Here is a 144,179-nt window from a genome sequence, read left to right as displayed (position 1 = left end):
TTGATCAAAAGGACGTGTGATGCAATTCGATAATCGTTTATTGTTCTCGTTTTGAAAAAGGTAATCAGGTATGTGATGGAAATCGATTTCGAGCTCAAAACGATTCAAAAACGACTGTAGGTGTGATGCATGTACTTTTTACGACATCGAATTGTTTTCGATATCGGTTTCATATTCCATTTTTTTCTATGGAAAAATTGATCAAAAAGACGTGTGATGCAATTCGATAATCGTTTATTTTTCTCGTTTTGAAAACGGTCATATATTTGTGGTCGATTTATAAACGATGTATCGAATTTTGTTATTTTTTTAGGAAAAAAAAGCTTGGAATGAAACACGGATATAGAATAGATAAATTTGCATTGATTTGCATTATATTTAGTACATATTGTTAAGAAAATATTTGATATTTCGATAAAAAAACACGGATCAAAAATCTACTTTGAACATGTTTCTATCCTCTAGATTGGTGAAGACATCCGCTTAATATGTTGTTTGCACTGTTTGTAAAGTTCTCCTCATGTAATAGGACAAGAATTTTCTCACTTAACTTCCATATAGGCCAATTTAAACAAGAATACAAATTTATTTTGTTTGTTATTACATTTTTGCGGCTTTTACCATCGCCAAGACTAAAAAAGTGTTTTTTATTTCTATTTTTCTTCTTTCAACTGCAGATTGGGATCACCAGTCCGTTTTTTGGTTTGTGGGAATTTAATGAAATTGAAACAACGTAGAATTGAAATTCGATGCGGATCCCATCACATCTAAAAACAATTCACTCGTTTTGGGCAAATCGTTTTCATTGCAAATCGATTCGAAATTCATCACATACCTGAATATTTTTGTGGTCGATTTATAAACGATGTAATGAATTTTGATATTTTTTTAGGAAAAAAGCTTGAAATTTAAACGCGGATATAGAATATATAAATTTACATTTATCTGCCTTATAGCTCATTTAGACTAGTAATAAAACCTCGACTGGGTTTAATAAATTCAGTACAAATCTCATTGCATTTAGATATACATTTTGGAGGATTTAAATGGCAGTCAGCTGATTTTTGTTCATAGCCCAATTACCAAGGTAGATGCATCAGCCCATCTGATCGAATTTGAAACGTCAAAAGAATTTTTTGTAAATTGAATTCTTCTCAAAAAACATACGTCAAATTACAAATTTATTGTTTAATACTGAAAATGCTTGCACATTATGCTACTAATGATAACTAAAGATCAAAAAATAATTATTTTACCGCTGTTTGCCCATCTAAAATAAATAAACGAATTATTTTATCGTTTAGACATCGTAAATATTAGTCTTGGTTTATTAAAATCAACTTTGTACATCAAAACAAATTTAATTGTTTCGCCTTGTTTACAAATTTTTACATTTTAAATTATTTTTAGTGTAGCAATTCACCGATGCATCTACCTTGTTTATTGTGCCAGCTTGCAACTTTTTGTATTTTCTAGCAACATGTTGCAAAAAACAGAGTTGTATACGAGGATTTATGTCAGATTTAAAACAAATCCACTCAATACGAGGAATTATTTTTGTATTGGAAATCTGGTAGATTTTGGGTGGATTTAGCAAATAAAACCTGATAATGTGCTAAATCCGGCTAATGAAGTCATATCTAAATGGCATATTATATTTAGTATATTTTGTTAAGAAAATATTTGATATTTCGATAAAAAAAACACGGATCAAAAAATCTACTTTGAAAATGTTTCTTTCCTCTAGATTAGTGAGACATTCGCTTAATATGTTGTTTGTATTGTTTGTAAACTTCTCCTCATGTAATTGGACAAGAATTTCCATACTAAACTTCCATATAGGCCAATTTAAACAAGAACACAAATTTACTTTATTTGCAATTAAATTTTTTCGGCTTTTGCCATCGCCAAGACTAAAAAAGTGTTTTTTATTTCTATTTTTCTTCTTTAAACTGCAGATTAGGGATCACCAGTCAGTTTTTTGTTTGTGGGAATTTAATGAAATTGAAACAACGTGGAATTGAAATTCTATGCGGATCCCATCACATCTAAAAACAATTCCCTCGTTTTGGGCAAATCGTTTTCATTGCAAATCGATTCGAAATTCATCACATACCTGATTTTCTCCTGTAGAGATCAACAAGGTAATTTGGTAACTGATACAGATAGTGTGCTCAGGATATGGAAAGATCAATTTTCCAAACTGTTGGTATCCGATAGCAGTGAAGACGGCGAAGATACCACAGATCCAATCCCAGATGATGGTATTGAATGTATACCGCCCAGCCAAGATGAGGTAAGGACAGCAATAAACCGGCTGAAGAATAATAAGGCGGCAGGAGCAGATGGCCTACCAGCCGAGCTGTTCAAAACCGGAGGCGACACGCTGATAAGGTGTATGCATCAGCTAGTTAGCACCATCTGGCAGGAAGAACGCGTACCCGACGATTGGAACGTGAGCATCCTATGTCCAGTCCATAAGTCATAAGTCTGCATAAGTCTGCTCCCTATTGCATCTAAGATAGTATCTGGCATATTGTGTGAGAGACTAAAGCCTATGGTCAATGAAATTATTGGACCCTATCAGTGCGGCTTTAGACCTGGCAAATCCACCATTGACCAGATATTTACCTTGAGACAAATCCTGGAAAAGACCCAAGAAATGCAGATCGACACCTTCCATCTTTTCGTCGATTATAAAGCAGCATTCGACAGCCCTATACGTTCAAAGGTGTTCCAAGCCATGTCTGATTTTGGTATTCCTGCAAAGCTCATTCGACTTTGTAGAATGACATTAACTGAGACGAGATCCTCAGTTAAAATTGGAAAGAACCTCTCCGAAGAGTTTACTACCAAAAGAGGTTTCAGACAAGGAGACGGCCTGTCGTGTGATCTATTCAAAATCCTGCTGGAAAAGGTCATACGAGACGCGAAGGCCAAAAGAAATGGAACGATATACACGAACAGCCACATGTTACTGGCTTATGCCGACGATATTGACATCATGGGTCGATCGGTAAAGGAAGTAACTGACACCTTTGCAAAAGTCGAAAGAGAATCTGCTAAAGTTGGTCTGGCAGTAAACGGCGTAAAAACCAAGTTGATGGTATCGACGCGTAATATGTCCATAAACACCGCACCATCTGTGAATGTTGGTACCTATAATTTTGAGGTAGTAAAGGACTTCGTCTACCTCGGAACCGCCATAAACACAGCAAATAACATCAGTTGTGAAACACGAAGAAGAATAGTGTTGGCTAACAGATGCTACTTTGGGCTGAGTAAGCAGTTTAGGAATAAAGCCACCTCTCGTCAAACAAAAATAACACTGTACAAAACACTGATACTACACGTGCTCAAGCAGATAAGGCAGTGCTTTGTGTGTTTGAGAGAAAAATTCTTCGAAAGATCTACGGGCCAATCTGTGTTGACGGCGAATATCGGCGTCGTATGAACATCGAGCTGTATCAACTATACAATGACATCAATATAGTTGAACGAATCGAGATACAACGATTGCGATGGCTAGGTCATGTTATAAGAGTGAGTGATGATGAACCCGCTAAAAAGGCGTATAAATACGGGCCGCATGGAGGTTCTCGCAGATCTGGAAGGCCAAAGCTTCGTTGGAGCGAACAAGTAAAACGAGATATCACAAAGCTACATATCCCAGATTGGGAAAATACAGCAGCAAACAGAGAGGATTGGAGATTTTTTCTTAGTTCGGCTTATGGAACAAATGTTCTGTAAAAGGCCAGCTAAGTAAAGTAAGTAAGATTTTCACCTGCGACCTTGTTAACATACTCTAGCCTTAAGTGGCTATGATTTCTTTTTTTTTCTTCCCTATCTCTCTCCTTTTCATCTACCATCTTCCTCCCTCTTTTATTTGTCCACTCCTATCCTTTGACTTAGTGGTTTCCTACAAGAAACTAACTAGCCCGGTGGCGCATCTCAGGTGTTGTTCTGGACTCGTCCATGCGAGTGACTACGACAGGGACTATATTGCTGCATCCTGTGTGAACACAGACCCCAGTGAGTCGTCCTCGTCGTTATCAGAATATCCGACTCCCTCGCGGTCCCCCCAACAGCAGCCACACACACAGCCCATCCGTTGATGTTCCAATTCCCGAAAATTAATCCCTTTTTCAATTTAATTCCAATATACGACCGAGGAAATAGTGGATTTCATGAGTCTGAAGAACATTATGGTCGCGGCGGTGCAGAAAATCAAGCTCAACAACAACTGCAGCTTACAGCGCTGTGATATAACATACTGGGGAAGGATCGGACCATAAGTGGAGGTGGGAGATTAGCTTTCCTATTACAACAGTCTGTCCAAGAAATCATATCTCGCTTGAGCCTGGTGTGGAACTGCCGAGGTAGTGTTGCTTAACGTATATATCCCACAGATAAATAGCTGTACTTCAGGTTATAGGGCCAAAATTAGCCCTCATTTGGAAGGTCACAGCCGTCAGATCTTGGGGGACACTAATGCTCATCATGAGTTGGGGCATTCGGCTCTCGAGAACTACCAGAGGGCTGCATCGGATGGCTGAACAGAGTGATAGCTTTACGTTTTGCACAGTCAATGAGAACGCCCCTACCAGAATTAGCCGAGAGTGTCACAGTTCGCCAAATATAACCATCGTGTCACCTGGTCTGACAAATGACGACAGCTGGAAAGCCGTCGTTTCTCTTGGGCCACATAATTGTCTCCATCAACAGGCCACCCGATTTCATTACCTTTGAACGCCGCTCTAGTTTCAGAGTGTTCGCTTATCACCGCTTCAGAGATCGGCCCAACACTTCTGATGTTCGTTAGCAGAAGGGACGCTCGGAGAAATCATCACTGCTACAGCCGCTTGCCATATACCTGTTGGTCAACACCCGAAGTGTGGAGGAACAAGAAGTCCAAGCCCCGTATAATGAAACGTATGCTGACGATTGTACGATTTTGACGTCGGGTACCTACCCTGATGTCATTTGTGAAAGGCTGAACTTCTAGTTGCCTGATCTTACCACCTTTTTCCACGCGAGGAATATGCAAATATCCGCTACTAAATCTACGGCCACTCTGAGTTGAATGTCATGGTCGATGGTAGCATAATTCCGATCACAAACTACCCCCAAAATTCTAGGGGTCACATTCGATTCGACAAGCCGAGATCCATTCTCTAGCCGGCGGCAGCACTAAACCTTGTTTACCACAGATAAGGTGATAGTTTGGTCTGTGGTAAGCTATGCCAGATTGGTCCGAGAATATAAGTGCAGCGCGATGGGAAAAAAATATTGAAACCTGTCAGAATGCAGTCCTGAGATCTGCATGATGTCTTTAGTTGATCATCTTCATGAGGAGACAAACATTCTTCCGGTACAGCAACACAATGGCATGCTTTCCTTAATAATATGCGTGTTCGTTTACTCAAAATTTGTACGAATTGTCTTTTTCAAGAAGTTACTGGACTTGTACAAATTATTGAGTAAACGAACACACCTAATGTGACACTCAACATCCATGTGTGGTTCCAGTATGATATGCAATTCTTTCTTAATAGTAGACTGCAGGTCAAAACGAAGATACTTAACTACATGGCGCCCAAAAGCGAGAGCTTTGTATGAAATAAGATTTCTTCTTAATGGCAGGCTGTAGAATATAGCCAACGTTAGTAAGCGATGGAGCATATGTATGTCTTCTATACCAGAAATACTTTTTGGACAAATATTTGTTCGCAATCGCTTATGGATGTTAATTTCAATAGTACGTTAACCGTAAACTGTAAAAAAGAAATTTCAAATGTGGCGCCCTACAGTGGTAAGCTATCGCAGTATGATATGAAGCTTCTGCTTAACGTTAGACATTAGGCCGTAGCGAACACATATTTAATAATGTGGCACCCATCATTCATACGCGGCTTCGGTATAACAGGAAATTTTTTCTAACTTAACTATATGGCGCCCAATGTTGGTACGCTACAATAGTATGAAAAGAAGATTTCTTCTTAATCGCAGGTTTAGGATATATCTAAGGTACTTATGACATAATGGCGCCCAACTTTGGTAAATATGTCAAAATGGTAGACCAGGGCCCTATTCCACGAAACAACTTATCAACTTTTCATTTTGCACTTATCAATATTTTTGACAATTCTCAAAGTTAAGTGTTCCACAGAACCATTATTTTTTGATAAGTGATAAGTTGCTAATTATAAAGTGAGTTTGCTTACTTTTCAAAAAAATGTAGCTCTTTCTTTGATTTCTGTTCCACAAACGTTATTTCTGCTAAGTGAAAAGTTGTAACGGCAAAGCGTATTTTGCTAAGATTTTGCAAAAAATTTGCTCTTTCGTTCCACACAAAATTCTGCATTTTGATTTTGCAGATCAAATTTTGATAAGTTTGCCTTAAATTTGCGAGGTAAACGTTCTCTTTGCCAATGCACATTGTTAAAGCGAGATTTTGTTCGGAAATAGTGAAAACACGGTTATGACAAGAAATTGTAAAGATTTTTCCGAACTTCTACCCTCTGAATCAACCATCCTACTTCGAACTCTCACTATCCGAAATTTCACCCTACGAACAACCCCATCCCGAACTTCCACCCTGCGAACAACCTCACAAATCGATGTTTCTCGATTTTACATTTAGACTAAAGTCTATTTGAGAGACTATTTTTATTTATTACTATACCCTCCACCATAATATGGAGGGTATATTAGGTTTGTCATTTCATTTGTAACTCATCGAAATAATCATTTGCGACCCTATAAGGTATATACATATATTTTTGATCAGCGTAAAATTCTAAGTTGATTTAACCACATCTGTCCGTCAGTCTGTTGTAATCACGCTATCTTCAGAACGAGTTGTGATAGGGGGATGAAATGCTGTTCACACGTGTCTTAAATCAAGTTGGAAGTTGAGCTTTGTTATAGCCCCCATATAGCAGTGCCGTCGATTTCACCTTTTTTTAGGTATTTAGCTACATTTTCAGAACGAATTGGTTATAATATACTTCCAAAACTTACCGACATATGCCCATATTTTATTATAGCCCCAATATACTGCCCAATTTCAGCTACTTTGGGGTTATTAGCTACATTTCCAGGCCGAATTAGGTATAATTCGGTCAATCACCAAGAAACTTCTCCACAATAAATTATGGATATAGGTCTACGTTTTTTTATAGCCCCCATATAGCAGTCCCGTCCGATTTCAGCTATTTTAAGGTTTTTAGATACATTTCTAGAACGAATTAGTTATAATTTGGCAAGTAACTTCTCCACTTTGTGGAGAAAGGAAACTAATTACTCCATGTCGAACATAACGCTTTTTGCTTGTTTTATTTCGCTTAATTTTATTGTATTTCCCTTCATTTTATTTTAGATTATTTTATTTCACTTAATTTTATTTTGTTTATTTTACTTTACTTTACTTTATTTTATTTTATTTATTTTTTAACTTTATTTTATTTCAATTTACTTTACTTTATTTCACTTAATTGTATTTTATGCCGGGCATACACTATGGGCATGCAGGACAGCATTTGTAATAGTATTAGTAAATTTTGAAGTTTTTGTCAATGTATTTGGGAGTAGTTTTGGCAGGATTGAAATCAAAATAGTTTTGATTTTGTAAATGAACCCCTTTCAATCCGATGAATTTTGTTTATTTTCCAAGTAACCAACAAATAATTTTTGAAAACAACAAATATTATTTGTGAGGAAATTAAAAAAATTGGAAAACTTCAATCCAAAACCGAGTTTTGGAGGAAAATTCATCATTTTTGGAATATGGATTGAAGGAATGCCACACACTATTCTATCACACACGTACACAAGGGTTCATTTGGCAGTATAGTGTATGCCCCGCATTATATCACTTCATTTTATATTGTTTTATTTTTATTTATTTTTTATTTTATTTTATTTCATTTTATTTTTTATTTTATTTTACTTCATTTTATTTATTTTGATATTATTTTAATTTATTTCATTTAATTATTATTTAATCTTTATTAAAATTATTTTATTTTATGTTAATTTATTTTGTTTTATTATATTTTATTTCAGTTTATTTTATTTTGTTTTGTTTTATTTTATTTTATTTTATTTTATTTTATTTTATTTTATTTTATTTTATTTTATTTCAGTTTAATTTATTTAATTTTATTTTATTTACTTTTAATAATATCAGTTTCTTTTCATTTTTTCGCTCGTCTCAATTTTACATGTGTTATTTATTATTGCCAAGTAAAAAATAATGCAAAGATGATAAAACGTTCTATGGAACAAATATCATTCACACTTTGCAAGAGAACTGAGAGACTTACCAATATGGCGGAAAAATTGAGCAAGAGAGCACAACAACTGTGCTAAAAGAACAGTGATAGACAAATTTGCTAAGTGCAAGGGAAATTGAAAAGTAATTTTGTGGAACAAAAAAAGGTTATCACTTTTCAAAATAACTAGTTTTTGATAAGTGCAAAATGAAAAGCAATAAGTTGTTTCGTGGAATAGGGCCCAGCTCGTTCTAAGTTCAACCAGTCTGATGAGCCTAGAACGCTAATCGTAGACTGTAACATAGTAATGACATATCAAATATGGCGCCCAACGTTAGTAAAGCGATTCCAGTATGGTACGAGGCTCCTGTTTAACGTTAGATAGTAGGATATATCGAAGCCATTTTTTAATAATGTGGCGCGGCTCCAATATGACATGAAATTCTTATTTAATAGTAGATTGCAGGTCACAGTGAAGATGCTTAACTATATGGCGCCCGATATTGATACTCGACCCATGTATGGAAATAAGATTTCTTCTTAATCGCATGTATTAGAGTATGACGTGTTTACTTATGGTATAACGTATAATATGGCGCCCAATGGTGATAAAAGAACGGGGCAACAATTGCGTTTCGTGAGTCAGCCTGTCTGTAAAGTACAATTTGTTCATATATCGGAGGTGAGTATCGCATTTTTGGGTGGGGGTATCATTTTACCCATTAAATAAAAATGGCACCCAATCAGCCGTTTGCTCAACCCAATACCAACCGATTAAGACAAATAAAAATACAGTTTTTTTGTATCTCAAAAGGTGTTGTTGCGTTTTTTATTATTTAAATGTTTTTCTTTTTATTCTTAAACATAAATCTCGATATCATTCCGAAAAAATTGCGTACAAATACAATGATTGTACTTCTTTTTTCTTGTAAAAAAATAAGAAAAAAGTGACTTAATATCTAAGACAGAAACTGGGAAGAAAAAATATAATTTTTAAATCTCTTTGATTTTAGTTTCAATTTCAAATCTTTTGATTTTAAAATGTTAGTTTTAGTACATACGTATTTGATATGACATGCATAACTGCTGTTGAGTAAAATACTTAAATTATTAAGAAAAAAATATAAGAAGAAATTGAAAGAAGATATTTTGATGTTTTAATATCTTCAATACCGACTATTGTTTTATAAAAATTAATATTGAAAGATAAAAGAAGATGAAATTTAGGCACATTATTATTATAAAAATTAAAAAGAAACAAAATTAGTTTTAAATTCTAAGATACGTTTGAGAAGTCAATGTCATCATACCAAGGCCTGAACACCCACATTGCAGACTTCGAGAATGACAAGAGTGACTTGGACTAGAAAATGTGGAATTAAAACTAAAAAAACTAAAAAAAATAAAATCATATATTTTGTGTGTATATTTCTTAGGTCTCATTGTGTGTGTATGTGTGTTGCATTTCGTTTTCGTTTGTTTTCCAAAAAAATAGCTATTGTTGTTGTTGTCACAATTGCGGATTTCACATTATTGTTTGTCGCTATCGTTTTGTTTTCTTTGCTTTCGTTACATCTTTCTCACATCTTTTACTGTGTTAATGTTATTCTTATTATTTTAATAAGTCTTTTAATTGCTCTTTTTAGCATCTTTTCCTTCAACCTCCTTGGCTTGGCCACGTCCCAAAATCTTTGCCAAACTATCCCATATTCCACCAAAGAAGATGGCACAGCACAAGTTTTCGAATGGCAAGAAGGGATCATGAATACCCAGCAGAATTGAGGACAACTTAAAGTAGACCAAGAATATAACAATACCGAAATAGACTAAAGCATGGGGAGCCGAGATCCAATCGGTTTTCTTGTCCAATACAAAGATAATTGAAGCCAATAGGGAAGCTTTGGTGTAGCTGTAAAGAAATCAAACAACAAGAAGAAAATGGTTAATGGAAACAATGCAGATGGATGAATGTGGTGGTTAAACGAACACTTAATTATGTAAAGTTTAACTTAAAAAGGTACAGATTTTCTTAAGCGTAGACTGTAACATAGCGAAGACAATATTGGCATACATCCATACACGGCTCCAGTATGACCTGCAATTCTTTCTTAATAGTAGACTGCAAGATACTTAACAAAATGGCGCACAACGTTGATACGCGACCTTTGAAGAAGAGAAGATTTCTCCTTAACCACAGGCAGTAGGAAGGTATTTAACAATATGGCGCCAAATTTGATTTCTTCTTAATCGCATGCTGTAGGACATAGCGACGTTACTTATGGTATGAAGATTTCTCGATGTAGCGAGGATATATTTAAATATGTGGCACATAACACCTAGGTTGCAGGTCACAGCGAAGGTACATAATAATATGGCGTTGGTACACGACCCTTGTATGAGAAGATTTCTCCTTAATCGCAGAAAGAAGGGTATAGCGAATGCAGTTATGGCATAATGTATAATATGGCGCCCAACGTTGGTACATATGTCAAAACGGTACGGTAGACCAGCCCTATCTAAGTAGGATGTTGCTTTCTTTTGTACTCCAACCGTAGACATAGCAAATGCATATCAAATATGGCGCCCAACATTGGCAGGCGATCCCTCTATGGTATGAGATTCCAGTTTAAGGCTAGACTGTAGGTATTAGCGAAGACATTTAATAATGTGGCACCCAAAATCCCTACGTACCACCAGTATGACATGTAGTTGTAGATTGCAGGTCACAGCGAATGTACTTAACAATATGCCGCCCATAGTAGATACGCGACCCTTGTATGAAACTAGATTTCTTCTTAATCACAGACTATAGGACATAGCGAATGTACTTATGGTACAATGTATAATATGGCGCCCAACGTTGGTACGCCACGGAACATATGTCATATATACTACAAATAATTTTGGATAGACGAGTATTCAAATAGTTGACCGACTCGATTTAAGCAGGAGGAGCCACTGAGATTCTGCTGAGTCTCGAAAGGGACTTCTCACAGTCCGCAATCATTGATGAATGTTAGTTTCTATAGTAAGTTAACTTTAGATTGTAGCATAACAAAGACGTTCCAAATATGGCGATCTTTCTTAGTAGTAGACTGCAGATCACAGCGAATGTACTTAACAATATGGCGTACAAAGTTGGTACGCGCGCCTTGTATGAAAAGAAGATTTCTTCTTAATCGCAAGCTGTAGGACATAGCGAAGGTACTTATGGTAAAATGTATAATATGGCGCCCAAAGGTGGTACGTAACGGGGCATATGAATGGCCTCTATACCTCGAATAATTTTGGATAGATGACTATTCAAAATAGACTAGCTCGATCTAAGTGAGCCACTGAGACTCGGCTAAGGCTAGAAAATCACTGATAGATGTTAGTTTCTTTAAGCATTTCAAATATGACGCCCACCATATACACTATGGGACGTAGCGAAGACATATTTAATAATTTGACACTCACAATCTATACGCTGCTTCATTATGATATAATATTATTTCTAAAAGTAGATTGAAGGTCACAGCAAAAGCACTTAATAATGTGGCGCCCAACGTTGGTGCGCGACCCATGTATGAAATAAGATTTTTTCTAAATTGCAGGCTGTAGGACATTGGCTGCCACCGTGTTGAAGTGGCAAACACACCCGTATTGAACAATGAATGCCCTGGTTAAAATCCCAGGCCACACAACATCACATTTTCATAGGTGTCAAAAATATCCCTCAGCGTGATGTTGGCTACTTTTTCTGAGTATTTCAGCCATGTAAAACTTCTCTACAGGTGGCGTCATATCCGAAGTTCGGACTTGGCTATAAAACGTAGGTCCCATACATCATTGAGCTAATATGAATCGGGCTGCACACATTGACATGAGAGAAGTCTTCCTTGACCCCTCTGGAATGTTTTTGGAAACAAATGTATGTATGTAGGATATAGCGAAGCTTCTTATGGAATGAGAGTTTTTCTTATAATGTTTAAAATGGCGCCCAACGTTGGTACGCGACTTTGTTTAGGCTATAGCCATCGGCAGTTTGTTGGACAGCGTTTATTTGTTGTCTTTTTGCTGTGGTGATTGGTACTCGGCCGACGTCCAGTGTTAAGACATCTCGAATGCCCTGTTCAAAACATCTCTACTCATACCCTACGGATGTGACGAGGTGGTGGACCTGCATCATGATGTGATGTTTGGGATGACATTTGTTTTTTAACTTATTGTACCAGCATGACTCAATTCCCATTATATACCAGTGTATATAATGAATCCTGACCCATAACCTCTTAGCAATACAACAAAAAACACCCTAACAACTTACAATGATGGCTGCATAAATTCCATGGCAGTTGGAGTCCAGGCACCACGAATCAAACGTTCCAATAATTTTGTGAAACCAGCACCATTGCCCTTAAGGGTACCAATAATAATCATGATGATCCAGGCATTCGGGTACAATTTGGCAGCATGTGTAACACCATCATAGACCTTCTTAGCACGATAGATTTCTTTCATGGCACTGGCAACAACTTTCACGGGTAGGAATTTGCCAATTTTATAACCAATATCGAAGGGAGTATAGAAGATCAAGTACCTATGGAAAGTAAAAAACAAACAAACCTTATATAGGATTCCATTAAACTAATAATCTCATCACAGTGTTACTTACCAAACAGCAGTTCCAACCAATAGTTGTGGTGTATTCTTTAGCGGCGATAGTATGGGTTCGCCCAGCAATGCATTGGCCACCATACCACCCGAGAATATAACCAACATTGTCGACAACCAACAGGCCAATGGATGTTTGCGCGAGAAAGCCTGTGCATTCGAACCCAAGTCCTCACGTACTGCTAGGGCGGCTAATAAACTATGGGCTATATCGAAATATGGAAACATTTTCAATTTAATGACCTGATTGGCCATATCCAGAAAGGCTTCGGGATCCATGATGGTTTGTGTGTGTGTGCGTACTATTTATAACCCTAATGTGCGTTCGTTAGCTGGGGAAGGAGAGATGAAGAAGATAGAAAACAAAAAGAAAAAACAAATTAGTTACAACATTTTAAAATGTTTTTATCTTTGGCATTTGTGTACTTTTTCTGGCATTGCGCCTAATATTCTTCTTAATTTCTCAAAACATCTGTACAAACTCGTGTAATTCAAATAGGCAGGAATATTGTTTACACTTTGTTATTGTGTTGTAATCAAATTGGGAAATGGTATATACTTAACGAAAAGTTAACAACAACAACCTAATAAAGAATAGAATCATTACAAGGTAGGGCATAGCAAACAGCTGATTACAATTTTTATACCCTCCACCATAGTATGGAGGGTATATTAAGTTTGTCATTCCGTTTGTAATACATCGAACTAATCATTTGCGACCATATAAAGTATATATATTCTTGATCAGGATAAAATTCTAAGACGATCTAGCCATGTCCGTCTGTCTGTCCGTCTGTTGTAATCACTCTAGCGTCCGCAATAATTGAGATAGAGTGCTGAAATTTTGCACCCGAGGGTCTTTTTTCCATAGGCAGGTCAAGTTCGAAGATGGGCTATATCGGTCCACTCTTTGGTATAGCCCCCATATAACGGTACCTCCGGATTTGAGGTATTTTGACGTTCTTCGCCACATTTGCAGACCGAATTAGCTATAATTTGGCACTTAGGGTTCCTAGTGATCAACAAACTTATATCCCAAAGGATATGGGCATATGTCCATGTTTTGGTATAGTCCCCATATAACGGTACCTCCCGATTTTCGGTATTTTGAGAATTTTAGCCACAATTTTTAACCGAACTATCTGTAATTTGACATTTAAGGTTCTCAGTGGTCATAAAACATCTCCACGAAACATCGTCAACATAGGTCCATGTTTTGGTATAGGCCCCATATATCGGTTCCTCCCGATTTTCGGTATTTTGAGAATTTTAGCTTCAAATTTTAACCGAACTAGCTGTAATTTGCCATTTGAGGTTCTCAGTGATCATGAAATATCTCCACCAAGCATCGTTAACATAGGTCCATGTTTTGGTATAGCCCCCATATAACGGTACCTCCCGATTTTCGGTATTTTGAGAATTTTAGCCACAATTTGTAACCGAACTATCTGCAATTTGACATTTGAGGTTCTCAGTGGTCACGAAATATCTCCACCAAACATCGTCAACATCGGTCCACGTTTTGGTATAGCCCCCATATAACGGTAACTCCCGATTTTCGGTATTTTGAGCATTTTAGTTACAATTTTTAACCGAACTAGCTGTAACTTGCCATTTGAGGTTCTCAGTGGTCATTAAACATCTCCAACGAAACATCGTCAACATAGGTCCATGTTATGGTATGGCCCCCATATAACGGTTACTCCCGATTTTCGGTATTTTGAGAATTTTAGCTGCAATTTTTAACGGAACTAGCTGTAATGATCGGTATTTTGAGAATTTTAGCTCCAATTTTGTCTATTCAAAAATAATCGTCAATATATGTAGGTCCATGTTTTGGTATATCCCCCTATATAACTGTACCTCCCGTTTTCGGAAATTTTCAGTGGTCACGAAATTTCTTCACTAAAATTCGACAACATGGGTCCATTTTTGAGGGTCTACATTGTTTTGATGAAACTACCCTCAATTTGATTCTTGATGTTCCCTGCAGCTATAAAACTTTTCCGCCAAAAAATTTAAAAATAGGTTGACTCTTTGATATAGCCCCGTATGTGATACCTTTCACCTCGCAGAACACATTTTTCTAGATTAGATAACACTGTGCAACAAAATGGAGGTGAAAGTCTGGGGCACGGAAAATTCCTCTTGGGGAAGAAAGGCCTTGGTGGGTATATTATGAACCCCGAAGGACAGATCCGCCGTGAGTCGAACTTCCGCGTTATGGCGTGATGAAATTTTTGTTAGAGACCCTGTGGGCCATCAGGAATTAGCACTATATCTTTGTTCACTGTTTCTTAAGTGCTCTACAAAAACAACAAACAAAGATATAATGCTAATTGATGATGGCTTACAGGGTCTCTTGCAAAAACTTCATCACGCCATAACGCTGAAGTTCGACTCACGGCGCATCTGTCCTTCGGGGTTTTTAATATACACACACCAAGGGCTTTCATCTCCAAAAGGAATTATCTCTGCCCCAACATTTGTGTTTACAGTGTAATTTAAGCAATAGTGGGAGGCAGTAGGAGTCTATCCATTGTCGAAAAGTTGTTCCACCTAAAATTGTAAAAGGACCCTAATTATTCCATTTTAATTAAGACTATTTTATGGTGGAGGGTATAAAAAGTTCGGCCCGGCCGAACTTAACGACTTTTTACTTGTTTTCTATTGGTTTGCTTATTCTTTCAAATCAGTACCCAGCCAGCATTTATTGAAATTTTTAATCAAATTCAAGTCTTTTTTGATCCGAATGCACGATTAAAAAGCTGGAATATGAGCTAATTTTCTGATCATAAGTGACTCCTTCGTCGGGAGGAAAACGTAACCTCAGGCGACTCTTCTAAACAAATCACAAATGAGTCTTCCTCTGCATTAGTTTCGAGTCATTTTTGCTCATTTTCTGATGGTAAATAAAGTCTTTTTCGAGTTGTATTTTAATCATTTATTGGTGATTTGTTGATTAATTTAGGACTCTTTTTCGAGTCTTTTTTGAGTCATGTTTATAATCGTTTATGAGTCTGTAGGGAGTTATTTATGAGTCTTTTTATTAGACGAAAATTAAATGAACTTTCTTTTTATTCTTCTTTGCTTTTTGTTTCTTTCCTTTATACGTTACATTAATGTCAAAGTTTTATAGAAAGTGTATATGAGAACTATTTACAACCAAACCATAATGCGTAAACAAACAAAACAATCAGTTTTTGATCACCTATCAGTTCAAAATATGATCAGAAGGTACATAATTATAATCACTTTTCAAACACCTGCATGACCCTTTTTTGATTAAGCACTTTTCAATCTACCGATGACCAAAATGTGACAATAAATATATACAAAAATAGTCACATTTTAAACGCCTCTATGATGTATTTATGATTGCTACACATTTGTTGTTGTATTTTAAATTGAACTCTTTTTAATCACTACAGGGAGTCACTTTCGAGTCTCTTTCTGAACATACAAGCGACTTAATTTGATCACCTAAAGGACTCTAAAAAGACTCCGCAATGTGATTTTTTAAAAATGCTAGCTGGGTATACACAAATTGTGTATGTATGTGTATGGTTTTGAAAAATATGACAAAATATTTTATACATTATTGCTCTGTTCCAGAACCAGCAAGAAGCTACTAATTTTTACTACGATTACATTTGCTCTGTTTCAGAACCTGCAAGAAGCTACTATTTTTTACTACGATAACATTTGTTCCTTTATGTTATCGGAAAAAATAGTAAAAGTTAGTAGATTCATGCAGTTCTGGAACAGACCAATTTTTTCCTTTATGTTATCGGAAAAAATAGTAACAATTAGTAGATTCTTGTAGTACTGGAACATACCAATTATAATTCAGTCGAAATGAAAATTGCTATTACAACATTTATTTGTATTTATTACAATATTGTGATGAAACAAACTTTTGAACATATACAGTAGCTGACTCTGTAAAGAAAACTTATGTTTGGTTTACATTCGGAGTTGTTTCGTGATTTCGAAGGCATTTCGTGATTTCGCGCGGAATCAAACATCATTTATCATGATTTTACATACAAAAATGAAATCATCTCATTTCGATTTCAGTGAAATCAACATCGAAATCACAGTACACATGATATACAACCCTGTTTTTGCCTAATGGCTTTACCTAATTAACTGCGTGTTGCGTGTGAGTTCAAAAAACAAAAACAAAATACATGTATTTGTTTTTGTTGTCAATTTGAAATACATGTATTTTGTTTTTGTTTTTTGAACGCACACGTAACACGCAATTAATTAGGTAAAGCCTGAAAAAAGTACCAAAAGTTGCAACACTTTTCACGTATCAGAATAAACAAGGTAGATGGTCAATTGCTGCAACAAAAATTTTCAGTATCAAAATTTGTAAACAATGTGAAAAATATTAAATTACTTTGTTACAATGCTATTTCTTATTGTGTTCCCATACTTTTTAATAGCAATGTTAGAAAAAGTAAGAATTGTCAAAAATTGATTCCCCAAACAAATTTCTTAAAAATACGGGAACGGAAAAATGACGGAAATTACAAAAACTCCAGCAGAAATGTCAAAATTAACGTATCAGTTATCGCATTTGGATGGAAATGAACATGCTGCTAGTAAAATTGTATGGCAGAAAACAGGAGAAGAGGGTGTTATACGGCGCTATTTTTATTTAAAGAGAAGTGCAATTCTTCCTAGATTTCGAAGTACGGGAACGCATTTTTAGCACTAAACCGGGAAACTGCTGCAATTGGTAATATTTTACAAGATCTGAACACAACTTTTTACTTTTTGCTATTCTATAATTTTCGAAATAAAGTTGTAAAGTTCTATATTGTCGTATATTTTTGATGACTAGTTCAATTTACAACAAATTATTTTGAAAATTCATGTTCGATCAGCTGCGCATATTCATCTACCTTGTTATTGTGATATGTTTAAAATCAACAAAAAATAAGTGTAAACACCGGGTGTGTTTCAGGATTTCGTGAAATCGAGTGGATTTTGGAACGCAAGTGTAAACTTGGCATTAGCCTCCCATTAATTTTTCGCGTTTTTAGTTAATGATCCAAAATATCAAATAAACAGTACAACCTGTTGCATATTCAGTTAAGGCAATTCTGACAGAATAAGCAAATACGCCCCGGCCTTGTTTTTCACAATTTGTTCGAACCTGACCTACCTTCCAAATTATTGTACCATGATGTCTGCAGTATTTGTGCAAAAAAACTGACTTTCTTATACTACGTTAATATTTATATACGTCAAAAAATCCACTGCATTTGTGACGAGGGTCTATTTGATAAATGCGCAATGGAATTGACATTTAAAATCCAGTGGTTTTCATAAAGCTAAACTTACTAAATCTGAAACAAGTTTAGGGAGAGAGTGAATTCTGAAAAAGATAATAATTTTAGACGTGCTTGTTTGCTAAAGATCAGATGATACCTTTTCTTGCTGCAAAACAAATTGCAGAGAATTTACTAATTTACTAATTTTTAATATTTTTGTCGATGAGGGAACAGTTGTTATAGATTCATGCAGGTTTTGGAACAGACTTATTAGCTTTGTTCCTTTACTTTTTTAATGGTAAGGGTGGTAAAATAGAAAAGTGTCAAAATTGCTCAAAATTGCTCTCTCATGAACATTTTTACCAGAAAAGTAAAGGAACGGAAAAATGGTAGGTCTGGCAGCAATGTCGAAAAGAAACATAAAAAAATCAATTTTCGTCTTTTATTTCACAGTTTTTAATTTAGTTTTATCAGCGTTCGACTTTTTCTTCTGTTTTCCGTCCATTTTCTTTTTCATTGTGAAATAATAGTCAAACAAAAGTCGAAAAATCAGTTCTGCCATTTTTTACCTGCAGAAATTTTGCTGGTAGCCTGTGGTAGAAGAGAAAGCCATTTTCGCTCTCTCTCCACTCTCACTCTCTTAAAAATTGCTTCCAGTTTTGCCAATTTTCGGGGTTAAGGAACGATTTGCAGGTTAGAAATGGTCACAAATGGTAAAAATGGTAACCTCAGGTAAGTAAAGGAACACAGCTATTAGTTGCGTTCCTTTACTAACTTCAGATTACCATATTTAAACTGCAAAACGTTCCTTAACCCCAAAAAGTGGTAAAACTGGAAGCAATTTTTAAAAGGGAGAGAGAACAAAAATGAATTTCTTTTCTACCACATGCTACCAGACAAATTTCTTCGGGTAAAAAAGGTAGAACTGATTTTTCGACATTTGTTTGACGATTATTTGATTCTTTTTTATTTTTGTTTCTTTTTGACATTGTTACCAGATCTACCATTTTTCCGTTACTTTACTTTTCTGGTAAAAGTGGCCATGAGAGAGCAATTTTGACAGTTTTCTCTTTTACCACTTTTACCCTTAAAAAAGTAAAGGATTATTATATACATACATGGTACAAATACACAGGTAGCCGCATCGGCAATTGTTGGTAACATAAGGTGTCAAAATTTGACATCAATTCAATGCAGTTGACATATTATGTTACCATCAGCTGGCATGATAATGCTACCTGTATTATTGTACCATGATACATACATAGGTCCTCTCTCAAGCGAATTCAAACAAAAAACAAATTTGAAATGTCAAAATTCGTAAACAGAAGCAAAAAATGGTTTCGCCGTGACAGAATACATTTGTTATTGTTCACGTTCTTCTATTTTCAACACATTTCAATTATTATCTCACTTGTTTTACAAAAATTTCATAAATTTGTTACTGGGAGACAAACGACAAATTTATGTATGTGTTAGTAAATCAGAGTTGTATTTTAAGACAAATTGGCAGACTTCCGTATAATCGGTTGCTTGGCAAATGACTGCAAATATGTGAAGTATTAGCTGTGTTCCAGAACTAAAAACTTTTTACAATTTTTACGACTTTACACATTTTACCGGAAATACCGTTCCCGTAAACAAAAAAGTTGTAAAATGTTCACTTCTCTTTAAACAAAAATGGCGCTAAATGATGCTCTCTTTAAAAACCTTTTACTCGACAAATTTGAGCGTGTAAAAAATAGTAACACGATTGCCGGCGTCTGGTTGGCTGATAGGCCGACTTTGAAATTTTTTCCAGCATTTTTGACGTTTTTTCTATTTTTGTGTTCCCGAACTTTTTGAAAATACTTTTGTGTGAGAACAATTTTTCTCTTTTACGAGTTTTACTATTAAAAAGTACGGGAACAAAGCTATTATGTTTCTTAACGCCGTAGTACTTAAAAACTGCGAAGCCACTTGTTTCGAAACGTCAAAAATACACATTTGCTCTGTTCCTTTACGTGCCTGAGGTTACCATTTTTAACCTGTAAAGTGTTCCCTTACTTTTTATAGCATACAATTTATATGATAGCAGTTTGCCACTTTTACCATTTTCTCCCACTGTTACCATTTTAAAAGTAAAGGAACAGACCAATTATTAACGCAGGTAAAAAGCCGACATGTATCATTTTTATTTCTGATGGATTTACCCCCCGTTTACACATGCAAGTAACTTACTGACAGTTGTGTATACATATTATAGTCGAAACATAAATTTTTTCGAACTGACACTGGCATGTGTAACCGTTCGGAAAAAATTGAAGTTACTTTCAAAGCACTTACATTGATTACTGACACGGAAAGTTTGTCGGCAGTGAGGTTGTTAAGGCCTGCGTACATTAGCTGCTATGCCTGATTGCCTTGCTTCCCTGCTTCATTTTTGACATAATAAAAATAAAAGAATAAAGAAGGCCGAGGAAATTTCGAACTGGGTTGCCCTTTTCTTTTTTATTCATTTATCAGAAGTAACCAAGGTAAGCAGGCAAGGCAGCTTATGTACGCAGGCCTTTAGTTGGTGTGGCAGTGAATATGTGTGAGTGTATTGGTATTTTTCGAACTGTCACTTGCATGTGTAAACGGGGCGTAAGTTGCATTTTCGAGGAACAATACCCCGCATGGGATATTTCGCAATGGCTTGCATTTTAATTGCATCTTTAGACTGGTTAAAAATGCAATCCGAAGAATGCATATAAATTCAATCCAAAGCACAGCATCTTAAGTTGTGATTTGGATCGAAAATGGAGTGCATCCTAGCTGTGTGCTGTGGAAGCGAAATGGAGTGCATCCTAGCTGCGCGCTCTCTTGTAGAATTCATAAGTCGATGGTCAGACTAGCACGATTTCAACATGGCGACGTCAAGTTTATAGGCGAGGGGTATGAAGTAGTGAAACCCATGTACATGGTTTTCTGTGTTTGTTGTGTTGCCTCTTCTTGTTGTTCGTTGCAAGATTTTTTCTTCCATTTTCTTTCATTGTTATTTTCTCAAGCACACGTTAAGACCAAAGCAAGCATAAAAAGATTTAATAAAAACATTAAATTAATGAAATAGTGAAAATTTAACTATGTATTAATATTAATTTAATTATAAATGTTAATTATTTTGTGCTGTTTTTAGTTTATTTATGTTTGTTTTGTTTTTATTGGTATGAGAAACACAACAAACGCGAATGGTAAAATAAAAAGGACACGAAAAAATCTTAAATTTCACGTTAACGTGTGTGGACACTAACGAAACTTGAAAAGAAATTTTAACGAAATTGGTTTCAAGAAACCTTGCTAGTCTGACCATCGACTAAGTAAATTCATAGGAAAAGATGTACTCTAACGGCAAATGTACCGTACACTTGTAGTGATTCAACTGCAACCGCGGATGCAAACTTTTTGCTGGGTAGAAAAAGATGTACTCCAACGGCACTTGTACTGTACACTTGTAGTGATTCAACTGCATCCGCGGATGCAAACTTTTTGCTGGGAATGTTTGCAATTTAGTTAGTTTTTTTGGGCATTAAATATTTGAATGACTTCAAAAAAATCACTCAAACAGCAAAAATACATCATACGACCTTTGTTGTAAAACTTTTTTTCGGACAAAACAAATAAGAACATTCCGGCGTCTATATATTTAGCTCTGTTTATTTACGTCCAAGAATCTTACATTTTTACCACTTCTTACTATAAAAACGTTCCTTTACTTCAGACACCATACAATTCATATGGGAGCGGTTTACAACTTTTACTACTTTTGCCGGTTTTATCCTTTTCAAAAGTAAAGGAACAGACCACTTATTTGTCTATGATACAACGTTAATTTTTTATTGTGTTCCCGCACATTTTAATGGCAAAGTTAGCACACATTATTCTTTCGACATACAGAAACTGGCTGTAAGTGTAAACTCCGGTGGATTTCGGAGCATAAAGGCCTGCGTACATAAGCTGCTCTGCCTGATTGCCTTGCTTTCCTGCTTCATTTTTGACATAATAAAAATAAAAGAATAAAGAAGGCCGAGGAAATTTCGAACTGGGTTGCCCTTTTCTTTTTTATTCTTTTATCAGAAGTAAGCAAGGTAAGCAGGCAAGGCAGCTTATGTACGCAGGCCTTAAGCCTGTTTACGTTACGGCTTTTTGTTTGGTTAATAGCATGTTTATAATATAACTTTTTGCTGGGATAGCCTTCTTTGTGAGGATTTGTTTGACGTATACACAATGGTATTGACCTTTGAAACCCAGTGGGTTTGATAAATCCAGTTATATGTAAACGTACTGTAGACCAGCCTTTATACTAGATTTATTAAATCCAGATGAGGTTTTATGAATACTCGAATGCCACGTTTATATTATAGTCTTTTGCAGGGTCAACCTTCTTAATGAGGATTTATTTGACGTATACGCAAAGGAATTGACATTTGAAACCCAGTGGGTTTGTTAAATCCTGTTATATATAAACGTACTATAAATCAGCTATAAAGGAACAGAGCTGTTTAAATGTAAGACCGCATTTAAATAGCTCTGTTCATTGACTAAAAATCGTTGTTTCTGATTCAAATAGTTGATAGTATTTTGCGTCACTGTAAAAATATTCACATACACGATTAACACCATCAATAATCTTGTCATGTTCTCCAATTATATAAAATTTCACGGAAAAGCTAAAATGTGTTTGTTTTTAATATTTTGGAATCTTTGTTTTCATTATAAGAAACTACTTAAAAATCGCGAAATGCGTATTCACAATAAAAGCGCCAAAATTTCATGTCATTTGTATCATCATCTTTGCATCTATTTTATTGTTGTTGTCACGATTTAGATAAAGGGGAGGATGCAAATTTGCGAGAAAATAACATTGGCATTTGTGAGATTTTTTTTGGGAAAAATTGAGAGATAGTCTCAAAGAATAAAACAAAAAAAAAAAAAAACAACACAGAATCCCCGTGAGGCGGCTAGGAGCTCCAAAAATAAACACACAGCAGCGGCGACGATGGCAGAAGAAAAATTCAAAAAAATATTAACCATTAGGAAAAAATCGAAATTACACCAACAATTATACATAGAATTTTCTTAAAGATGTTGGCATTTTAACTAATTCATTATTTTTTATTTATTAAGGAAAGTATTTATCATAATCATGATTGCACAAATTTAAAAGTTTGCACAGTAATTAATCAATCATAGCCACATTGGGGAGGTGCGATGGTAAAGATGTGGTGCGGCTTTTGTGATAACTAAAAGTTATAAAATTTAACACTTTCACTGCATTTATCAACCTCTCACTTTTAGAACCTTTTAACGTTATTTGTTGTTTTGTTGAACAAATTGTTAGGATTGTTAAATATTTACTTTTTTGTTTCTTTTGAAATAAGAATTTCAAAATATTATTAGCCAACCGCAGCGCAGCAGCAGCTCTAACAATGTTGGGTTTTCAAAAATTTGAAAATTGTCTATGGCTATAAATTATTTTTTTTTTTTTTGGCAACGAACGAGAACGAAATAAACCGCAAACACGTCCGAACACGAGAGCAAAATCCACAACACAGAGACTTCGACGACTAAAGAAATTGAAAATTGAGGCACAAAACAAATGGCCCACAGCAAGCGTTAGCGCAGCCGACGATAGAAGAGCTAGAGATAAAATACAAAATTGTGTTAAATTTAGAATCGCCTTTTGCTGACATAGAGGAAATAAAACAACAACAAGCCAAAAACACGACCGGAAAATTATAGTTGTGAGTTTTTTGTTCTCATTTGTTGTTGCCAGATGGGTAGCTTGGGAATGGGCATATTCATCCAATACTATTTGCAAATATATAAATAAATTATAATAAGTAAAAGTTGCAAAAGTAGTAAAAGTGGTGGACGACCCCCATATAAAATATCTTGTTTCGGTGTAAAGGAACGCAAAATGTGGTAAAAGTTGTAAAAACTTTTTAGTTTTGCAACACAACTTTAGAACCAATTGTTATTCAATGATACTACCATTAACAGCAAATTTCGACTTTTCTTCATTGAAAATCTATTCGCAATAGTGGCTTCCATGGTAGTCCCAGTCCACACTAGAGTGATTTCAATGGAATAATTTCATAAAATTAGTAGTTCATAGATCGAGTTCCCCACTACAGCAATTTCATAAAAATAATTAGTATGTCCCGGTCCACAATAGAGTGATTTCATTGCAAAAAAAAAAAAAAAAATCATGAAATTATGCGCCCCTAGATCGATTTCCATAGTACGGATTTAACAAACCCACTGGTTTTCAAATGTCAATTCCTTTGCGTTTACGTCAAATAAATGCTCATTAAGAAGGTTAACCCTGCAAATGCCTATAATGTAAACATGGCCTAATATCATGAAATTGCTGTAGTGGTGAACTCGATCTAAGAACGCATAATTTCATGAACTTTTTTCAATGAAATCACTCTAGTGTTGAACGGGCCGTATTGTACCTTGATGGTATTGAAATCTACCATATCAAAATTCCCCAATTTTGTTATCGCTGAATTCCATTTTCCTATTGGCAACTCTTTACAAATCCCCCCAAAAGAGAAATGTTAAAAAGCGAAGCACATAAGATAATTGCCAAACTCTCAGATAAACAGAAAAAGTATCTCATTTTATTGTACACGTTATAATTACGACATGCCGTTTCGTTGTGTCGTGTACCAGTAATGTAATGTTTTGACAGACAAACACGTTGAAATGCAACGTATGGGGGTAATATATGTGAACAAAAATGTTCTGTGATAAGAATTGAGAGTTGGAACTCCTATGAGCACATAAAAGAGGGGAATATTTGTGACCTGTTCCCGTACTTTATAAAGTGGTAAAAGTCGTAAAACTTGTAAAAGTCGTAAACGATTTTCATATAAATTTTGTGTACGGGAACGCAAAATGTGTAAAAGTGGTAAAAATTGTAAAAACTTTTTAGTTCTGGAACATAGCTTTAATTTGTTCCATAATTTTTTTAAATGGCTAAGGGGTTATCACCATTTTTAGAGTGGCCATCAGGGGAAATAGTAAGGTGGCGTAAAACGCCAGCTTCTTGGTTTCAAACTGTAAAATTTTTTTGTTATTGTGAATTTGGTACTGAGTCTTCATTGGGGCAATACAACTTTTCCCCAGAATTTTGTCGGTATTGGCCTACTCCTTCATACAGAGCCCATAGAACGGTACCTCCCGATTTGCGGTATTTTGAAGGTTTTAGCACATTATGCTACTAATGCTAACTAAAGAGCAAATAAAGAATTATTTTATCGCAGTTTGCCCATCTAAAATAAATAAAAGAATTATTTTATCGTTTAGACATCGTAAATATTAGTCTTGGTTGATTAAAAACAACTTTGTACATCAAAACAGATTTAATTCTACCGCCCTGTTTACAAATTTTTACATTTTAAATTGTTTTTAGTGTAGCAATTCACCGATGCATCTACCTTGTTTCTAGTGCCAGCTTGCAACTTTTTGTATTTTCTAGCAACATGTTGCAAAAAACAGAGTTGTATACGAGGATTTATGCCAGATTTAAAACAAATCCACTCAATACGAGAATTTACTTTTGTATGGGAAATCTGGTAGATTTTGGCTGGATTTAGCAAATAAAACCTGATAATGTGCTAAATCCGGCTAATGAAGTCATATTTAAATGGGCTATAAAGGCCTGCGTACATAAGCTGCCTTGCCTGCTTACATTGCTTACTTCTGATAAAAGAATAAAAAAGAAAAGGGCAACCCAGTTCGAAATTTGCTCGGCCTTCTTTATTCTTTTTTTTTATTATGTCAGAAATGAAGCAGGAAAGCAAGACAATCAGGCAAGGCTGCTTATGTACGTAGGCCTTAACCCTGCAAAAGGCTATAATATAAACATGACCTAATTTCGGTAATTAAAGAAATTTGCCGGTAATAGCCCATTTAGATATGACTTCATTAGCCGGGTTTAGCACATTATCAGGTTTTATTTGCTAAATCCAGCCAAAATCTACCAGATTTCCAATACAAAAATAAATCCTCGTATTGGGTGGATTTATTTAATTTAGATGGGAAAACTGCGATAAAATAATTCTTTATTTGCTCTTTACTAGGCGTTTACACCAGACAGTTTGTCTTCAAATACAACTCTGATTTACTAACACATACATACATTTGTCGTTTGTCTCCCAGCTGTCCATCATTTTTTCACAGACAGTAGAGAAGACAAATTTTTGGCATTTTTGTAAAAATAAGTGAGATTATAATTGAAATGTGTTGAAAACAAAAGAACACGAACAAAAACAAAACATGTGAACGGAAAACAAAAAGAAATCGACGATTTTCATTCAAAATCTTACAACTGTTTTTGCAGTTGTCGGGACGCCTACGTCACACAGGCAAGTTGTGGGATTTTGACAATCAATACATGAACTCAACTGTCCTGTCATTTGTAAACGCAGGGTTAGTTTGCATTAGTAGCATAATGTGCTAACATTTTCAGTATTAAACAATAAATTTGTAATTTGACGTATGTTTTTGAGACGAATTCAATTTACAAAAAATTTTTTGGCTTTTCAAATTCGATGAGATGCCATTTAAATCCTCCAAAATGTATATCTAAATGCAATGAGATTTGTACTGGATTTATTAAATCCAGTCGAGGATTTATGGCAAGTCTAAATGAGCTATAAGTTTGCGACCAAAATAAACTTTGGTTTTTTCCTTTACTTTTAAAAATGGTAGAAGTGGCAAACGTAGCTAAAGTTGTAAACTGCTCTCATATCAATTGTATGCTTACATCAAGGAAGGAACACTTTTCGAGTAAAAAGTGGCAAAAATTGAAGATTCTTGCACGTAAAGGAACAGAACTCTTGTTGCTAGGTACTACCCATGGCAGAACTCCCAGGTAGTGGTATCACACCAGCTGATCGAATATGAAAAGTCAAATCCCTTTATAAAAAAATTATTTTTGTTTTAATTTCCCCAACAACATAAAGAAAGTTTTGACATAACATATTCAAAATTTTACGATGCCACTACCTGGGTAATTGTGCCATGGTACTACCGGTAGCAACAGGGTTGTCAACATTTATTGATACTTTTCATTCATAATTTTGCGTTTTAAATTATTACAAAAATCCATAAAAAACTTTTCTTTTAAATTTTTGTTTTTTAATTTTGTGTTTTCAATTACAACAACTTTTTTGACAGCTCACAGTACATCAGCTGGGCTGATGCGGGACCTGTATAATTGTGCCATGGTCAGAAATGAAGCAAGAAAGCAAGGCAACCAGACGAGGCAGCCTATGTACCCAGGCCTTTAATGTCATGTTCACAGGAGCGTTTGATGTACGTTGTTCGCCTTTCGAAATACGTACAAGAATTAACCCGTTTCCACGACACCATTCGTAATTAAGAGAAACATTATTTATTTTTCCTTATAGCTCATTTAGACTAGCCATAAATCCTCAACTGGATTTAATAAATCCAGTACAAATCTCATTGCATTTAGATATACATTTTGGAGGATTTAAATGGCAGTCAGCTGATTTTTGTTCATAGCACAATTACCAAGGTAGATGCATCAGCCCATCTAATCGAATTTGAAACGTCAAAAGAAGTTGTAAATTGAATTCGTCTCAGGCATGATGAAATAATAAGATGGCGTAAAACGTCCAGCTGATTGGTTTCAATCTGTCAATTTTTTGTTATTGTGAATATGTGAATGAATTGTATGTAAACGTAAACAAACATTTTGACAAATTGAAGAATTTTCCGCCAAAAATGAGTTGTTGTTGGGCTACTTACGTGACATGTTAAATAGACCTTGGTCTCAAGAAACGTACGGCAAATTACAAATTTATTGTGTAATGTTTGGTTTACATTCGGCGTCTTTTCGTGATTTCGAAGGCGTTTCGTGATTTCGCGCGGAATCAAGCAAAAATTATCATGATTTCGCATACAAAAATGAAATCATCTCATTTCGTGATTTCAGCGAAATCAACGTCGAAATCACAGTACACATGATATACAACCCTGTTTGTGACTGAAAAATTACCAAAAGTTGCAACACTTTTCACGTATCACAATAAACAAGGTAGATGGTCAATTGCTGCAATAAAAAATTTTAGAAACAACATTTTTAAACAATGTGAAAAAAATATTAGATTACTTTGTTACTATGCTATTTTTCATTGCGTTCTCGTACTTTTTTAATGGTAATGTTAGAAAAAGAGCGAAATGTCTAAAATTGCTTCCCCATACAAATTTCTTAAAAAATACGGGAACGAAAAAATTACGGAAATTGCAAAAACTGTAGCAAATCAACGTATCAGCTATCGTATTTAGATGATAATGAACATGTTGCTAGTTTCTACTATGCCAAAATTGTATGGCAGAAAACAGGAGAATAGGGTATTATTCGGCGCTATTTTTGTTTAAAGAGAAGTGTAAGTCTTGCTAGACTTCGGAGTGCGGGAACGGGTTCTATACACAATTAATACGATATATAGATAATTTTACGATAATTTTCGAAATAAAGTTGTAAAGTTCTATATTGTCATATTTTTGATGACTAATTCAATTTGCAACAACTTGTTTTGAAAATTCATGTTCGATCAGCTGCGCGTATGCATCTACCTTGATCATTGTGGTATGTATGAAATCAACAAAAAAAAAAGTGTAAACACCGGGATGTATTTCAGGATTTCGTGAAATCCAGTGGATTTTAGAGCGCAAGTGTAAACTTGGCATAATATTGAAAATGTTAGCACATTATGCTACTAATGCCAAGATCTATTTAACAGGTCACGTAAGTAGCACAACAACAACTCTATTTTGGCCGAAAATTCTTCAATATGTCAAAATGTTTGTTTTATTCACAATAACAAAATATTTGACAGATTGAAACCAATCAGCTGGCCGTTTTACGCCACCTTATAATTTCATCATGTACTAATGCTAACTAATGAGCAAATAAAGAATTATTTTATCGTTTATGGGTACTCTACACGATATGTTTTTTACATATGAGTTGTCACTTTGCATATACATTTTGTATGGCAGAAGTGACAACTCATATGTAAAAAACATATAGTGTAGAATACCCATTAGACATCGTAAATTTTAGTCTTGGTTGATTAAAAATTAACTTTGTATATCAAGGCAAATTTAATTTGTTCGCCTTGTTTAAAATGTTTAATATTTTAAATTATTTTTGTTGTAGCAATTCACCGATGCATCAACCTTGTTTCTTGTGTCAGCTTGCAACTTTTTGTATTTTCTAGCAACATGTTGCAAAGAACAGAGTTGTGTACGAGGATTTATGCCGGATTTAAAACAAATCCTCTCAATACGAGGATTTATTTTTGTATGGTAAATCTGGTAGATTTTGACCGGATTTAGCGAATAAAACCTGATAATGCGCTAAATCCGGCCAATGATGTCATATCTAAATGGCATATTACTTTTTGTTTCCTCGTTTTCATGGGAATTTGAACTCTTAACACGTGTAACATATACAGTATGCAAAGTTCATATTCGTACACCCCTAAAAATTGGATAAAATCGTTATTAATCCCATATTTTATGTGCAAATATGAAACAATGGATGGGAATTACTATAAAGCTGAAAGCACATCCAACGTTTGTGTCGTTTTGGCCGTTTTTACACTGTTCGGCACATGATGAAATAATAAGGTGGCGTAAAACGACCAGCTGATTGGTTTCAATCTGTCAATTTTTTTGTTATTGTGAATTATTTGTATGAAAACGTAAACAAACATTTTGACAGATTGAAGAATTTTCGGTCAAATCAGAGTTGTAATTTTTCTCCTTACGTGACCTTATAAATAGATCTTGGTTCGGCATGATGCCGAAAAATTCAAATTAATTTGAAATATATGCCGGCAAACATATCAACGCTGGACTTGGGTGTCGGCGTTGCCCTGTTGTTGTTGTTTTTTTCTCAACGCCCAACACAAAATCTTACTCAAACATTGAATGTGTTTTCAGCTTAACGATGAAAAACCCAGCAAAATAAATTGGAAGTAGTGCAATGTAGACTAGTTCTTTCATTGCATGTTTTTATGCAGTTCAAACGGAGTCGTGAAATAGACACTCCATTCCTCACATTTTAACCGCATTTGGATGCAATCCAAAGAATCACATCCATTCGTCACATTTTAACAACATCCGGAGGCAGTTCAACGGAGTCGTGAAAAAGGCACTCCAATTCCTCACAATTTAACAGCATCCGGATGCAGTGCAAACGGAGTCGTGAAAAAGGCACTCCGTTCACTACATTTTATTAGCAGTTGTTAGAGATCCCTACATGTACACAAATCAGTTTATATATCTCTACAGGCAGCGGAATAAAAGAGATAATCGCGTTAACATTTCCAAACATTTGTTAATACAAACTAAATAATATTTAATTTGTGAACATTTTTCCGGTAACTCACGAGAAGAAAATTTCCCAATGGGGTGCTGTTGGAGTACATGTCGAAATCTTAACTGGTGATGGGAAGACAATATCAAACCCATTTAGCAAAAGAAGCAAAAGCACTTAAGCTTGGATTAAATAAAGAGCGAAGGAACACACATGTTTGCTATTGAATTCAATAGAGAATTTTCATAATTTATGTTAATTTAATAAAGTTATTAATATTTTTGTTTTACACAAATAATAAATGCATTTTATTTTGTTATTCAAAACACGTGCTCTGGACTGCCTCCTATTCTACCCCAAAGGGTCAGTTAAAATGCAATGCCAAAGGGTCAGTTAAAATGCAGTGCCAAAGGTTCAATTAAAATGCAATGCCAAAGGGTTAGTTAAAATGCGGTGCAATGGAGCGCCTCTTTCCGGGGTCACTCCCTTGTAAAAATCATGAGTGAAAATGCATAATTTGATGCACTTCCAAATCACTTGTACATATCATTTAACTGCCTCTTTGGAGGCAAACTTTTCGCTGGGAATTTAAGAATAACCAAACAAATTTTTAACTTATTCTCTCATTTAAGTATAGATGGCGCCTGTGTGGGTGGCAATGTTTGTATTCGTACACATTTTCAGATTTGTACGCGAATTTGAAACAATGGACCACAAATATTACTACAATGAAAGAGGATAGAAATTTTGCTATGCTTTGAATGTATACTAATCGTTGAACCGTTTAATTTTCTGTCACGGAAAAAAGCTCTAATGCAAACGCCGTAAGAAATTGAGAATTTAAATCCAGCGCAATGTAAATGTACTATTATATATGTAGGTTATTTAATGTCAAATAAACCCTTTTAATTTGCTATATACTAAGGCGAATTTAAGAAGGTGATCCAAAAGGCGAATTAAGGCGAGCGAACTCAGGCCGTAGTCTTCATTTGCTGTCAAAATTTTTTTGCGCGACATATCTTCAAAAGACGGAAGAAAATGGTTTAATATTCTTCGCGAAACTTAAATAAAGATGTTGTACACAAATATACTTTATAGAAGCGAAATATTTGTTATTTATTTTGTAGTGCCTTGCTATATACGTTAAATAAATGTAAACATTAGATCTGTTCCAGAACTAAAAAGTTTTTACAATTTTTTCCACTTTTACACATTTTGCGTTCCCGTACACAAAATTTATATGAAAATCGTTTACGACTTTTACAAGTTTTACGACTTTTACCACTTTATAAAGTACGGGAACAAGCCAATTGTTTAACAGGCGAAACTATGGTGGAATAAGAAGGTGTTGCATCAAATCATGTCAAACGTCAAATTTGCTCACAATAATGCATTACTGTGAATTGCTTGTTTACATATTGTATGTGATTTTATTCACAATAACGCATTTTGACAACTGGTATGAAGATCAGCTGGTTTTGGCGTTACACCTTATTATTCCACGATGGGCGAAACGACGTATGACCACAGCACTTCAAAAGCACCCTCAAAGAAACGATAGAGAATAATACTATTTTTACATTTACGAAATCCACTCGATTTCATCTGTCAATTACTTTGCGTATACGTCAAATAAAAACTCATTTGAAATCGATTGGATTTCATTTGACGTTTGAGCAATGGAATTGACAGTTGAAATCGAGTGGATTTCGTAAATGTAAACATAGTATAAAGGAACAAGCACTAAAGGTCTGCGTACATAAGCTGCCTTGCCTGCTTACCTTGCTTACTTCTGATAAAGGAATAAAAAAGAAAAGGGCAACCCAGTTCGAAATTTCCTCGGCCTTCTTTATTCTTTTATTTTTATTATGTCAAAAATGAAGCAGGAAAGCAAGGCAATCAGGCGGAGCAGCTTATGTACGCAGGCCTTAAAGGCCTGCGTACATAAGCTGCTTTGCCTGATTGCCTTGCTTACCTGCTTCATTTCTGACGTAATAAAAATAATAGAATAAAGACGAAATTTTGAACTGGGTTGCCATCAGTTGGAAATTGGGTCGGCCTTCTTTGTTCTTTTATTTTTTATTGAAGCAGCAAAGCAAGGCAATCAGGCAAAGCAGCTTATGTACGCAGGCCTTTAAGCTGTAAACAGATACAACGTTTGATTAAAGTTTTGTGTCGTTTTGGCCGTTTTTACACTGTTGGGCATGATGCCGAAAAATTCAAATTCATTTGAAATATATGCCGACAAACAGATAAACGCTGGACTTTGGCATCGTCGTCGCCCTGTTGTTGTTGTTTTTTTCTCGACGCCCAACGCAAAACTTTAATCAAACGTTGTATCTGTTTCCAGCTTTACTCTTATGTTACACGCTAAAACTTTCATACGAAACTTTCCCGTTATTTTGGCGTTCATAGATCGAGTTCCATACAAAAGTAATTTTATGAAATTACTGTAATGGGGAACTCGACCGAAGAACGCCAAAATAATGGGAAAGTTTCGTATGAAAGTTTCAGCGTGTAACATAAGAGTAAACGATGGGGAAATAAGAAATCATTCACAACTTCAGCTCATAGGAATGTCAACTGTTTTAAGCGTGGTACACACGATCAGTTTTGACTGTCAATTTTTCGGATATATCGTTAACTTTCAAACTGTCCAGCAACCACAAAATATTTTTTATCCTGTTATTTGACCCGAAAATCCGGGTACAAAACCCGGGTTTGACCCGGCTCTACTGAACCGATTGCTACAATAGCTATCGTTGGAAAGCATATAGAAATACCCACGCAAAAAGTGGTCATACGATGGGGAATTTATTTTCGACTTTTTGAGGGTTTTATGGAATACAATTCATATGGGACCGGTTTTAAACTTTTACTACTTTTGCCGGTTTTACCATTTTCAGAAGTAAAGGAACAGACCAATTGTCAGTTTTGAATGACAGCTTTCTCTTATGTTACACGCTAAAACTTTCATACGAAACTTTCCCATTATTTTGAAGTTCATTGCTTGCTAGTGTGTCATTCATCATGCAACCGCAAAATGTTTTGTGGTTTCTGGACGGTTTGACAGTTATCGATAATTGCTAAATATCGACATTCAAAACTGGCAATGTGTACCCAGCTTAAAGGAACATACCAATTGTTATCGTAGTACTAAATAGTAACTCCTTGCAGGTTCTGGAACAGAAACATTTGTTCATCGCTATCGCTATGTCCGTGTTTAGACACACAAATTTCTCGGGAAAGTAAATTCAGTTTTTAGGCAATAGGGTGTGGGATAGAGTATTGAGAAGCTCTTTCCTCTCCGCTCTCTCCCAAAAAACTCAATTTACTTTCTCGAGAAATTTGTGTGTCTAAACACAGACTATGATCAAGTTCGTAGATGGGTGGCAGCTCTTTTTCGATTATACGATTTTCGCACAGTCAATAGTCGTCTACGCGACTAATAATCGATTAAACGAAATCGACTTTGCTTATCCCTACACAAAACAGTTCTTCATAAAAAGTTAATGAATTAATATCGTTGGATGCGCAACGTCGGAAAGTTTTGACCACAATACCAATACCAGAGAAACAAAACATAAAACAAAGTTAACGAAAATTTACAACAATAAACAAATTATAACAAAAAGAAGACAAAAACAAATTTGTTGATTCAGTGAAATATTAATGTAAAGCAGAGAACAACGGAAGAGAGTAAATTAAACCGGTCACGAAGCTTGAAAAAAATTAAAGTGAAGTAAAGTAATAAATCTGCAAAAACAACAATAAAGAAACAAAAAACCAACCAGAAAAAGTGGTAGTGTACGACACAGCGATTTGAGTCTGGTGCCTTCTTTCCATTTTTCCATATTTTTGGAAAACCATTTATTACGATTGTCAGTTATCATTACAAGAAAAAAGAAGTTCGTGAGATTGGAATGTATTAACGTGTGATGCTGCTACGTGCTTTTGAATGAACAGACCAACACAGTCCATCAGCCAAGCACCAGCCAACAAGAAGTATGAAACAAGTTGCCCAGTTGACCACTAAAACTAACCATTCCTTTCCTCTTTTATTTCATTAAGCTAAACTTGTGTGTGTCTGTGTGAAGCTTAAGCTTGTGTTGTTGTTGTACTTCCAACCAAAAAAGTAAAAAAGATGCTTTTGTGGTCCAGTGTTTTTTTGGCCCAACAACTGCTCAAGACAAGTAGCTGACCAAGAAACAGCCACAGACATCACATAAAAGAAACGATGTTTAGAGAGGAGTTGTTGTTGCTGCATGATGCTTCTTTATACTCCTCCTTTAGTACTCCTCTTGTTATTTCCCATCATTTTGTTCATTTTCTTCTTCTGGTTGCTGAAGACATTTTCTGCAACCAAAACAAAGACAACTCCCGGTTAAACGAAGTTAACAAAGGAAGGTGGAACAAGAAAGACAGTAGCCCCAAATGGCAATATATTTAATGAGGGTTTAACTGCTACCTTCGCCAACAACGAAATGATAGAAAGAAAACAAAGAAATTAATTTTTATTCGCTTTTCGGTTTCATGACGATTTATTGGATTTATTATTAGCTTTGGTAACACTTGTTACTTTGGAGGGATCTATAAATAATTACACTCCTGCAACACCTGAAAGTCGTCCCCCTTTCTCTCTCCCACACCAGTTAATATTTCATGGCTGTTTTTTTTTTCTTTTCTTTTATTAGCTGCTGATTAACATTTTTTTTTTTCAATTTCTTATAAGAGACAAGTCGAACTGGTTCTTATTGTGTTGTCTTTGGTTAACATGGCTTTCAAAAAGAGACTTCTTGAATTTGTTGGCTGGCTGGCTGACTGGTTGGTTGGCTGAACGGTGTGTTTTTGTTTTAATTTGGTGTCAAGTCCGTCCGCCCAACTTGTCGCCTGTAACAATACCATCATCAACGCCACTTTATAAGCCATTATTTATTTTGTTGTGTCGTTGTACAGAGCAGACAAGCACATCCTAAATAAAGTTGATATTTATTTTTTTAGCACAGAAACTGCAACAAACAGCTTCGCATTGTTCATCATCAGCAATAACAAGCAGCTTCCATTGTCTGCCTTCTTCGTAATTCTCAAAGAAATAAATCTCAGTTCGAAACTGTTGATTGCCGTTTAATGCTTAACGGCAAACCGAGTGATAATAATTCTCCATGTATAAAGTTTTATATCGTTTCGATAGCAGAACTCAGCAAATAATTGAACACAGGTAAGTTTCAAGATTCTCAAGAAGTGTTATACGTTTTATCTTACTAATGCATCATTATAGCATAACTTATACATAAAGGCATACATACACACATATCATACATTACATGAATTAATCGAAAAATTGGCTTAGAACTTTTATATTATTATATTAGCTGTGGAATGCGCAGTCAAAATGAAAATGTTATCGAATGTGACCCCTAACTTTGGGGTAGTTTGTGGTCGAAATTCTGGTACCATCGACCATAATATTTAACTCCGTTCTCACCTCTACCATCCATGTGAGGAACAGAGTGGCCGTAGATTTAGTGGCGGATATTTGCATATTCCTAGCGTGGAAAAAACTGGTAAGACCTGTCAAATTGGAACTCAGCCTTTTACAAATGGCATCAGGGAAGATATCTGACGCCGAGATACCCAGTATATGTGGATACATACGTTACGATGTCAATGCCGTCTGGAGTGGCGGAATACAAAAGAGATAGAGGTTAAACAGTTCCGGAGATATCACCCACCTTGGGAAACTCCCTGCTTCACTCTACTTTTTGTTCCTGAAATTGAATAGTTCTTCCTGACCCTGGGGTCTCAGGAGTCTTCACTACTGGCGACAAAAGCGAAATCGGTCTTTACAATTCACCTATAATGACATCCCTACCAGGGTTCAGTATCGGGACCACCTTGCCCATTTTCTTATGACATTCGCAACATTATCCATTGTAAATTGTGATGGTTTTCCTCTGTAGAAAGAGATCTAATGCGACGTAGCTCTTTACGAGACCAGTTTATTGACGACTACAGTCTCTGGAATGACTGTGGTATGGCTTCGTCATCCGATAAACTGTTGTTGGTCCCAGCGGAAACACTATCCTGGCTGAGACTCAGGGCCACTGCCTGTTCTAGAAGGTCTACATAGAACAACTTCTATGCAGGGTACCCTTCTCCGTCTACTTTCGAAACTACAGTCACGGTATCCGTAGGTTGGGTTTCTTCAGTCAAAATCATTTACCATGAGCCTAGCCATACGTCATTGATTAGCCATCCAGTACTATGCCCAGGACTTAACAACTAAGTCGGTATCAAATCTGTTCTACAACAATTGTTACCCTACGCAATGGATGAATATTCGGTCCTGTCAGAATGCTGCCCTGAGAACTATTACATGGAGGCAATGTGTCGTGATCGCATAAAGATTGTTACGTAAGGGGATTATTGCACGATTTTGACATCGGGTTCTATTATTGATCACATCTGTAAGGAATGAAACTTCTATTTAAAAGAAGTTGGAATTAGGATCTCAAGTCCTGGCAGCACTTGGGGTACAAAAAGAATAATACCTTGGTCACATATAACGTGATTTCAGGTCTATGGTAGACGAATACAATGGAATATTATTAATGGTATTTAGAATTATGCGAACGCTGCCCGAGAACTGCGACAATGTGCCTCCTCATTTCTTCAGTGTACCATTTACATGGTGGAGGGTGTTACTTGGGAGTCATACTATTTATCACATGGTAGATAGAGTCCCACCGCTCAGCAGTGGATCAACTACGTCTGGATGGTAGAGTCAGCTCAATTCCTATTGGGACATGGATCGAACATGCGAAACAGCTGTCCAGTATCCAATACAGATCCACTAAACATTTTCAACTGCCCTGCCAAACCTATTGGCCACATCCTGTGGGATCCGTCACAATATTATACTACCAGATTAAATAGGAAATAAAGGTTTATATCCATTCTTTTGTTCATTAGGCCGCCATCCTCGAAATGGTGTTCAGAATGTATTTCTGGTTACGTCCCTGTCAGGAATGAACGACTTTTTCAACTGTCATCACGACATTCATCATTTAGAGTACCTTTCCTCGCACTACTTTGCATTGTGAACGCTTGAATTGATCCCAATATAGACATCTACCTATTACATGTGGTCCATGACTTTGTTTAATCTTAGCTGAACAGTAAGCAGAACAAAATATGTCGAACGCGATCTTATGTATACTGGTTGCCGCAACTATATCGTATCGTAGAAGCCACTGTCAAGGGATTGATCAGGAATTTTGTTGGGTTTGTAGAACCATTACACGATTTGTGGTTTGGGTAAACATCAAACTTTACATCCAACATCAATGGCGGTGGTGGTGGTTAAGCACTGAACATCCAAGTTTGTTCTGTAATAGAAATCTGATATCGGCACATCAGAGAAGTGTTAAAAATAATTAAAAATTTTCATAGTGACCCAAAATGTGTGACCTCAAAATGCCTGTAACCACATTTGAACATAGATTTTGAAATGCTTAAAAAAATGAATACGACAAACTATGCACGAGCTATCGATCATCGTGTGTGTTTTAAATTTTCGCAATTTTTACAGTTCTGTTTTCTGTGAAATTGAATTCTAATGCGACAATCTCTGGGGTAAAAGCAAGTAGAGCAGTTTTGCTTTTTTTGCTGCTGTTTTTATTTGTAAAACTAGCACGCTAGTTTTTTTTCAATCCGCAATAAAAACAACGTTTAAAATACACGAATGGTGAAAATTATATATTATTATTATATTCCAAAGAGCTTTATCTAGCATCGAAACTGTCTTAAAATCGTAACGAAAGTAGTTTTCTATTTTTAGAATCCGTTTTACAATTTCAGAAAAAAATAAATACAATTTAATTTTTTTTGCTTTCCAATTGCCATAATTTATGTATATAAACGGTGTCCATATTAAACATTTGAAATGTCTCAAAGCGAAGTCAAATTGAATGTCAAGTGGCGTGGCTGTTTTGCAATGTATGTAATTATAAAATTGTGTTACAGTTCGGATTCAATTTTTAGTAAATTTACAACGAACAAATTAAAAGTTGTAGGGAATTAAGTTGAAACCTGGCCATGGTCATCACTGTGTAGAATTTGATGACTCGAATGATGGCAGATTCGTGAAAGGTTTTCTTAGGAATAAACTTTCCACCTGGAATTTGTCGGTATAGGTCTGCGTCTTCATATAGCCCCCATAGAACGGTAGCTCCCGATTTTCAGTATTTAGAAGGTTGTGGCTTAAATATCGCACCAATATCGTAAACTCAGCCCAGAAGGGAATGAAGAAGGCTAAAGAGTCATTTTTAAAACCATATAACCTTTTTAAAGAAGAACATTTGGCGTAGGGGTTTACCCGGAAGACAATGCTTACCAAGACCTATGAAGGATCTTCTATGTATAGGATAGCTGCAAACGATCCTCTTTCTATGGAAGACTTATGAAGACTTTTATTCATCGATTGTAAAATGCCAAGGGTTTTTACCTTTGAAAGGTTTTTATACACCCTCCACCATAGTAAAGAGGGTATATTAAGTTTGTTTTTTCGTTTGTAATGTGTACATCGAAATTATCATTTGCGACCCTATAAAGATATACATATTCTCGATCAGGGTAAAATTCTGAGTCGATATTCCGTCCGTCCGTCTGTGGTAGTCACTCTAACATGCAAACAAATTGAGACGCTAAATTTTTGCAACGACTTTTGTTTTTAGTCAAGTTCGAAGATGGGCCGACATAGCCGACGCTTTCAAATTTAAGCAATATTTTCTGGCCAAATTAGCTGTAAATTGACAATTAGGGTTCCCCTGCGAAAAAAGCTTCTCCACCAAAAATTGTAAACATCGGTCCAAGTGTTGGTACAGCCCATATATGCAAGGTACCAACCTATTTCAGGATTTTTGAAGTTTTTTCGGAGCACATCGGATGTAATATGCCATTTAGAGTTAAAAGTGGTCAAACAAAACTTTTCCAGCAACGGCACTGCCTATAAACGGCACTGCCCAAATTCAAATATTTTAAAGTTTTTATTGACATTTTCGGTCCATTCAGTGTTTTCAGAGGCTAAGAAACTTTTACACAAAAAACTGTGGTTCCCAATATATCGGTAGTTCCCGATTTCAGATTTTTTTTTTGAGTTTTTATCGACATTCTCAAAATGGATGTAAATTGGCATCTAGGGTTTCCAGTGACCAAAAAATCTTCTACAACAAAATTTGTGGACATTGGTCCATGTTTTGGAGTAGCCCCCATATAACAGTTCTGCACGATTACAGGTACTTTTTACCTACATTTTCTGTCTTATTTGGTTGTAATTTGACATTAAGGGTTGTCAGTGGTAAAAAAATTTCTTCAACAAAAATTTTAAATATGGGTCCACTATATATCCCCATATCATATATCCTCACAAACCGTTTCAGGAATTTTGAAGTTTTGTCTACATTTTGGGTACAAATTGAATGTAATTTGGCATTCAGGGTTCAAAGTGGTCAAAAACTACTCCACCGGAAATTGAGGACATAGGTCCACGTTTTGGAATAGCTCCTATATACAGGGTAACGCCCAATTTCAGGTATTTTGAAGTTTTTTATCTGCATTTTGGGTGGGAAGGATTCCCAGTGGTCAAAAAACTTCTAACTCAAGTGTACGGCTAGCCTTGCCCGCTTTGAGAATGTATCAAATTTCCACCTGTGCATGTTCGTTTTTCTATAGAAGGCCTTCTATCCATAGAATAGTTGTGAAGGACCTTCTTCCCATAGAGATAGACGACCTGTGAAAGATCTTCTGTCCATAGAGTTCCTCCAGAGAAACGGAATGAATGAAATGTATTCCAGATATGGGATCAATCCTTCCCATGCGTTATACACCATTGTAGCAATGAAACCATCTGGTCCGGGTGATTAAAAGGGCTTGAAGGTTTTTAGTGCGCATGCTATTTTTGGACGAATTGTGATCACCTCCTGTTTGCGTGCGATTGAAGCGATTGGGCGCCGTGGTGCATCGGTGCAGTTGGGTAAGTGTTTTTAGTGCGCATGCTATTTTTGGACGAATTATGATCACCTCCTGGTTGCGTGCGATTGGAGCGATTGGGCGCCCTGGTGCATCGGTGCTCAGAAATTCAGACTTTCTAGACCGGATTTCGACCTGCGAACTTTGATCTTTCTATAGAAGACCCTCTATCCATAGAATAGTTGTGAAAGACCGTCTTCCCATAAAGATAGATGACCTGTGAAAGGTCCCACGGCAACGGGTTCTTTCGTACTGGATTGACCCGAAACTATAGTGTTTAGGTCAGCGGCTGCCAACCCAGCATCAAACCTATGCTTCTACGTAGGTTTTTATGCTGCTACAACAACAACAACCTGTGAAAGGTCTTCTGACCATAAATTCGTATTTGATTACCGAAGACACAACTCACTCTAGCGGAGACACAAATCGCTCTGTTAACTCTTTTGCTAATAGCGCGTTAGCAGAGCACTGTTAAAGTTAACAGAGCTATCCAAAAATGGTTTAATTGGAAAAGAATATCCTTTTTAGGGCCTGTAAAGAAAATGCTGCCAGGACAAGATGGGTACAATTGGAAAGCTTATCGAGACAGCCATCTTTTGAGCTAATAAAATCTTTAAAAAATATTGCCCGATATTTACTGTTTTTTGGGTAAACCCTGCAATAAGGATAATTATTTTGACCACAGATCCTTTAAGGAAATGGCAATGGGTACCATTGAAAAGCTTTTCGAGACAGCTATCCCCTGCGCTAATATAATCTTTAAAAAATATTGACTGATGTCGCGATATTTACTGCTTTTTGGATAAACCCTGCAATAAGGATAATGGTTTTGACCACAGATCCTTTAAGGAAAATTGTGCCAGGACAACCTGGGTACCATTGGAAAGCTTTTCGAGACAGCTATCCCCCGAGCTAATAAGCTTTCCAATCGTAACCATGTTGTCCTGGCAGAATTTTCCTTAAAGGATCTATGGTCAAAATAATCCCAAAAAAGTAAATATCGCGATATCGGGCAACATTTTATGACGATTTTATTAGCGGAGGGGATAGCTGTCTCGATAAGCTTTTCAATGGTACCCATGTTGTCCTGGGTACAAGTCCTATAAAGTATCTTTTATTATTTAAAAAATTACCCTGTGTAAGATCTTTTTCGTAGAATGCCTGTAAAAGGATTTCTGTCTCTAGAAGGCCTATGCAAAGTATTTGTTAAGTAGAAGAATTTTGAAAAATCCGAATGGAAACTCTCTATAGGATCTAAGCAAGTTCTTATTCATTTTAGAGAAGACTTGTAAAACGTCTCCTGTATACGGGACTAATTATTCTTTCCATATAGACCTGTTAAAAGTCTTCTATCCATAGAAGTCCTTTGACATATCTCTCATTCATGGAAAACCTGTCAAAACTTTTCTTTCCAAGGCATACTTTCGAAAATACTGTTTTTTATAGGAGACTTCTGAGAGGTATTCTTTCTAAGGAATACCTTTGAAAAGCCTTCTACGGAAGAAAAATCAGAACGATCTTCTACCATAGAAGGTCTTTGAAATGTTTCCTATTCGTATGTTATTTCTGGACGTGTATGGAAGTTCTTCTTTCGTTAAAGGAAAGGAAACAAAGTTCACCTCTGAATAGGTGCTATTAATTCCGTCTCAACTGTAAAAAACACACGCTTCTCATTCAAAATAACAATCAACCTTAAGTTCGACATTTTGTCTGACGTTAAAAAATGTGACACATTTTGTCGCAGAGAACGGAGAATGTAAACAAGACGGCAGCGAAAGAAACAAAAAATATCAACATTAAGCTGTTGAATGTAAAAAAACACATTTTCACATTTTGTCCGGCTGGCTGTGGGTCGACCGGTCGCTCGGTCCACACACTACTTTAGAGAGGCATGCGACAAACTTGAGTTGTTGTTTTTTGTTTTCATTTGATTTTTGTTAAATATTTATTTAAAACATTGTTGTTCGCAGGCAGTGTGTTATTGGTTTTTGAGCTGTCTTTTCCTCTCTCTCTTCTCCCCCTTGCACTACTGCTCTTATCTATCATTTGAGTAAATAGTTTTTTTTTGTTTCGTGTAACCTGTCTAATTGTAATTGCTCAGGGTGAGTGTGATGAATGTGAGTACGCAGCAGATGCATTTTTCACTAACATGCACTAAATGCAACGAAACACAGTGAAGACACGTCCGAAGTGTGGAGTAGTCGATAGTTTTCTACTTTTTGAATCAATTCACGTATTCTGCAAGACATAAAACAATTCTCTTTTCTTTCGTCATTGGAACAAAGTTTGTGTCTTTATTTTAGTGGCCGTTTCAATAATAAAGTTATTATTTAGTATTTCATTTTCCCCCCATTTTAAAGACAGGCCAATAGATAACTATTCAATTTTCCTAATGTCATTCATTCATACGTTGCATAGCCCAAAAGGCCATCATGATGACACACGTCTTTTCTTTGTTCGAAGCAAATATTTGAACACCCAAAAAAGAAAAAAAAACTGTCAATATTATCATCTTTGTCATCGTGAGCTGGCATAAATTGTTTTTTCTTTTCTTTTTTGTTGTTGTTATTTTTGTTTTGGAAAAGACGGAAATCAGTGTTTAGTTTTGGGACTATAAATTAGAAAAGACACAATGCCGAACCGCATTGTTTGTGGAAAATTTATGATTTATGAAAAGAAGACAAAAAGGTTGTGATTTGAAGTTTTCATAAATTATTTAAAAGGGTAGAGATCTACATTGGACATGCACCTAACGAAGAATGCAATGTAAAGGGCTACTCCAGGCCAAATAATGAGGAACAAGTTAAGTTCGACTAGGCCGAACTTGTTATACCCTCCACCACGAGTTGTGTTGAAGTAAAATGGAACAATTAGTTTCCTTTCGTTTATGAAGAGGACTAAATACCAAATTTCAGCAAGTTCGGTAAAACAATGTGGCTAACCTTCAAAATACGAATCAGGAGGTACCGTTCTATGGGGGATATATGAAGGCGTGAACCTATAGCGACAAATTTCTGGGGAAGAGTTTTGTACCTCCAACAAAGACTAACCGCCAGTTTTTGTAACTATTTTTTGTACGTTCGTCTATATTCGTAATAATTTAGGCATCCATAGCTCAGTCCCCAGATGACATACGAACCTAATTTTTCGTAGACGCGTTCCATATACAGCTAAGAAATCCTCTTTTAAAAATCAGAGCTCTACATTTGCGCTGAGGCGAGTAAATCGATCTACAAAATTTGACAAATCGTGTGGGAAGAATAAAAACTTTTACAAAAACAGGGGGTAAGTGCCACATTTCAACCATTCCGGTGTGATAATTAGGCTAAAACCTTCAAAATACCGAAAATAGTATGGTACCGTTCTATGAGGGCTATATCAAAACGTGTCATATATAGGCCATTTGCAATACCAATCATCCTAGGAGTAGTAGAAACTTCTATACAAAATTACAAAGTTCTATCTTAAAAATTGCGAGCTGTATCTTCATTTCAACAGGCGGACATGGATATATTGACTTAGAATTTTACCCTGATCAAGAATATATATACTTTATATGGTCTCCGAAGAATATTTCGATCTGTTACAAACGGAATGACAAAATTAATTATACCCTTCATATTAAGGTGGAGGGTATAAAAATGTCATTTAATTAAGCTACAGATCATTGTCAAACAATGGACTTATATTTGGAAGAGTGGACCAAATACCCCTCAGCGTATTTTAGCCATGGAAAAAGTCTCTACAATTGGTGTTTTAAGATACGCCGCACAGTGGATCAGAATAGTTTTTTTTCCTGGCCAAGATTCTGTAACTTTTGAACGGATGGAGATATTTTCATAATTCTTTTTTGTTAGACAGAGATAACACAATCAGCTTTCAGATAAATTATAAGGGGTCAAATTGGGTCTGGTATTTGCAGAGAGACTCAAGGTCAAAGTTAAACTTTTGAGTTTTTTTACTATTTTTCATCAAAATATCAGTATTTTATATATTAAAGATGATCAAACGCCAATAAATAAACTATAAAAATACCAAAAAAAAAAAAAAAAAACAACAAAAAATCGAAAAAAAAAATTTTCACATTTTTTTTTACAAATTTTTTTAAAAAAAAATGTTACAAAAAATTTTGATTTTTTCAAAAATTAAAAATATTCCTTGGGTTTTCACATAACTTATATAACTCGTATAAAAAATCTTATACAGTTGAACCTCAATTATCCGGGAACCTCCATTATCCGGGATAGAAAAGAAATGTTGGACTTTTTTCCATTTCTTCTATGTTTCGTTATAAACTTCATTACCCGGGAGTAAAAACACACTTTCCAATTAATTTTATTAAGCAAACAAAAGGTAAACAAACGAAAACTGGAATTTCTCCCGCATTACACAATTTGTGTATTTATGGGACAAAGTAAATTCAGATGAATCTGATGATGATGATAATATGTATCCTTCTAAAATTTGGTGGATTACCGTAACAAATTTAATAAAAATTGCAGATTTTCATATTATGTTACAATATTATGCCATTTTTACTTAAAAATATGTTCAAAAACTACAGAAAAGCATTGCCTCCATTATCCGGGAAAATCGATTATCCGTAATGCCTCCGGTCCCGACCATCAAGGATAATCGAGGTCCGACTGTACTTAAAAAAATTGTCATTTGTGTAAAAAAGCTATAATTCATATTGGTAACTGTATGGAAAACACACATTTTACCCATATAATTTCAATAAATTTAAAATAGTGTTAAACGGACGGAACGGGCGGGTACAAAATTATATATGGACTGAAAGAGGAGACTCTCGGGCATCTTTCTGTGAAAACAAGTTGTTCCACAAAAGTTCTAGTCCACTAAATTTTCAATTTCATAAAATTTAGTACCTGAGGAAAAATAAAATAGCTCATGTAGTGTAAAAGGCAATTTATTATTATTATTTTTAAAGGCCACAATCCGACCTACCTTACAAAAAACAATGAACGCAATATCTGTTATTGTTTCCGAGAAATGGCTACTTCTTTCTCCAGAAATTTGCAAAAATTACACATTTCCCAAAAATGGGAAAAATGTACGTCTTTAGGGGCAGTCGTGGGGTACCCCTTCCAATATTTTGACCTAATTTTTTTTAGTTTCCTTTGACAAAACAAACTTTTGATTTTTGGCCAGGAAAATCAATTTCTGAACCACCGTGCGTATGAACGTATTGGTTGTAACGTACGATATCATGTTTAAGTCGTCCGCCCAAGCCACAGCTATTTGCGATAAGATCAGAAGTAGGAACAATGTGCTCTAGTCGCTGGCCGTGGCCGGCAACACTTGGGGTGCTGACAAAGAAACCTTGTTGATCTCTTATAAAGCATTAGGCCGGTCTGTGGTAAGATATGCGGTGCCAGCGAGTTATGCAAATGTTAGCGCTACGCAGTGCAAGAAGATTCAAACCTGCCTCCTCATGACACCAGTGGCTTGGGTATTATCACAGTGAGCATCCCTGTCACGATGTAATGGACAGGCTGTTGCAGTTCTCAGGGCGGTTGGAATATTTTGTCCATTGCGTTGAACTTATATTCGCGGACCAAACTGGCGCCGCATAGCTTACCACGTTATACTGATAATACTGCACCCCAAGTTCTGCCGGCTTGAGGACCTTGTTCCACATCTCAGCTTGTCGCTGCGTAACTCCTCATTTCAATTGACGGGGCTTGGACTTGTTGTTCCTGAATTCCACGTATGACTGGCGTCAATAAATACATATAATTGATTGTCCAACGTTTCAAACCTGGCCGAAGGGTTGTCTGCTCGATGTCCTCAAACAGCGTAGAGTGCCTAACAGTATCAACGGCTTTTGATAAGTCAAGCGCGCCATCGCTGCTCTATTACACAGTTTTCTCTGGTTGAGTCCTCGACTATGATGATCGGAGCTGGATAGCTATTTCTGACATCTCAACGGCCTTAGCTACGGGCGACAAAAGGTATCACAGCTACTTTATCATTGTCATTTTCTTAGATGACGTTCTGAATAAGGTTTACACTTTTTAAATAATGTCGTGACGAGTTGAACAATCAGACAAATTGTTAAAAAAAACTAACCAATTTGTCGATAAAAAGCTTGAAGCCTCTTCGAAATGATAAATTTTAGCCTTTTTCCTAGTTCATGACCCATCACCACCTTCCACTGATTGGTTATAAGGTCCTCATTGTGGTTCAAAGACATCTCAAAGAAGTTGAACTAATCAGGTCAATCATGGATAAAAATTCCGTGCGGAATCTGTTCCCTTTCCCCAATTTCACAATTTTTTATTTCCATATTTATGTCTAAAAATAAAATATTTTTGTCCATTCGGCGAGAACGTTCCACAACTATGCGATAGTAGTAGTTTTCCACATTTTAAAATATTGATTTTAAAAGAATTTCACTTTTTAAAATTATATACAGTGCGGAAAATTCCGAGGGGAATATTCATGATTGCCCTTAATATCTCCCGAACTGTTAACACTTTGAAAGATTAGCATTATGTAGAAATATAAAGTACCGATGGAAGCAGATATTCAGATTTCTATCTCTAGGAGACCAATAGTCTTAGTCTCATGTATTAACGAGCTCATTTGTTAATTCGGCCACGTCATTACCGAGGTATTTGATTACTTTTGATTTGATTAATCAACAGACCACAATGTTAACCCAAGTGAAAAGCGATCTCAAAATATTGTATCACCCTGTCCCAGAATTATAAGATTGCCATCTACTGTCACCTAGAAACAACTGATGGGTAGTGGTAAGTGTCACAGCTACTTTTGCATTATCATTTTCTCCGGTAGATGACGTTCCCATTAATGGTTATACTTTTGTTCGTATTGTGGTGAGGTGTTAGGAAATCATTTTTTTTTTTTGATAAATTCGTCGATAGGATGATTGAAGCTTCGACCTCTATGAAGCAGTTCTATGTCCATTGCCCCTCACATATTAATGATTCATTATGAAGTTTTGATTGTGGTTCAAAGAAATCTCATAGAAGTTGAATTTATATCTCTCGAACTGTTAAACATTTGAAATATTTGGATTATGTAGAAATATAAAATACCCATGAGATATCTTTTGCTCACAGAAAGCAAATATTCAGATTTCTATTTCTTAGGAGACCGAAAGGAAGCCACACTCTCATATCTTAACGAGTTAATTTGAGGCGCTCAGCGCCAAAACGGCCTAACCCACATGCCCAACAAAATCAAACTGACTATAAAGATCCTTTTGAAATAAATACTAGAAAACTCTATATTGAAATTCTTTAATACCTCGGTTACATTTAACCGGATTAACCCAGCGGGTTTGGGTTTCAAATGTCAATTCCATAGCGCAAATCCTAAATCCTCATGAAGTGGTTTAACCCGGCAAAAACTCTAATGTAACCGTACTATAACATAGTGTTATACAATGTAATATGGATTTTTTTTAGTATTTATTTCAAAAGGTTCCGGTTAGATCTTTAGTCAGTTTGATTTATTTTTGTACATGTGGGTTAGGCCGCTTTGCGCTGAGCGCCTCATTTAGCCAAATCGCTGCTGAGGTATTTTTCGATTCAATTACTCAAATGGACGCAAAGCCAATCCGATAGGTAATTTAGCATTGCCATTTTCACCGTTAGATGACGTTGGTTAGGTGTTAGGTGTTAGGAAATCAAGTTTTTTTTTTTTTTAATAAATTCGTCGGTTCGCTTGAAGACTATTCGAAATGAACAATATTTGCCTGTTGTCAGATTCATAGCACAACGAAGCGAATGATTTTAAAATCTCATGAGAATTTATATTAAAAATCTTTAACACCTCATCACATAATAGTAAGTTTATATATAACCGGATTTAACAAACCCACTGGGTTTCAAATGTCAACTCCCTTGTGTATATGTCAAATAAATCCTCATTAAGAAGGTTAACCCTGCAAAAGGCTATAATATAGACATGACCTTACGAACAAATGTGTAAACCTAATTGGGAACGTCATCTACCGGAGAAAATGGCAATGGTAAAGTAACTGTCAGTTGCCCATCAGTTGTTTCTAAGCGACGATAGATGACAATAATAACAGTATATCGTCGTCTTAAAGCAATTGCTCTATGAAGATGGGCAGTGGTGGGGGTCGGTCACAGCTAGTTTGGCATTATCATTCCCCCGTAGGTGTCGTTCTAAAAAGAATTTGCCGCCATAAAGAAGAATTTTGTTGGATAAACTAATCAATCGGTGGACAGTTTAAAGCCTAAAGTCTCTGGCCGTCAGCAATGAGCTGAGAAATACATAGATCGTACAGAAATAATTTTGTCCAAAATATATGGTGGATATGAGTGCGAGCAAACAATTCAACTACTGTGAGCGACAAATAAAAAGTCTTCCATCTACTTCATTCCCACGAGATTTCTAGGCGATGGCTAGAGATGCTTCCAAATCTAACCTATACCTTACCTAACTTCTTTTTACCAAGTATACACAGGCATTCCTTCCCAGCTTCCTGAAACTGCACAAAAGGAGGCAAAGAAGGTGACAACCATAATGAATTCCATTCGATGTCATTGTGGTTCGCTTACCTCCTCCTGCCGCTGTTTGTGCCTTTCTCCATCTTCGCTAAAAAATGGTACACATAAACGTGACATTAATCAGGAACACGATTTACGACTCTGTGTGTATATGTGTGCGGTGTCACCAAGAAAATATCCCCAAAAAGGAGAGACGACGATGCCACCACAGCTAAAAAATGGAAACAAGTTTAAATAAAAGGCTTAGAAAATGCGGCTGGCAACAAATCAGATACAACAATTTCAACGACCTACCTATAAGCGTTGCCCAGGCTCGTCTACTACTTCCACAATACAAGCCCATATTTCGGAATGCTGTTATCTTTCGTTGCAGTCGGCCGCCTATCTTTTGTGTCTTGTGTTTATTTATGTTGCAACGTTTTGTGTCCCAAGAAATAAAGCAAAAATAATTGACTTGACTGGAGGAAGGAGAGGAACAACGACAACTCCCAAGTACTTTAAAACAGTGACTTCTTGTTTTCTTATTTTCTTGGAGATTTTCCCGAGGTGACCAAACTTAAGGACAGTATTGATGTTTAAAAGTAAAAGCACCGTGTTTAGAGGTTTTTTCTTCATAAGATCTTCCTGATTAATGAAACTCACTTCAGAATATATTCAATAAAACATCAACAATTATAACCCTGCCTTGCAGATAAAAGGTAGGTTCCATTTAATTAACCCCATATGAATCGGCTCGCACTCGTTGATATGAGAGATGTCTCCCATGTTCTATATTATAACCCTGAACATCCTTTATAAATATATATTTTTTTTAAATCCACGATTATGTGAATCCAATTACTCCACATACTGCAAAGCTAAGACGCCGAATGGTAAGAGATTTTAAAATCTTGCGGTCGCCCTTTGGCAGAATCATACGATTGCCATCTATCGTCGCCCAGCGACTGATGGGCAGTGGTGAGTGTCACAGCTACCTTAGCATTACCATTTTCTCCTGTAGATGACGCTTTAAGTACAGTTTACATTTTTGTTAGTAATGTCGTGAAGTGTTCGAAAATCTGGGCATTTTTTAACAAATTTGTCAATAGAAAGCGTGAAGCCTCTTCGAAATGACCACATTTGGCCTGTTGTCAGATTCATAATACAATGAAGCTAATAATTTAATATGGTCTTGGTTGTGCTTCGAAAACATCTCAAAGAAGAATGCCTTCTATCTGTAGAAAGCCGATAAAAGATCTTCTATCTATTGAAGGGGTTTATCTATAGTAAACTGACTGAAAGACAGTTAGAGTTCATCTATATAAAGACCGTTAGAGTTCATCTATATATTATAGAAGGCCGATGGGAGGTCTTCCTCCTATCTAGGGAAGAACGATAGGAGGTCTTCTATCAACAAAAGATGGATAGAAGAACGTTAGGAGGCCTCCCTTCTATCTATAGAAGAACGATAGGAGGTCTTATATAAACAAAAGATCGATAGAGGTCTTCTATCTATAAAAGACAGATACGATGTGTCCTATCTGTGGAAAACCGATAGGAGGTCTTCCTTCGATTTGAAGTAGACCGATAGGATGGCTTTCTATCTAAAGAAGACCGATAGGAAGTATTCTATTTTCAAAAGAACGACACGAGGTCTCGCATCTATATAAGACCTATAGGACGTCTTTCTCCCGTCTATAGAAGAACGATAGGAAGCCTTCTATCTATAGAACACTGAAGGGCTCTCTCCCTTGTATTTGTAGACGTCCGATAGGAGGACTTCCTTTTATCTATAGCCATAAAAGACCGTTAGGAGGTTTTCTATTTATATAAGACTGATAGGAGATCTTCCTTCTGTCTATAGAAAACCGATAGGAGGTCATCCTTCGATTTGAAGTAAACGATAGGATGGCTTTCTATCTAAAGAAGACCAATAGGAAGTACTCTACTTTCAAAGGAACGACGGGAGGTCGTGCATCTATAGAAGACCTATAGGACGTCTTCCTTCTGTCTATAGAAGAACGTTAGGAAGCCTTCTATCTATAGAAGACTGATGGGAGATCTCCCTTCTATTTATAGAAGTCCGATAGGAGGCCTTCCTTCTATCTATACAAAAATTACAGGATGTACTCTATCAACAGAAGATCGATATGAGGACCGATTGAAGGTTTTCCTTCTATTTTCTATCTATCGATAGGAGGTCTTCTATATGAAAGACCGATAGGAGGCCTTTCTGTCTAAAGAATATCGATTGGAAGTATTCTATGTTTAGAAGAACGACAGGAGGTCTTCCATCTATAGAATACCGATAGAACGCCTCTTTCTATCTATAGAAGACTGATAGCAGGTCTTCTATCTCTAGAAGACCAATTAGAGGCTGAAGATGTTAATTATGACCGGTATTTAAAAGATGTCAATTACTTGGGAAAATACCAGGATGTAGTCGCCAAAGACATACAATTGTAAAGATGGGATATAATGCATAAGGCTGTTTAATTTCACTATTAAACAATAGAGGACGTTTGAGTATAACAGACAATAAAAAAAACATAATTTTATGTCACAATATTGTAACATAACATTATGTTAGATCCTCAGCGCCATCTGCCGATATATAGTAGCAATGTAAATGTCCCATCATGTTATATATAGTAGCAATGTAAATGTCTTTTATATGTCGTTGTAATCGCTTCTATGAGTAGATAGTTGACAATCACGACATTTAAAAAAAGGATAACACGAGGTTTTCTATATATGCTAGACCGGCAGAGACCGTCTATAGAAGACCGATAGGAGATCTTCTATCTATTGGAAACCCATATGTGGTCTTCTATCAATTGATGATCGATAAGCGATATCAGATGGTTATAGAAGACCGATAGGAAGTCATCTGTTCATTGCTTACCGGTAAGAAGTATTTAAATAACGCAACCTGCCAGAAAAATACGAAATTTGAAAATAGTAAGGATCCCAACCATTCAACATATTAAACGTAGTTGTCAAAGAAATTCAATGGTAAAGATTGGACAATGCAGTTTGGATAATTCAGTTTAATTCCACTATCAAACAATAGAGTGTGTTTGTGTATAACAGACAACTAATAGAACAAAAACAAATTTAACATAAATTCATGTCACCCTATTGTAAATTGACATTATATTAGACCCCCGCGCCATCTGCCGATGTATAATAGCAATGGAAATGCCTCATCTTGTTATGTTATATCGGCCTTTTTGTAGAAAATTTACTTCTGTTGAAACTGAGGTATGGGGTATTGTATCTCGCGAATTGTTGTAATATACCATAACTTTTGAACGCATTTAGGTAAAATAAACTGTTTTAGCACGATTCACCGATGGATTTCTTAAAATTATAATTTGAGCGGAAGCTGTGGTCATATTAATGTAAAAAAATAGAAAAAAATCGTTGAAGGAAACGAGTTTTTTTAAGTCAATTTTCAATTAGTGGCTTTACAATACAATGTAGAGTATAATGTTCAAAGAAGAAGTTAAAGAATACACTTCAGAGATGAAGTTTCTAATGTATGATTTTTTAATATAACCACCGCATCAATCTCAAACGCATGCTGACATTTTGAAGACTGAATAATTGGGTTTTTTGAATTTTTGCTCTAATCGGAACGCGCAACTGTACTTGTTTAAAAACTGATAATGAGATTGTAGTACTCGCGATTACGCATTTTTTGATGTATAACTCGGGCGTGTAGCCTTCAAAGGTTCACAACAATCTCAGCTTAAAGTCGAAATTTTTGTGCGTAATTTTTTTTTAAAAAACCAGTTTTTTGGATTCAAAACTTACAAATGCCTTTCGATTTCAGTGGAAACCCGCGAATTTAGTTTTTTTACGTTCTGAATCTAACAAGCCTTTGCGCGTCTAAATCCATCCACTAGATCGGCGGATATGATACCCCTCAAATTTCGAAAATATGCAAAAAATATTTTTGAAAATATCGCGTATTTAGACCAAACCCGTTCGTGGGTATTGATTTGGTTACGAAGTTTTTCGGCAAATCACACACACGCGACCCGAACGCAAAGTAAGAGAGCAAATGTTTTGATTTTTTTACTTCAGTCTTGTACTGAATTTCATGCAAGCAGGTTGATGCCGCTTTATTTGTTTATTTTTGGGTACACAGAAAAGATTTTGCAGTTGTACAGCAAATATGTGGAGGGAAGAATTTGAAAATGATTTTTGTTTTGTATTAATATTTTTAATGACGCAGAATGCCTCGTCTGCAATGCAACAATAAAAAATGTATGTATGCTTAGAAAGTCTTAAAAAATCATTTTTATATACAATTTGTTTTTTCTCTCAAAAAAATTAACATATGAAGAAAAATACTTTTCAAATTATGAAGTTATTTATATTATTTTTAATTTATGTCATACAAAGCGAACGCGCCAACAATATATTTTTCATTTCACACTCAATATGAAAATCATCACCCTGTTCTGTCAGTGTAATTTTACCCACACATAAACAATTTAAGCGCTCGCTCTTCTTGGTCGGCTATGATTTAGACGCGTTTCAGATGTGTTATTCCTACTTAGATAAATAGAGCGAAACGCATATTTAAAATGTGCGAAAACAGATATTGAAAAACGTTCGCGAATCCGGAGATATAATAGATTTTTTCTAAAAACTGAGTGCGATGCTACATCCACGGTTCTTGATGGATCGCATTGAAATGACATAGGATGATGTATTTTTTAATGGTGATCATTGAAATCGGATGCGCATAAAATCCAAATGTACTTCGTGGAAATTATGGGCATTTTACTGTTTTTTGCACCCTAACATGCAACTAATGCTACATCGTGGTCGTCAAATGGAATTTCACAAAGTGTATATCAAATAAGAGGAATTGATTCGCTGTTTTGGAAAATCGGATGCGCATCTTGTGATTTCCACCATTACGCGGTTTCTATGCGTTTCAAATGTTGTAATATTCAATATAACATTATTTTAATGTTATGCCACAATTGGAATTCCTTGTGATTTAATATAATGTTCTAAAAATATTCGCCAATAGGAAAACTATAAGTGAAAAAGTTGTTGCAACGGAATATCTTCATTATTGCGTGAAATTTGGACGAAAATGACGAAGAACTCAATCATTTTTTCTTCAACATTTCCTATAAAACCATAAACAAATAAATGGCCTGTTCCCGTACTTTATAAAGTGGTAAAAGTCGTAAAAGTTGTAAAAGTCGTAAACAATTTTCATATAAACTTTGTGTACGGGAACGCAAAATGTGTAAAAGTGGTAAAAATTGTAAAAAGTTTTTAGTTCTGGAACAGAGCTAAAATTAGAATAACATAATTTTTATTTTTTTCGTCACATTTTCATTGTATTTTTGCAAATAACACGAATACTATAGCTCCAAACTTCACGGCTTAGGTTTCATTTTATTCCTGACAATGTCTGGATGCTGCTATAATTTTTTATGTATTTTTTTGTAAGTATAAGCGCTATTGTTTCAAAAATATGTTTGTAAATAAGTGAAATTATTTAACAAATTTAATTTTTCGCGAATCCATTGAAACTTTTTGCATTTTTTTTTGCATATTCTCAAAGGGTGCGAATTCAGTTAACGACAATTGGATATAACAGCTTACTATATTAAGCCGCGATTTTTTTTAGAATTTTTTCTAATTAGCATAATTAAAACGGTCATATCTTTTGCGCGCAACAATCAAAGTTGGTAACGAAAACAGATTTGGAATGACGATTTTTTTCTTAATCTATGTACCAAAAATCATAGATGTAGTATCAAAAATTTTTTTTGATTTTTTTGAAATGGAAAAGACGATTTTAAACATTTTTGCTGATATATCTTTGAACATACTCAAATGTTAAATACATATAACATAATTCGATTCCCCGGCCAGGCAACATCAAACATTTTTCAACGGTGGCAAAATACCCCTCAGTAATGTTGGCGACATTTCCTGAGTATTTCAGCCTTGAAAAACTTCTCCACAAGTGGTGTCTTATGACACGCCGTTCGGACTCGGCGATAAACAGTAGCTCCCGTATCATTGAGCTAAATATGAATCGGGGTGCACTCATTGATATGAGAGAAGTCTCCCTTGTCCCATATGGGATGTTGTGGAACAATGTTTTTTGTTTTTTCATAATTTAACAACATAATAACATTATGTGAGACCCTTAGCGCCATCAGCCAATATATATTAGCAATGGTTATATTATTGGTATGTTCCTTTACTTTTGAAAATGGTAAACCTGGCAAAAGTAGCAAAAGTTGTAATCTACTTCCATATGAATTGTATAGTGTCTGAAGTAAAGGAAAGCTTTTCGAGTAAAAAGTTGAAAAACTTGAAGATTCTTGCACGTAAAGGAACAGAGCTTATATGTCTTTGTAGTCGTTTCCAGGAGTAAATAGATGGCAAATACGTCATTCTAAAACAGGGTAACTCGAAGTCTTCTGCCTATAGACCGATAGAATGTTATCTATGTATTGAAGACCGATAAGAGGTAATTCTAACGCATCTAAAACAGGGTAACAATAAGTCTTTTATCTCCAGGAAATCTGAAACATAACCTAACCCAAACTCCTTACAAATTCCTACAAAATTCTTTAATTGATATGAGGATTTCACTGAATACGTTTGTAACTGTAACGTCTGTGGTATGCACTCCGTGAGGAGTTTTCCCATTCCTGAAAAATAAATATCAACATTTTAAAATCGGTCATAACAAAAAGAAGAAAACAGGCAACTGTCGATGCTTTTTACCATAAACCATTGAACAAAGTCATACATCTTCTTCAGATCCGCAAACTATGAGAAGAATAATACTTGACGACGATGATGATGACGCTGATGATAATGCTGTGGAAGACGACACCAAGACGTTGCAAAAACTTGTGAAGTAAAAAAGAAAATGCCAACCCTGTACGGCAAGAGAAAATGTTAACCGGCCGGTCGAATGGCCCGTCCCAGCTAAACATTTATGAAGCCACCATATATAGGAGAAACACATACCAAATCGATATTCCAAGATATTGCAACGCGGTCGCCGCCGCCGCATTCACCTCCGCCCCAAAGTAGACAGAAGACAAACGCCGAACCAATTCCCCGTCTGCCAATTCATCGGTTGTTGCAATCGATTTTCGAACATTGTTTCTGTTTCTTTCAACATTATTGTTTGGATTGGCATGGTAGAAAAAAAACAACAAACGACAACAAAAACTCAATTGCAGCAGACAGAAAGCAAAACAAATGCAAAATAATATACACACAAAAGTATAAAAGAAAAGGCAAGGGAAAGGAGGGAGGGGGACTAAACCAAGATATTGAACTGTATTTTATTGAAGAGTTTAACGTCGTCTTCAGTTGTCTGGTTACGTGTTTTCGGCATTGTTTTGGACTCTTTATTCTCACAATTGCAACATGGAATAGCCACTAAATGATGGTGATTTTCATTTTTGGTCCATCACACAAGAAATGCCGCACAACACTCAGGGAAATTGTGATAGGTAGGTGTTGAGGTAAAGAAAACAATTTACTAGGTGAAGTTGTAGGATGTCAGGTTAGTTTCTGCTTATCTTTGATTAAATTCGAAAATTGGAGGATTCACAGAAATTTCCTCTCGATACATCCAACTAAAGGAACGCCATGGTCGATCTAAGAAAGTACTAGGTTTCAAAGACATACAAGAATAAGGTTGGACATCATGCATAATGTAGATTAATTTCACTATTATACAATAGAGGACGTTTGTGTATAACAGACAATTAACAGACCACAACAGAAACAAAACCGTATACAAATGCGAACTATGTTAAATATAACATAATTTACGCCACAATATTGTAGTATAACATGATGTTAGACCCCAGCGCCATCTGACGATGTATATTAGCAATGGCAAAGATAAATAATACAGTAAGATGGGACATTTACATTGCTACTATACATCGGTAGATGACGCTGGTGGTCTAACATAATGTGATGTTACAATATGGTGACATGCATTTATGTTATACTATGGTTTAATAGTAAAATTGAACTGCATTATGCACTATGTCCAATCTTTACCATTGTACGTCTTTGGCAATGGAAATGTCCCATCTTGTTATACTACATGTCTTTGCAAAGATATATAGCATAACAATATGGGACATTTCCATTGCTACTATACATCGGCAGGTGGCGATGGAGCCTAACATTATGTTAATTTACAATATGGTGACATGAATTTATGTTATACTTGTTTTTGTTGCCGTCCTGATCTGTTAGTTGTCTGTTATACACAAACGTAGGTGTCGCCAATGCAATAAAACAATGTGCCTCAATTCAGGTATAAGAGAGTAAAATAAAAACTAGGAGAATAATTCCTAAATTTTAAAAGCTGAGGTGAAAGTTATCGACAATTCTCGTCATTTACTTGTTCTACTTACAAAGCAACTGTCTCTAAAAACTCAAGACACACCTTGCTTTTTGCTGAGTCACTGTGTTAGCTTGTCTCAGTATTGTGGGTGTGCCATCTATCGTGGTCTTCTAGAATAAAATTCTCTGAGTAACTTAGATTGGTTTTTCCTGTTTTAGAATCATAATTTTCTCAGTAGATGACACAACAAGGGACTCTCTGCCCTTAATGTCATGAAGAGTTTGGGTGTCTTAAAGATTTTCGACGACATGTCAAGGAAGAAAATTTTAGTTTTTTTTCTATTTCTTCGGAACAATTGCTTTGGAAGAAAGAAACGACTACAGGGAGGATATTCTGTAGATATCATGATTGTGAATGCCATTAAAAATGTGCATTAGTTTGATTAGTGCTAGTACTTCTGAGGCGAATACACAATAAATCGTTTGTTATTCTGCCCCAGAATGGTAGGATTGCCATCTATCGTTGTCTAGCAACAATTGCAAAGGCATATAACATAACAAGATGGGACATTTTCATTGCTACTATACATCTGGGGGTCTAAAATAATGTCATGTTACAACATTGTGACATTAACCCAGATAAAGCCACTGGTCGTTTAAACGCCACAAAAAATGGTTGCAAAAATTGACGTAAAACTCTGATTTTTTCAAATATTTTTGTGGGTTTTTTTTGCATTTTGTTATAGTATTGTCTGTTATCTGTAATTTCACGCTGATAACGCTTCAATTGACCACGCAATTGGCAAAAAACCCAAGCTATTCAAAAAAAATCGACTTTTTTGTAATTTTCGACTTTTGATGAAAAATTTAAATATGGGATAAAAATTTAATCAAAAATGTTAGAATCATATAATGTCAGGGATTTGTTAGGAATATAGTAAGAGTATTTTCTCAATCAAAAACCAAGGGATTGGCATGTAAGGATACACCTATATTACCCTCCAAAGTTTTTGAAACTTTTAAAAGAAGGCCCCATTGCAGGAAAACTATACGTTTTAGAAAAAAAGTTTTTTTTTTTTAAATTGCTAATAAATCTCAAAAATATAATTTTCATACAAAATTTTAAGTTTTCTCGCAAAAAAAATTCTCTGCGCTAAGTGGGTTAAATTATGTTATATTTTACATATTTCACATTTGTGTACCCTTTTCCTTCTGTTGTGTTCTGTTAATTGTCTGTTATACATAAACGCCCTCTATACTTGAATATTAAAATTTTACTGCCTTATGCATTAAGTCCATTCTTTAGCATTGTATGTCTTTTATAATTGCTTTATGTAGTATACCTCTGGTTTGGGTCATCGCCTATCAGTTTTTACAATGATTCTGCTCTGTTGATGGCGTTTTATTGCCAATTTCACGTTTAGCTGGTAATGTAGTGAAGAAACATTTGAATACTACCCAGCCAAGAGCTATCGGAAAGCTAAACGAAAGACCTATATAGTACAACAATAGGAAGAATGACATGTTAATTATGATCGTTATTAAAAAAAAAAACACTAAAAATACTAAGAGTAGTCGTTTTCAGGAGTAGATAGATTGGCTGCAACGTCACTTGTATACAGGGTGACACGTGCCTTCCATCTATAAAAACGGGTAGAAGACATTCTATTTATACATATAAAGTTTGCAATCTATTCAAGACCGATAAGAGGATTTCTATCTACTTACGTAAGGTTGATAGTTCGTCGTCTGTCAATAGAAGAACGATATGATATCTCCATTTTCATAGAAAATGTTAATTGATACAGCAGGTCTTCTACCTATCAAAGACCGAGGTGAGGACTTTTTTCTATCGTAAATCGAAAGGATATAGGTCTCCTTTCGATTTACGAGGAGGTCTTCAATATTTATCCATAACCATTTACAATCACGTCATTCGAAGTAGTCCTATAGGAGGTTCTCTATCCATATAAGACCGATAGGTGGTCTTCTATCTGAAGGTAGTCTCTGAAAATTCTTTAAAAAATCCACAATTATTATTGGTCTGACGGTAGTCTCTGAAAATTCTTTAAAAAATCCACAATTATTATTGGTCTGACGGTAGTCTCTGAAAATTCTTTAAAAAATCCACAATTATTATTGGTCTGACGGTAGTCTCTGAAAATTCTTTAAAAAATCCACAATTATTATTGGTCTGACGGTAGTCTCTGAAAATTCTTTAAAAAATCCACGATTATTGGTCTGAGGGTAAGCTCTGAAAATTCTCTAAAAAAATCACGATTATTGGTCTGATGATAATCTCTGAAAATTCTTTAAAAAAATCACAATTATTGGTCTGAGTGTAGTCTCTGAAAATTCTTTAAAAAAATCACAATTATTGGTCTGAGTGTAGTCTCTGAAAATTTTCTGCATTATTTTTTTTTGACTAAAAGAAATACGATCACTTAGCCCTATTGCAATTTTCCGCACTGTACCCGGTAACCCAATTGCTTGTATGGCGGCTTCAAAGATGTATGCAAAAGAAGTTGCAAACATGTAATCTGCATATCTTTACGTTGTTTGTGTTTGTTGTTGTGGCTGTTATTTTTATTGTTGCTAATGAAAGGAATGAGGAAGAGAAAAGAGAGGTGGTAGACTGTCGTAAGAGAAGGGGCGACGATGGTGGTGGCCATTGAGAATTGAAGAAGAAGACTAAAGAGTTATGAGTTGGGCATTCAAAGAAAACGCTTTACAGCAGGAGTGGGAATGATGTTGCAACGACGTCACCTTGTGGAATGTTACTCAATGCACTTCAAGCTGTAGCTGAGGCTATGGTTATGCGGTGGCTTTGTGAGTGGCGTTTTGTATTGAAAAAATAAGAAAAAAACTGACTGTTTGTCAGTTATGTCTCCAAGATGTCGTAAGGAGGGGGAAGAAAAATGTTGATATTTAACCAGTTAGTTGGGTTTTTAAAAGGCAAATAATTGTGGTTTTTGGAAGGTGAGGAGTTGGAGGTGGAAGCAAATACAATGAAGAAGATATGGATGCAAGCAGAAAAAACCAATAATAATAAAAACGTACGACCCGCAACAAATGAAATTCAATTGTTGCAGGGGGCCGTTGCTGCTGACACTTTGCTCACCACCACCACCAATAACAGTGGGTATCTTTTGCTTGCCTGTTCGGTTGGTCTTCCAGCCATCTAAGGTAATTATTAGAAAACTTGGATTATTTCCATAATGCGGTAAAGACCATATCTTTATTGCCACAATGACACACCTTAAATTTTGAAGATGATGATGACGAAGACGACAACGAGGGAGGTTGTTGTATTGGCAACCAAGAATTTGAAGTAGAGCCATTTCAGGGTGCCAACCAGCCAGTCACTAGTAGTGTCGTTTACATGTTGATGATGACGATGATACAAATTAAAATCAAAATCACGAAATTCAAACACGTTTCGTTTTACATTCAAAATTTAATGAAGAAACGAAAATAATTGAAAAGTACCTTGCTGGCCGGTTGGCAGGCTGACTGGTGGCATGACGACGACGCAACGTCAGCAGTTATCAGTACGTTGATCAAAAAGCTAGGTTGTTACCCCACCTCATTTTTTCTGACGCATGAAACTATTGAAATCATATCATTTTACAATGGATAGATATGTGAATAGGATAGGAGGTGATTTGTATGCCAAAGTGACAACTTTATTAGCGGCGCGGTAGAATTGAAAGACAAATTATTAAATGGTAATTTTGACAAGATGGGGTCATTATCCAGGGACGTAAATATACTATCCAAGCAATTTTATTAAGTTGGACATATTATCAGAGCTACTTGGATACATTTTCCATACATTTGGATATATAATTTCCACACAGTTGTTCTACCCTATCCGCTTGCTATACTCATTTTGAAATAGCACACAAATTTCAATTACAGATCTTCCACCACTTGTGCCCAATCAATAATTATAATTCGCCATTTCCAGACATTCAAAATAATTCATTTCATGTCGCTGTGACATTGAAACAATTTGGTGAGAACATTCCGACAAGATTTAAGAGAGATAATTTTGACATCAAAACAGACGACAACGACGACGACTAATGACTGGAACTCGTTATAAGTGTTTCTGTACCCGTTACATTTTTTTGGGAGCCGATTAATGGCTGTTTGAAGTAAGGTTAGGTTGAAATAATTTAATGTGGTGGTGTGTGGGTTATATGAATGTTGCCTTATTGAATGTTTCACAGTTGTTATTGTTGTTAACATTCGATCTGATAACGAAGGTTATAAACGATTTAAAATAATATTCTGGTTTTGTCTAAAAATGCTTGTAAAACTTGTTGTAAACTTATCCAGGGAGAGCTGCTCTGGATATCATTGGCCATTGACTGTGAAATCTTACAGCTTTGGGGTTTGTCTTGAATGACAAGTGGCTTTGTTAAATGTGACATTTTTCTTGAATGTGGTTTGGAATTGTCACTCAATAAACAAACAAACAAAAGGAAGACCATAAAGGGTTTCAAAACTCCCCAACAAAGAAAATGATATGGAGCAGTGATTAAAATCAATAAATATTTAAATTTAAGCAATATTAATTAATTAGCTCATTTTGAGACGAATCGTCATCATTTCACTTGATTAAAGACAGTTTTAAAACAATATATTGTACCCTTTTTATATAAGATCATTGAGAAACCTTCTCTCTATACAAAGCCGATAGGAGTCTTTTATTGAAAAAGGGATTCTATAAAAAGAAAACCAATAAGAGTTATTCAGTCTGTAAAAGACCGTTGATAGATCTTCAATCTAGAGAAGACGTCGTTAGGTTTTCTATCTATAGAATCTCGATAGGTTTTCTATCTATAGAAGACCTAGCGGACATCTTCTTTCTGTAGAATGGCGAAGGGAGATCTTTTATACACAGATGGAAGACCGAAGTAACAGAAAACCATAAAAGGTCTTCCATATATAGAAGGCCCCTAGGAGTTCTTCTACCTACAGAAGACTTCTTGGAGTTATTCTACATATAAATGACCGCTGGAGCCTTTGGAAAATTTTTGTAGAATACCTTTGAGAAACCTTCTCTCTAAACAAAGTCGATAGGGCTTTTTTTATTGAAGAAGGGGTTCTATAAAAAGAATGCCAATAGGAGTTATTCTGTCCGCAAAAGATCGTTGATTGATCTTCAATCTAAAGAAGACCGTCGTAAGGTCTTCTATCTACAGAATACCGTCTATAGAAAAATGGCGAAGGGGGTGTTTTATACATAAATGGAAGACCGAAGGAACTGAAACCCATAAAAGGTCTTCCATATATAGAAGACCGCTAGGAGTTCTTCTGTCTATAGAAAACCTCTTGGAGTTATTCTACATATAAAAGACCGCTGGAAGATCTCCTATCTATGGAAAACCGATAGGTAGTTCTCCTATATATACGAGGACAAGATGTCTCCTTTCTATAGAATACCGATAGGTGGACTTTTTTCTGTAGAAGACCAATAAGAAGTCTTCTTTCTACAGAAGACAGACAGAGGGTCTTCTTTCCATAGAAGAAAGATAGGAGGTCTTCTTCCTAAAGAAGATTGATAAGAGGTCTGCTTTCTACAGAGGACCAATACAAGGTCTTCTTTTTATAGCAAACCGATAGTAGATCTTCTTTCTGGGGAGCGCCGATAGGCCGTCTTCTTTCTACAGAAGACCAATAGGAGGTCTTCTTTCTACAGAGGACGGATATTAGGTGTTCTTTCTATAGAAAACCGATAGAACGTTTTCGTTTTACAGAAGACCAATAAAATATGTCTTCTTCCTATAGAAGGTCGATAAGAGGTATTCTTTCGATGGAGGACCAATACAAGATCTTCTTTTTATAGAAGACCGGTATGAAGTCTTCTTTCTATTGAAAATTGACAGGAAGTCAGGAAAGACCGATGGAAGTTTTCCGTTCTACGAAAGACCGATAGAAGGTATTCTTCCAATAGAAGATTGATAAGAGATCTGCTTTCTATAGGGGACTAAAACAAAGATATTCTTTTTATAGAAGACCGATAGAAGATCTTCTTTCTGGGGAGCACCGATTGGTGGTCTTCTTTCTACAGAAGACCAATAGGAGGTTTTCTTTCTATAGAAGACCGATAGAAAGTCTTCTTTCTGAAGAAGATCGATAGGAGGAATTCTTTCTAAAGGGGATCAATACAAGATCTTTTTTTTAAAGAAGACCAATAGGTGGTCTTCTTTCTGTAGAAGACCAATAGGAGGTCTTCTTTCTATAGAATACCAAAAGGAATCCTTTTTCTACAGAAGAGCGATAGGAGGTCTTATTTTTATGGAAGAGCAATAGGAAACCGATTTGAGGCCCTCTTTCTATAGCGGGCCGAAAAGAGGTAGTATTTCTATGAAAGAACGTTGGTAGCTATTTTTCCTATAGAAGAACAATAAGACGTCTTTTTTCTTCGGAAAATCGATAGGGAGTATTCTTTTTTTAATAGAAGACCGATAGGAAAACGGCTATCTTCAGGTGGACTTCCATCTCCCGAAGGCCTTCTATCTCTATCTTTAGAAGACCGATTGAACTTGAATAGAATACCGATAGGATAAAAAGTCTTTATCTATAAAATACCAGTAAGAAGACATCTGAAGAAGACTGATAGAAGGAGGTCCACTATCTATTTACGATAATTGATGGGTCTTTAATCAATGGAAGACCCTTTATCCGTAGAACTCCGATAGAAAGTCTGCTAATCATGGAAGACCTGTCAGTAAGAGGTACCAAAATAGGTTTTATAGGATGTCTTCTATCTGCGCATGCTCATTAGGAGGTTTTCTATCCATAGCAGACGTCTTATTGATTTCCATCTATACCGGAAGATCATCGACTTATAGAAGACTTTTAAGAATAGGTATTATATTTGCAGAATAATTTTAGAAGTTCTTCCATTTCTAAAAGACCAATAATAGAGTCTCGTAAGAATTTCTCTCCACAGAAGACCAATGAGATGTTTTCTATCGGTATAAGACGTTTGGAAGGTCTCCTATATTAAGTAGGGCTTCTACCCATAGAAGACCGACAGGATATCTGCTTCAGCAGTCCGATTTTGAGTGATCTGTTTTTAATGACCGACTTCCTAATTAAATTATCAAGTAGTTTGACATAGATGGGAAACTTTTAGTGGGGGGTTTAACTACTACTGAAAAATATGATGCTCTCTTCCCAGCAAAATGTTCGATGCCAAAGATGACATTCAATCATGGGTGCAAGTGATCTAGCATGTCATCTTTTTAGCATCTTCATCGATGAATTTTATATGAGCGTGGACCCCAAAAGATGACGTTCTTTTCTGGATCCTAAGCATGTCATTTTAACCAATGCGTTGACATGTCATTTTAACCAATGCTTTGGCATGTCATTTTCACCAACCCCTTGGCATGAAATTTTCATATTGTTTGGAAAATGGAAATGCTGTATTGAAATATGGTTTTCATGAAAAACAAAACTCTTTATTAATTCAAACGAATTCATGAAATAACTACAATTAATTTATCAGTTTAGTTTTTCAAAAGTTTACATCCAAAATTGCAATGTAATCACCACCGCTGCAACGCAAAGATTACTTCCTCCGTTCTCCGCTGATATTCTTTCATCTTACAAAAGGTTTTTTCAATTATCTTCCCATCATCAGTTCAGATTTCAACATGGACTCCAAATGTACTCCTTTAAGTATTTTTATTTCGTAAATTACTTTTATTTTATAATTTTGTTATTTTATAACAACATTTTATACTCTTTTGTTTAGTGACGGAAATATGTAGGGATCTACAACCCGGCTTGCTTTAGGGATCTCTAAGAACAAAATGTAACGAACGGGGAGGAGAGACTTTTTATGGAAAATACCATTTATGCTTAATTAATTTATTTTTAATTGTTTCTTTCCAGAAGTAGTTTCTTCTTTATTTTGAGATTCTTGTTCCTTTTCGTTTCGGACTTTTTTTCAAATTCCAAGAAGCGAGTTTTGATTGATTTCATTCTATGTCAGATTTAGAACAGACAAGGGAACTTTTAAAATAGCAATGTGTGCAATCCGATTCTATTTTTAGCTCGATGGTTGGGACTTCATATAATACCAATTGTTTAGAAGTTTTAGTTGTTTGATATGCAGGAAATGTAAGACAACATCACGACGACAGTTCTAACAACTTTGGTCTGTTCCAGAAACTGCAAGAATCTACTTATTTTTACTACGAAAACAATTTTTCCTTTATGTTATCGGAAAAAATAGTAAAAATTAGTAGATTTTTGCAGTACTGGAACATACCAAAATGAAAATAAACAGGTGTGTAAATAAAAACACAAACATCATCTCTATTGGATCGATGGAATGGGTACAAATGCTGATGAAAAGATCGGATCTTTCACGACTTCCTTGGCATTGGTTCAAATCCTAATGAAAAGATCGGATCTTTCACGACTTCCTTTGAACCAATGCAAAAGATGACATGAAATCACGTCATCGCAAAGAACCCCTTCCGTCAAATTTTGCTGGGCTTGGTATTGGATTTTCCAAGTTACAGTGGACATGATGCAATTGTTACCATGCTTGCTTGCATTGCGCACGGAATACCTGTGTTCGAGTTTCAGGCCAGTCAGCATTATATATTATACAATTTTATGACCTTAGCGACGTTTTTGAAGGTTTGTTTGTGACGTTTGCGCCTATTTTGTTTTATGTCACATAATACTAAAATATCACAATTGCCTTTAATCCAACATTACCAAGTCATTTGAAATTAATTTGAAAATATGTAATAAGTTTTATACATATTAACGACGTTTTTGACATTGTTGTATATACAAAAATATGAAATTTTTTCAGATTTTCTTTGTTTTTGTTAACATTTTATAAAGAATAGTGTCTTTTGGAAGTTTTATACAAGTTTTCGACTTTTAAGACATTTGTATATTGTATTCTATAATAAAATATCATAGTTTTCCATTTCTTTCGATGCAAGACCAATTCAAGTGAATTTTACTGAGTTTCATACCTTTTATACAGATTTATAACGTTTATGACGTTTACGACCTTTGTTGCTTTATATTACATAACCCTAAAATATCACTATTACCCTTCTTTCAACAATACCAACTCATTTTAAATTAATTTGAACATATGTATATAATAAGTTTTGTACAAGTTTATGATGACGTTGTTGTTTATAAAGAAAAAATAATATGTCAATTTTCTATTTTTTCTGTTTGTTTTTTGTTAAGATTTTATAAAGAATATTGTCTTGTGGAGGTTTTATACAATTTTTCGACTTTTATGACATGTTTTACATTGTATCCTAAACAATAAAATATCATAGCTTTCTATCCTCTATCGATATTAAGCCATTTCACATGGATTTTAATAAGTTTCACAACTTTTGTACACGTTTGTTTTATATCACATAATCATAATGAAATTAATGACGTTTTCGACATTGTTGATTGTAAAGAAAAAAATCACATTTTTTATTTTCTGTTTGGAATTGTTAACATTTTATAAAGAATGTTGTCTTTTGCAGGTTTTATACAAGTTTTCGACTTTTATTACAATTTTATATTGTATCGTATAACAATAAAATATATTTTTCCTAGCTCTATCGATGCTAGGCCATTTCAAGGGGATTATAATGAGTTTTATACTTTTTATACAGGTTTGCGACGTTTATGACTTTTTTGTTCTATGTCACCTAACTCTAAAATATCATAATTACTCTTCTTCCAATAATACCAAGTCATTTGATTCAGTAGTTTATTTTTATTCATCCAATAAATCCAATGCCTTTGAAAGTTGAGGTTAATGGTAACAAACATCAAATCACTCCTCTCTACCGTCTCTCTATCATCCCCTCTTCTTCACCATCCCACATGAAATACAAAATCACTTAACTCTCAAAAATTTGGTACCAAAAATGGTTTTTTATATTAATTTTTCTTAATCTTTTCTTTATTTCATTTTTCTTTCTTTCGATTCAATTGAAATCGTCAACAAAAACAACAACAATAACAACTCTAGTTGTGATGGCATCACGTAACAGTAAAACTTCTGGTATGCGTTTATTATGGATACCAGGCGGTGGTCGCAAAGGTCATCCCAAGGGACGTTTCGATGCAACAAATAAAAAAGTTAACTATTCGACACGACAGAAAAAGAGCGAAGTCTGGTCATTGGGTGGCAGTCGGGCTCAAAATGATTTGTTGAAAGCGTAAGTTATGACATGCACACACATGTCTAATTGTGTTTTTGTATAATGATGATGGTGATAAATGCTTGATCTGCATGTAGTCCCAGAGAGGCTCAACATGATTTTCTAGGTGTGTGGGAATGTTTTAGTTTTGCTTTGATCCATTTTTTTTAACTTTTAACCTGCACACGCTGTGGTGCACAACACGAACAAACACTGTCGCACTTCATATTCTATTCGCACGTAATTTCAATATCATCGCACTGCTTGCTCTCTTCTCATTTACATTTCAAGATCATTTGAGTGTCATCTAAACCATGAATCAACCATGTAACCATGGAGTAATTTCTATACATAACCCCACTCCAGAAAAAATAGACCATACCGTCGTTGCTTGCTGCCGCTGCCTATTGTGCCTACAAGGCTGTAAAAAGTCGTGCATCAGTGCTGCTCCATAAAAATAACAACAAAGTAATTTAATTAATATCCACTTAATGATACTTATTTAACAGACTTCAACAGTGATTCCCACACCACACAAAGGCATATATCTATCATTGCAGGCGAATAATTCACCCGCCAGAGACCCTGAATTATAAAGTGTTTTGGCATTGTTGAAAAAAAATTGAAAATGTGTCCATATGTTCCCACAACATCGCCGAAGGGACCGATTCATATGGTACCTACTTTTTATCGCAAAGTCCGAACGGAGGCGTGTCTTACGACACCACTTTTGAAGAAGTTTTACACAGCTGAAATACTCAGGAAATGTAAGTCAACATTAGGCTGATCCCCACCACCGAAAATTATTTTTCTCTTGGTTTAAAAACTACTCCCCACAACACCAGTTTGTTATTGTTCTTATAATTTTTCCCAATTCAGAACCACTGTGCACCACATTCCCATCATCGTTCAAGTTCACTTATGTATCTCCAGCTGTGGTATAATTGTTGTGTCGACAACTGAGTACGCGTTAGTGTACGGTCGTTCGATGGTGTGTGACCCCATCACATTCTATGCCTCAATTTGCAAATTCATTTGTATACGTCTTTTTAATTTACATTTTATTATGCTAATATTTTAAAATATTACTAACAAAATAATAATTTAAAATTTTTGTTTACATATCTCCAAGTTCAAGGACCGCACAATGAGTGATAGACGAGTTTTTGTGTTAAAAATTGTATTATAACCTTGAAACCTATTTCTTTTGTAAAAGTATAAAATATCGATATGAAGACTCCTATCTATAGAAGGACCTACAAGAGGTATGTTGTCTATAGAAGACCGATAAACGAGTGGTCTTGTATCCATAAAAGACCGATATGAGGGCTTTTAATTATACAATACCGATAAGAGGTATTTTGTCTAAAGAAGACCAATAAGAAGCCCTATAAGAGGTCTGCTGTCTATAGAAGACCGATAAATGGTCTTGTATCCATAAAAGATAAGAGGTCTTCTATTTATACAAGACCGATAGGAGACCTTTTGTCTATAGAAGGCCGATAAGAGGTATTTTGTCTATAGGAGACCGATAGAAGGTCTTCTATCTATAGAAAACTCCTTCAGGAAGTTTTCTATCTATGGAAGACCCCGTTAGGTTGTCTTCTATTTATAAAAGACTGATGGTGGTCTTCTATATATTTAAAACCCCGTTAGAGGGTCTTCTATCTATTGAAGACCCCGTTAGGAGGTCTTCCATCTATAAAATACCCCTTTAGGAGGTGTTATTATATCTATAGGAGACCGATAGAAGGGCTTTTATCCATAGGAGACCGATGGAAGGTGTTCTATCTATATACGATCGGTAAAAGGTCTTCTATCTATAGAAGACTCCGTTTGGAGGTCTGCTATCCATAGAAAATCCTGTTCCTCCCTTAAGGAGGCCTTCTATCTATAAAAGTCCTCGTTAGGGGGTCTTTTATCTATAGAAGACCTCCTTATGAGGTCTGCTATCCATAGAAAATCCTGTTCCTCCCTTTAGGAGGCCTTCTATCTATAAAATTCCTCGTTAGGGGGTCTTTTATCTATAGAAGACCTCCTTATGAGGTCTGCTATCCATAGAAAATCCTGTTCCTCCCTTAAGGAGGCCTTCTATCTATAAAAGTCCTCGTTAGGGGGTCTTTTATCTATAGAAGACCTCCTTATGAGGTCTGCTATCCATAGAAAATCCTGTTCCTTCCTTTAGGAGGCCTTCTACCTATAAAAGTCCTCGTTAGGAGGTCTTTTATCTGTAGAAGACCTCGTTAGGAGGTCTTCTATCTATAGCAGACCCGTAAAGAGAAGACCCGTCACGAGGACTTCTGTCTATAGAACACCCCGTTAGGGAGATTTCTATCTATAGAAGACCCCATTAGGCCGTCTTTATCTATAGAAGACCCCATTAAGGCGTCTCCTATTTATAGCAGACCCGTTAAGAAGGGTTCTATCTATAGAAGACCCGTTACGAAGACTTTGTTCTATCTATAGACGACCTCGTTAGGTGGTTTTTTATCTGTAGAAGACCTCGTTAGAAGTTATTGTATATATTGACGACCTCGTAAGGAGGTCTTCAATTTATAGAAGACCCGTTATGAGGACTTCTGTCTATAGAACCCCACGTTAGGAGGTCTTCTGTCTATAGAAAACCCCGTTCGGGAGTCTTCTACCTATAAAAGACCCCGTTAGAGGGTCTTCTATCTATAGAAGATCCCATTAGGGCGTCTTCTATCTATAGAGGACCCCATTAAGGAGTTTTCTATCTATAGAAGACCCAATTAAGTTGTCTTCTATATATAGAAAACCTCGTTAGAAGTTCTTTTATCTGTAGAAGACCTCGTTAGGAGGTTATTTATCTGTAGAAGACCTCGTTAGGAGGTTATTTATCTGTAGAAAACCCCGTTAGGGAGTCTTCTACCTATAAAAGACCCCGTTAGAGGGTATTCCAATTAAGGCGTCTTCTATATATAGAAAACTTCGTTAGAAGGTCTTCTATCTGTAGAAGACCTCGTTAGGAGGTATTCTGTCTATAGAAGACCCCCTTAGGAAACGCTGGACTCCTATTAGCACGATCGTACCACATTCTTCGGCTCGACGAATACGCCAATAGTCGCCACTAACTTTACGTCCACTCTGTTCACCGGATGGACGGCTGAGGTGAGCACTGAGTTAATTGTCATGGTCGATGGTAAGAGAATTCTAACCACTAACTACCCCTAGATTCTATGGCTAAGAAGCTCCTCAAGTCCCTAGCCGTCAGCACTTGGGGTGCAAGTAAAGAAACCTTGTTTACCACATATAACGTGGTGAGCTATGCGGCGCTAGTGTGGTCCGCGATCAAACTCCCTCACGGTAGAACAATATTTAAACAGGTCAGAATGCCGCCCATGCTCTCATTGCAATACTTGCTCGGGTGTCACTGTGAGGGTCATTCCATTCATCATATGGTGGATACGACTACCCTACCCAGGCATGTTAGGTGGGATCTTCATGATCTAGAAAGAGAGGTCCAACGTTACAAGAGAGAAACCCTAGACCAACAAGCCTATCAAGCACCTTTAAATAGCACACACACGGATGCAGTCGTAGGTACCATAAACAACTATCGTCTTAATGCAGACCTCAGAGACCATCCCCCATCTATCGCAGCTGAGGACCGTCAGGTGCCACGACAAACCAGACTAGTTTTAGGACAACTACGCTCGGGATGTTGAAACCGTCTGAATTCCTATAGGGCAATGATCGAAGACACCGCGCAAAACATTTGGCTAGTATGCGGCACATGCCCGAACGACACAGTGCACTTTTTCGACTGCCCTATCAGACCTACTCAACTACCTCCAGTAGCTTTGTGGTTACAACCCATCGAAACAGCCAGATTTTTTAGAACTGGAGATATACCCAGAGCCACAGAAATCAGGAAATGATCGTAAAAAATGAAAACATTGTTACAACAACATAATTTTGGTCCGTGCTAATACGGAAGGAAACCCGGATAATTTAAGATGTGCTCGGTTAGTCACATTCGCATCCACCGGTCTCAAATAGATGCCGGGAGTGGGTGCATCTCAGGGGTTGCTCTTGACTCGTCCATGTGAGGGACTAGGATGCTGCTAGAACACAGATCCATTTAGTCACCTTCGTCATCAGAATACGTGACTCCCCCGCATTCCCCACAACAGCAGCCGCACTAGCAGCATTTCTGTTTCAATCCCTGGAACTGCATCATTTTTGCAATTTAATTGCAATAGACTCCGCGGGAGATCAAAGAAATAGTGGACTTTATGAGTCCGAAGAATATCATGGTCGTGGCGGTGCAGGAAACCAAGCTCAAAAACAACTGCAGCTTACAGCGTTGTGATGCGTTACAACGTTTTGACGATGGATCGAACCAGAAGTGGTGATTGTTATAACACCATAGAAACCTTCCGCTGTCTGAAAAACTGTGGTTTCGGTTCAATATGGTACGAAATAACACGCTGCCGTGGGACTGCTAATTGGCGGTAGGGCGACTAACATTCTTGTTGCTCCAGTCTATTCAATACAGACTTATCTCGCTTGGGCCTGGTTCTAATGACCCGTACATGTAATATATGGGGATAGCCGTCAGGTGACGAACTGACGAGGTAGAGTTACATAATGCATACATTCCGCCAATAAATAGCTGTACTGCTGGTTATAGGCCCAACATTAGCCCGCTTTTGAAAGGTCATAACCGACAGGTCTTATGGGAGACTTTAACGCTCATCATCGGTTGTGGCATTCGGTCCTCGGCAAAGACCAGAGTGGTTTAGTGCTGCTTGAGCAGATTCTTGGCCCTGTGTTTTGCACGGTAATTATGGACAATCCTACCAAAATTAGCGGAGAATGCCATAGTTCGCCAGGTATAACTATCGTGTCACCAGGTCTGACAAATGACATCCCCTGGCAACCCGTCAGGAAGAAGTCGTGAATATAAAAGATTCAATATGGCCGATCTTTATTCCGTTTATTTTTTTTAATATTTAAATATTGTACGGATTTATATGCAGTTGTAATGGAAAAAGCGGCTTCAATTTGAAATACACACGAAAAATGGTATGATTTTTAAAATCCAAGGCAACGCTTGGCCGCCATATAATGCAAATGTATCTTAAGGTGGAGGTGCTCATAGTAAAGATAGATTCGGTCGTTATAAATTTATTTGAATTCAAAAGGCTTTATTAAACTCAATATTATTACCTATTTTATTGCGCTTTAATACTAACATCGCCTCAACCTAATGTCTTTTCCTAGTTTATCGCATCAATTACACGCTTTAAACATGTTAAATAACTTATTATTCCATTATGTAAATTGGTTTAATTTTATACCTAAGCATTTTACTCTCTCTCCCCTCCCTTTCCCACATATTTAATGACAATTCAAGTGTAAAATGATCGTGCTTAGGTTGTTAAATTTATGTATGTATCTACGTATATTTACAATTAACCTTATGCCTGGATTTATTAGGGTGTGATGCAGATAAAACGGAATTTCATGTAAAACAAACTTGCCTATGGAAAACATTACAACGCTATAATCAGAACCACGAGTACTATTTTCTGTAAAAATTCGAAACAATCCTCGAACAGCTCTTAAAGTACATTTAAGATTTTTTTCTGGAAATGTTGTCTTTTCCGTTACACTCTAATGTAAATACAAAAAACCTTTTAGTTTTCTTCCCCTTTCTCGTTTTTTTAATGATGATGATCATCATCATCATTTATCTATCTTCATTCATACTTGTATTTCTTCTCTTAGTTTCTCGTTCGACTAGAAATTCCCCCCTACCCTGCCTGCCTATTACAAGTTTTATCAAAATTAACCTAATTTTTTGCTGCCGAACACAGCAATTCCATTAAAAATTACCTATGACGAGCGAGCTGAGCGCTTACAAATCATATCGAATTTTACATAAAAAAAGTGTGTTTATTTGTTGTTGTCGTCGTTATTGTGACACTAATTGACAAATCAGTTTACATTGTTGTATTGTCGGGTTTTATTTTCAAGACTTTGATGGCAGAAATGATAGTTTGAAGTCTTAATGTTTAGTAGGTGTGTTCCTTCGTGTTGGCAATCGACTTATCAAATGCTTTTGATACTGTCAAGCACTACACTGCACAGTGGTTCCACTTGTATGGAAAAGAGTGCCAAAAATAGTTCTAATCGAGCTACCTCCTCCAAATTTTAAACGTAGGTTTATAACAAGCCAAAAAGAAAGAAAACCATTTTTAGCGGATTTAGGTCCATATTTGGGTATAGCTCCCATAGAAAGGTACCGCCCGATTTGTGGCATTTTGACGATTTTGGCCAATTAACCAACCGATTTGGATGTTATTGTGCATTTTGAGTTCTGAGTGAATAAACTACCTCCTTGCAAAAAATATTCAATATAGGTCTAGGTATAGCCGCCATATAAATGTACCCTCAGATTTTCGGTATTTTGACAATTTTAGCGAAATTGTCCAACTGATTTGGCTGTAATTTGGCATTTTGAGTTCTGAGTGAACCAAATACCTCCATGCAAAAAATGGTCAATATCGGTCTAGGTTTAGGTATAGCCCCCATATAAACGTACCTCCCGATTTTCGAAATTTTGATGATTTTACCCACATCTTCCAACCGATATGGCTGTAATTTTGCATTTTGAGTTCTGAGTGAGCAATATACCTCCTTGCCAAAAATGTTCAGTATAGGTCCAAGTTTAGGTATAGCTCCCATATAAACGTACCTCCCGATTTTCGGAATTTTAACGATTTTACGGGCGTGGTGTAAGAGGAATAACTTAGCGGGTGGCATATGGGGGCAGCTGGACTTTTTTTAATCGTAAACTAGAGACTTTCCCCTGCATTCTAAAAAAAATCGAGACTCACAAATGCTCACAACATTAGTAAAACTCAACATAAATTAATTGTAATTATATTAAAAATAGCACAAAAAGTCATTTATTAAGAATTTATTTTTAATGAAGTTAGAAAACAAATTATGAATCTGTTTTTTCGTAAAAACATTGCCAATGCCATGACCTATAAGTTTCATTTTGAAAATTGCACATCCACTTCTCCAATTTTTTATAATTTTACTCATAACCTACGAATGCTTCGCGGATGTATTTTTCGTTTTTAAGGCCTCACATACAAATCACAACTTCTTCGACTTAACTTGGCGTATAACCGCTGTAAATTTACAAAAATAAGGCTGGATATTAAAAATATGATATGTTTAGAGAATATTTATTTCAACCGCAATAAAATTTGTCGCCATCAATTTTTCGATTTTTGTCCACGGTCGGAACCACTGTGCACTGTTTGAAATTTTTGTATATGCAAAATTTATGCATTTTACATATTTTCTTATGCAACAAATATTTCAATAATAGGTACAAAAATGTTAGTGTGTACAATTTTTCGGTTTAAAATTCTCTTCAGACAAGTCAATAAAATAGATAAATGTATAACCACAGCCACAACCTTCAAAATACCGAAAATCGGGAGGTTTCGTTCTAAGGGGGCTATATCTTTATAGCCCCCTAAACCGACCAATTTTAGGTGGAAAGTTTTCTACCCCCAAGGAAGACTTAATACCAAATTTCAGCCATTTCGGAGGGATATTGAGGGCACAACCTTCAAAATACCAGAAATCCGGAGGTACCGTTCTATGGGGGCTATATGAAGAAGTGGACGTATACCGACAAATTTCAGGTGGAAAGTTTTATAACCACAGCGAAGACAAAATGCAAAATGTCAGTCATTTTGGTGGGATATTGAGGCCACAACCTTCAAAATACCAGAAATCCGGAGGTACCGTTCTATGGGGGCTATATGAAGACGTGGACATATACCGATAAATTTCAGGTGGAAAGTTTTATACCCCCAACGAAGACTTAATACCAAATTCCAGCCATTTCGGAGGGATATTGAGGGCACAACCTTCAAAATACCAGAAATCCGGAGGTACCGTTCTATGGGGGCTATATGAAGAAGTGGACGTATACCGACAAATTTCAGGTGGAAAGTTTTATAACCACAGCGAAGACAAAATGCAAAATGTCAGTCATTTTGGTGGGATATTGAGGCCACAACCTTCAAAATACCGAAAATCGGGAGGTACCGTTCTATGGGGGCTATATGAAGACGTGTACCTATGCGGACAGATTTCAGTTGTAAAGTTGCATACCCGTAACGAAGACTTAATACCAAACTTCATCCATTTCGGAGGGATATTGAGGGCACAACCTTCAAAATACCAGAAATCCGGAGGTACCGTTCTATGGGGGCTATATGAAGACGTGGACTTATACCGATAAATTTTAGGTGCAAAGTTTTATACCCACAACGAAGACAAAATGCCAAATTTCAGTCATTTCGGTGGGATATTGAGGCCTCAACCTTCAAAATACCGAAAATCGGGAGGTCCCATTCTATGGGGGCTATATGAAGACGTGGACCTATACCGACAAATTTCAGGTGGAGTGTTTTATACCTCCAACGAAGACTAAATACCAATTTTCAGTCATTTCGGTGGGATATTGAGGCTACAACTTTCAAAATACCGAATATCAGTAGGTACCGTTCTATGGGGTCTATATGAAGACGTGGACCTATGCGGACAGATTTCAGTTGTAAAGTTGCATACCCCTAACGAAGACTTAATACCAAATTTCAGCCATTTCGGTTGGATATTTAGACCACAAATCCTTGAATATATTTTTGCATATGGTTTTGCATATGCTCATTTTATGCAGATATGTAAAAATATGTCAAAATATGCACGATATGCAGAATATGCGAAATATGCAAAAATTTCTGGGCCTAATTCGTTTTATTTTGTAATAAAACGAGTATCTGTCTAATCAGATTTTCTCTACGACCATCCTAACCATATATGCATTTGCATAGGTTTCCGCTGTTTTATTATCAGGAATATCGAAGAGAAGATTGCGGCAAAGAGAGCTAGGTTAGGTTTAGTTTTGTTTTAAGGATGCGCAACCATCTAATAGAATTGTAACTGCTTCAATTGTTGACATCCTGGATAGGTTTGAAGATGATGAAGAGAGAGTTGCTACGGTACTGCTTCTTAAATAGAAGATGATGAAGAAGAGATTTCCTGAATATTGGCGTTCCGGTAATCAATGGTTTGTGCTGAAAATAGATAGAGAGAAGTACATTGAGTGGTTGTGTTTTTGACAAGCCATAATAGGTGCTTGGCAAATTTAAAAAAACCTAATGGTATCGATATCTGATAGGGAAGTGACAGCACCTATCTCACATCTACCCAGTAGTCGGTGTCTTCTTGTGTGCAACAAGGGACACCTACAAAGAAAATGTTCGACCCTCTCTATCTCTTCTACATCTTCACATAATGGTATAGTAATCGAGAGATCACAGGCCAGATTGCTTTTGATGCCCTGAATCGAAGTTCCAAAAGTCACCTGTCTTCTTAAAGTAGATCTCACTAAGTTTGCAGATTTAGTAGCACATCGGTGAACAGATTCATGAATTGGTAGATCAACAGACTTAAAGCCAACTTGAGCTAGTTCATCAGTTAATTTATTTCCCATTATATTGCTATGACCTGAGACCCAGCAAAGTTTAATGATATTTGGTATATAATAAAGAGCCTTTCTGGAATCAAAGATAGCTCGAGAGTTTATGGTCCATTACTTGATATATGGGCAGCAGTCCATTTACCAATCCTGCTTTTTTCCTGATAGCAAGAATCTATAATAGAAAGACGCAACAGCTATCATCAAACCGGCACCAGTACCAGACCATCTAGAGGTGAGTTACATTCAGCCCAAATGTCCCAGCCTTAAAAAATTAGGGATAGTTAGTCGAACCTGAAGGATGATGGAGATCCAGGATCTCGTTGAAGGTATTTAGCTTCAGGAGAAGGTTCTAATGCAACTCCATTCAAAACTGGGGGCTTAAATTCGAGAATTTTGCGTTTTTTTTTTGTGAATAGAGTTTTGTCTACCCGGTTTGACTCCAAGACAATTGTAATGGACCTTTTTAGTTTTATAATAACACCTTGCATAAGGTCGGTCAGGGGTTGCCAATTATTAGCATAAGCCACGACCTTAGTTTTCAGCTGATCGAAAAACAATAATTTAATTTATTACAAAAATCAGGAGTAGAGGTGGGTGGGGTGCGGCTGTCCCGCACGACTTAAACATGTTATCGGACGATACACCCAATATCTTGGTAGTTAGTGGTCGGCATTAGGACACCATCTACCAATATTTTAAGGGATAGCCTCATTTCAGATATTCAGGCGTTAAACAGTGCGGCAGTAGATTTAGCTGCGAGTATTTTCAAATTCCTCAGATGGAAGAGCTGTACTAAGTCAGCTATGTATGTAGATTAGGGCGGTCCAAAAAACGCCAAATTTTTCCCATTTGATCCAAAAAGTTAACCCGTGCCACCAGAAGGATTTTTGTTTCCATGGTAATTTGTATGGGGCCAAAGGTGCATTTTCACGAAAATTCTCTAAAATCCGCACTTATGGTCTAATAGATGAAAATTTTTACCAGTTTATTGTTGTGGATAAAAAAGAATCCTAACAAGAAATTGTGAAAATCGGTATAACTATATAGGGCCCAAAATACCTAAAATCGGCCTATCGGAGCTATACCGGAATCCGATCCGATTTTTACAAATTTTTGTAGGATTCGTTTTTAGCCACAACAATAAACTGGTAAAAAAAATGTTCACCGATTGGACCATAAATGCGGATTTTAGAGAATTGTCGTGAAAGTACTCCTTTGGCCCCGATACAAATTACTATGGAAAAAATATTACTCTGAGGGCACGGGTTAACGTTAACCGATCGCCATAAAATTTCATATATAAGGATTTTGGATTAAATGGAAATTTTTTAGGGATTAGACGTTTCAAAAGAGAACATTTTTCGTTTTTTGGGCTGCCCTACTGTACATATTTCATCTACCATATGTCATGGATTATGTGGTTGTGTTTTAAATTGTTGTTGATTTTCAAGATGACCAAGAATATAAGTTTATACTCTGTTGCTTCTCAAATGATTACTTCGATGAGTTAGAAACTGAATGACATACATAATATAGCCTCTATATTAAGGTGGAGGATATAAAATTACATGTGTGGTGCATACTTTTAGGCGACCATATTGATATTTGTTTCTGTAGGCAAACTTTAACTTTCCAACTTTCTGAAGTTAAGGACGGCTTCAGATGCGCCTGTTAACTGTCTGAACAAGGAAATTTCGCGATCTCTTTTTATAACAGCTAATGACCTTAACGCCCTATAGAAGAAAGGCGCTGTCGAACAGACTATCAGGATGATGACTGTCCGAAAACTGGTTTCCACTAGCAAAAAGCAACTTTCGCTGATTCCCACGTCGTGGTCAGCTATGGTGGCTACTAAATCTACGGCCACTCTGTGAGCACTGAGTTGAATGTCATGGTCGATGCTACCAGAATTCTGATCACCAACAATTGCCAGATTCTATGGGTCACATTCGACAGCGTGTTCACGTCGTCCGCACATGTCACAGCTATCGCCGACTAGCTGAGATGTAGGAACAAGGTCCTCTCGTCCTAGCCAGCAGCACTGGGGGTGCAGATAAAAAACCTTGTTAACCACCTATAATACTATAGGTCGGTCTGTGGTAAGGTATGCGGCACCAGTGTGGTGCGCGAATATAAACACAACGTCATAGAAAATTATTCATTCAAACCTGTCAGATGCCGACTTGAGAACTGCAACAATGTGCCTCCTCTCGTCTTCAGAAGAATATCTACATGAGGATACAAAGATTCTTCCAGCTCGGCAACACAATGGCATGTTCTCGTTGTAGTACGATCCCCTAGATCAGCAAGCCAATTAATCCTCAGAGTACACATTCCCACCTATCAAAGCTAAGGAGCGTCAGCTCCCACAAACAAACCAGATTGTGCTCGGGATGGTGCAACTGCACTTTTTCAACTGCCCTGCCAAACCCATTCAACAAACTGAGGCAGCTTGGTGTGGTTACAGCCTATCGAAGCAGCCACATTCCTAGGCCTGGAGATAGAGCCAGAGCCGGATTAGCATGAGAACGAGCATATAATCATATCGCTCATTTACTCAAATAGTGACACATCTCAAAAATCTAGTTTCGAGAAAAACGCGTTTTAAGTTGGCGATTGAAATTTGACTTCCCAAATTAAAAAGATTATTACACAAAAACTAAAATCACTAATTGGACCATATTTTGCCGACAGCTAGCTAGATATCAGTGCTAAATTACTGTGCAATATCAATCATGATTTGAAGTGTTTTAGTGCTTCATAACCTCGAAAAACTTGTGTGTTGAATTGTTGGCAACTCGTAGTAAATGAGCTGTAACTCCGTCGAGTTTTAAAGATATCAGCATGAAAATATGACACAAGATAAAGTAGAAGTCGTAGAAAAAATAGAAATTGCTAGCTCAGAAGTAAGTAGCTCTTTGAGTAAGTGAGCGATATCATATGATGTTACAACAACAACATTGGGGTCGCTCTGGCATAAGTTTTGTTGCACCTTGTCCAAGTGCTTTGAAGATCGCTTTTCTCGGTACTTTGCTTATTCTCCTTGGGTTCTTGGCAATGGCATTGCATGGAAGATCGATGGGTTAACCACATGAGAAAACATCGTCTTCTTGGGCGAAGGCTATCTAAAGATCGAACCCATTGTTCGATGAAACTTTGTCCGTCTTCTCAGAAGATGCTGGTTTTTCAGTTGATCGGACCACCTTGACTTTTTTGCAGCCTGTGAAGATTCCTTGCAGACCCGATTTTTCCATATACAGTACAAATAACTAATAAACTTTCGCTCTCTTGAAGACGTTACCTTCTCATTATTATATTATGTCCAAAACATCATTTATTTGTAACAAACTAGCCGATCGCTTGGATGACATATTATTCGGATTCGACTGTATTTATTTACAAAATCAGCTCTAACATCCCCACCCATTTAAATGCCAATATCCATAGCAAATTTTGCAAAACTTGGCAGATTTTTTATAACATATTGTAGGGGGAGACATTTTAAGCTGCAGCGACACTTTTGCCCGTCCAAAACTCTTCATCCAAACCTCAACCATAATTTAATAATATAAACAAAAGTTGTTTAGTAGATCACACATCACAAATAAATGCAGACATTCATAATCTGTTATTATTGTTGTCGTATTCAATATAAAACACTAGCCAGCCCTTCTTTTTTCCATCCCCCCACCCCCTACTATTCATTCGGCATCAATATCATCATCTTCATCGTCTCCTTCATCGCCATCACCATCGTCACTGCAAAATGACATTGTTGTCATTTATTTTATAAAATATTTTCTGTTATTGTTGTTTTTTGTTATTATTGTTTATTTAAGCTTTGGTGACGATGTTGTTGTAGCGCATTTCAATTCACTCGTTTGCCGCCTTGATATCCATCCATCCATTTGAAAATAATATGTGGCCGGCCATCACCCAAATCAGTATACAACGAGCCGGGGTCTTCTTTATAAGTGTTCGCGTGTTTTTTGTTTCCTGATCAATCGCGCTGATCACAGAAAGGAAGAAGTTCCTCATTTATGTATCGAAATTGTGGAAAAATCTACTAGAGAAAATCTTAAACAATGACAATGTTTTATTGTCTATAATTGTTTGGTTCTCAGAGATCGATCTTTCTCCACCCCCACATATTTTGCGCTTAACGTCATTGCCATAACTGTCGTCGTCACCTGTAATTTGACAACTAACCTATCGGAATGTTTAATGTTTTCTATATTTTCGTTTATATTTCATCTATTTGCTGGTATTTTATTAATCAACAACGTCGTCGTTTAATATGGAGGTGTGTTGAATGTTCTATCACTCTCACATATGACACTTTCATTGAAATCTATAAGAGATACTCTCATTTTTTGAAAGCTTTTTATGAGTTCACCGGTGAAAACTTTAACATAAACAAAGTGTTTTAACTGTTTTGTATAGTGTGGCTGGAAGCAACACCCACGATCTCTTCAATCGGAATCTAAGTATTTAAATTCAAAATTGTTCAATCCAGGTTTCGGAACAAATTGCTATGTGTCTAGTTTGTTATATGAAATGCTTTCATTTTGTGTTCTGCAAATTAGTGTAAATATTTCATAATGTGATTTTGAACTGTGCATATTCAAGAATTTACTGAAATCAAACAAATAAGTTATGTGTAGTGCGTAGTCATTGCGCAAAACTCCACTATAAACTAATAAAAGCGATGTTAAATCTAGCGGAATGAACTTGTTGAACCCTCCGCACGGAAGAACCCCCTAAATAATGCAATACGTTTAGCCCTGGCGGAATCTCCATGATAATGCTGGAACAGCTAGATTACCCGGGAGTCGAGTATCTCACTAAAGTTCTCAACCGGTCGCTAGATACCCACATCGTTCCCGAAGTCTAGAAAATGAGCAGAGTGGTACCGCTACTGAAGCAAGGCGATGATGTCAGCAAAGGTGATTCGGTGATTCGTAACGACCGATTTCGCTTTTGTCGCCCGCAGCAAAGACCCTTGAGGCTTTAGTCCTCCCCAGCGTCAGAAACAGCTATCCAGTTCCGTTCACCATGTGTTCTGTAAGCAGCAAAGCACGACAAAAACGCCGCACGATAGCATAGTGTAGGTGGCGCCCAACTTATCAAAAGCTATCCATACTGTCAAGCACTTCATGCTGTTTAAGGACATTGAGCAGACTAACCTCCGGTCAAGTTTGAAACGTTGGATAACAAGAAGTCCGTAGATTGAAGCAGGGAGTTCTCCAAGGTGGGGTGATATCTCCGGAACTGTTTAACCTCTGCCTATCCTGTATTCCGACCTATTCAGACGGCTTTGAAATCATAACGTATGCGGATCAGTCGCAGGTGTAATAAACAACTATCGTGTGAATGCGGTCCTCGGACAACATCCCCCATCTATCACAGCTAAGAAGCGTCAGCTGCCACGACAATCACCCGGTCTCTCAGAAACGGTCTTTTACAAAGGGTCTATAAAAGCACCCTGACTTTTACAAAGGGTCTATAGAAGCACCCTGTCTTTTGCAAAGGGTCTATAGAAGCAACCTGTCTTTTACAAAGGGTATTTAGAAGCACCCTGTCTTTTACAAAGGGTCTATAGAAGTACCCTGTCTTTTACAAAGGGTCTGTGGAAGCACCTTGTCTTTTACAAAGGCTCTATAGAAGCACGCTATCTTTCAGAAAGGGTCTATCTATAGAAGCACCCTGTCTTTTACAAAGGATCTATAGATGAACTATGTCTTTCAGAAAGGGTCTATAGAAGCACCCTGTCTTTCAGGAAGGGTCTTAGAAGCACCCTGTATTTCATAAAGGTTCTATAAAAGCAATCTTTCTTGTTTCTGAATTGTTCTGTAGAAGAACCATTTGTTTCAGAAATGGTCTATAGAAGCTCCATTTGTTTCAAAAATGTCTATAGACGCATTGTTTCTTTCAAAAAGGGTCTATTGTAGAACCCTTTCTTTTATATAAGACACCTTTCTTCCAGAAAGTGTCTATAGAAGCACCCTTTCTTTCAGAAATTGTCTATAGAAGCACCCTTTCTTTCACAAAGGGTCTATGGAATCACTCTTTGTTTCAGAAAGTGTCTATTGAAACGCCCTTTGTTTCAGAAGTGGTCCATAGAAGCACCTTTTTTTTCAGAAAGGATCTATAGAAGCAACATTTCTTTCAGAAAGTGTCTATAGAAGCACCCATTTGTTCAGAAAGGGCCTAAAGAAGCACCCTTTCTTTCAGAAAGGGTCTATAGGCGAACCCTTTCTTTCAGGATGAGTGTTTAGAAGCATATTTTCTTTCAGAAAGCGTATATAGAAGCACCCTTTCCTTCAGTAAAGGTCTATAGACACACCCTTTTGTTCAGAATTTTTACTATAGAAGCTCCATTTGTTTCATAAATGTCTATAGGAGCATTGTTTCTTTCAGAAAGGTTCTATTGTAGAACCCTTTCTTTTAGCAGGGGTCTATATAAGACACCTTTCTTTTAGCAGGGGTCTATATAAGACACCTTTCTTTTAGCAGGGGTCTATATAAGACACCTTTCTTCCAGAATGGGTCTATAGAAGCACCATTTCTTTCAGAAAGTGTGTACAGAAGCACCCTTTCATTCGGAAAGTGTCTATAGAAGCACCCTTTCTTTCACAAAGGGTCTATGGAAGCACTCTTTGTTTCAGAAAGTGTCTATAGAAGCACCCTTTGTTTCAGAAATGGTCCATAGAAGCACCCTTTTGTTCAGAAAGGATCTATAGAAGAAACCTTTCTTTCAGTAAGGGTCTTCAGAATTGTTCTATAGAATTGTTCTATAGAAATACCATTTATTTCATAAATGATCTATAGAAGCTACATTTGTTTCATAAATGTCTGTAGAAGCATTGTTTCTTTCAGAATGGGTCTATAGAAGTACCCTTTCTTTCAGTAAGGGTCTATAGATTCACCCTTTTGTTCAGAAATGCTCTATAGAAGCACCATTTCTTTTAGAGAGGACCTATAGAAGCACCCTTTCTTTCAGAAAGAGTATAGAAGCGCATTTTCTTTCAGAAAGCGTCTATAGAAGCACCCTTTCCTTCAGTAAAGGTCTATAGACACACCCTTTTGTTCAGAAATGGTCTATAGAAGCACCATTTCTTTTAGAAAGGGTCTATAGAAACACCCTTTCTTTCAGTAGGGGTCTATAAAAGCACCCTTTTTTCACTAAAGGTCCGTAGAACCACACTGTTTTTTAAAAAGAGGTTATAGAAGCACCCTTTTTTCACTAAGGGTCCGTAGAACCACACTGTTTTTAAAAAGAGGTTATAGAAGCACCCTTTCTTTTAGAAAGGATTTATAGAAGCGCCCCTTTTTTCAGTAACTGTCACGGGAAGCACCTGTTCTTTCCGCAAGGGTTTATAGAAGCACCCTTTCCTTCAGAAGGGGTATAGAAATCTAAAAAAAAATATTAGTTATGAACTTAACACATTTCCATTCATACCGGCCCTCTTATATCGCTTTAAAATCTATGTTATTAACAATTCATTAAGTATTGAAAGAAAAAAAAAACGATCCGCACCCTGTATTTGATTCTTGATATCTCTCTCATTTTACATTTTTTGTACTGTTGTTGTTGCTTTTTCTGCTGATGACTTTCGTTGAACTTTAAATCCCAGGTATGTGTCTCTGAAAAGCCAAAACAAAACATTTCAACTTGCGAATGTCATTAATAACCAGAAATGTGTTGAAGCAACAACAGCTAACAACCTGTCGGTTTTATTATTTGGTTGGTGCTATTATTATCGCGAACACGGAATTTAGACTTATCCAAAATTAGTCACCATCTTTGGTTTGTAAATCAGTTGTTGTGTCACCAAAAATGTCGGTTTTTCAAAGAAGACGACAAAAAATTTTGTGATTTTATAAAAAACAACAACATTGCGTAGTGAAAATTGAAATAAGTTTGATCCAATAGTGCTCACAGCCTGACATCATCATCTCTTAGAAATCAACAATGGGCAAGAAAAAACGTAAAACACGCAAAAAGTTCGTTTTTTAATGTTGTAATTAATTATAAAAATCAACATCATCTCAATGTAATTCGTTATGCTATTTTGTCTGCTAAGTGGTTCACTACACTGTGGAATAGAGTTCCGCTTCATACAATCAACGAGTGTGTGACGTCATTAAAATAACCATTCAATTCATTCACTTTTTATTTAGTCATTCATTCATTCATAGTTGAACATACATAGTATAACTTTTTTCATCTTCTTCTTTTTTGCTTTACAGAGAACCCGATGTATCATTATTGGATGGTCCTTCGACATCCGGGATTGCCAGCATAGCTTGTGCCACAGCGGTTGGAAGTTCCGCTGCCTTAATAGCCAAAAACTCCACCACAACATTTCCTCCGTCCAATGAAGGAGCATCAGCAGTTGAATATTTAACTGATGCCTCAACAAGTGATTCACAACAAAACAATCAAACATCTCCCACAACCCCAAATAGTACAGCATCAACAGCTCAATTAGTATCACCGCCATTATCGCCTTTAATTCACACAGATTTAGATCAAATTGACTCGGACACCGAATCATCCAATATGCCAGCTAAATCTCATCAACCTATACCGGTTATAGTGACCACAACAACAACGGCTCAGATAATGGATGTAAGTTATGACAGGGTTAGTATAGCCATTGAATTTCCTTCCTTTTTGACTTTTAATATTGACTAATCTTCTCTTTCCCTCTTTTAGGAAAACCGCTATTCCATATTGGGCAAAGATATAACAACAAATGAATTTGATATTTATACATTGCCATCACCGCCCAAAGATGATTCCGCCCATAATTCTTCCACAGAGAATTTAAATAGTTCGTCTGGTACGACAGCATCGCATAAAACACCATCATCAGGATCTCCAGTACATAAAGAGTCTATTATAACAACAAAAGCAATAACAAATGAATCTCATAATCATCAACCGCAACAGCAACAACAACACGAGCAGCAAAATGGTTCTGTAAATAATTCACCAATTAAAAAGAAAACACATCATCGAAATCATAATAATAATCAGGTAAGAATTGGGAGGAACATTTGACGATCAGTAAGAAATCATTCAAAGTAGTCCGGGATGCTCTATTCCCGGAGAGTTTGAGGGAGAGTAGCATCCTGTCTTTTTAGACCGTCGTTTATGTGATCCAGCTCTTGAATGTATATAGAAGCACCCTGTCTTTCAGAAAGGGTCTATAGAAGCACCCTGTCTTTCAGAAAGCGTCTATAGAAGCACCCTGTCTTTCAGAATGGGCCTGAATAAGCACCCTGTCTTTCAGAAAGGGTCTATAGAAGCACACTGTAGAAGCACATCCCGGTGTTAGGGCATCTCCATTAAAGAAAACACTACCTGATATATATGTACCTCATCCCAAAGGTGTACTGTGGAATAGTCAATTGCCTCTTTAGCTCTCGACAAGATTCCTTCTCCTTTTTTAACCAAGCTTGGGGCCGGGACTGGCGTAGTTAATGTTGTTGTTGTAACAGTGTTTTCATTTTATGTTTGTAAGTTCTTTTTCTGCTTAATCTGCCTCTGGGTATATCTCCAGTTCTAGGAATGTAGCTGCTTCGATGGGCTGTAACCACAGATCCACTAGATTTATTTAAGTAGGTTAGACAGGGCAATTGAAAATGTGCAGTGTGTTGTGCGGACATGTGCCGCTGCTGGGCAGATGTCGTAGGACAAGAATTGATGACACCGTGCACCAAACTACTCTGAGCCAAAACTACTCTGATTTGTCGTAGCAGCTGGCGCTCCTCAGCTGCGATATGTTCTCCGAGGACCATATGGTGATTAAGATGGCTCTCGCGGTAAAACCCGAGGAAGCAAGGCCAATAAGCTTTCCTATGATTGATGAAAGTGCGGCGTTCAGGGGTGATTAAATCGGGCGGTCTGCTGATGGAGACAATTATGGGGAGATGGTCTGATCCAAGAGAAACGACGGGTCGCCAGGTGACGTAATTTGTGAGACCAGGAGACACGATGTTTATGTCTGGTGAACCGTGACACTCTTCGCTAATTCTTGGGGGGCGTCCTCATTGACCGTGTAAAACTTAGAGCTATCAATCTGCTCAGCCAGCGCTATGCCCTTATGGTCTGTTTCCTTTTTGTAGTATAACTGCCCCTTAGAATTTCTCTAATAAAATGCCACGGTGCTTTTGAAACAAATTTAAATGGAAGGTGCTTGCACCTGAGAAGTTTTTGCAGATTCTGAAACTACAATGTTCATAGATGAGAAAAATAAAAAAAATCTCCGGAGCGCTTTCTAAATAATTCTGCGATTCAAGTTGACATTTTTAGAGGTTTTTTATGTTGTCAGGATTTTTTTTTGGAAACCGAAAGACCTATCAGAATGGAACTAACGAAAATGTTGTAGCTATCAAAATTCTCTACAAGATTGACCTTAATGGTATTTTCGTAGGTTTTACCATTTTTGATATATATAATGAATGAATTCTGAAACGGCAATGTTCATAGATGAGAAAAATCCAAAAACAAGAAAAAATCGATGTAGGGATTTTTAGTAAATCGCGGCGAAAATTCAAATTTTTAGGTGTTTTTTAGGTTTTCACGATTTTGCTTGGAAACCGCAAGTCCTATCGAAATGGTGCTATGGAAAATGTTGTAGCTGTGAAAATTCTTTAGAGGAATGACCTTTATGATTTTTTCCCAGGTTGTACCATTTTTGAGATAAAGAAACTCAGGTTACATTTTAAGGTTTTTTTGTTAGTTTTTTTTCTTGAATGCGGCAAGTCTTATCGATATGGGACCTGAGAAAATCTTAAAGCTGTGAAAATTCTTTACAAGACTGTCTTATGTAACTTTTTCTAGGTTGTACCATTTTTAGATATATAAGTCTAAGTTGGGAATTTGACATTGTTTTATAAGGGGGCGATACAGAATTGAATTGCATTTGAATTGTCCCAATTTTAACTTCTATATCTCAAAAACGGTAAAACCGACGAGAATACCTTAAAGGTCAATCATATAGAAAATTTTCATAGCTATAACATTTTCTTTAGTCCCATTTTCATAGGACTTGCGGTTTCTAAGCAAAACCGTAAGAACCTAAAAAAACCCTTAAAACTGCCAACTTAAATCGCGATTTATTTAAAAAGCGCTCCCACGATTTTTTGGTTTTTGATTTTTCTCATCTATGAACATTGTAGTTTCAGAATCTGCAAAAACTTCCCAGGTGCAAGCACCTTCCATTTAAATTAGCTTCAAGAGCACCGTAATGCTATATCAAATTAAAGGAATTCTTATAAATTTTTAAAAAATACTGTTCGAAGCAGTAATAAAAGTTTTAATCTAGACAATATAAAATTTATATTTTCATAAACATTTTACCACATATTTAAATGTGATAATAAAACCATTATTGAAGATTAATTAATAAACCATAACACCGACCCTAAAACTAATAACAATATACCAACAAACATAGCCGTCATTAAACGCTTTAATGCTAATTATAATTAACACTTCTTCCAAAAAGCAAATCACTCTCAATTCTCCTCTCTTCTCTTTTCTACTTTACAGGGTGATGTTAATTCCATCGAGAGTATAACTGAAGATACAGCAAGTGCAAAAATTCCAAGTACCGATTTAGATTGGGTAGATACAGCGATACAGGACCACAACGACCGTGAAATATTAACCAAACCCAAGAAGAAAAAGAAGAATAAACTTTCCAAAGGTAAAGGTCTTGATCAATTGGATGGTGTGCCATCAACGAAAGAAGATACAAAAAGTGAAGCACCCGAAGATGATGAAAAGGTGGTCAAGTGTTTGTATTATACCTTGATGTGTTGTGATTGTACGCTACAATAAGCAAATAGAAAGATAATGATATGAAAATGAAATAATGCATTTATATTTAAAAAGAAAAAACTCGATTTGATTTTTTGTTCTAATGTTTTGATTTTGATGATAATTTATTTTGATAATATGAATCTATTTTATAAAGATATGTAACTTAGTAATCTCTTCGTGAAGACAATTAAACTTTGAAAACACATGAAATGACTGAAAACAAACTTTATAAAAGCGTAACAAAAGCAATTGAAATCAAAACTATTTAAGAAAATTTAACACACAAACAATAACGATTATAAAATTTTTATATATACTTAATTTGATATCTATAAAAAATACATACGTATACATATGTAATCTAAGTTAGACCCAGAAGAAAATGAGAACTTAAACAAGTATTTCAAAATAATTCCACTAATAAAAACGAAACATGCCAATCAATATTTTTTATACAGAATAAATATGCCAATTTTATTATGACTTCTTTTACACATAAACTCTCTAATAAACTTTATAATAGCACGGTGTTCTATGCGAAAAATAAGATATTTCTATAGAAAAACTTGTCTTCCACAAGATTTGCTATCGGAAAAACTGGTCTTCAACAAGGTTTGTTATCGGAAAAACTTGTCTTCCATAAGATTTGCAATCTGAAAAACTTATTTTCCACAAGATTTTCTATTAGAAACTCTTGTCTTCCACAAGATTTCCTATTAGAAACTCTTGTCTTCCACAAGATTTTTTATTAGAAACTTTTGTCTTCCCCAAGATTTTCTATTAGAAACTTTTGTCTTCCCCAAGATTTTCTATTAGAAACTCTTGTCTTCCACAAGATTTTCTATTGGAAACTCTTGTCTTCCACAAGATTTTATACTGGAAGCTCATGTTTTCCACAACCTTTGTCTTTGTGGAACCTTTGGTCCATTGCGTTCATCCTGGATAGCCTTGAAGATGATGACAAGGTGACGATAAGGGAGGTTCTTATGATGGGTATTGCTTGTTGGACAGAACGAAGAAAAAGTTTTCGGAAATTGTTGTGTTCTTGATCGATGGTTTGTGCTGAAAATAGAAAGGCTGCCTGAAGAGTGTTTTCGATTGCTACGGTAAAAAGTGATATTTTCTCAGTTTTAGTTGTAGGATGCGCAGGTGCCGTTGATAGTTGACAGCCACCAGTGGTCCATTGTGCTCATCCTGTAAAGATAGTAAGGGGGTAGGAGGGGGAGGTTGGAAAGATGTAGGAATGCAGATCAGATATGGCCGGGATTTAGGGACGAAATTAGTTAATTTTCTGATGTTTAGGATGCTTTTATAGGGCTCCGTGATGGATGAATAATAAGAGATATCCCATCTCATGCGCTCGGACTCCCAGTCTAGGACAAGGTGCTCGATTTGTTCAATCTCTTCCACATCCACATTATTTTACTCCCATTTACTTGTCATAGATCTAATGCTGCCATGACCAGTGATTAGGTTTACTGCAATTTTGATCTCTGATTTGCGTAGTGAGAGATGAGAAGCAGTTCTACCCCCTGGGATTGCCGGCCAGATTAACTTATATACCTTACAGCCAGGTATCTTACCAGATCTTTGAGGTTTATATTACAAGTTTTTAAGATAGACCTACAACTTTGAACAGTCTTAGATTTAATAGGGAAGTATCCTAGCGTCTGTAGGGCAGCCTGGCTATCCACGTATACCGTGACTATCATATCTGCAAAGTCTTTTATTCTCTGTAATAGTAATATGGCTTTCAACACTGCAAAAACTTCTGCCTGAAAAAACACTGCAATTGTCGTTAAGTTTATACGAGAGCCTAATGCTCAGTTCTTCATAATACACACCAGCTCCGGTGCCTTCTTCCTTCTTCGACCCATCAGTGAACTATTACCTCAGGAACTATTACCTCAGCTGTGTCTAAGTCTAGGTTTGGTAAGTGTAGTCGGTTTCGCCCCCTGTTACTTAGACCAATTTGGCTACCTATTCGCTGTAGAACGGTTCCGTATCCAAGTCCTGAATAAAGCCACGACGAAACCGACATTTTTCCCAATAGAGTTCTTGCAGAAGTAGACTGCAATAAGACCTTTCATGGCATGTCCTCGGTATTTCTTTTCCATGTCAAGCGGTGGTTCAGGATTGTATCAAGTTATTTTTCTTCCGGAGAGTGTTCCAATGCAACTCGGTCCAAAATTGGAGTCTGGAATTCGGAAGATTTACGTTGATGAATATTACGAATTCCGTCTTCTTTGGATTGATTCCAAGACCATTACCATGAACCAGCTGTATCAGAGACAGAGAAACTTGAATAAGTTTGGACAGTTTTGGTAAAAAATTGTCATTGGTCGAAACTTCACCAGAAGTCAGTGTAGAAGTAAGAGAATACTGAGGGGTATTTTTGACACCGTTGAAAATGTGATGTTGTCTGGCCAGGGAATCGAGCCTAGGCACACAGAGTCCGGACGGGTGTGCTTGCCATTGTACCTACATTCCTTAATTTCTTACATTATTATCGCAATCACTATGTTTTCACGATTTTTCTTAAAAACCGCAAGTCCTATCGAAATGGGATAAGAGAAATATTTTGTAGCTGTGAAAATTCTCTACAAGATTGGTCTTTATGATATTTTCTTAGGCTTTACTGTTTTTGAGATATAGAAGTACAAATTGGGACAATGCACTGACTGTATCGCCTCCTTACAAAACAATGTCATGTACGGTGCGCCTTAACCAACTTTAAAAAAAACCGCTTACACCTGGGAAGTTTTTGGGGATTCTGAAACGGCAATGCTCATAGATGTGAAAAATTCCAAAAAAAAAAAAATAAAAATCGCTGGAGGGATTTTTAAATAACACGCCATCAAGATGCACATTTTTAGGTTTATTTTAGGTTTTCGCGATTTTGCTTGGAAACCGCAAGTCCATTCGAAATGGGGCTAAAGAAAATGTTGTGGCTGTGAAAATTATCTAGAGGATTGTCCGTTATGATTTGTTCCAAGGTTTTACCATTTTTGAGATATAGAAGTTCAGGTCATATTTTTAAGTTTTAACGATTTTCCTTGAAAACGTCAAGTATTATCGAAATATGACTAGAGAAAATCTTATAGCAACAAAAATTCTGTACAAGATTGGATTTGTATGTACTAACAGTAATTGTATATATAAATCCGAGTTTTTGTGAGAAAAAATAACGACCATAACCACACTTTAGAGAAAAGACAAAAAATGTCAGCCATAACCACACTTTAGCGAAAGGAGAAAAAACTGCTAATTAGTTGTCAAATTGGATTACCTGATTTGCGCTCAATTCCATAATTGTATAAATTTTTGGGACTATAACGCCTTATAAAAACAAAGCTCCGATTTGTGTAATGCATGGAGACTCGAAATATGAAAAGTAAATCAAATAAATTTTATTTTGAATTTTGTAACACCGTGTTAAAAGAAACTGATAATTCCTACAAAAATACATTTTTAGTATTAAAAAAAGAAAAACAGTATATATACATAGTATCCAATTTATTACGAAATATGTACGTTGAAATAATAGGAAAACCAACAGCAATAACAACATAATTACTAATGAAAATAGCACAAAAAACTACTAAAAGTTAAAAAAACACTGACCATTTATAAATTGTATACTTTAGGGAAAATAAAATATAATTTTTATACAATAAAAACAAGCTAATTATTATATTGTAGTTTTTATAAAAAAATCAAATAAGCGAAAGTCATTCGCTGTCTAACAACACAAAATCTCTTCATAATCCTACTTAAATATACATAGATATGAATGAATATATACATACATCCATCCTGAATGATCGATTTTATAAATATTAGTTTTTATTTTCCTTTTGGAAAATTTTCAATAAATAGTTTTTAGAATTATTTTTTTTTTTTTGTATTTTATAAATATTTTTATATAACTATATACACACATATACATACTTAATATTATAAACAACAAACAACTATGAATGCAGATGCAGCTATATAAGAAACTAATTCAATAAAATGCGAAAACAAACAGAAAGAGAAACAAAAACAAGAAACAAAAGTTGTGTGTATTTTTTTACTTTTCAGAAGCTTTTTATGAACTCTAAGAACTAACTTTTAAAAGGTTTTTTTCCTATAGAAGACCATTAAACGATATTCTACCCATAGATTACATTTTATGGTCTATAGACAGAAGACCATCGAGAGATCAATCGACAATTGATGGGTCATCTATAGACCATCCATGTAATTTGCTGTAGACAAAACAACACACAAAGGTCCTCTTAAACAGAATGCCTGCCATAAAGGAGATCTTTTATCGCCAGAAGATCATGAACAGGTTAGGTTATATGTAAACAGAAGAACTCGAATTCTGTAAACTAAATAAATTCTGCAGGACTAAGGTTGGGCATCTAATAATGTATTGACTGCTTCACACATCCTGGATAGATTTGAAGATGATGATGTAAATACTTCATGATTATTGCTTGTTGAATTGAAGATAAATATGAAGAAGATTTCACTGTATTGCTGTGCTGTTGATCGATGGGTTCTACTTGATTATATAGAGAGAGGTAAGATGAGTGTTTATGTGGACAATTACAAAATCCATGCAATAGTATCTGGATTTGCTCAGTGTGTTAAATTCACATTGCGGCAAAGGTGTATTGTACAGACCGATTTCGCTTTTTTTGCCCACAGCTAAGACCCTTTAGGATTTAGTCCTTAACAGGGTTATAAATAGCTATCCAGTATCACCATGTGTTCCGTAAGTAGCCCAGTACGACAATCGAGTTGTACACCAACTCCACACACATTAGTCGAGGATTCAACCAGAGCAAGCCGTGTGATAGAACTGTATGTCTGCTAAAAAAGTCGAGAGCATCTATCCCGTATCTACCAAGTAGGCGGTTTCTTCTTGTGTACAGCAAGGGGAACCAACAAAGTAGATCGTTCCCACCACAATTGTATTTTCGCTTCGAAACGAAACTGGTTCCACTCTGATGGAGGTTGTCAACTCAGCGAAAGCTGCATCAACTTGGACAATTAACAAAATACCTGCAATAGTATCTGGATTTGTTCAGTGTGTTAAATTCGCATTACGGCAAAGGTGAATCGTACAGACCGATTTCGCTTTTTTTGCCCACAGAAAGACCCTTTAGGATTTAGTCCTTAACAGGGTTATAAATAGCTATCCAGTATCACCATGTTTTCGTAAGTAGCCGAGCAAGACAATCGAGTTGCACACCAACTCCACACACATTAGTCGAGGACTCAACCAGAGCAAGCCGTGTGATAGAACTGCTAAAAAAGTCGAGAGCATCTATCCCGTATCTACCAAGTAGGCGGTTTCTTCTTGTGTGCAGCAAGGGGAACCAACAAAGTAGATCGTTCCCACCACAATTGTATTTTCGCTTCGAAACGAAACTGGTTCCACTCTGATAGAGGTTGTCAACTCAGCGAAAGCTGCATCAACTTGGACAATTAACAAAATACCTGCAATAGTATCTGGATTTGTTCAGTGTGTTAAATTCGCATTGTGGCAAAGGTGAATCGTACAGACCGATTTCGCTTTTGTCACCCACAGCAAAGACCCTTTAGGCTTTAGTCCTCCCAGGGTTATAAATAGCTATCCAGTATCACCATGGGTTCAGTAAGTAGCACAGCACGACAATCGAGCTGCACACCAACTGCACATACATTAGTCGAGGACTCAACCAGAGCAAGCCGTGTGATAGAACAGTGATGGTGGCGCTTGACTTATCAAAAGCCTTTGATACTGACAAGCCTTCCACGCTGTTTGAGAACATCGAACAGACAACCTCCTGCCAACTTTGAAACGTTGGGGACGCCAGTCGTATGAGGAATTTAGGAACTGTTTACCATCTACCTCTCCTGTATTCCGTCACCTCCAGACGGCATTGAGATCGTAACCGATGCGGATGATTGTATGATCTTGGCGTCAGGTATCTGCGTCATTTGTGAAAGGCTGAACTCCTCTTACTACCTTTTTCCACGCGAGCAATATGCAAATATCCGCCACTAAATCTACGGCCACTCTGATCACCACATGGACAACAGAGGTGAGAACAGAGTTGAATGTCATGGTCGATGGTAGCAAAATTCCGACATTCGACAGCAAGTTCACGCCGTCCGCGCATGCCGCAGCTATCTGCGACAAAGTGAGATGTAGGAAGTCCCTAGAAACCTTGTTGATCGGTCTGTGGTAAGCTATGCGGCGCCAGTTTGACCCGCGAATCTAAGTGGCACGCGATGGATATTCAAACTTGTCAGAATGCCGAGCCGAGAACATCAACAGGGTGCCTCCTCATGACAGCGACTCAATCACATGCTTTCGTTGCAGTACCTGCTCGAGTGCAACCGTGAGAGTTATCCCTATTACCATATGGTGGATACGCCCCCCTCATTCAGGCAGGTCAAGGTGAATCTTAATGATCTAGAAAGAGAGGTCGAACGTTACAAGAGAGTACCCCTAGATCAACAAGCATATCAAGCAAGTGGTAATAGCATTCACACGGATGCAGTCGCTGATGCCATAAACGATTATCGTGTGAATGCGGTCATCGGAGAACATCCTCCATCTATCGCAGTTGAGGAGCGTCAGCTGCCACGACAAACCAGAGTAGTTTTGGTTCAACTACGCTCGGGATGTTGCAGCCGTCTGAATTTCTATAGGACAAGGATCTATGAAAATGAACGTACAAACAAAAAATAACACTGTTACAACAATAACCATCTGGGGTCTACAATTCCACCCAGTGGTACCTCTAATATGACGGAGGTTGTTATTCTACTAGGAATTCATACAATGGTACAACTAATAATTTCCAATCCAGTATTTCGCAAATATTCCTACTAGTCCTTTCCATGGTACTACGGCTAGCATTCCCTCTAGTCCGTTATCCAGTGCCCCTACTGGTGTTCATGCTAGTAGTGCGACTGGCAATCTCTCTAGTCTTCCAGTTCCAGTGCACAATGATCATCTCCATTCCAGACAGGGACAGCAACAAAGCAATGACAATCTCATCCAACATTCTCAACCGACAGGTCCGCTACCAACGGAGAATCGTACCGTCCGATCTCCCTTTTATCACCTGTAGCAAAAGTTTTAGAATCCCTACTGCTTTCATCCCTGAAACAACATTTCTATCTTGCTCCACATTAACATGGCTTCAGGGAAGCTCTAAGCACAAACACGCCTTTGAAAGAGATAACCACAAAGATTGCGAATGGACGAAATTAGCGACAACCACTCGGACTGACTCTCGTGGCAATCACTTTGCTGATCAAATCGACTCTTCTGAATTCTCGCCGATCAATGAGGATTTCCCAACCAGGATCACCGCACACTGTCAGCTCCCCTTCGTTTTCTGTCATTCACATCTTGGCAAATCCGTGTATCCCATGCATTGCACCACATCCCAATTCTCATTACGGCTGAGAAGACCAGCGACTCTGTGGAGCCAGAGAAACGGTCATTCATTAATTGTAATAAAGCCAAGTGGCAAGGCTTCTCGAATGACATAGACAATGCCATCAGTTTACAGCTCACTTCATCATGTGTCAAACAGGGAGTAAGGATGTTAAGAGCCACCATCCTGCGAGCGACCCAACGTTCCTGGCAGAATTCCACACTGGCTGCGCGACACGCCAAACAACGATACGAGATCCGCCAGTCATCTCCAGACTATCCCCAGTCAGTCCGAGTAAACCAACAGCCTAGTCAACCAGCATCGTAGAGAGAAATGGGTAAAACATCTGGGCAACTGTGAAGCTTGTCAACCCAATTTCTGGACCACAGTAAAGAGCCTTACAGGAGCCAATACGGAGTGTGAAAGTATCGCTGTAAGTTACGGAGGTGCTGACATTATCGATGTCAAAAATATGCGCTAAAGTTCTGCCAGGAATTTATTGCACATCAAACTAGGCAGAATAGGACAATCAGAACATCAGTAATGAGAACCCGAAATCTGTGGAGAGATGCCCCTGTCTTATTTACAACCGAAGACATTAGTACTGCCATCAGAATAGCTACATCATCTAAAGCCCAGGAACCTGTTGGCATTTCCATTCTTATGCTGAAACATACCGACCCAGCTGTAAAAGGCTATTTAGTATAGAACCTGACCTTATTGGCAATAGATTTGTGATTTCAGTTTCTCCAGTTTTGATTTCTCTACTGCTAGATAAGGTGTAATCTTTCCCTTGTTTAACTTTACTAACTTTATTTTCCCTCCAGACCATCTAAAGGCCTTCTACGGACAGAAGACACTCTAAAGGTCTTCTATGGAGAGGAGATCTTCTGAAGGTATTCTATCGACAGAAGACAAAGTCTTCTATGGTCAGAAAACTTACTAAAACTATTCCATAAACAAAAGACCTTCTAAAGGTCTTCCAGACTGCACCATCATGGCCATTATGGATTGAAGAACAAAATCATTGCCTATCTCAAAACCTTGGTTAGTTAATTTGTCTTAAGACTCTTTTCAGATACCCATCAATTCTTTATCAAGAATATCTCGCGGGTGAACCACTGACTCAAGTTCCATATCTTCGTCTTTGATCAGCACGTCGGCTTGCCTTTTTTTCTAGGATGTTGAGTGCACTGAGTTGAGCAAAAGTGATTTTGGTTGTGAGAGAGCCACTAAATGTGACTGCGTCACTCGGAGACCTTCCGATCTGGGCTGTTCGTGGAACAATTATGTTTTTGACAACAAACATAACAATAGGTTTGTCCTTGTACTTTATCAGTAAATATCAGTTTTGAATTTGCTACTAGTTTTTCACAGCACAGCACAAGGTCTATGCTGGTGCTGTGAAAGTGACGCAGCATAGCACATAGCCACAGCATCAAAAATAAAAACGAGTGCTATTGCTATGCTGTTTTCAAAAACAAAATCGAAAACTGTTGCTGTGCTATGCTGCGAACATAAACGTAGCATAGCATAAGGTCTATGCTGTGCTTCTGAAATCTTCACAGCACATAGCATAGCATAGCCATCAAAATCAAAAACGAATGCTATTGCTATGCTGTGCTGTTTTCAAAAACAAAAACGAAAACTGTTGCTGTGCTATGCTACGAACATAAAGGTAGCATAGCTCATAGCATAGTCATGAAATCGAAAAACGATTGCTGTGCTCTGCTATGCTGTAAACATTTCTACATAGCATAGCATAATTAATGTTAACACAGCAAACTCACTAACCCCCATTATTATAAAGCCTTCTTTGGGTATAGTTTGGATTTTTCGATCAGATTTTTTAGCGTTCGGGTTAAAATAATATTAAAAGGGATCATTCAATTTCAAGGAGAACTTTCTTGGCATTAACTTATAATGAGAAAATTATATTTTTTATGTCTTCAAATTCATTTATTTTGCGTTTTCAAATACATCCAATAGTAAAACAGAACTTATAATAATGGCCCTATGAGTTGTTCAGTGTTGTTTATTGCTTACAAGGTACATACATGGTACTTTTTTCATCGATTGGATAATAAATGTGGTCTATAGAGTGACTTTGTGAAAATTCGCCTTTGGCCCTATAAAATGGGGACCAATTTTAATTTTAATTTGTATTGGCGAATTTTCACAATATCACTTTACAGATTTTTAAAACCACTCTAGTACATATATTAAACCAGTAAGGAAAGGATCAAAGTCGGGCGGGGCCGACTATATAATACCCTACACCACTGGGAATATGTAAAATATATATGGGAGCTAAATCCAAATCAGAACAGATTTTGATATAATTTTTCACATTTATTTGTAGACCAAATTCCGTCACATAGTCCAAATTTCATCAAAATTGGACATATATAGCGTGTTTCGTGCATCAAATACCTATATCGGTCGAAGATATATATGGGAGCTATATGCAAATCTGAACCGATTTCGATATGATTTGCCACATTTATTTCTAGACTAAATACCGTCGTACATTCCAAATTTAATTGAACTCGGACATATATAGCGTGTTTCGTGCACCAAATTCCTTAAATCGGGCGAAAATATATATGGGGGCTATATCCAAATCTAAACCGATTTCTATATAATTTGGCACACTTATTTCTAGACTAAATTCCGTCGCACATACCAAATTTCATTGAAATCGGACATATATAGCGTGTTTCGTGCACCAAATGCCTTAAATCGGGCGAAGATATATACGGGGGCTATATCATGCGACTCAGACAATAAATGCGACCTGTACTTTGTTTACAAAAATACATGGACAGACGGACAGACAGACGGACATGCGTAAATCGACTCAGAAAGTGATTCTATGTATATCCCTAAAAGGAACTATGGGTCTATCTCGTTTCCTTTTGCATGTTACAAACTAATGCACAAAGACATAATACCCCTTACCACATGGTGGTGTAGGGTATAAAAAGGTACAAGTGGCAATAACATGCATTTAGAAACTCGAAATTCGCTTTATAAAGGAAAAGTGTCAACATTTCAAAAATAGTAGACTGTTGCAGGTTCTGGAACAGAGCAATAGATGCGGTCAAAATAATAGTAGTGTGTTAAAAATATCGAAATCTGCAATTAGTCATGGTTCCACAGCTCAATAGTAAATTCTGTAATATTTCAAATACATACTTCTTTGCCATCAAACATTTTTCTGGGTTATGTTTGATGCTATGCTGTTGATTTTGTTCATAGCACAGTACAGCAATAGTTTTCGTTTTTGTTTTCTTGACTGTGGCTGTTTACTATGCTGTTAAAATGTCTGCAGCACAGCATAGTAATAGCATTCGTTTTTGATGACTATGCTATGCTGTGTGCATCGCAGATTTCAGAAGCACAGCATAGACCATGTGCTATGCTACTTTTATGTTCGCAGCATAGCACAGCAACAGTTTTCGTTTTTATTTTGGATGATTATGCTATGCTATGTGCTGTGAAGATTTCAGAAGCACAGCATAGACCATGTGATTTCAGTGCTGTGCTGGTAGCAAATTCAAACACTGGTAAATATTACTCAGTAACTTGTTTTTAGAGAGTAAAGCATTTTATACTCTTTCAAGAAAAAAAAAAATAAATAAAAAAAGTAAAAAGACAACAATCAGTAAAAATTTTCAATTTGATTACAATTTACGATTATGATATTTGAATATTTTAAACTTTTGACAACTGCCTAAAGCTACAAAATGTTACTGAACAAAATTCCTTCAGTAAAAAAGTGTGTCTGCGTACTCGATAATTTGTAATAATTATTACAAGTTATTACTGAATGTTGTCTTTTTACACAAATGTTCAGTAAAAGAGAATGAATTGAGAAACTTGTTTTGAAAATTTTATTACTGATAAACAAATTATTAATAAACAAATAGATAATTAAACATTATGGTAACATTACACTGTCCCAAAAGGGGATACTCTAGTAATCTAATTATAATAAATAATTGTATGTTACATATCTCTTTTGAATACAGATATAAATATATATTAATATAATATACCGTAATGAAAAATTTTAAAAAAACATTACTCCTAGAATACAATTTTTGGGTTCAAACGTGTGTCAGGAAATAAAAACAGAAAGATTATGGAATATGCCACCAATAATTTCCAACATTTAAAAAATCGTATATCATTATCTCTAGAGTTTATGTCAAAAGCTTTACAGCCTGTTCATGTATGTCGCACGAAAACTTGTACGAAAGGAAAACAGTCACTCACTTCCGTCCAAAAAGGCGTTCATGTATTATGTATTATTTCGCAAACTATCGTGCGACTGCCGTTACGTATCCTATGCGAAATACTACTAATTTGAATGTACATTTGTACAACTATATAGGTGTGTCTTTTTACGTGATAATTTGTAATAATTATTACGAAATGCTGTCTTTTTACACAAAAGTTCTGTAAAAGAGAGCGAAGTGAGAGAACAAGTTTGACAGTTGTTTGCTGAGAAATTGCTAAAAGTTGCTGAAAGAATTTTTCCCAGCAACCTTTAGCAAGTTCGATCAGCTGTTTTTTAATCATCTGCAAATGGTCAGCTGCTCAATGTTTATCTTATTTTTTGTGGAAAAATACTATAAATATTACGACTCAGGTCTATTTATTGATTATTTTTTTAATATATTAATTATTTTCTATTTATTTTGCTTAAAATTGAAGAACTTTTTCATTGCTTTGGAGTTATTTTTTCGTTCATGCATTGGCGCCAATGTTTTTGTTTTGGTTATCAACTGTTATCTTGCTAAAGTTTACTAAATGCTGTCTTTTTACTTGTTTCTCTATTTTCGTATCAAAGAGTAAAATCTCTCTTACTCTCTGAAAAGAAGTTACTGAATAATTATTACTGAAAAAGTAAAAAGACACAACTTATGTTCCATAAATGAGAGCCAAATGAGAAATGAAAACAAAATCCACATATACATACAAACATTGGAATATGTGTGATTTGTTTTGTTTGAAAAATAAAATGTGTCGGTATTTTGAATTATTTTATTTAATTGATTTCTTTAAAATAATGAATGAAACCGCCATTAAAACGTGTCTGTAAAATTTTTATTTTGTTTCAAGAATGTGTTGCATAAATTTGTTTTAAGATTTTCGGTGTTATTCGCGAGTTTACGTTTTACTCGGCAGCTACAAACCAAGTGAGTGATTTTGACATTCTCTTTCTATAAGAGACAGTCCTTTCGAAATACATAAACCCAAATTTAATGGAAAAGTGTACGTTTACGTGTTATTTCGTATGCCTTGTCGGTCGCATAGATTTTCGTTTCGAAGGTGTTTACATGAACAGAAAATGATTTTTTTCCATTTTCGAAGCGCAAAAACCTTTCGGTCGACATACATGAACAGGGTGTTAACGTTGGCTCTTCTTTATATGTGGAAAAATAATGGAATTTCCACATTGCTCTGTATACATTTATTTTTGTCTAAATAAAGAAAGACTTCGGGGGGAACAAACCCCGATTCCAGACGTAATATGGTGCCATTATGAAGTTATTTGTTTCATTTTCAGTACACTTTCATGTATGGTTTCTTATTAGTTTTATAATAAAGTTGTCTATTCTATTTACATTTGATGCTTCATATAGTTTTTTTTATTAGAAACCTATTTCATATAACCACTACATGAAGATATATAAAGGTACAAGAACGTAAACATTTTCGAATTTTCTGAGTTTTCCATGTAGGATGGGGAAACGTTGAACCAGATTGGTGCACCATAGCATAAAATTGATCTTACAATTGTCTTGTATACAAGAATTTTAACCTCGTTATTAATTTTATTCGAAACGAATATAGATTTATATGCGAAAAATGCATTTTTAGCTTTAATAAGTTGCCTATTTATATGTGAATTGAAATATAGAAATTTATCTAGATGTATTCCTAGATATTTTACTTCTTCTTTTATTGGAACTGGATATACGGTTTACGTGTTCAGGTTGCGCTGACCCACCCAGATTTCTGATGATGTTGTTGATTGTAGCAGATTCTATATTTGAATAAAAGGTCAGACGTGGTGGAAAGTTAACACGCAATAATCTATGCCGTCTACGGGCCAGAACTGGAAAACGTCTCCGTCTCCTCCTCGTCCTCACAGAGTCTGCAGTAGTCAACAACATCAGCGTCCCATTTGATGGTAAAGGCTCTTATATAGCAGTAACCCGTCATTACCCTTAATTCGGATTTGCTCAGGTTCAAAAGCGAGTTTGTTCCGTTGGGTGACAGAGTTGGCCAGATGGATCTTGACACATTGCACCAGGATTCGTTATGTCATAATCCGCTGACTCTTTCGTCAAAGGACGCCTCAATATTCCGGAAAAGATGACGATCCTCGTCTAGCTAATTCGACTACTTTATCGTTTCCCATAAAATCGCTGTGTGCGGGTACCCAGTATAGTCGGTAAATTTTTGTTAGTGTTTCCAAAGCTGTTCTGCACTCAAGGACGACCTCTGACTTGATGTTACAGGATTTGATAGCTTTAAGAGCCGCTTGACTACCCACAAAGATAGTGACCGGTTCAAAGATCTCTGCATCCATACTTTTTATCAATTCTGCTGCCTTCCAAATCGGGAAGATTTCAGCCTGGAATAAACTACAGTCATTATCCAATCTGTAAGAGTATTCAAGACCTTGTATTTCGCAGTAGTCGCCAGCCCCGGTGCTAGGGATAACGACATTTACATCGCCAAATCTAAAAACTTGTGATATATGTATAGTCGCTTAATTTTCCACGTTGGTCCACTTTGATATCTTCTCCTAACTCGTTCAAGATACATTCATGCCCATAGGTACAGCTACTCCAAAGATTCTGTTCATGCTGCCAAGACCTAGAGGCCGTAGGTTCAGAATTGCGTGCGGAGCAGCTTGTGGGGTGCTACCAGCAGCTCCAGTTATTAGAATCGAGGCTGCTCTTTGTACCTTGTCTATTTTTCTGGATGTCGATTTTTGGCGTAGGCAGTGCCACCAGACACGAGATCCTCACCACAGTGTTATACAACCAGTATATAATTGACTCTAGTGCGACCTTCGACTAACCAATCTCAGTTTACTCCTGATGAAGTAGACCTCCCTCTTCGAATGCAAGTTCGCATATCGCCCTACGAACTTCGGAGATGCTTCTCGGTCAGGTCCATCCTTTGAGTCGCTGGCCGTTGTCGGCGTTTCGTTAGATTCCCCGCCGTCGGACAGCGATTCAGTTGCAGTTTGTCTTTGAAGATTTGTGCCGACATAGAACCAGTCGGAGTCAGACCCGTCCTCGGTTGGGCATCAAGGTCCATACTCTTTTCATAAGAGCCACGACAATCTTCCCTAGTAGACTTGGCCGGAGTCAGCGTGGTGTCCCTCTCATCATTAGTTAGAGTCAGATGGTGTAGCAATTCCTCCGGGAATATGTCCCCACCTTGCTCTTTCGCGACAATCCTGTCCAGCAGGTTGTGGAGTTCCCTACTCTGCCTCTCTAGACTATCATGGATAGTTTTAAGGGTTCCATGTAGGTCGTCCCCGCTCATAACTACGGTCCTGTAAGCCATAGACTGGTTTTCATCAGTCCCGGCCAATTTGTATTCCATTTGAATTGCCGGGTCATCATCTTTTTCAGGGGTTAAACTTGATGCACTTGCAACAGGTACAGCTGCAGGTGCCAAGGCATCCACACCTAAAACAGCCGAATCACAATCACTTTATATCGACGACACATGGCTTGTGGCCTCACCAACACTTGCGGTACTGGCTTATTAACTCCCTACACCATACCTTTATTCCTCTTGTTTTTCCTACCCACCTTAGTTAATTATTTAAAGGAACTACTCCGATCCATTTTTAGTCCACGGTTTCCACGGTTTCCACGATTTACGGAGCCAGGTCCCTAGGTCAGTTCCGATCCCACACATAGCAGAGACCCCCTTTTGCCGGGTCATCATCTTTTTTAGGGGTTAAACTTGATGTACTTGCAACAGGTACAGTTGTAGGTGCCAAGGCATCCACACCTAAAACAGCCGAATCACAATCACTTTATCTCGACGACACATGGCTTGTGGCCTCACCAACGCTTGCGGTACTGGGTTATTAACTCCCTACACCGTAACTTTATTCCTCTTGTTTTTCCTACCCATCTTAGTTAATTATTTAAAGGAACTACTCCGATCCGTTTTTAGTCCACGGTTTCCACGATTTACGGAGCCAGGTCCCTAGGTCAGTTCCGATCCCACACTTAGCAGAGACCCCCTTTCCATCCTCCACCCGGAAAGATGCACCTAGCAGGAGGTTTATCAAATGTAAGGATTTGCCACGTTGCAGAAAAAATTTTTGAGTTTTGCAATAATTAAGTTGACTAACTCCTCCTCCACTCCTTTATGTATATCGCTAATACACCCGGAAATGTAGCCTAGAAAACTCTACAAATATAACCCTGATCACTGCGGTAGGTTGATCCATTATTGCAAAAAAAGACATTTGTTTCTTCAAAAATTGTGGTAAAAATTTATTTCTTATAAATGAGAAAATATTGCATATAATAAACATACATACATATATGTATGTAACAAAATGTATATACATACATACATATTACAAACTATAATAAAATTCCTTATAATCTAAATATAAGGCTATACCAATCCACAACAGTGTATTCCAAACCGCTTCCAATAGCAATAGGAAATGAGTATTCATGGCACCGATGCGCCAATGCCAGGGTAACATTTTATGCATAACTGTATGGCCGACATACATAATAATGGCATTCATGCCGCACGCTTCAAATGGATATCCCGTCCACCAATGACGTACATCTATAATGTAGTACAACAAACTCAACAGGGTAAAAGCCAGCGCGGTGGTAACACAAACGAATGATAAGGACCTACAATTAGGAGAAACAGAGAGTAGTAAAAAATATCGGGAAAATGTGATTTTAGTTTTTTGCTTACCATAAGTTTTTATTAATTGGTATTATTCCAGATTCTTTAGAAAATTCACTTAAGATTGCCGTAAGAATGGTTAGAAACATAGACCATAGCAACCAACGTGTTATGCGTCCTCTCCAATCGGTGTATAGCAGAATTATGACACCTGTTAAGGCCCCAAAGAGGACTTGGACAATGGTCAGCAAACAACCTAAAAATCAACCAAAAGAAAGGTTAAGATAAGGGTTTCATTACAAGTTCATAGTTTAAAAATCAGGTTTTAAAGCCATAGGAAATAGTTTACAGGGCATCTGAAAAGTGTTTCTTTTCGGATTACAGGATGATACTCTTCTCAATCTCTATACTTGGAGTCAAGCAGATTCTGCATGGAAATCCCAGGAAATTCAAAGCGTGGCGGCTTCAGAATTGTGTGTAAACAATAGTTCACTGCCGGTTGAGGAAGTCGAGAAAGCTGTGGATTCCCTAATCAGTACTCTCCTGACTTGCTATGAAGACTTCAGTCCAATTTTGTGGAACAAACAACCACTCTCTAAACAGCTAGAAAATTATATAACAAAGCCAGTAGATGAAAATTAATAAATACAAGAGTGAAACCAAGAAAGCTAAGCGGAAGTTTTGGGTCAGGTTTAGCGAGTCTATAGAGGGTGTTGTTGTAACAGTATAATTATTATTTGTTTGTTAGTTCGTTTTTCTGTTTAATCTGGCTCTAGGCCTATTTCCAGTTCTACATAGAAATGTAGCTGTGGAAACCTGTCGCGCCATAAGTGGTCAAAAGGTTTCTTTATTTGCACATCAAGCGCTGGCGGCTAGGGACTTGAGGACCTTGTTCATAGATCTCAGCTTGTCGCAGATAGCTGTGGCATGCATGGGGTTGTTTGTTGTCGGAATTCTGCTCAACTCAGTGCTCAACTCTGCAGTCCATGTGGTGAAAAGAATTTAGTGGCGGATATTTTCATATTCCTCGCGTGAGAGAAGGTGGTAAGATCGAGCAAACAGGATTTCAGCCTTTCGCAAATGACATCAGGGAAGGTGGCAATATCGTAGAATTATCCGCATATGTTACGATATCAATGCGATCTGGAGGGGGCGGAATACAGGAGATGTAGAGATTTTAAAAGTTCCGGAGATATCACCCCACCTTGGGAAACTGCCTGTTTCAATCTACATGGCTTAGACTTTTTGTTCCTGAATTCCACGTATGACTGGCGTCCACACGTATAATTGATTACCCAACGTTTCAAACTTGGCAGTGTCAAATGCTTTTGACAAGGCAAGAGCCAACATCACCGTTCTATCGCACGTCTCCATGCTGATGATCGGAGACTGTATAGCTATTTCTAACGCTGGGGAGGACTAAAGCCTCAAGGGGCTTTGCTACGGGCGACATAAGCGAAATCGGGACCACCATTCCTATTTTCCAGACTTCGGGAACGATGTTGGTGGCTATCGATAACTTGAAAACTTTAATGAGAAACTCCACTCCCGGCTCACCCATCTGTTTCATCATTACCATGGAGATTCCTGATGGCATTCGCAACATCATCCATTGGTTCATCCTCGGCAGGAAGCGGTCTAATGCGACATATTATTTTGATTTTGTCTACAGGAAAATACCTTGATGGTCCCTCGATGATCCATATAAGTATAAGTAAGTAGCGGCTATGGGAAGAATGCCTTTTAATGGTGTTCTATTTTACGGTCGTCTGTATATAGAAGACTTCTTAAAGGTCCTCTGTGAGAAAGGGACCTTCTAAGTTATTCTTTGGGATCTTTTATCGAAGAAAAGAGAAGGTGAGAGATCTTTTATCGAAAAAGAGAAACTGGCTCTTCTATGGAAATTGTATTCATGATAATCAGTCGTTTTAAATGTTCGGATATGTTCTGACACACACTTCACCTCTCACTTTACGCTTCAAACACTTTGTTCATTCCATTTACTCTTATTTTTTGCAAATTTCTTGTGGCTAAGATTCGTTAGGGTATTTAAAAAGAATAGCACACCCTAGTCCGTCCATAAAATACTCGAAAAATAAGCGTAAATGGGGTGAACAAAATGTTTGAGGCGTGATGTGAGAGGTGAAGTGTGTGTCAGAACATACCCAGTTGTCTATGTAAGGCCTTTATAAGTTCATTTTAGGGGAATAGCCTTTCGAAGATCTGTTATCGGAGGAGGTGATTTTGAAGGTATTCTATGAGAAGAGAATATTTTGGAGTTCTTCTTTTGAGGCGTACTATGGGAAGATAACTTTTTGTAGGTCATTTATGGAATGGAGACATTTTGAAATTCGTCTTTCATGGAAATAATTTGTATTGTCTCTTCTATTTTCTAAATGAAAATGTGTTGTTATTTTTAGGCTTTTTAGAATTTTCTTCTGCCGATTCTTCTGTGTAGTCGAAGTTTGTAGATTTCACATTTTTTGAAGTTTCCTTCAACTTACCAAAAAGACCCTCCGGGTCAAAAGGTTTCGAATCGTAAATATATTTGGCAGTGGGATGTTGATAGATGTGAGAATTGCCCAAAACCTGAAGATCAATATAACCGGTGGCACCACCAATACAATTGGGATATGCTGCATTGGAATGTTTGCCTCCAGGACCAAGATAACCTCTGAAATATATGTATGAAAAAGGAAGAACATTAAGGATTCCATCGAATATAATTATTTTATGAACCTACTTGGGGCAATTGGGTACATTCAGTCCAAAAATAATCGACAAATATATAATAACCAGAATTAAGGCAATTAAAAGTTCACCTCTGAAGGTAATTATATCGTATAAGGCACGTTTCCAGGAGACCTATAAAATAATTAATTAAAACTTTTAATTTCCCTAGAAATCCAACATACATACCTGAGGCTCTATGCGATCCCTTTTCGTCAGTAGAGTATGTAAGACACCACAAACCAAATAGGCTACACCGAAACGTTGCAGTACACCCATTATGCGTAGATTTTCCAAATTTGGTCCATTTATTGAGTTCAAGCAGAGGCCAATGGCGAACAGTTTTATGGATCTCTAAAATTAAAAACCGGGTTACAGTTTATTGTTGGTATATTGTGGGTATAATGTTTCGCCTTGTGATATCTTCAAGATCCAACTTGACTGCTCCCCTGATTGTCCCTGCTGCGTGGAGCATGTAGAAGACCCATACCACGTTTTCTTTCTGTGCCTGCGATTCAGTGAAGAGAGGACAAATTTAGAGCGGCAAGTTGGTAGTGAGATATGTGTGGAAAACATAATCGAAATTATGATGACGTCTCTAAGCAATTGGGAGTATGTATGTGAGTACGTAAAGACAATAATATTGGAACTACGGAGGCAAGACGATATTCGAAGAAGACAAACAAATAGAAGTGTTCTATAGAACATTCCCCCTGCGACGAAATGCCTGTACGGCGGTACGCAGGGATGGTGGATCAGAGTAAAGGGGTTATTTTAGCGTGTTAAAGTCTCACACACCTGGCGAAACCATAAACCAGGTAGCCAGAGTCCTTCGATGAGTTTTTCCCCGACCAAAAAAAAAGGTGCTTCTATAGACCCTTTCCGTAACAAGGGGTACTTCTATAGATCCTTTCTGAAACAAACGGTGCTTCTATAGACCCTTTCTGCAACAAACGGTGCTTCTATAGACCCTCTATGAAACAAAGGGTGATTCTATTGACCCTCTCTGAAACAAAGGTTGCTTCTATAGACCCTTTCTGAAACAAAGGGTGCTTCTATAGATCCTTTCTGAAACAAAGGCTGCTTCTATAGACCCTTTCTGAAACAAAGGGTGCTTCTATAGACCCTTATAGAAACAAAGGATGCTTATATAGACCCTTTCTGAAAGAAAGAGTGCTTCTATAGACACTTTCTGGAACAAAGGGTGTTTCTATGGACCATTTCTGAAACAAAGGTTGCTTCTATAGACCCTTTCTGAAACAAGGGGTGTTTCTATAGACCCTTTATGAAACAAAGGATGTTTCTATGGAACCTTTTTGAAACAAAGGGTGCTTCTGTAGATCCTTTCTGAAACAAATTGTGCTTCTATAGACCCTCTCTGAAATAATGGCATCTTCTACAGACCCTTTATGAAACAAACGGTGCTTCTGTAGACCCTCTTTGAAACAAAGAGTGCTTCTGTAGACCCTCTTTGAAACAATGAGTGCTTCTGTTGACCATCTTTGAAACAAGGAGTGCTTCAATAGACTTTCTCTGAAACAAAGAGTGCTTCTATAGGCCATTTCTGAAACAAAGGTTGCTTCTATAGACCTTTTCTGAAAAAAGGGTGCTTCTATAGACCCTTTCTTAAAAAAGGTTGCTTCTATAGACCCTTTCTGAAACAAAGGGTGCTTCTGTAGACCCATTCTGAAACAATGGGTACTTCTATAGAGCCTTTCTGACATGTTCTTGTACTCACCCAAAGGATCCTCAAACAAATTTGTGTTTTTGTAGTTCCCCTGGATAGCTGCGACTTGACCGAAATTGGTATACAAACGCCCATAATCCACAAAAATGATGGAAATACCACATCGGCTAAATGCAAACCATTCCATGGGGCATGTTCAATCCACCAATAATCACCGCCACCACTGTTTACGAAAATCATCAAAACGATGGCCATTCTGAAAAGATATTGAAAAAAATTCCACTCAGTTTTAATAAATCTTTTTACCGGATCAACTCACCCCCGAAATACATCCAAACTTCGCATGCGATTACGCGTTGCTGGGGGTGTTGGAGAAGGTGCATTATCCAATACTTCATCCTCGTAACGATATGAACGCCAAGCACATAAAGATATTTTTAGCACCGTTAATATCAATGCCACCAACACAAATACCGATATAAGAGCTACAAGAAGACAAGAACAAAAACAACAGTGAACACGAAAGTGGTTCAGTGACCACCGCTTAATTGTCATAAATCCAATTTTAGCACTGCTCCCCCACCCCAACCCCTTTGAGGTTTGCAAACTTACAGTAATTGACATTTACACCGTCTTTATCGATCTCCCATTGGCAGCTACCATCCACATCCACCGTTAAGTTGTATACACCGAATTCCTTTAAGTATCTTTGCTCGAATTCACATAAAGCTGTTCTGTAAGGAGAGGAAAGGATGTAGAGAGGCGATGTGAGTAGTTATGGATAATTTCAATGTAAATAAATCTAAATGAAAGAATTGGTGAAGGCGGTGGGTGTGATAGAAATTACAAAACTGAAGAAATATATTAGAAAAAGAAGATACTCCCAGATCCTGAGGGAGGCATTTCGGCAATTATGAAATGTGGGAAATAGTCACGGAACCAGAGGCATTAAAGGGAACAATCTCCTACTCAAAAGGTACCTAATTGTGAGACGATTTAAGTGGTAGTTGTGGTAGAGTATAGCCTTAGTTGCAGATCGGGCAGAAGCTCCGATGGGGGATGATTGCTCATAATAGATTAATCGATAGACAAATTGGATACCCCGTTCAACAGATATCAAGCATACCAGAAATAGTGGAAGTTGTGGATCGGTATTGTTCATGTTCGAACTGAAACTATTTTTGGAGAAAATATGACAAAGGCCAAAATTTGGACCAAATCAGTTGATCTAGAGTTCAAGAGCTATCGTGCTCTCCACCCACTACATGTAGTGCCATAGGTGTTTTTACGCCTTTCGGGCTGTTTTCTCAAGTAGTATGGACTTGCCCCTGAAAAGGCTTTTACGTAGTAATGGATGCAGCGAATGCAAGTTGCTACAACAGAAATCAAAGTGATTTGAGAGCAGGTCTTAGAGTAAACATATGGGAGGTACCCGAAGGAGTGAATAAATATAGTTCATATTCGAACCTGATCTATATCTGGTAGATATATTAGGACGTGTAAAGTATGGATCAAATCGGTCACTCGCTTCAAGAGCTATCATGCGCACAATTTCTCCAAACATTTTTGAACTTTTGTGGCGGAGGTATCTGAAAGAGTGGACCGATATGGCTTATCTTCGAACTTCAACTAAGTTTGGGCAAAATTTTACGAAGGCCAAATTTTGCACCGAGTCAGCAGATCCGTTCCAGAGTTATCTTGCGCTCCAACCACTACACACGGTGTCATAGCGTTTTTTTTGCATCTTTCAGGCTATTTTCCCAGGAAGTATGTACTTGCCACTGATGGAACTTGTACCGTCGTATGGGGGCATTGAATACAAGTTGTTACAACAAATATCAAAGCGATTCGAGAGCAAGTGCTAAACTGAAAGTTTACGAAATTTTGTGTGTAAGGTACCCGAAGTTGTGGGCCGATTGAGTCCATATTAAAACCTCATTTAAGTCTGGTGGAAATTCCATGATGTGCAAAGTATGGGCCAATACGGTTACTTCCTTCAAAAGTTATCGGCGCACAAATTTTCCTAACATTTTCGAACGGCTAAATCAAACCCAAATTTTCTGAAACGGATTTCGTGCAAACATACTTGGGGTCTAAAACCATTATTTCGATGAGGCACATTTTGCCCGTATGAAAGTGTATACATGTACTCTCGTTAGCATAAATGCTGAGGGTATAAAAAAGGGTGAAAACTGTTGGTGTGATGGAAATTGCAAAATTCAAAAAAAAAAAATCTATCAGAAAAAGAAAATGCTCCAAGATCACGTTGTTGTTGTAACATTGTTTTTATTTTATGTTTGTACGTAGTTACTTAAGTAGGTTTGGCAGCCCAGTTGAAAATGTGCAGAGTGTCGTGCGGGCCTGTGCCGCATGTTGGGCAGATGTTTTGCATGGTGTCAGCGATCCTTGCCCCATAGGAATTCAAAAGCTGCACCTTCCTTAGCGTAGTGGAGCCAAAATTACTCTGGTTCATCGTGGAAGCTGACGTTTCTCATCTGCGATAGATGGGGGATGTTCACCGAGGACCGCATTCACACGATAGATGGCATAACCGACTGCATCCGTGTGAATGTTATTTAAACCTGTTTGATATGCCTGTTGATCTAGGGGCTTTCTCTTGTAACGTTTGGCCTCCATGAATATCCTTCCTGATATGCCTGGATGTGTCGGATAAGCAGATGGTGATTGGGATGGCTCTCACGGTAACACCCGACCAAGTACTGCAACGAAAGCATATCATTGTGCTGGAAGAATTTTAGCCTCCTCATGTAGATGGTCCACTAGACTTGAAGAGGCACCCTGTTACTGTTCTCAGGGCGACATTCTGACAAGTTTGAATCTCTTTCCAATGCGTATCAACTAAATTCGGGAACCAAACTGGCGCCGCCTAGCTTACCACAGACCGACCTATCGCGTTACATGTGACCAACGAAGTTGCTTTATCTGCACCCCAAGTGCTGCCGGCTTGGGACCTAGGGACCTTGTTCCTACATCTCAGTTTGTCGCAGATAGTTGTGGCATGCGCGGACGACATAAACGCTGTCGAATGTGACCCCTAGAATTTTGGCATAGTTTTTGGTCGAAATTCTGCTAACATCGACCATGACTTTCAACTCTGTTCCACTTCTGCCGTCCATGTGCTGGACGGAATGGCTGTAGATTTAGTGGCGAAGGTATCTGACGCCAAGATCACACAATCATCCGCATACGTTACGATCTCAAGGCCGTCAGAAGATGGTGAAATACACCACCCCACCTTGGAGAACTCACTGTTTCGCGACAGGTTGAGAACTTTAGTGAGATACTCCACTACCGACTCATCCAGCAGTTTCAGTATTACCATGGAAATTCTATCAGGTCCCAACGCTTTGGATGATTTAGCGTGCGCACCTCTTGGGGTCAGTCAACCTAACGTCGCCAAACATGACTGAGGACCTATCTTCTCTCCTTCCGGGGTTCGAGAGTGACTTTTCCGTTGCCCACAATTCACTTAAACCGGCACCAAAGTTGCAACTCTTCAGATGATTTAACCACTTGTTCCGCTTATGCTGTTAACTTCCACTGTTAACTTCCAGTGTCAACTCCCTGACTCTGGGGTTACTGGCGTTGGCTCGACGAAGCTCATCACGCTCATTTGCTAATTCCGTCGCCTCTGCTGTGAAAGTGAACTAAGTGAACTATCTGAAACCTGACCAATCAGCTTTTTTATGATTGACACATGTGCGGCGTTCAGAGGTGATGAAATCGGGTGGTCTGCTTATAGAAACAATTATGGGAACATGGTCCGATCCAAGGGAAATGACGGGTTGCCACGTAACGTCATTTGTCAAGCCCGGTGACACGATGTTTATGTCTGGGGAACTGTGACACTCTTTGGTAGGGGCGTCCTCATTGATCGAGCAAAACGTAGAGCTATCAATCTGCTCAGCCAACGCTGTACCCCTCTGGTCGTTTCCGAGGGCCGAATGCCAAATCTTGATCTTGGTTTCCTGCACCGCCGCGACCTTGATCTTCTTCCGACTCATGAAGTTCACTATTTCCTCGATCTTACCTCGAAGTCCATTGCAATTAAATTACAAAAAGGATGCATTTTCTGGGATTGGAACAACAACGGCTGGTGTTAAATGCTGCGCATGCGGTTGCTGTCGTAGTCCCTTGCTTTGACAAGTCCTCAGCAACCCCTTAGAAGATGGGTGAAGATGCGGATGTGGCAACCCGAGCTGGGTTTTCCTTCGTCCCAGGACGGACCAAAAGAATCCGGAGCAACACCAACACAGAAAAACGAAACAAATTCAAACACATGTACACCGTGGGTGGGTGCCACCGTGGTGCAATGGTATGCATACCCGCCTTGCACGCTGAAGGTCGTGGGTTCGATTCCCCGGCCAGCCAACATCAAAACATATTCAACGATGGCAAAATACCCCTCAGTAATGTTGGCGCCATTTCCTGAGTATTTCAGCCATGTAAAACTTCTCTACAAGTGGTGTCTTAAGACACGCCGTTCGGACTCGGCGATAAAGAGTACGTCCCATATCATTGAGCTAATATGAATCGGGGTGCACTCATTGATATGAGAGAAGTCTCCCTTGTCTCTTCTGGGATGTTTGTGGAACAATTATATTATATATTATACACTGTGGTTCCGGGTATATCCGGTACGAGAGTACTCGGTGCCGTGGGATTGTAGGTGCGCCTTGTTGCGCACAAGAATAAACCTACTACTAGGCAGATACGATTTTTAAATTTATCAAAACCCATTCAGGACTCTATTTCCAGCAGTTAATCATGCCGACAAATTTCCCTTTCCCTTATAAATTTTAAAAGTTTTACAGTTCTTTCGTGTAAATTTGCAAAAAATCACTTCATTATCCACCTGCGATTACTTACTCATTGCTAAAAGCATAACGTCCCACGTCATTATCGAATATTTTGAATTTTAAAGCGTGTGCTACATTTAAAGTTGTTGTGACTTCTACAAATCTCCCATCATCATCGCCATTGGCCAGTTGGTGTGGCAGAGCTTTCACCTTTGTGTAGGGACACTGCAGAATAAAAGAAGAAATAAAAATTCAAAATAATTATTTGTCATTTGCAGACATGCAAATGCTTGGCGCGTATTTATTGTCAATAAAAATAACCACCAACAGGCAATTATCGACTTACCGTAAAACACTCTTCGGAAAGGGTGTACAAATACGTTGCTTTATTATATAAGTTTTTGGGTATTAGATAAGCTTCATCAACTTTTAATTTACGCATATCCAAACCACGCCAAGTGGGTTCAACATATTCGGTAAATTGAGACATTATTTGAAATTCTGGAAAGAGAGATGGGAAGTTAGGAAAAAATCGTTAGGAAGTCAGTTAGGTGATGTGTACTTGTGGCAACGACACAATGCAAAAGGGATTTTTTTCTTCATCATCTCGCAAAAAAAACTTTTTTCATTACAACTTAAGGAAACTAGAACCGACCATTTTAAAAAATAAAACTATTTTCAAAACTCCTACTGTGTCTGCTGAGGATTACTTCTTTAAGCAGATTAATTATAATTAATAAATACTAAACCGTTTTCAATGAAGGATTTGTCAAAGAAAGTTTTTGTTTACTTTTTGGTGCAACTTATTTTTCTAAACCTCAGCTAGTTTTTATCGGTCAATGAAACCGGCAGGCACCTTCATCAAGTTTTTTTTATTCGACAAGACCAACTTGTGATTAGTTGTTGTTATTTTTTATTTGTTTTGTTTTTTTTTTTTTATAAGTAATAACAAGTATGTGTATGCACAGTGGCTCAAAGCCACATATATTATGCACATATTTAGAAGGATTTCTTAATTTTGAGATCTTTTTCAGGAAATGCGAATTTTCCGACAAAAATATAGGCCTTTCTTGTATTTGTCTTATCGATTGTAGACGTTCCGAATAAGTGCGGAACTTTGACAATAATTTCGAGAGGAATGTCAACATCAACTCCCATAGCCCTCAGTTTGTCGCGCATGCCTCACCTATCTGCGACAAACTGAAATGCAGAAACAAGTTCCTCATGTTCCTAGCCAGCAGATAAAGAAACCTTGTTGATCATATGTAACGCGATAGGTCGGTATGTGGTAAGCTATGCGGCGCCAGTTTGGTGCCGAATTTACTTGATACGCATTGGAAAGAGATTCAAACTTGTCAGAATGCCGCCCAGAGAACAGCAACAGGGAGCCTCCTCAAGTCTTCAGTGGACCATCTACATGAGGAGGCAAAGATTCTTCCAGTACAGCAACAAAAGAGCTTTCGTTGCAGTACTTGTTCGGGTTTTACCGTGAGAGCTATCCTAATCACCATCTGCTGGCTAGGCCCGACACACCCAGGTATATCAGGAAGGATATTCATGCTCTAGTGAGGGAGGTCCATCAATATAGGTCTGAATATCATTCACACAGACGCAGTTGCTAAGGCCATGAGCAAATATAGTGTGAATAAAGTCCTCGGAGTACACCCCCCATCTATCGCAGCTGAGGAGCGTCAGCTGCCACGACAAACCAGAGTAGGTTTGGCTCAACTACGCTCAGGATATTGCAGCCACTTCAATTCCTATTGGGCAAGTATCGATAGCACCGTGCAAAACATCTGCCCAGTATGCGGCATGGACCCGCACGACACACTGCACCTTTTCAACTGCCCTACCAAACATACTCATCTAACTTCAGTGGATCTGTGGTTACATCCCATAGAAACAGCCACTTTCCTGGAACTGGAGATAGATCCAGAGCCAGATTGAGTAGAAGAACAAACACACAAACGCACAATAATAACTGTTACAACAACACAGCCCCCAAAGGCCAATTCACCTCTTTCGACCACAGCACCCTCTTCAATCAGAAACCCTTTCACCACAAAACAGGACAAACCTCAAAGTTGAAGGAAGCTAAGTTAAACGAGATGAATCGAGCTAGACTGAGCCACATGGTATCTTCCGGTTCTCTTCTCACGGGTAACAGCCCGTATCAGCTTCGAGTAACATTCTGATGGGAAGATCAGTGACAATCTATGGCAGCTTATCTAAGATCGTCTGCGTGACATTGTATTCTCGGGCAAAGCCGATCTATCCAAACATACGCAATTTGGTAGCGTGCTACCTACAGACGAGTTATCTCAGGAGCAAATTCATGGAAACTGGTTCTATGCACCGGATTGTGTTTGTGTATTTTTCACCATGGGACCGAAATTTATCTCAGAATGCCTGTTCAACGCCTGGGAAACGCATCGTTCCTGCAATTCTATTGCAACGGTCATCGAAATTGTGGATTTTATGAGTCGAAAAACAACATAGTCGCAGCGATCCAGGGAAACAAAGCCCACCGTCACCTGCAGCTTGCAACGTTTTGCGGAAGAATCGAAGAAGAAGCGGAGGAGGAGGATTTGCCTTCCTAATACACCAGGCAGTCCAGCACAGATCTATCTCGCTTTACTTTAGTGGCCCATATACGGAATGTATGTAGCTAGCAGTAAAGTATGGTACTGCCGAGGTAGAGCTGCTTAATGTATACATACCGCCGATGAATAGCTGTGCCCTGCGTTATATGCCTGTTATTAGTTTGCTTTTAAAGGGCAATAACCCTCTGGCGCTAGGGGACTTCAATGCCCATCAGGGACGTACGCAGGGGGGGGGGTGGGGTCACTGGGGGATTTTTTTCAAAAGTTCTAAATCTTACCATGATCAACTAAAATAACGACTTGACACCATAACTATCAAAAGGGATGACTTCCAAAATTAGGTCCACTTCCAAAATGGACCATTCTTTCAGGTATATTCTCCACAAAAGTGCAAAACTTTTGCGCTCTTATCGAAGTCAAACTTATGAGCTCAGCATAAGCATCTAGTCGCAACACCCACAGTCTTGAAGTTTTATACCCAAATGTTTCGATATTTTTGTCGGAAAGTTTATACGTCCAAAAAGCCACGAAATTCTGAAACTCCCTGACTACACAATTTGTAGGACAATCTGTCTATAGATAAAAGTCTCAACTTACACAGGCTGTCGGCAAACCCGACTGATATTTTTACTTCTTTTCGAGAGAACAAAAGTTATTAATTTTCATAAGTTTACCTCCGCTGTGCCGACAGAAGTCATAGTCCTTGGAAGGTTTTAAATGTCATCGAGTTCATATACATCTAATCGTACAATTAAGATAGAAATAAGGCGGAACAACAACCATTGGGATATCAGTAGAGCGATTCTCTAACTCAATTTTTGAGTTACTGACAATTGTCGGTATATTGAAAATACTTATAATTTCGGTAATTACCGTTTTTTTCGTTAAGTTAGCGACGAATAAAAAGCAGTGTAAAGTTATACCGATAGTAAAACTGTTTTCAATTTTTATTGAACTTTTCATATATTATTTTGGGTTTAAATTTTACCGATTTTTGTCGGTAACTCAAAAAATGTGTTAGACAATCGCACTACTGATGGAGTTTTTCGACATAACCTATTTTGTCAGAACTTAGCTAAAATTTTGCCGAGACAGAATGTGGATTTCGTAGTCTCAAACAGTACTGCGAGTAGAATTCGGAGTCTATGAGTCGTAGTTGGTATCGCCCGACTCCTGATTAAAATGTTTTCTCTTTTTTCTAAATGCCTGTTCCAGAACCTTCAGGAATCTACACATTTTTGCTACTAAAAATGAGTAGATTCTTGCAGTACTGGAACATACCATAAATGTAATTTTCTGAATTTTTTAGTTGGCTTGCATGAACTCTATCACTTCTGGTAAAATAGTAAAGTTTTGGTGTTTTTATGACATAAAGGAATATTATTTTCTAACAATAGTTCGGTACAAGCCCAATCTGCACTCGCGGATTCGATTTATTCGTTTTTGGAGTTATTGATTTAAATTAATTAATGGTATACAAATAACAATTGCAGGTTTTTAGATAGATCTTCTTGTCAGAATCAGTCCTCGTGGTAAAAATGTGTCCAATTGATAACATAATAAGGCAAAAATAAGACAAAACTTTTTTAATGGGACTGAAGTTAATGTGGGTTATATGGATATCCCTTTCAAATAGAATCGAAAATGCCAAATAAGAGCTACTGTGGTTAAAAATTCTGGGATACTTTATCACGTAAACCTATATGGGTAATGTTCATTTAAAAGATTTTTTAGTTATTGCGTCAATTGCGTTGGAGAATTTGGTTAAAATCTTAAAAATACCAGGCGGAATTTGAAAATGGGGACAATATTGAACATGTTCTGATATGGTTAATTTCAATACTAAACATCCAAAGACTAATTTATTATACTCTGTTCCAAATTTCAAAGTTATATCTAAAATATTGTAAACTCTCTCAATTGAAATTATATACTTTGTATCAATATTTCATATAAAATCAACTAAAACCCCTTTAAAATAGCTTTACATAAAGCTACACAACATTTTTTTATTTCATATTTTTTGGTCTGAACCACAAGAAAGCTGATTGGCATGGGTTCAGAGAATTTACCAATCACCGCTTCAGAGAGTTGTCTATTCCCTCAGATCCTCAGCAGCCGCTCGCTGCATACCTGCTAGTCGAATACCTCAAATCAGACCAAATTTCCCAGCAGAGGCGAAGGAAAATGAGAGTGATGAACTTCGTCGTGCGAACCCTGAATGCCCAATAGTTAGAGAACTTACTTTTGAAGTCAACAGGCCAGTAGGCGAACATACGCGGAAAATGTGGATGGACCACCTGAAGCAATGCAACATTCGTACATGTTTAAGTAAATTGTGGGCAACGGTTTAATAACTTCGAATCCCGGAAAGAAGGATGATAGATCGGCTGTTAGCTTCAACGGCGTGACAGTAACTGACCCAAAGAGGTACGCGTGTTATTTTAACCGACATTTTATAGAGCAGCCAGAGAGTGATAGGGCAAAGAGGAGTATGCTACGCCATATAAGAAGAGCTCTCCCGGCCAAGGATGGCAGAATTTGCGATGGGCGATGTTGCAGACGTCACCAGAAACGCAAAATCATTCAAAGCTTTGGGGGCACACGGAATATGAATGGTAATGCTTAAGCAATCAGAATCCTGGAAAGTTGGCAGGGTGGTCCCGCTAATAAAGCCAGGCAACGATGATAGCAGAGGTGAATGGTACAAGCCGATTTCACTCCTGTCGCCAGTAGCAAAGATTCTAGATACACTACTCCTCCCAAGCAGGGACGTACGCAGGGGGGAGGCATGGGGACCCAGGACCCCCCGAAATGAAAAATTGTCATACACTTTTGGAACATTTTGCTTCCAAAAAGTCATAGTTGGTCTAGTGGGTCCCCCAAAATAAATTTCTGTGTACGTTGGTGCTCCCAAGCAGCTGCAGAAGCAGTTTTCCAGTTACCCAACATCAACATGGATTCAGGAAAATGCACAACACTGCAACAGCATTACACACCATATCAACACACATCAGCAGGAAACCAGAATAGACCGTGCGCCCGAACAGTCATGGTGGCACTTGACCTATCAAAGGCCTTCGACCCCGTCAACTATGCCAAGCTGTTTGACGATATAGAGAAAACCACTCTCCAGCCGTGTCTGAAACGATGGAAAATCAACTGTATATGCAGACGCCAGTCGTTTGCGGAATTCAGAAACAAGAAATCCAAAACCCGTGGACTGAGACATGGAGTTCCCCTAGGTGATATCTGCGGAACTGTTTAACCTCTACCTTTCTGAAATCGCACACCCTTCAGATGTCATAGAGATCGTAATGTACGAGTAAGTAGATAATTGTACGATCTTGGCGTCGGGTCCTATGGTCGATGACAGAGTTCTTCAGTTCGAGGAACGGTTGAAATGAGGCTACCACAAATATTGGTTGATGCTGTCCGACCACTCACTACCCCAAAACATTGTTCGATATCATGTTCGGTAGCATGTTTATGTCGTTCGCGCAAGCCACAGCTATTTGCGATGAGATAAAAGTAGGAACTAGGTTCCCAAGTCGTTGGCCGGCAGCACTTGTTGTGCTGACAAAGAAACCTTGTTGACATCTTACAAAGCAATAGGCCGGTCTGTGATAAGCTATGCGGCGCCAGCGTGGTATGCAAATGTTTGCGCTACGTAGTGGAAGAATATTCAAACCTGCCAGAATGCCGCGCTGAAAACTTCAACAGGGTGCCTCCTCATGACACCAGTGAACCATCTTCATAAGTTGACGAGGGAGAGGTCCAACGGTATAAACGAGAACCTCTAGACCAACGAGCCTGCCGGATAGACTTGAATAGCACTCCCACTGAGTGCTGAATGCGGTGCTTGGGGACCACCACCATCCATTGTAGCAGAAGAACTCAAGCTGTCAAGGCAAACACTAGGGTTTTTAGCCCAGTTAAGATTCGGACGATGACATTTGAGGCTCTTAAGGCCTAGGTTCATACGAAGCCTTACCTGCTTGCCTTGCTTCTGATAAAAGAATAAAAAAAGGCAACCTAGTTCGAAAATTGGCTCGGCCTCTTTTATTCTTTTATCAGAAGCAAGGCAAGCAGGCGAGGCAGCTTATGTACTTTGACCTTTAGTGGTCCAGAACCTTATCTACCAAAAATTTTGAACATGACCCGATATTATCATACCGCCCAATTTCAGATATTTTGACGTTTTTAGCTAAATATTCAGACCGAATTAGCTATAATTAGGGTAGTTGGCGTTTTTTATTGTTGGACTGCAGAATTTTACATCTTTGTGTTTATTTCAGCTTTAGTCCATATTTTGTTGTATTCAAGTATTTGAATAACAACAAAATGTTTTACAGTGGATATGAAATTGATTAGTTGCGGGCGGAGGGTAGGGAATACTATAGTTTCAGTTGTCACCAAACAACTTCATCAGTTCCCTTTTCCGCCGACTCTGTATCGATAAACAGGTCAATAAGCCCATCCAGCAAATTAAACAAAATGAGAAATTTGCTATATGGCCCTAAAACTGATTACCCTACAATTTGAGTCGAACTAAAGAATTTCATATCCACCACTGTTTTTATGTTGTTATTCAAATACTTGAATACAACAAAATATGGACTAAAGCTGAAATAAACACAAAGATGTAAAATTCTGCAGTCCAACAATAAAAAACGCCAACAACAATAATAGACATCAGCACGGCCTTGTTGATCAATGCGTAATGCAAAAACAACAACTTTCTCGTTGTTTTACCCCCGCTTATTGAAGCAACACTCCTATGCAATGAACGGAAACAAACAAAACGATTCCCGTACCAATCACACAAAGCCACAAACTCTTCAGCTTCTCCGTATCGTTTCATTCTCACAACCAACACAAAAACACAAACTTTTCAATGTAAAAAGATGGAAACTGTACGATTGCTCTAATGTAACTTCGGCTATGCTTTGCCGAGTTGTTTCATTCCCCACCGAAACGACAAGTATTTTTGGGAAACGTTTGCCGTGCGTATTGTCAATGGCACACTCAGACACACACACACATGTGATTGCTTAGCAACCCTATAAGTTAGCATCAGCATACCACAGTGAATTTTATCAACCACCAAACGTTTTTGATTTATTCACATGTGTTTAGTATTATTCCGTTTTCTATCTGCTCTTGTGGAGTTGAGTACTTTTCGCTTTTCGTTTTGTTCGTACTCACGAATGTAAACAAAACAAAACTAAACAGCGAGCTCGGCCAACGTGGGTTAAGTTTCGTTTTGTATTGTTCCTATGGAAAATACGAAACGAAACGATTGGAAATGTTATTTAAAGTATTTTTACGTACGCTGCTCCTATGTTCGTATTCTTTTGCAAAGCAAAGACGACATAAAAACAGTGGTGGATATGAAATTCTTTAGTTCGACTCAAATTGTAGGGTAATCAGTTTTAGGGCCATATAGCAAATTTCTCATTTTGTTTAATTTGCTGGATGGGCTTATTGACCTGTTTATCGATACAGAGTCGGCGGAAAAGAGAACTGATGAAGTTGTTTGGTGACAACTGAAACTATAGTATTCCCTACCCTCCGCCCGCAACTAATCAATTTCATATCCACAGTAAAACATTTTGTTGTTATTCAAATACTTGAATACAACAAAATATGGACCAAAGCTGAAATAAACACAAAGATGTATAATTAGGGTTTTTAGTGTTCCTAGTGGTCAGAAACCCTATATACCAAAAATTGTGAACATAGGTTCATGTTTTAGCCGTACCGTCCGATTTCCGGTAGTTTGAGGTTTTCAGCTACATTTTCACACGGAATTTGCTATAATTTGGCATTTGTAGTTCCCAGGGATGAAGGAACTTATCTGCCAAAAATGTTGGACATGGGTCCATGTTCTGGTATATCCCCAGATAACGTTTTTAGTTACATTTTAGACCGAGTTAGCTATAATTTGGCATTTTGGGTTCGTAGAAGTCAAACAAAAATTCTCCAACAAAATTTGTGGACTTAGGTCCACGTTTTGGAATAGCCCCCGTGTAACGATACCTCCAGAATTTAGGTATTTTGAAGATTTTTTCTAAATTTTTTGACGGAATACGTTTTCCAACCAAATTAGCTATAATTTGGTATTTAGGGCAATTAGTGGTCAAAACCCCTATCTAATTTTAAACATAGGCTCATGTTTTGTATTAGTCCCCATATAACGGTACCACCCAATTTTAGGTATTTTGAAGTTTTTTAGCTATATTTTCAGACCGAATTAGCGATAATTTGGAGTTACTAGTTGTTAAAAAACTTTTCCACAAAAATTGTAGACATAGATCAATGTTTTGGTACAGCCTCCATACAATGGTATTTGGAAGTAATTGCCCAGCAAACCAATCGTACCGACATCGTAACGAAATCGGTACGAAATTCGGACGCTACATCCGAAGACGGATCCGAAATCGTAAAGATATCTTAACAAAAGTTGTATAAAATGGTTGAAAGCAAAATCGTTCAGATTTCGTTCCGATTTGTAAACAATTTTTCGAAGGGGAATTCGTTCGGATTTCGTTTCGAGCAAATGTCGTAAGTAATTTTCCCTTCGAATATACCAAGGTTTTCCTTCGGACTTCTGTCCGAATTCGCATCGAAATGTCGGAAACAAATTTCCCTTCGCACAACAACCACCTTTTGCATATTCTAACTGCAAGCGGTGGTTTCATTTAAGTTTTTTGTCGAAAAACAAAATAGTTGGTTATAAACTTCGCATATACCATTTTTAAATATTTTAAATATAAAGCATGCCAGACGTCAAGGAAAAAAATGTTCCTTCAATATTCATACGACATTATTCCGAAATCGTTAAGAAATCTTTACGAAGATTCGGAAGGTACCTCCGATTTTCATACGACATTATTTCGAAATCGTTCAAAAATCTGTACGAAAATTCGGCTTCCGAATTTCCCAAGGATTTATGTTTTTTATTGCACGTTTCTAATGATTTTCACTGTTTTGTAGTTATAGTAGAACAATGTAAACTTTTTGTACGAATATGTTGAGTCTATCAGCACTTGATTTGGCAGAGAATTCCACAAACGTATGGTATCAATACCACGCTTCAACGTATTAGGGGACTATTTTCCTGCATCTGTTTGATCTGTTTGATCTGGTGAATTTTAGTCTTTTAAATAGGTAAATGGGTTTTTGTTTGACTATGACCTTATGTAGGAACAATAAAGCTTTTATGTTTAGAAAATCATTGAAGTTAACACCTTGAAGAGAACGAGTGAAAGGTGACACATGTTCTGTTCTGCACATCCCATGAACATATCGTAGAATGCTGTTATGTATAAGCTATATTTAATTTGCGTGTGCTCGATGCGTCACAATTTGCAAAGAGCTCGGAGCCATATTTTAGACCAGGTACCAGGAAGGTTTTTGCTAGGAGAGCACGTATATGAGGTGGAGTGAAATTGTTCAGATGTATCGGACTTCCGGCATTTGGTTTGTTGGTCTAAATTGGCTGGATTTTGGCATTGGTTCCCAGTGGTTCCTCTACCTAAGATTGTGGGCATTGGTACTTTCGTAAAAGAAAGAAAATTAATTATTCCATATAAGTTCAGAATACATAGTTTATGGCGGAGGTTATAAGTGAATTGAAATTATTTACTTACATATAGTCTTTCGTCAAGTTTTACATTAAATTGTTATTTAATTTCTCATTTAAACAAATGTTATGCTTTGAGCCACTGTTTGTTCAAATAATCATCTTAATCGTACGGGCGTACTTGTTTTTATTTCCTTTCAGGTTCCACATACATTTGTATTTCTATTCAACTGCAAAAACAATATTCGAGAAACTCGTGCCAAACACACAAATTAGTAACGATTTTGTTATTGTTTTTAAGTTTAATTATTTTATAAACACTATATTGCTTTTATTTTAATATCTAAAAAGTGTGTTTCACAAACGTTGGTGTATAAAATATTTTCACTTTTTAGCTACCGCCGCCCGTCCCATCAGATTTCGCACATTTGTTACTGTTTACGCGCGACGACTACAACGACAACAGTTGGTCAAGTAACGAATGAGAGGTTGGATTTTTTGGAGCTGTTTTCTTTTGAAATGAATTGAATGAGGGGAGAGCTCCAATGCATGGAATGCATTCCATCAGAGAGAGTGTCTATTAGACATGCTCCCAAAATGTTTGTGCTTTAACAGAGGTAAATGAGTGGTTTATTGGAGAAAATGGGTGGTTTATTGCCACGAAAAAGGGCGCGGATGGGCATCGGCGGTGTGTGAAATGGGCACAGTGGTTGGGTGTTCATTGAAAGTGACGAGTGGAATATTAATAGTTTTATGTGAACTTTGTGAAAGATGGATTTCGTGATTTCGTTGGGAGTGGTAAGTATGATTTAAGCATAGTACACACTGACCAACAAAACTGACAGTCATCAAGGTCTATTTCCTGAATATCAAAGTCTAGCAGAGTAATTACTTTCCTAATACATGGTAGAAGAAGAAAAGGTAGCAGCAATACCCAGCTGACTGAACTGGGTTGTAGTGTTAGTGTCAAATTCCATACGTCATTTCATGTATTTATTTCTAAGTTCGATGTATATTAGGGATATATATTTTTGAAGAACAAATTTATTCATCAGAAAAAAACTATTTCCCATAAAGACGGCTTCAATCATTCACATGTAACCTCCTCCAGGTCCGAACGACATGCCGCACACTAAAACACCGCTTATAGAGGCGGTACAATATTTGTTAATATGTGTGGTATTTTGTTAAACTTGAAAAGAATAAAACCCTAATAAACATGTGCTTTTTTGTTTTCAAAAGCAAACGATTGAAACAGCTTCTCTTTTTTCAATGAATTACCAGCGACCCGAATCATGTTTGCAAGTATTCTACTTTCTGCGAGAAATTATGCATTTAGTGGAATGATATGGAAACATTCAAATTGAAAATCTGACGAGTTTTCATTCATGTTTTTCAAAATATTCAATCAAATGTGAAAAATTATTAGTTTTTTAAATTCCAATAATTTATAGACATTTCCTTGTTTTGTTTACATGTACGTTGACACTAAGGTTTACAAACAAAAACAAATTTCAATGTGGTTGTTGTTTAGTTGTATTTGTTGTAGTATTTACTTTACCTTATATTTGTTCTACCATGTTCCTAATCTCTAAATAATACTTTACATATAAGCTTTGTTCCTTTACGTTAAAGTTTTATAAAGTTTTACCATTATTAACTCGGAAAGTCTTTCTTAACCCCAGAAAGTAGTTAAACTTGAAACAAAATTTAAGAGAGCCTGTCAAAATGGCTTCCTCTTTTACTACATTCTGCTCGACAAATTTCGTGGTGTAAAAAGTAGAAAATCTATCAAACTGTTATTTGACAATTAAGGCAAAAGAAAACAACGCGCAATGTCAAAGCAAAATAAAAAGAAATAAAATGAATATAAATAATAAAAAATTAAAGCAGTGAAATAAAAATTACAAACAGCGAAATTTAATTTGTTTGTTGACATTGCTGCCGGATCTACTATTTTTTCCGTTCCTTTACTTTTGTGCAAAACGTGTTACGTGAGAGCGATTTTGATAGTTATCACTTTTGCTACTTTTACTATTAAAAATGTGGTAAAAGAGAAAACTGTCACAATTGCTTTCTCATGAACAGTTTTGCCAGAATAGTAAAGGAACGAAAAAATGGTAGATCTGGTAGCAATGTCAAAAAGAAACATAAAAATTTAATTTTCTTCTTTTATTTCACAGTTAATAATTTTGTACCGTCAGCGTTCGCCATTTTCTTTCTCTTAAAAATTGCTTCCAGTTTTACCACTTTTCGAGGTTAGGGAACGTTTTGCAGGTTAAAAATGGTAACAAATGGTAAAAATGGTAACCTCAGGTAAGTAAAGGAACGCAACTATTTTTAGCTAAGTCTTGTGCCAGACTATGAAAATTTGTATTAGAAAATTCCTTGTGTACAGAGTTTCACCCCCTTCACAACTCTTATACCCCGGATACACTTAACCGGATTAACCCAGGGGTTTGGGTTTCAAATGTCAATTCCATAGCGCAAACGTCAAGTAAATCCTCATTTCCATGTTAATGAAAATGTTCATAGTCTGAAAATAGCCAGAAAATTGTCGTAAAATTACGTTGAATGTCAGTTTTGACTGATGGTGTATACTCCCCTTTAGAGAAGAATCCAACATTATAGTACGTTTATATATGACCGGATTTAACAAACCCATAGGGTTTCAAATGTCAATACCTTTGCGTATACGTCAAATAAATCCTCATTAAGAAGGTTAACCCTGCAAAAGACTATAATATAAACATTGCCTTAGGTCAATAAAAACTCATCCGAAATCCATTCGATTTCATTTGACGTTTAAGCAATGGAATTGACAGTTGAAATCGAGTGGATTTCGTAAATGTAAACCAAGCATAAGTATTCTGGCCATATTTATCATTTACGAAATCACCCGTAACTTCGTACTTGCTGCTTCGCGTTTATGGGCCCCCAAAATCTTGACAACTTAATAAGATCCTCAAACTCAAATTTCCTTCAATTTTTTTTCTCGGGTTTTGGTCTATAGGTTTCAAATCGATCAAATTTTAAGCAAACAACCAACTACAAAATGTACCTAGGGTCTTACCCTCCGTTTACACATGACAGGACAGTTGAGTTCATGTATTGATTATCAGAATCCCAAAACTTGCCTGTGTGACGTAGGCGTCCAGACAACTGCAAAAACAGTTATGAAATTATAAATGAAAATCGTCGATTTCTTTTTATTTTCCATTCACATATTTTGTTTTTGTTCATGTTCTTTTGTTTTCAATACATTTCAATTATTATCTCACTTATTTTTACAAAAATGTCAAAAATTTGTTAACCTGACTGTCTGTGAAAAAATGATGGACAGCCGACAAATGTATGTATGTGTTAGTAAATCTAAGTTGTATTTGAAGACAAATTGTCTGGTGTAAACGCCTAGTTAATAAATAACTTTCTGGAACATACAAATGCTGAAAAAGAGGATTCTCAAAGGTAAAAAAGCAAAACAAATGCGATTGTTATCCTTTTTTCTCGGTTCTGGTCCATAGATACTAAACAGCTCAAAATTCAAGAAAACAATCAACTATAATAATGTAGCAAAGATTGTAGCAAACAACTTTCTGGGGCATACGAAGTGTCAACGAAGGGTTCTTAAAACTCAAAATAGCAAAAGAACTTTAGAAAGTATTAAATTTTTTGTACTTTTTTCTCCGATTTTGGCCCATATATACTGAACCGTCCAAAATATAAGGGTCCAGTCAACTACGAAAATTTTCCCAACATTTTTAATAAACAACTTTCTACAACATATGAACCTTATTTCTCCGGAAGTATGGACTTGCCTCTAAAAAACTTGTACCGAAGCAATGGGGGCCGGAGAACAACTAAAATCAAAACGATTCGATAACAGGTCTTAGGCCATGTTTATATTATAGCCTTTTGCAGGGTTAACCTTCCTAATGACCATTTATTTCACGTATACGCAATGGAGTTGACATTTGAAACCCAGTGGGTTTGTTAAATCCGGTTACATATATACGTACTATTAAACTGCACTTTTCCGAAATTTTTTGTTGTGGGATGTACACGAAGAAGTGGGCCGATATTGACCATGTTCGATCCTGATCTATATCTGGTACAAATATTACGATGTGTAAAGTATGGACCAATTCGGTTACTATCTGCGAAAGTTATCGTGCGCGTCATTTTAGCGAAAAGTTTTGACCTTTGGGGGAGAGGTACTCGAAGGAGTGGATCGATATGACCCATCTTCAAACTTGACCTAAGTGTGGACAGTTTAACTCCGCTGACCTCGCGTTTATTTAGACAAAATTTTCATTCAAAACCATACAAACCACTGTTTCAAACATATTTAAGTATTACGCATCTCTCAGTAGCCTCTCTGTTTTTCTCCTATTGTGAAAACAGATGTTTTTGACAATAAAAAACAACAGCAACTGTAGCAAATTGAGATACATTCCACAAATATTTACACTAAAGTCTAAATTATCGACAATTCTAGCGAACGTATGAACCCAGCAAACCAATCGTACCGACATCGTAACGAAATCGGAACAAAATTAGGACGATACGTCCGATATGTGATCCGAAATCGTAACGATATCTTAACGAAAGTTGTATGAAGTGGTTGACATAATTTCGTAACGAAATCTGAAGAAAATCCTTGGGAAATTCGGAAAGGAAATTTCTTTCCGACATTCGTTTCGAAATCGGTACAAAATCTGAACTATTTCCTCTCCGAAAAATCGTTTAGAAATCGGAACGATTTTGCTTCCGAAATTGTTCAGAGGTGTCGGACATCAGGCATTTGGTTTGCTGGGAAAATACATTCATTAATTAGTATTTTTATTAACCCTGCGTTTACACATGACAGGACAGTTGAGTACATGTATTGATTGTCAAAAACCCAAAACATGCCTGTGTTACGTAGGCGTCCAGACAACTGCAAAAACAGTTGTAAAATTATGAAAGAAAATCGTCGATTTCTTTTTGTTTTCCGTTCATATATTTTGTTTTTGTTCATGATCTTTTCAACACATTTCAATTATTATCTTACACATTTTTACAAAAAATGTCAAAAATTTGTTAACTCTACTGTCTGTGAAAAAATTATGGACAGCTTGGAGCCAGCCAACAAATGTATGTATGTGTCAGTAAATCAGAGTTGTATTTGACGACAAATTGTCTGGTGTAAACGCCTAGTAAGAATTGTTTAACATATTTGGTCTGTTCCAGAACTGTAGGAATCTACTATTTTTTCCGATAAAATAAAGAAAAAAATGTTATTGTAGTAAAAAATAGTAGATCCTTGCAGGTTCTGGAACAGAGCAACTAATTTGTGAAAACAAGAATAAAAAGCCGTTAAAATGACATTCTTTTGGCAACGCATTAGACAAAGCGGAAACCCCACATTCAGTGTTGCCAGAAATGACGATTAAGATTTTTTCCCGATTTTTAGTTATGCCTGCAATACATACATACAGTTACTCCAGATTATTTGATGTAGGTACAATTTATTATGAAAAGTTGCAATATTTCGACTTCTTTTCAACCGAGAGTGAAATAAAGTGATCTTTTATAAAAGGTTAGGCTTACAGTTGAAGCTTATATCGGAATATGTTAAAAAATCAACTCCCTTGGGAAATAAAAATCAAAAGATTGGTATTACCCCAAAAATCCTACTCACAGCACAGTTGAAAACAAGCCGAAATATTACAGCTTTACTTAAAAATTGTAACTTCATCAAATAAGCTGGGAGTAACTGTATTTTAAAAATGGTGAAGGTGGCAAAAGTAGTAAAAGTTGTGAATTCTTGCACGTTAAAGAACAGAGCTATTAGCTTTGTCCCCATACTTTTTTAATGGTAAAAGTGTCAAAAGAGCAAACCGTCGAAAATGAGTTCCATATTGGGTAAGGATTTGTTGCCTTACTTCAATCATTCACAATTCCGAGTAAATCGTATCGTATTTTAGTAAATTAATGTTAAAAGTGGGTGCCACCGTGGGCAATGGTAAGCACACCCGCCTTGCACGCTAAAGGTTGTGGGTTCGATTCCCAGGCCAGTCATCATCAAATTTTCAACGGAGGCAAAATACCACACAGTGATGTTGGCGACATTTCCTGAGTATGTCAGCCATGTAAAACTTCTCTACAAGTGGTGTCTTGGGACACCTGGGTTCGATTCCCAGGCCAGTCATCATCAAATTTTCAACGAAGGCAAAATACCCCTCAGTGATGTTGGCGACATTTCCTGAATATGTCAGCCATGTAAAACTTCTCTACAAGTGGTGTCTTAGGACACGCCGTTCGCACTCGGCAATAAACAGTAGGTCCCATATCATTGAACTACAGTGCCCGGCATAATTATTTTGACAAAATTTACATTTGTCTTAAAAGGCATATAATTATTGTCAGCATTCATATAACGGGATATTAACAGCTTAGGGGTTTTCTTTGTCCTCTCAGCTAAATAAAAATTAGTGGTTCAAAAATATTCAATCTTTATTTGTGATTAGGTAGGCGAATGTTTAAAAAGGGAGGCAAACGCAAAACGGCATAAGTATTTTGACATGCTATAATTATGTTACTTTTGGTACTTAATCGAACTTTTTGGTAACAAAATTAATTGATTTGGCTAAATTATTAACATTTAAGAAAAAATGTTCTTGACAGTCATAGATTTTTAAGTCAAATAGGGAATGTTGGTGTCAAAAATTGTAGTGAAATTTAAAATTACAGTTTCGGTGATAAATGTAGCTATTGTTTAGACATTGCTGCAGTTATCTATTTATTTTGAAACGAATAAATCTCAAAATACTGAAAACGCTGTAAATATGGTCGATCTAGGCGGAAAATGTGAAATTACAGAAGTTGCTCCCCGGTAAATAGAGCAGAATTGCAAATCTAATCTTACTTAAGCACACAAATCCTCATCTTCTGAATAATTTCGAAGTCAAAGCAAACTCTCTGTTAGGACTAGAACCTCTAAACATTAGAAAAAAATCAATTTGAAGTCATTTTTTGCTATTCCACTCGATTTATAAATCATAGCCACAAAAATTTTCAATAAGATTTTCAATAAAAATCACTTGCACCCCACCAATCATTGTGGTAGAGCATATTGTGGACTGATAAAAATAAATTTGGACATAATTCATCTTAAAAAAACCTCTTTAGTATGCTTAAGTCAAAAACGGCCAAAAAGTTTGATATCTTTGTGAAATAAATGTCCTTCTGATGCTATTGCCATGCCCAAATATTTCCAGGCATCAGAATATGTTGATCCACCATTTAAAATACTGTGATATTTAATTTTTATCGATAATGCTGTGGACTATAATGAATATTTTGGCATTTTAAACAATATTTTATAACAATATGGTATTAAACCGATCGAAATTTTATGTATTCATTTGCAGAACACTGCTACTATGGTAAGCCTGAATTTTGTGGAGCAAGTTTGGAGCGTATTTCGGGTTCAAACTTAAAGTAGTCTCCTTCAAATATCACATTTGTATGAGAAAAATGTTCTTACTCTCATTACAAAGTGGAAATGTGGAAAATAATGGGAGAAAATCATCGAAAATGTTGTTTAGTGACAAATCCCTAAATCCTTGAAACATCCATCCGTAGATGGGTCCATAGCGGTACAGATGTGTGTGAAGCATATTATTTTTACGGTAACTAATAATAATCATAAGTATAAATAAAACATTTTTAATTGTTGAGGTCTAAAAATCAATAAAACAATTTTGTCAAAATACTTATGCCACGCAGTGAAATTTTATTTACATTACAAAAGTGGGATCGTAAATTTAAATTGATAAAATTTATTACTAATTATAAGTACTGTAGTAAAGGATTAGCCAGAATATTTTTTCATATTTTTGTAGAAGACTAATCCGGTAAAAAACCAAACACATCATTTTTTCAAACTTGTCAAAATAATTATGCCGGGCACTGTAATATGAATCGGGGTGCACTCATTGATATGAGAGAAGTCTCCCTTGTCCCATCTGGGATGTTTGTGCAACAATATTATATTAATGTTATCAGTTTATCATTTCTTTTATTATTAACAACAACAAAACGCACTTTTACACAAATACGGCCTTGGACCCTAAACACACAATTCCAACCACGGAGGAGGTTCCGTTATGGTATGGGGTTGTATGAGTGCTTCCGATGAAAGGAATCTTGTCTTTATCGAAGGAATTATGGATAAGATGTGTTATTTAAACATTCTGAAGGATAATTTGAAGTGTAGCGCAGAAGAAATGGGTTTGGGGACAACATCCCAATTTTATCAAGATAGTCCCGGTCCACACTAGCGTGAATTTCATTAAAAAAAATTATGAAATTAGGCGTTTCCAGATCGAGTTCCATAGTAGAGTAAAATCATGAAATTGCTTTAGTGGGGAATTCGATCTAAAAACGCCTAATTTCATGAAATTTTTTAATGAAATTCACGCTAGTGTGGACCGCGACATAATGACCCCAAGCACAAATCACACATTGTACGAGAATGGATGCTATATAACTGTCCAAAAGCGATTCAAAGACCACCTGCAAGAAGAATGGGAGAATATTCAGATTTCTTCAACCGAAAATGAATATCCTGACAACAATAAAAGCATTAATTTCGTACGTACCCACTTCTAAATCATCATATTTCTGAAGAGGATATTCTTTAGATTTTACAATAATATGCCATATAATATCTTCCGTAAAAATAGTTCAAAGAATTTTGTTGGGTTCTTTGTGGATTGCGATTACTGGGTGGGACCGATATCCATCCCCTTTCAATTCGGTTATATGGATCTACTATACGCCAATTTTTTCTCTATGAATTTATGTATCCGCTTTATTATTCGGAAACGTTTTGAAGCCGGTTCACTGTCATCTACATATGTATATACAACATGTCTTTATATTCTACTTCTATATATGTGTCCAGATTCCGATGCGTCATTTTCATTCCCCTCAATGCGAGGAACCACAAGAATATTGGTCGCGTTTATATCAACATTCTATGCAAGATCGTCTAATATTGTTGATACGGTAAAAGTTAAATCCAATGTTTCAGAGTCGAGGTATTTTTGGCTCGACTCCGACTCCAGGCGAGTTTTTTTCACGACTCCGACTCCGGGTCGACTCCGAGAGTGAATTCCTATACCACTAAAAATCAGTAAAATGTGCACAAATTTTTAAATTTTTCCTATATTTTGGCCTATATAGGCTAATGTGTTAGTTTTTCCTTACCCCCCATACCAAGTGCGGATATTATTCGAAAGTTCGCCACAAAACTTCGAAAGTGATATTATTTTCGAGCAGAATACAAGGGTTTTTTCGATAGTGTAGGCCAAAAATAAAATATTTGGAATTGTTGTCAAATTTTATTTTTTCGAATTAAAATCAGTTTGTAAAAAGTTTCATGTGAATTCGTTTATTTAGTTGAATTAAAAGAATTTGGTTTATTTATATAAGAAATTTTATTGTGTTATATGTTTTTTATAAAAGAAAAGTTGAAAATATTTTTGTGAAACCTGTAATCAAAAGCCTAGGAGATGAGCAAATATACCAGATGAAGGGACTTTTGAATAAGATGAGAAAATTATGCCCCTGGAAGAAGTGGATACATATAGCATGAAGAATCCATTGAAGGTGAAACTCCTGACGTTGAAGAACGTTTGACACGGGTTTGCGTCCCGCGTCCAGAATATTCAATCGATGCCGAAAATATTTTCCGATCACCTGGCCGAAAAGGTTTCTTGGCGTGTGAACAGCAACTAAAAATTGCAATTCGGAGTATGTATATTTATATTAAGTCTATTTTAAATATTAATTTTTGACATATATCTTTTCTCTCGTTTTAAATGTACCCGGGTGACACGGTGGCTGACCTGGGATTTTCCCTGGATGACAGAGTTGTAAAACGCTCATGACAGGATTGTAAAAGCCGCGAAATGACATATGAAAAGCAAAAGTTCTATGAATCTAAAAAAGAAAATGAAGAAATTTATATCTATATAGTCTTAGTTTTCCCGCTATTTAATACTTTGAATTAATTGTTATGTTTTCTGTTTATTTTGCAATTCTTGCATTGAATTATATTATTTTTAGTTTTTGCAATACACTTTCCTAACTCAATAAAAATACATGTATTAAAATATTACCTAAAATACCCTTTAATTATTGGGGAACGAATGGAAAATGAAACACCAAAACTATCGATAATAATAACATTAAAGAGCTTCTAGCGATATCTAAAATGAATCGTTAAAGTATCGCTAAATTATATGTTTTCGTATTGTTTTTGATTCGAAAATAATATTATTATCGATACTTCGAAAACGAAAGTTTTACTGCCACAAACTGAGCGACCACTGAATCGTTTTTGATTCGTTTTCGTGTGTCGTTCTCGAACAAAATATCCGCAAAACTATCGCAAAACATTCGAAAACGATATCGTTTGCGATAGCAATGGTATGGGGGGTACATATTCATTAGAAAGGGCATTCGTTCGAATACATTCGAACATATCAATACTGTTTCTGCTGAATCTTACATTGAAAAATAGCAAAGTTAGAAAGTTTTTGTCGGTTTTCCTTTTTTTTTTTGCAGTAGTATATTCTGGGCGGATTTTCAAAATATGTATGTGAAAATGATGTGGCAATACAAATCGTAAGGACTACATGCAATAAAAACTATAAGCAATTCACGACCATGTTTCAAACTGGATGTAAGCCAACATTTTAGTGTGCTTAGTTTTAAAAGGAGACCCTCAGTTGTAAAGCTCAATAAACGCCATTTTTCATGATTTTTTTCGAGAAAACTACGTAACTTTTTGGCAGATTTTTTTCTTCATCTGAAAGAGAAAAATATTACGAAGTTTTGAGGTCGTCTACGAAACCCTGTTTTTATTAAAGCATTTTGCAGTGCGAAAACTAATAAACCAATTGTCATATATTTTTGTGGCCGATTTCGAGAAAAACAGTCTATATGCTGCATACAAAATAAAATAAATTGTTTCCATCCAACGCTCATTCTGAGGCATTATTGTTCCGATCGACTTAAAAATTTGACCACATATTCTATGTTATTTATACCATCCGAATTTGTTATATAGTTAATAGATTATGCGAAATTTACCGAAATACATAAACAAATGGTTTTTTGAAAAAGTAACGGGTAAAACTGATAAAGGACAAGGAAAACGTGACAATATCGATTTCTTGGAAATTGGAAACCTACATATAATTTTCGGCGGAACATTTTTGATATAAAGCTAGTTTCTCAATGATTGATGGGTGTCAATCAAAAAAATCATTATGTCATGACTCAGAAATTTCAATTATGGGATCCTTTGGGGTTCTCAATTGGGGCTTTCAATCCCAAAAAGAATTGTCCTCCCCCCGATCTTAACTTCAATTTTGTGTCACAGGGTATTCAGTAAGATTTCCCATAGAGACCACAATGTCTTTAATAGAAGACAAGGATGACTTCTCGTAAAAAATAAGATGAGAATACCAATAGACCTTTGTGAGAAGACCAGTAAGACTTCTGACGAAAGAGGTTAAAGGTCCAATCTTAATTTGATTGTCATTTGTTTGCAAAAATGTTACGAATCAATTGGATCAGCAAAATGGGATGAAAAGACTACACTTCAGAGGATAGTAAATATCCCAGCAAAATTTGAAGGAAGGGTTCCATGCGATGACGTGATTTCATGGCATCTTTTGCATTGGTTCAAACGAAGTCGTGAAAGATCCGATATTTTCATTAGCATTTGAACCAATGCAAATGAAGTTGTGAAAGATCGGATCTTTTCTTCAGGATTTGAACCCATGCAATGGAACTCGTGAAAGATCCGATCTTTTCACCAGCATTTGAACCCATTCCATCGATCCAATAGAGATGAATTTTGTGTTTTTATTTATACACATTTTTCTAAATATATAAGATTAATTATTTACGATAGGCTTGATGTTGTCGGAGACTCGAAATCACAACCAACTTTGTTAAAACTCTCGTCGTAATGATAATGTCATTGTAAAGGTTGGTGAAAATGACATGCCAAAGCATTGGTGAAAATGACATGCCAAAGCATTGGCGATAATGACATGTCAAAGCATTGGTGTAAATGACATGCTTTCGATCCAAAAATGAATAGCATCTTTTGGGGTCCACGTTCATATAAAATTCATCGATGAAGATGCTAAAAAGATGACATGCTAGATCACTTGCACCCATGATTGAATGTCATCTTTGGCATCGAACATTTTGCTGGGTATACTGTGAATTGTCCTTTAACTTAGTATAATATATAATTTGCATATACATTTTCTTATACCTTTCTTTTAAAATAAATAATGATTAAAAAAAATGTTCTTGTTCCAAATTTAATGTTATATTTCTATAACGTGGAAAAAAATTTGCCCGGAGTTGAGTTATTTTTTTCGACTCTGACTCCGACTCCAGCAAAATTGTTGGACTCCGACTCCGAAACCCTGGTTAAATCATAGATTGAGTGACCTGGGGCTGGATTCTTATTTCATAGAAACAGAATTGAGCCCCTGGCTGCATTGCGTCCGTTTTAAAAATATATAAAATATATAAATATATATAAATATATATAAAATATATATATAAATATTGCTGTTGGTGTGTAGGGGTGAGATAAGGCTGGGTTTTTGCAAATTCTGCATAGTACTAAATATGGTACCCTTTGTATTAGGCAAACGGGAAGAGCTAAAATTTTTAAATTTGAAATGAGGGTCACTGATGGAGAGTTAGAAAGATGTACTAAAGGGTTTTTTGGAAATGTACGAAAAGTACTAAAAGTTAATAAATGTTATATCAATTGTATATTTTTAACGGATATAAATAGCTACAATCTTGAAATTTGGTATGGGAATCATGGTTGGGAAGTGGTTTTGATGTAAGAGAGAAGTCTCCCTTGTCCTGAAGTCTCCCTTGTCCCGTATGGGATGTTTGTGGAATAATTATACATATTATAAATGGTTTTGGAAAGTCGTATTTACATATCGACACCTCCAAATTATAGTATGCTAAGTCTAAAAAGTGAGTTTTGCAGGAGAAGCTCTCAAAGTGTGGAAATTTTTTTGAACTTCAGTACTATGCTAAGTCAATATTTGTTTATAACTTCTGTTCGGATTGACCGATCATTACCAAAATTTGACAGAATTTAAGTTAAAGGACGTTCGACACCTCCAAATAATAGTTTGCTAATTCTGAACAGTGAGTTTTGCAGGTCAAGCTCTAAAAGTTTGGAAATTTCTTTGACCTTCAGTACTATGCTAAGTAAATATTTGTTTATAACTTCTGTTCGGATTGTCCGATAATTACCAAAATTTGACAGAATTTAAGTTAAAGGACGTTAAATATAAAAATGTAAAGAACTTGAAAACATGCTAAGTCGACTTAGCATACTATTGTTTGGAGGCGTCGATATGTATGTGTACGAAAAATACTAAATTGTACTAATTTGGTTTTGTGTGAACGGATAAGTTTGCGATCCTGAAATTTAGAATTAGGATTACTGATGGAGTGTGGGATTGAGATAGTTTTTTGAATTATGTACTTATGTGTGCGAAAAGTACTTAATGGTACAAAATTTGGTACAATTTGGATTTGTGTGAACGGATAGAGCTGGAAACCTGAAATTTGTAATCTAGATTACTGTTGGGGTGTAGGGTTGATATATGTAGGTATTTTTGAAAATTCCTACTTAAAAGGTACTAAATTTGTTACTATTTGTATTTGATTGAACGGATAGAGATGGAATTCTGAAATTTGAAAATAATAATATAGGTTTGAGGCAGTTTTGGAAAATTCGTTCTTATTGTGTACCAAAAGTACTAAATTTGGTACAAGTTGGTTTTCACCCGATAGAACTAGGATCCAGAAATTTAGAAATAACATTACTGTTGGGGTGTAAGATTGACATTGTTTTTTTTAATTTTATACTTATATGTATGAAAAGTATAGAGCTGGAATCGCGAAATTTGGAATTATGATTACTGTTGCTTGGAGGATTGAGACAGATTTCGGAAATTTGTACTTATGTGTACTAAATGTGATACAATTTACATTTGGTAAACGCATCAAGCCAAAATCCTGAAATATAGAATTGAGATTACTGTTGGTGTGGACGCTTTTATAAACCTTCGTACGAAAAGTATTAAATGGTACTTAATTTGGTATATGGATAGAGGTGAAATTCTGAAATTTGGTATTATAGTAGTTGTTGGTGTGTTGTTTGAGATATGGATCTGATTGTGAATATACCTACCATAAGTGAGCGAAAATTACTAAATTCCACAGAATTTGGTTCAAATTGATTTTGTGTAAAGGGGTAGTGCTGAAATTGTGAAATTCCTTATTAGTAAAACAGTTGGCGTTTAGAGTGGAGATAAATAAGGAGGGGGTTTTGGAAATTCGTACTTATCTATACGAAAAGTACTAAATACCGCTATAATTGTTTTCGGTAGAACATATAGAGCTGTAAATGAGTATCGCAGTTGGGATTAGGTTTGGATATAGCGATGTAATTTTTGAAACTTATACCAATTATAAGTACTAAATTTGTTACCGTTTTGATGCTGCATAAAGGGGTATAGCTGGAAGTCCGAATTTTGTGTTAAAGTATATGTTGGTGTTTAGATAATGAGTTTTTGAAATGCATACAAATTTTGAAATTAGGCATAGAGGTCGCTGATTGAATTATTGAGTCGGTGTTTTAAATATGAAAAGTACAGAATGGTACTAAATTTGGTGTTGGGTGAAGCTGGAATCATATAATTAGTGTGCAAAAAGTACAAAAATGCAATAAATTTGGTATTGGGCTAAGGAATAGACGTGGAATTCTGATTTATTATTTATTTGTCAGGTTCACTGTTAGAAGTGGTAATACAATAAATATATTAACAGTATTAAATAATACTAAATATTGAAGCACTGGTATTGAGTGAACCGATGAATTTGTAATGAGGATCGCTGTTGAAATTGAGCCAGAATGTTTATGGAAATCCGTCATTACGAGAAAATGTATGAAATATTTCTACATGTAATACCGTGAATGTTCAAAATTGTACTGAATAGGGTACTATTGCTTTCATGTTAACGCGATGGCGGTGATTTATTATTTATTTGTCAGGTTCACTGTTAGAAGTGGTAATACAATAAATATATTAACAGTATTAAATAATACTAAATATTGAAGCACTGGTATTGAGTGAACCGATGAATTTGTAATGAGGATCGCTGTTGAAATTGAGCCAGAATGTTTATGGAAATCCGTCATTACGAGAAAATGTATGAAATGTTTCTACATGTAATACCGTGAATGTTCAAAATTGTACTGAATAGGGTACTATTGCTTTCATGTTAACGCGATGGCGGTTTCTAAAAAATGCACTGAAATCAAAAATTCAAAGATATTTTTTAACAAAATTGTTGTTTTTTATTCTGAGCGTTTTAGAAAGTACATTTGAAAACGTAGATCTATGCGACTGTTGTTTTACAAGACGATTTTTACCCCCTGAGAAAAAAAGGCCTAAATTAAAATGTCTCAAAAAAAAATTAACTGTTATATATAGAAGCCATGTCAAAGCCTGCCAGCTGCTACGGTTAAAAAATATGGATAAAATCTTCAAAATACCCGTACCGTTCTAATAAATCGTGGACTGAAATTTAAAATGTGGTTCGCAGGTGATGTGTAGGGATGCGAAAAGGTCTTTTTTAGAAATTCGAAATAAAGGCATACGAATAGTACTTAAATTAAATGAAAATAGGTATAAATACATCAAAATGTTCACCATTTTTATATTACACATTGTTTATTTGTATATTATTCCCTTTCCGCATACGAAGTAGCGGGTATTTTGCTAGTATTTTATAAACCTTCACTGAAAGGTTTCTGATTCTGAACCACTATGTGGGCGGACTTTTTCGGAGCAAGAGCAGTTTTATCTAACAAATGTCAACCAGGACTTATCCACACAATAAATAAAAAACTTGTTTATAACTTTTCATAATATTGTTATTATTGTATATTTTTATAGTATATTCTTAATAAATATTATCGAGTTCAGTTAATTATTATCGTTTATAATACAAATACAACATTTAAAAAAGTTTTTTATGGGTTTTATAAGATGTACATAATGTAAAATAAATCAATATATATTACAAATGTGTAATATATATACACTGAATTTTGAAGCATGCACAGACAATTTAATAGTTTAATTATACTATTTATTAATAATTTATAGCGATTTTCTTAAAATTCCACAAAAAACAACTTCTCTTAATTTTCTTTAAAATCTCTTAAAGTAGAAATGATTTAAACAATAAAATACGTTTTTCTTTTAAAAGTTTTAGGTAATTGTTTGGTTATATACAGTAAATTTTCAAAATATATGACTATGCCTCATTATCATATGTTTCCGTTTAGTTATTGGCTGGATTTTAAAACGCAAAATAAACAAATTTGGAACCTTTAAAAAATAAATTTCGCAAATTACCCAGAAGGCCACAAATCTGTTTGAAAAATCAAAAAAAGTAAGCATGTATGTATGGGAATGTGAAACTTCAGTAGAATCAGTAGATAATTTGTAATGCTGGAGAGGGTCCACTGTTTACAAATTATGGAGGTTTTCGATTTTACGTTTCAAATTATCGCGATTCTACTGTATATATTATTAGAAGCATTGTTTTAACATTGAATATTTATACTTATAACAAAAATTTTACTAAAAACAAAATTAAAATTGTTTTTTATTCTACTGACCTCGAGCCAAACTGAACTAAACTAAATAGGAAATCTGAGTCCAAAGGCCAACAAAAACCACACAAGAAGTTTACTCAGTAAAAAATAAATTACATGCATATTTAAAAATTTAGAATAACTTTATATAGTTTATTACGAGTTGCTGAAAACGTCATTGAAGAGAATACACCTTTTTTACGAATTATCGAGATTTTCGATTATATGGATGAAAATGCGAAGTGAACGGAATTAAGGTAGCGTTAGATTATTACGAATTATTGAACATATGATGGGAAAGGAATTTTTTACAGTTAATTTTTTGGTGCTTTGTGATAAATTTCTCTATATTCCATATGCACAAAGAAAGTAAACACATCATTAGTAACGAAAGTTTGGTGCAGAAGCTTTCTCGATTTCAAAACATATTGGCTGGAAACCGGGGTTTGTCCTGGAATTGTTGGTAGATGAAATCTAACGATCGATTTTAGATAGATGACATAGTACAGGGAAAATACGAAATTCAAATTTGAATTCAAATCACTGTAGAGTTTCTTCTCGGAATTAATTCCAGAAATCTTTTGCGAAGGTATAAATTACAGGTTTTGTCAAAAAGAAAAGAAAGGCCATTAGATCAGTGAGCATATCTTCAATCACTTGTACTGTTTCAAAAGTTGATGTAAGCCATCTCAGAAGTAAGAAAAGACTTATAGTCAGCTTGAAAGCAATCACCCTTATTACGGTTGGCGTAGTCGTAGACGTTCAAGTGACGTAGACGTTGTCGTAGGCGTAGACGTTGGCGTAGTCGTAAGATACATTTTTATATGATGAAAAATTATATACAACGACATTTTTTGTCTTTTATAGCATTTTATGTCCTTAAAAAATCGAAAGAAATACATTTGTAATTGCCAGAACGCATTTCTTGGTTTAAATACAACATTTATTTTTTTTTGATACGACAAATCGGTATTACGTATGTAGCATATAACCTATTTGATGTAGTGTGGTAGATGTCAGTGAAAATTCAAATGAAGGGAATGCACGTTGCTAGACCAGCCTTATCGCTCGCCGGAGGGGGGGTTCGAATTGCTTCATTATTCTCATACCACTTTGCCACTTAACAATATAAAAACTTACGTGCATTCGCAGTTTCTTTCTTTATTAAAGGGGAAAAAAACAACAGTGAAACTCTCAGAGGGATACGGAAATGAAAATTATGCCTAACAAGGCTCTGTTAGGAAAATGTTCACAAAGGAAACGGAAACTGACATGTAAAGTTAACAGCAGAACAGAGTGTTTCATTCCAGCACTAAATGTTGTTCAGCAACAAGATATTACGTTGCTGACACCCACCCAGCCATGGTTGCAACAGGTCTGAGGAGAAATTGCATTGCAACCCCATAATAGCACAAAGCAAACCTTCTCTTACATTTAAGAGAAATCAAACAGATCTGGTTTTAGCTCTACTCAGAATACATATTAGATTTATTCAATAAAAATGCGTTAATAATTGACGGCATAGCTTAATGCCAAAAAAAAATAAAAAAATAGGCTAATATCAGAATCCACAACGAAATCCATTTAATAATGATATTCATCTAAATTATCACTTAAATAATAAATATAACTATTCGATAATTAAAGACCATTAATGATAATATTATACAATAGGAGAGGAATAAGAAATAAAAATTTTAGAATATAAACTCTCGAGCGTTATTTTTTTTTTTTTTTTGTTTTAAATCGAATGCAATAAAAATTTATATAAATAACAAACTACAAATCTCCCCAAAAGTATCAAACTCAACATCTAGATATTTCATTTTCCATAGGTGTTGTTGGGTATCAAAGCAAATGTTCGCATCTCAAATCAACGTAAACGAAAGATATAGTCATGTAAATTTTAGTATTAAATCTCCTTCAGCTTTTTATGGAAGATCAATCACATTACAAAACAGCTGTTTACATGACTACACTTTTGCTTACTCTTTATCACAACAAAATACAAAAGGGGAAAATAAATAAAGTTCATTGACTTACTCTTGGTTTTGTTTTGTGTTCTCCTCCATCGACGAAAGTATACTTTCCCGTTGGCTGAGCTGCAGCAAAAAGTAAATGATAAAATGTAATAAAAGAGACAGGTATTCTCCACTGTCACGGTACACTTAGTAATGTTGTTTCTGTGAGAGAAATTTGGAGACTTTATAATTTGGTTGCTTAACTAGGGGAAATCATGGTACAATAATACAGGTAGCATTATCATGCCAGCTGATGGTAACATAATGTGTCAATTGCATTGAATTAATGTCAAATTTTGACATCTTATGTTGCCAACAATTGCCGATGCGGCTACCTGTGTACTTGTACCATGGGGGAAATGTTGCTAAGACAGTGAGCTAGCAACATTTCTTAACATAAGTCATGTTAATGACCATTGGTGTCAGAACATTAACAAAAATTGAACAAATAACAGTAGCCTCTAGT

The 144,179-nt window shown here is 36.5% G+C and overlaps 3 protein-coding genes across 33 annotated transcripts; 1 reads left to right on the top strand and 2 right to left on the bottom strand.

Annotated features, from left to right (window-relative positions):
• Positions 1 to 9,283: 9,283 nt before the first annotated feature.
• Positions 9,284 to 23,951, bottom strand: LOC141397195 (trimeric intracellular cation channel type 1B.1). Its single transcript, XM_073973251.1, has 4 exons — positions 23,597 to 23,951; positions 12,934 to 13,264; positions 12,586 to 12,858; positions 9,284 to 10,185 (listed from the first exon to the last, which is right to left on the bottom strand). The coding sequence occupies exons 2-4, from the start codon at positions 13,209 to 13,211 to the stop codon at positions 9,906 to 9,908; spliced, it is 831 nt and encodes a 276-aa protein (XP_073829352.1). The 5' UTR covers positions 13,212 to 13,264; positions 23,597 to 23,951; the 3' UTR covers positions 9,284 to 9,905.
• Positions 23,952 to 34,100: 10,149 nt separating this feature from the next.
• On the top strand, positions 34,101 to 89,578 carry LOC141397194 (uncharacterized). 29 transcript variants are annotated; one of them, XM_073973226.1, is made up of 6 exons: positions 34,101 to 34,533; positions 35,610 to 35,826; positions 67,560 to 67,749; positions 85,529 to 85,925; positions 85,998 to 86,321; positions 88,842 to 89,578. In XM_073973226.1, exons 3-6 carry the CDS (start codon positions 67,565 to 67,567, stop codon positions 89,130 to 89,132), a joined length of 1,197 nt encoding a protein of 398 aa, XP_073829327.1. In that variant the 5' UTR covers positions 34,101 to 34,533; positions 35,610 to 35,826; positions 67,560 to 67,564; the 3' UTR covers positions 89,133 to 89,578. The 29 variants fall into 29 exon arrangements, with proteins under 29 accessions (XP_073829327.1, XP_073829340.1, XP_073829324.1 ...); XM_073973239.1 differs by having other exon boundaries at positions 34,102 to 34,307; positions 85,529 to 85,910; XM_073973223.1 differs by having other exon boundaries at positions 34,102 to 34,350; positions 35,615 to 35,826.
• A 15,489-nt stretch (positions 89,579 to 105,067) lies between these two features.
• Hgsnat (Heparan-alpha-glucosaminide N-acetyltransferase) lies at positions 105,068 to 125,392 on the bottom strand. Of its 3 annotated transcripts, XM_073973216.1 has the most exons (12): positions 125,292 to 125,388; positions 124,971 to 125,133; positions 115,059 to 115,213; positions 114,783 to 114,937; positions 110,505 to 110,626; positions 110,212 to 110,377; positions 109,944 to 110,148; positions 108,395 to 108,559; positions 108,219 to 108,340; positions 107,980 to 108,149; positions 105,545 to 105,731; positions 105,068 to 105,477 (listed from the first exon to the last, which is right to left on the bottom strand). In XM_073973216.1, the coding sequence occupies exons 3-12, from the start codon at positions 115,200 to 115,202 to the stop codon at positions 105,183 to 105,185; spliced, it is 1,731 nt and encodes a 576-aa protein (XP_073829317.1). In that variant the 5' UTR covers positions 115,203 to 115,213; positions 124,971 to 125,133; positions 125,292 to 125,388; the 3' UTR covers positions 105,068 to 105,182. The 3 variants fall into 3 exon arrangements, with proteins under 3 accessions (XP_073829317.1, XP_073829318.1, XP_073829319.1); XM_073973217.1 differs by having other exon boundaries at positions 125,085 to 125,392; XM_073973218.1 differs by having other exon boundaries at positions 125,116 to 125,392.
• Positions 125,393 to 144,179: the final 18,787 nt, after the last annotated feature.

The sequence above is a fragment of the Musca autumnalis genome, unplaced genomic scaffold (assembly GCF_047663935.1).
Source record: "Musca autumnalis isolate F117 unplaced genomic scaffold, ASM4766393v1 scaffold_3, whole genome shotgun sequence".
Taxonomy (NCBI): Eukaryota; Metazoa; Arthropoda; class Insecta; order Diptera; family Muscidae; genus Musca; species Musca autumnalis.
Note: the sequence above shows the minus strand (reverse complement) of the source record. Positions and strands in the feature narration are given on the sequence as shown.

What these genes read in the sequence shown, in the direction of transcription:
- LOC141397194 (XM_073973226.1), top strand. Translation starts at nt 67,565, where the DNA reads ATGGCATCACGTAACAGTAAAACTTCTGGTATGCGTTTATTATGGATA. An exon ending in CAAAATGATTTGTTGAAAGC is followed by an intron (nt 67,750 to 85,528) that starts GTAAGTTATGAC and finishes TTTGCTTTACAG; the next exon opens with AGAACCCGATGTATCATTAT. An exon ending in GAAATCATAATAATAATCAG is followed by an intron (nt 86,322 to 88,841) that starts GTAAGAATTGGG and finishes TCTACTTTACAG; the next exon opens with GGTGATGTTAATTCCATCGA.
- LOC141397195 (XM_073973251.1), bottom strand. Translation starts at nt 13,211, where the DNA reads ATGGATCCCGAAGCCTTTCTGGATATGGCCAATCAGGTCATTAAATTG. An exon ending in TTGGTTGGAACTGCTGTTTG is followed by an intron (nt 12,859 to 12,933) that starts GTAAGTAACACT and finishes TACTTTCCATAG; the next exon opens with GTACTTGATCTTCTATACTC. An exon ending in GAATTTATGCAGCCATCATT is followed by an intron (nt 10,186 to 12,585) that starts GTAAGTTGTTAG and finishes ATTTCTTTACAG; the next exon opens with CTACACCAAAGCTTCCCTAT.
- Hgsnat (XM_073973217.1), bottom strand. Translation starts at nt 115,202, where the DNA reads ATGTCTCAATTTACCGAATATGTTGAACCCACTTGGCGTGGTTTGGAT. An exon ending in TTTCCGAAGAGTGTTTTACG is followed by an intron (nt 114,938 to 115,058) that starts GTAAGTCGATAA and finishes TTTATTCTGCAG; the next exon opens with TGTCCCTACACAAAGGTGAA. An exon ending in AATGTACCCAATTGCCCCAA is followed by an intron (nt 108,150 to 108,218) that starts GTAGGTTCATAA and finishes CATATATTTCAG; the next exon opens with AGGTTATCTTGGTCCTGGAG.